We start from the raw sequence: 144,179 nt of genomic DNA, 5'->3' as shown, positions 1-144,179 counted from the left end.
TTTTTCAAAATTTTTGGACTTTTTCATTTATATAGCAAAAAAAAAAAAAAAATCCCAGTGGTGAATAAATACCACCAAAATAAAGCTTTATCTGTCTCAAAAAAATGCTAAAAAATCCATATGGGTACAGTGTTGCATGACCGCGCAATTGTCATTCAAAGTGTGATAGCGATGAAAGCTGAAAATTGGCCTGGGCAGTTAGGGGGTGAAAGAGTCCGGACTTGAAGTGATTAATGCTATCACAGGGAATGCAAATTTCCCCTATAACTTCAATGGGCATTGTCATATATTCTCTTTTGTGAAATCTGGGGTCTATCAGACTCTAGATATCCCCCCCCTGCCCTTACATCATCTAATCTCACCAAGATCAGTGTGATCAGACGCTTTCCCAATTTACAAATGGCGCTGTTTATATCCTGCAAAACTGAAGTGATGAAATGCTCGTAGCTTCTGATTTCTTAGACTATAGAGATGATTGGCACCACTCTGGTCTCCAATCAGCTCTATGGTCAGCTGGCAGAAACACCGGCTGCATTGTCAGGTTCCCCGATGGCACAGGGCTGCCCGAGAAGGCCGTGGAAGACAGCTGGGGAGGGAAGGGGGGGGGGGCATCATCTCCCACTGCTTGTAAAAGCAATCCTGCAGCTAATTATATACGTGATTTTGCATTTCCGGGTAGGAGGCGCGTGCAAGATGTTCACACGACCTACCCGCGTTGCCATTCGCGGTCGCGGCTGTCAATCACTGGGTCCTGGGTAATTACGGGCAGCACAGTGGCCAAGTGGTTAGCACTTCCCCCTGGCAGTACTAGGGTTGTTGGTTCACATCCCAGCTACGGCACCACCTGCCTGGAGTTTGCATGTTCTCCCTGTTCCTGCGTGGGTTTCCTCTGGGTACTCCGGTTTCCTCCCACACTCCAAAGACATGCTGGTAGGTTAATTGGCTCCTTTCTGAATTGCTCCTAGTATGTGTATGTATGAATGTGAGTTAGGAACCTTAGATTGTACACCCCTTGAGGGTTAGGGACTGATGTGAATGTACAATATATATGTAAAGTGCTGTGTAAATTGACAGCGCTATATAAGTACCTGAAATAAATAAATAAAATTACCTGCCGGCATTCAGTGATTACCGAGCATCTCCGACGGGGAGGAAGACTGTTTTGTTTACAAACAGTTTTCCTGCCTGTCGTCTCAGGCACACTGCTCTGGAAGGCTGTGCATAGCATGACTTGGTCGGACGATTTTCAAAATCATTGATGGCACCATCGGATTACCGAGCAAATGACTTTTTCGATTTTTGGATGAAAAATCGTTCAGAATTCAGACCATGTGTGGCCTGTATAAGTATATTTAGCTGCCCACAGTCACATCACCCTGAGTGTGCCTCATCTTGGAAGCCAAGCAGGGTTGGACCTGGTTAGCGCCAGATGGGAGACCATCTGGGAATACCAATTACTGTAAGCCAAGCTTTTGTGCATGGACCACAATTGAGATAACCCTCAGGTGGTACCAATATTTTACTTATGGCCAGGGGCGGACTGACCATTTGGAAACTCGGGCATTGCCCGAGGGCCCGGGGTCAGTAGGGGCCCCATGAGATGCCCCTGGTACCTTTTTCATAGGCTTTTTTGAGTTTGGGCAAGGACACAGGGGCCCCGTGATCCCCTATTGCCTGGGGGCCCCATGAGTTGTCAGTCCGCCCCTGACTATGGCACTATATGAAGTTTATTGTTTGGGCAAATGTAGTGCCTATCTATTTATATTTTATTATTCTGTATCTGCCTTCACATTTGCTGGAGTACTGGATGATTTTCATTGTCCTTTAAAACTAATTTCGAGCAAGAAAACCAATAAAAATAAATAAAGCCTACCTCTGCTAACCGCAATGAAGCTTAAATAGATCCCACATTTTCCTTAATTATAACAAATTTCCCCTGGTAAGGCGAATGCTGTTTGGTGTTCCTCCCTTATGTGGCTTTGAAAAGAGTAATGTGTCCCTCAACAATGCGATGAATCTGGAACGAGGCAAGGCGAGAATATAATCAGGGATTTCTAGTTATTTTCTGCTCTGAAGAAAATATATGGAGTTTATGGAGCTCCAGACAAACATCAACATATTGTATTTGGACAGAGGGAACTCTGTTGTCACAATACACTGATCAGTGCTGCAGTCAAGCTGCTGATTGAACAAGGGTTTTCAGCAGGACAGTCCGACAGAAGCAGATCAAAAAAATCGGCTTTTGTTGAACAGTGAAAGCTACACACAGATCAAAATTCAGCCAGTCAATGCTGTATCAATCAAATTTTGATCCCTGTGTACAGTTCTTGTCCCTATCCTAGCCTGTAATTGAGCAGTGGAAGGAAAAGCAGCAGAATGCTCAGCTCATCTCTCTGTCACTCTGTTCTCTCCTCCTATCAGCATGCAATTTGCTAGCACATGAGAACTAAAACCCTGTTCAATCAGTGCAGCACACCCTAAAATAATATGATAATGCTCTAAATAGTTGCTGATAAAACACTATTAATGACTTCACAACACCTGAACCAATAGCGCAAGAAACTGTTCGAATCCCAGCCACGGCACCACCTGCCTGGAGTTTGCATGTTCTCCCTGTGCCTGCGTGGGTTTCCTCCGGGCACTCCGGTTTCCTGCCACACTCCAAAGACATGCTGGTAGGTTAATTGGCTCCTGTCTAAATTGGCCCTAGTATGTGTATGTATGAATGTGAGTTAGGGACCTTAGATTGTACGCCCCTTGAGGGTTAGGTACTGATGTGAATGTACAATATATATGTAAAGAGCTGTGTAAATTGACGGCGCTATATAAGCACCTAAAATAAATAAATAACTAATATCTCATATAAAATTAGCTGAAAAATCTGCTCAGCTCACTTTATGATCTCATTAATAGGTCATTATGTGCTGAACATGTGGACAGGAGCTGCGTTACTTTAACTGACAATTGCGCGGTCATGCAACGCTGCACCCAAATTAAATTTACATTTTTTTCCCCACAAATAGAACTTTCTTCTGGTGGTATTTGATCTCCTGTGCAGTTTTTATTTTTTACGCTATAAAAAAAATGACCGACAATTTTGTGCAAAAAAAATATTTTGGACTTTTTGCTATTAAGCCTGTCCAATAAATTTTTTTTAAAATTCTAATCATAAATTTAGGCTAAAATGTATTCTGCGACGTGTCTCTACTAAAATAAATCCCAATATGTGTAAATTAATTGGTTTGCATGAAAGTTATAGTGTTTACAAATGGTGGTATAGATAATGGGATTTTTTTTTCTACTAGGAATGGTGGCGATCAGCGACTTTTAGCAGGACTGCAGGACTGTGGCAGGCATTCTGACACTGGGGGGGGGGAACGGACTTGATGTCACTGACATCCCCAGTGACACCAATACAGTGATTAGTGCTAAAAAAAAATGCACTGACACTGTACTAATGGCACTGGGCAGGAAGGGGTTAATATGAGGGGCGATCAAAGGGTTAACTGTGTGTAGGGAGTGTTTTACTAGGGGGCGGTGTGTTGATGCTTCACTGTAAGCACACTGCTCTGGATGGCTGTGCCTTGAGAGCTGCGTTTGCCCACATGGAGATGCATAGGTGTTCCATGCAATCCATTTGTAGGCAGGCAGTCCCGTTTGTGTTCCAAATGCAGATCAATTTCCAGAGGTGCAGCAAGTTAGCCCATATGTAAATTTAGCATTAAAGCGGTTATAAACCCAAAACCAAAAATGTAATATATTGCAGCTTACCAATCATCAAACGTGGTGGTTGCATTCATTTTTTTTTAAAGGCTTTTTCCCCCTCTGTTTTCACCTGGTGATCTGGCCAGTAACACATCTCCTGTTTTAGAGTTCCCCCACTCTGGATGAAGGAGCACAAGGGGCACAGGCAACAGCAGCATTGTCAGTTTGGGTGGAAAGGAGTGTTAAATATACTAGCAGATTTGTAAACACTAACAAATTGAAGCCAAACTTCAGCTAATACTTTATTAGCAGTTACAGCAACATTTTTTTTTTTTTAATGGTGCTTGTGACTGGCAGCCTCTGTATTAGCAAGGGAGACCCAGGTATACTCTCAGCAGCCACTCTGGGGGTGAGTGCTACATGTCTATTGTTGACACTAGGTGTTGTATGTGAGGAATTGAGATCACAGCAGTCACACATGCATCTAGGCTACTGCTTTGAGATGTATATTTACATTTGTGTATTTAATTTATAATGTAATATATTTGTATGGTTTGGTGTTAGCGATGTGCTTAATCACTACTGTCTATGCCTTCTTGAGCTCTCAATTATATATCCTTGTGTACTCCAAAGACACGCTGGTAGGTTAATTGGCTCTTGTTTAAGTTGGCCCTAGAATGTGTATGTATGAATGTGAGTTAGGGACTGTCACGGTGTGCCGTCACCCTCCCCCCTCCTCCTCCCTTGCCGCATCCTCATCCTACACAGCCTCGGAAGCCAGGCTGTGCAGGATGGGGGAAGGGGACCCCCTGCCAGGAGACCCCAGTGGCAGGCTGCCAAGGCGTCTCCGCGAGCGCCAGTGGGCACGGCGTGGGCACGAGGCATTCCAGGCTCTGTGCCCACCGTAGACAAAGGCCGCACTCCCTCAGCGCGGCCCGAGTCGAGGGGGCGTGCCTCATTGCCCCGGCAATGCGGCGCTGGGCCAGCCGTTGCCGGGGCAACCCGGAAGTGTCTGGGGAGCTTTAAAAGGCCGGCGCGAGAGCCGGCCGGTCTCTTCCTCCCGCTGCTGTCCCTGAGACCCCCAAGCTGAGGGGGATTGCCTGCCTGTTGCCCAAGACCTCAGTCCAGGGATAGATCGCCTGCCTGTTGCCCGAGACCCCAGTTCAAGGGTAGGTTGCCTGCCTGTTGCCCGAGACCCCAGACCATGGGTATTGTGCCTGCCTGTTGCCCGAGACCCCAGTCCAGGGGTAGATTGCCTGCCTGCTGCCCAAGATCCCAGTCCAGGGGTAGGTTGCCCGTCTGTTGCCCGAGACCCCAGTCCAGTGGTAGGTTGCCCGCCTGTTGCCCGAGATCCCAGTCCGGGGGTAGATTGCCGGCCTGTTGCCCGAGATCCCAGTCCGCTGTGCAGTCACAGAGTGAGCCCAGCTGAGGCGGGATCCTTGTGACCAGGCTCTGCCTGGGACTCCCCAAGCCTAGGGGGGGAGATCGCTTGCCTTTTGCCCGAGACCCCAGTTCAGGGGTAGATTGCCTACCTGTTGCCCGAGACCCCAGTCCAGGGGTAGGTTGCCGCCTGTTGCCCGCGACCCCAGTCAAGGGGTAGATTGTCTGCCTGTTGCCCGGGACCCCAGTCCAGGGGTAGGTTGCCTGCCTGTTGCCCGAGACCCCAGTCCAGGGGTAGGTTGCCCGCCTGTTGCCCGAGACCCCAGTCCAGGGGTAGATTGCCGGCCTGTTGCCCGAGATCCCAGTCCGCTGTGCAGCCACAGAGGGAGCCCAGCTGAGGCGGGACCCTCGTGACCAGGCTCTGCCTGAGACCCCTCGTCTGTCCCAGACCTCCAACAGGTATCTGTGTCTTACTTTCTTATCCCTGGGGGACCAGGCACCCTGTCGGATCCGTGGGCACATGCTTTCCCCTGTTTTATCTGAACTGCTTCTGGGACGATCCTGTTTTACCTGAACTGTTCCTGTGATGACCCCCTGCCCCCTTGTGGGATTACAATCTGCCACAGAGACTCTTCATCTGCCCTTGGTGCTGGACTACAAGTATTTTAGCCCCCTCCTTGCTGTCACCCCCATATTGGCAAGACCACCCGTGCCAGGAACCGTCCCTAGTGTGCGCACAGATCACCCTTCCTGCCATTTCCCCATTTAGTGACTGTCATTTTGTTGTCTCAATAATGTTTTGTGTGTTCCCCATCTTCTTTGTGTGTTCTGTCCTGCCTACGCTTCCATCACAGGGACCTTAGATTGTGCGCCCCTTGAGGGTTAGGGACTGATGTGAATGTACAATATATATGTAAAGTGCTGCGTAAATTGATTGGTGCTGTATAAATACCTATAGTATAATAGAAAAATAAAATAATTAAAAATATTCCGAACACTGAACAAGTTTGGGAGAAGCGCTATGAGACTCGTCTAACTTCCAGCACCACAATGAAATACAGATCAGGCCGTGTAATATGCATTAGCTTCAGACTCAATGCACTGACAAAAGCGTTTATTTTTCTTTTAAGATTTTATTAAGTCAGTAAATCACAGAAATAATTATTGGGCAGAATAGGCAATAGGCTTGAGATGTAAGTACTGTATTTTATTTCTGGTGAAATAATGGGCACTGTGATATTAAATCTCATCTCCGCTATCTGAGGAGGAATCCTGCATCATTCAATGACTTTAGTCGTATATTAAAGAAGAACTCCAGCCTAAGCAAAACATTTTCTGGAGCTGGTAGCTGCAACCTGTTCAGATTTGTGACTATAATCAGGGAACAATTTAATATCTGAAGATTCTGAGGGTGCAAATTGGCTAAACATTTAAACGGACATGTCAGACCCAGAGTAGACAGAGGGCTGCAATGAAAAAAAAATATATTTCTGTAAGGGCAACATTAGATCTAATGAGGACCTCACCAACCTAATCACAAAATATGCGTGGAAGATCAGTGGCAATCCCTCTAGTGTCTCTACAGGTCTAATCAGTTAACAGACACATTTTGGAGAGTTTCCCGTCTTGTACTCTATAAGTTACCGTAACCCTTTGGCACCAACTCCTCCTGGCCCATCAAGGGGTTTATGACGTCGGGAGGTGGGGTGGGGTTTGGGTTATGTGAACACCGGGAGTACTTATTTCAGATGATTGCAAAATGAGCAATCAGTGTGGCCAGACAGTGGGGAAAGCGAATAGAATTCTTGGATGCATCACTAGAGGGGTCACCAGAAGGAGGTCCCGATTCTTCTATATTATTATTATTATACAGTATTTATAAAGCACCAACAGTTCGCTCAGCGCTATACATTACAATGGGAGACAATACATGCGACAGTACAATAACAATACAATGCGATACACGAGGGGTTCGAGGGCCCTGCTCCTTTGAGCTTACAATCTAGGAGGGAATGGATAGTGGTACAGGAGGAAAAGCTGTGGGGGATGGAGTGGTAGGAAGAGTGGAGGAGGTCAGCAATTAGCAGGGGGTGAGGTAGGCTTCCCTGAAGAGGTGGGTTTTCAGGGTGCGCCTAAAGGAGAGGAGAGTAGGTGATAGTCTGATGGATTGTGGTAGGGAGTTCCAGAGGATGGGTGATGCCCTGGAGAAGTCCTGGAGGCGGGCATGGGAGGAAGAGACCAGGGCACTAGAGAGAAGGAGGTCTTGTGAGGAGCGGAGAGTGCATTTTGGGTGGTATTTGGATATTAGGTCGGTGATGTAGTTTGGGGTAGTATGATGGACAACTTTGATATTTATACAGACATTATCTATATAAATAATATAAATATAATATATAGATACTATCTATAATATTATTATTATACAGTATTTATAAAGCGCCAATGGTTCGCTCAGCGCTGTACATTACAAAGAGGGACAGAACATGTGACAGAACAATACCAATACAATACAAAACATGATTCTTTCATGGGCCCTGCTCTTTCGAGTTTACAATTTAGGAGATATATAGATATTTATATCACTAGAGGGGTCACCAGTAGGAGGAAGGAGGTCCCGATTCCTCTATATAGATCTTTATATCACTAAAGGGGTCACCAGCAGGAGGAAGGAGGTCCTGATTCCTCTATATAGATCTATATATCACTGGAGGGGTCACCAGCAGGAGGAAGGAGGTCCTGATTCCCCTATATAGATCTTTATATCACTAGAGGGGTCACCAGAAGAAGGAAGGGGGTCCTGATTCCCCTATATGGATCTTTATATCACTAGAGGGGTCACCAGCAGGAGGAAGGAGGTCCTAATTCCTCTATATAGATCTTTATATCACTAGAGGGGTCACCAGCAGGAGGAAGGAGGTCCTGATTCTTCTATATAGATCTTAATATCACTAGAGGAGTCACCTGCAGGAGGAAGGAGGTCCCGATTCTTCTATATAGATCTTAATATCGCTAGAAGAGTCCCCTGCAGGAGGAAGGAGGTCCCGATTCCTCTATATAGAACTTTATATCACTAGAGGGGTCACCAGCAGGAGGAAGGAGGTCCTGATTCCCCATTATAGATCTTTAGTTAGACCTAATTTAGAATACTGTGTCCAGTTCTGGAGACCTCACTTATGAAAAGATATCAATAAGACAGAACGAGTCCAGAGACAGGTAACAAAAATGGTGAAAGGTCTGGGGGATAAAACATATCAAGAGCGACTTCAGGAACTTAACATGTACAGTTTGGATGAAAGAAGGGAAAGGGGAGATATGATTGAAACCTTTAAATACATCAAGGGGGTGAATAAGAGTTAGGAGGGCAGTATTTTCAACACAAAACCAAAATCAAGAACACGGAATGGAGGAGTGGGTGGAAGGAAGGAAGGAAGAAAGAAAGAAAGAAATGACGGGAGGGGTGGAAGGAAGGGAGGAAGGGAGGGGTGAGAGGAAAGAAGGGGTGGGTGGACCTTACGGCCCTTTTTTTCATATCTGTTTTGTTTTTTTTGTGCAGGCAAATCATTTGGCTCCTTCAGGTATGCCAGCATCGAACATACAAACGTTTCGGAGCACGCCAGACCTATATCCTGCATTCAATATTAATGACCAGCGAAAACCATAAGCTGCACACTCCTAAAGGAGAGGAAGGGGTGTTTCAATAGTTTTTGAGGGAGAAAGTTAATCTTTAAAAAGAACAAGTCAAATATGTTATAGACAAATGTTGTTTTTCTGAAGAGCTTTGTTAGTCATCTTATATAATGTATAATATATAAAGGTAGAAGGGAGTATGCATCTACCATAGATTTGTTCAAAATACACTTCACCTTTATTATAAAAATTATATACAAATGTAACTACAAAGGACATGAAACATACTTAAAACACGGATAATGCAGATAAATAGCATTCTCCCCTGTTTGAGAAAATGCACTTCCCTCCCATAATGTCAACTTCTTCCCCCTTCGAAGAGATCCCCCCATCAGAGGGAACAAAAGAGGTCGGAGCTGCATTGACTTTTGGTTAATAAAGTTTTACCTGGGACTTGGTGTGTAGATCACAGGTTTTTGTATGTTTAATTTCCAACCAGCAGGTCTAAATCTGGGTTTCTTTTTATTTGTTTGATCCTTTGATCATTCACTTCTTTGCTGAAAGAAAATGTTACACACAAATTACACACACAACTCAATGGGCCAGAGCCATTACTGTAATATCTGTTCAGACAGGGCCCTATGGAGATTTATTTAGTAAAGCTGGGTATACACAGGTAGAATTTCATCCAAACAGGTTTGTTTTTGAAACGTCCATTTGATGTTCAAATAGTCAGTGATTGACATTTGTGTTTTACCACAGTGACAAGAAAATTTGAAGGTTCTAGTTGGAAGCTTTTTGTTTCTTATTTGAACTAATGAAATTCTAACAGCTAATATGGTTTTTGTTTGTGAAAAATTAATGTACTATAGTTCGCATGGGCAATACATCAAACCAAATGGTAATATTTGAAGCTTCTACAAGACAACTAATATGCCTCCCCTGGGACTTTTCTGCAGCAACCAATATTTATACAGAAACAATGTCTATCACAACACCAAATACAGTTCTTAAAAGTCAATTTTTATTCAGTTTACATATAAATCCTTATTTAAAAACAAGAGCTTCTGGTCTTGTTTGCATGGCTTCGATATGTTGTGGAGCTCATGTTTATACTGTTACATACAGTTCACAATTACATAGCATTGATAAAATCAAAGATCACAAGTACATTACAGTGCCTATAGTTCACTCCAGTACATTCTTTTACAGTAGCATGTAGATTGCAATGCCATATATCAATTTCCAATGTATAATTTCCAATGTGTTTCAACCATACAAGTCTTCTTCAGGGCAAACTGAAGAAATGCCTCCATATATAGGCATAAAGATGTACAAATACTAATAATGTAAACGACATAGCATTATAAAAACAGTAGTTCATACACAGAAAATAACAGTAATAATATTCAAATGACTTACAATTAGCATTAAGGTGTAGATACCATATCCATTGTCTACAAACGTTGCCCTGGAGAATCCAAGTCTTCACCCGGAAGGTCCAGGCCCCCAGAGAGCCAACATGGACCAGACATAACTGGCCTCACCTATTCACAGCGCACCCTAAGAGATTAAGTAATAAGTAAAAGTGGCCCAGAAACTGGTATCCTCTCAGGGTTTCATGATAGTATCAAAATTTAGGGCACAAAAAGGATTAAGCATTAGTTACCTCCCTTGGTATTAGTTCAAGGGGTCTCAAAACAAAAAGGGGGGAACCATACACCGGAGATAGTGTGCCCATAATTTATATGCAAGATCTCATTTCTAAAATTGATATATAATACAAAAACAGAGAAAATGTCAAAAAACGTTTTCGAATATTATATAAGTGTCTCACAGATATTTGAAGCTTTGGCATGGCCATCAAATGCAAAATGGCATAATACTTGTTGAGTCTATGATGGTAACATCAAATGTCTGACAAGCACTATTTATGGGAATGTTAAAATAAAATTCTACCCATGTATCAGCTTAAGAATCAGCCACTAAGGGAAAACTACTGCTGTGCTTTTTCCCAGAATAAAATAAAGCCTCAATCAAAAATTAAAAAAAAGAGAATCAAACTTAAAATCAAACTTTAGGAATCGGTGATTATATCAAAATTATATATCTAAGTATTATTTTTTTAGGGTTATAGGAGGAACAAAATATTTTGGTATAAACTAACATTTGTCAAAATGTCTTTTGTCCTGTGTTTTTTGGATGTATTTATTTGTTATTTGTTTTTTTTGCCCATAAAATAGCAATTTAGGCTAATTAATTCTAATTTAAATGGAGTTTCAGATGAATAAAAAAAAATACAAGTCAGCAGCTACCAAAACATGTTTAGTTTTTGTTTTAAAAGACTTTTAAAATACAGACACTCACCTGTCCCTCGGTCCAGAGGTGTCTTCACCACCAGGGCTGTAGATATTTTCTTTTCTGGGGGGGGGGGGGGGTCAGCTCGCAGCTGAGCTGCATTTTTACCGCTCCCGCACAACTTCTCCCCCTTGAAGGAATGAAGGAAGGGACGGGTGGAAGGAAGGAAGGGGTGGATGGAAGGAAGGAAGGGGTGGATGGAAGGAAGGGTGGGTGGAAGGAAGGGATGGATGGATGGAAGGAAGGGAGGGGTGGGTGGAAGGAAGTGGTGGATGAAGGGAAGGGGTGGTTGGGTGGAAGAAAGGAAGGAAGGGGTGGGTGGAAGGAAAGAAAGGGGTGGGAGGAAGGAATGAAGGGTGGGTGGAAAGAAGGAAGGAAGGGGTGGGAGGAAGGAATGAAGGGTGGGTGGAAAGAAGGAAGCGGTAGGTGGAAGGAAGGAAGGGGTTGGTGGAAGGAAGGAAGGGTGGGTGGAAGGATGGAAGGAAGGGGGGGTGGAAGGATGGAAGGAAAGGAGGGGGGTAGATGGATGGAAGGAAGGGGGGGTGGAAGAAAGGGAGGGAGGGGGTGAAAGGAAGGAAGGGAGGGGGGTGGAAGGAAGGGGGGGAGTGGAATGATGGAAGGAAGGGGGGGGTGGAAGGATGGAAGGAAGGGAGGAGGGGTGGAAGGACAGAAGGAAGGGAGGTCAGACTCACCATAACTCCTTCAGATGCATCAGAGCTGTCGGCTGCTGTGTTCAGTTTCCCACTCACACATCCTTTGAAACTGCATAGACTGGAGTGTGGGCAGGCACAGGGGGAGGCAGCAGATCCAGCCTCTCTCCCCTCTTCTCCTATTGGTGCGGAGGATGGAGGGAGGGGCTGGGCACTGAGAAAAACACAGCGGCAGTGGGAGGGGGGAGGCCAGAAAGAATACTGAACCTGTTCTGTGCAGCGGTGGGGGGCGGCGAGCAGTGCCGCTATGAGGGGTGTGTGGGAGGGGTGGCGGTGGGGGCAGTGACAAGCAGCGATCTGCTGTATGGCTTTCATTGAAGCAGTTGGAAGCCACTTCTCCTCTCCCTCCTGCGGCTCCCAGCTGGTTCATCGAAAGTCATACAGGAGATCACTGCTTGTCACCGCAACCACCGCCACCCCTCTCACACACCCCTAGTCCCACAGGCGAGTGGAAATTTCAAGGGCTGCAGCCTGCAGGGATGGTTGGAAACTCTCCTCTGGGGGGGTTCAGATCCCCCTTATCTACGCCCCTACTCACCACAACTGTTTTCACTGGCTGTCTTCTCTCCCCGGCACCGAACATCTGCAGTGTGGGCACCCAGCTGTGACAGCTTGAGGCTTCACAGCCGGTGTAAAAGAATTCCTGTGAGATGGCTGGCTAATAGAAATGCGCACAGCAATCTCCAAAGAATAGTGACCATAGGTGCACAGAAATGCGTAATCGCGCACAGGCACACGCACACGCACAGTGAATATTGGCACCAGAAGGACTATTTAAAGGATGCTTCTGCCTGTGCTTAGTGCTGACTGGTCTTCAGCTGTTTTCCTTTCATCCAGCTGTATTCTTGTATGATCCCCTTGTTGCTGACCCGGCTTGTTCCTGACCTGACTTTGGATTCTGCTCCTGCCTTGTTGCTCATTCCTGATCCCGGCTCTGTTCCTGACTTCGGCTTTGCTCATGATTTGGTACCTCGCTGCCCGCCTGATGATGACCTTAGCTATTCCTGTGACTTTACTCCTGTCTCCATTCCCAGCTTCCTCTCCTGTTCGAGTGCCCGCCTGGCTGTCTACTATACCAGCTTTGCTTACCATAAACTGTTCCTGCTTCAGGTCAGCTGGGACATCTGACACATCACTTATCCTGATCCTGTTGTGCATGCAGAGTGCCCTTTTAACCCAGGCAGAATTCTGGAACATCGCTACCGTTCCTGAACCAGTGGTTCGCCAGTCTCTTCAGGACTCCAACTGCAAGCTCTTCAGGCAACACCTGCTGGCACTCTTGTTCCCCTGGTCCCTCAGCACCCTCTGTTCCACTACCAGCGGAGTCAGGGCTAGTGACACAAGTGAGGCCGACGTCATCATTTCAATCTCCTATCAGGTACGTGACAGCCAGGTGTCCCTCCAACTTTAAAATTTTGGGAGTGAAGACCCCTTATGTCTGTAAAACTACACTCACCAGTCACTTTATTAGGTACACCTGTTCAATTGCTTGGTAACACAAACTGCTAATCAGCCAATCACATGGCAGCAACTCAATGCATTTAGGCATGTAGACGTGGTAAAGACTACTTGCTGAAGTTTAAACCGAGCATCAGAATGGGGAAGAAAGGGAATTTAAGTGACTTTGAATGTTGCATGGATGTTGGTGCCAGATGGGCTTGTCTGAGTATTTAAAAAACTGCTGATCTACTGGGATTTTCATGTACAACATCTCTAGGGTTTACTTGTTAAGGGTCAATGATTTAAAGTATTAACCATTTGAGCTCCAGAAGGTTTTACCTCCTTCATGAGCAGGCCATTTTTTGTTCTTTAGCACTGGGCTGAAATAACTGGTAATTGCGTGGTCATGCAACGCTGTACCCAAATGAAATGTATTTATTTTTTATTATATAAACAAAAAAAGACCAACATTACACGCTTTTGTTTTTAAATATATATATTCTTCAGATTTTTTTTAACATATAAAAAAGTAATTTTAACATATATTTTTACATATATTTGTAAATGCATTCCAAAAATGTAGATTTGTATTTTTAAAGACATACAGTATACTTGAAATGTATTTTTAAAAATATTTTTCATATATTTTGTAATAAAAACGTATAAAAAAGTTTTCAAAATATTTTTCATATAGTTTGTAATAAAAACACATTTCAACATACAGTGTATATATATATTTTTTTAATTTTTTTAAAATATATTTTGAAATATATTGAATATGGCCAAAATTGTAGCATTTCAAATATATGTCAATATGTTTGGGAAGAATATTTTTAAAATATAATTCAAATATATTTTTCTTCCATATGGGCACCAATGTGTACCTCCACTAAATATGAAATGGCTCCTGCTTACCAGAACACTTAGACCCAAACCAAACCAAAAACAAGCTTGTTACATGGCCAGGCTTCCACCACAATCTTCACTTCAGGTCAGGACTCACAGATCCCCCTCTGGTTAAACAGTGCACCATAATTTAAAGAAAAACCTGAGGAACCACAAAGTGTAAAACTGATAAAAGGGTCTTCTCATATATTTGAACCAAGTACAATAATTTCAAAAAGCAGTAAACGGAACACATACTGTTTATTAGTCCTAATAGAGGGGCAGGCCACCTCCAGGTTCACAGAGCGTGATGACATCAGGAACTTAACTCTGCCTATGCATTTTGCTACAAATAGCATTCTCCAGGGCAGTTTTTCACTTTCACTGGACTTCATTTATTGGTATAATTGAATTCACAAGTGTTTTTTGTTATTTATACACTGTCACTGTACTAATTACACTGGATGGGAAGGGGTTACCATTTTGGGGTGAGTAAGGGGTTAACTGTGTGTCTAACAAGTATTAGTGTGTGTAATGTGTGCTGGTTTTTACTAAAACTCTATTTGTTCTTTCTCCCTGCTGTTCCTTTTCCTGAACCTGGAAGCAGGCAACAACGTACAGGTATGTCACTGTGCCTGTAGGAGCCACCAGTGCAATATGAGTGGGCAGTAATAAAGTGGTTAAATCCAGATGGTTACTTTAACAGCCAGGCAACTAGCAACTGCAGAAAGAGACGTCAGCAATGACAGTCCCCGTGTTTTGTTTTCAGGAATGGTTTCCTTTTGATTGCATGGTTTAGCATTGAACTTAGAGCAGACAGTATGCTGTGAGCTTGAGTTTACAAAAAGCTAAATATTTAAGTAGCATTTGTTATCCAGGATATGTCACAATGTCATTTTGCTTGATATTTGGAAGAGGGTTTGGTACTTGTCTGTTAATTCACCGGATTTATTTATTTTTATATATATATATATATATATATATATATATATATATAAAAATAAATATATATATTTTATATGTGTTATTTAAATATATCACATATATATATATATATATATATATATATAAATAAATCCGGTGAATTAACAGACAAGTACCGAGGTTTTTTTTGGAAGAGAGAAGAGGGGTGCATTGCTTTTTGCATTTGCCGGGATCCTGCTCGAAGTAAAGAATATAATTAAGCATTTGATCGCAGTGTTTTCAGAAGTGAGCAGCTGCATTTTCATCATGGCGGCGGAGCCGAACAGCCCGCTCATGAATAAATCTGATAACTGATAATGTATTGCCTTAATATTATTGTATTCATTATATGGAGATTAAATAAACATTATTTAGCTAAATACAGAAGTGATAAAGTTCCAGCTGCTACTGCAACCTATATACTGCACAGAGAAGACAAACAATACTGTCTGCCAACTGTTTTGTGTTAGTAATGTGGAACATTAAAGGTTTTAGTATTTCCTCTCTACAGAGAAAAGGTATTAAGATTGTCTACTTCAGCCTTTTTCAACCAGGGTGCTCTGGCGTGCCTTGAGGTTTCTCCAGGGGTGCTTTGGCAAAATGTCCAAAAGTTGCCCAAAATTTGTATACAAGCCAGCGGGTGGAACAGGTCTCCCTTTTAGTTACAAAAAGCAACAGGTTTTCATAGTGAACCATTACGACCTTCTAGCCACCTGTGTCCTGACAGCCAATAACATCATCAGTTGATAAGGAGGTTGTCAGTCGCCTGCACAGCATCCTAGTTTGACCCTCCCCTGCCCCTCTCCATCAGTGCTGGGGTCACATTAGCTCAGTGATGGAGAAAAACTGAGGGAGAAGAGAAACATTGGAATACTAGTCAGTACCAGGGTGCAGAAGTGTATTTGCTTTGGAAGAATCAATGACCTCTAATGTTTTTGTGTCCTACATGAGCAAAACAGCTCTGTGTGTCAAGGAGCTCAAAGTCTACCCCCTGCATAGAATCAGCCAGATCTGAACTCATATAGAAAATGAAAAAAGTGAGCGCTGATCCTAGAAAGCAGCTAAGCACTCTAAGTAACCAATAAATACTTATACAGAATAATATAAATAAAAGTGCAGCGCTAAGTGATAAATCTGAAAATTGTCCACTGTAAGTCCAGTTCATATAAACCTGCCAGGTGACAAATGGGAATCCACAATGGTGATCCGTGAGGAAGTAGCAGAAATGCGCACTCACCAGAAGGCGGATATATATAAGCAGTATATATCAAAAGCTCATGGATCCTCGGTGAAGAACAAACAGGTCTGGTCACTGTGGATTGGCCTCAACTCAACTCTGCACACTCCCCCTCCACGGTGCTTACCTCTGGACACCCTCTCCACAGTGCTTACCTCTGGACACCCTCTCCACAGTGCTTACCTCTGTACAACCCCTCCTCAGTGCTTACCTCTGTACAACCGCTCCTCAGTGCTTACCTCTGTACAACCCCTCCTCAGTGCTTACCTCTGTACACCCCCTCCTCAGTGCTTACCTCTGGACACCCTCTCCACAGTGCTTACCTCTGTACAACCCCTCCTCAGTGCTTACCTCTGTACACCCCCTCCTCAGTACTTACCTCTGTACACCCCCTCCTCAGTGCTTACCTCTGGACACCCTCTCCACAGTGCTTACCTCTGTACAACCCCTCCTCAGTGCTTACCTCTGTACAACCCCTCCTCAGTGCTTACCTCTGTACAACCCCTCCTCAGTGCTTACCTCTGTACACCCCCTCCACGGTGCTTACCTCTGGACACCCTCTCCACAGTGCTTACCTCTGTACAACCCCTCCTCAGTGCTTACCTCTGTACACCCCCTCCACAGTTGTCACCTCTGCACAAGTGGATGCTGCTGCCCAGATCACTTTACCTACCGCCCAATCCACCTTCACATGGCTCCATAGCATCATTTGTTTAGGCCTGGACTGATCTTAGACTGTTGAGTGGAGATTGCTCCTCCTGATGGTAGTACTGGTTCATCCTTGTGCAGGACAGCAGAGAACATCCCATCACCCAGCACCCCATTGTCACTCTGCAAGGTGCCCAGTCCCACTCTGTATTTTACTGTGAGCTGGAAATTCGGCCTCCTCCTTGCTCCCACAGTCTCCTGGGAAGTTTCACAGATCCAAGGAGACTGCCGGACCAATCAGGAGGCGCGGCGCAACTCGCACATGCGCAGTGGGCACCAGGCTGTGAAGCCACAAGCTGTCACAGCCTGGTGCCCACAGTAGAGATGCCAGCACCATGTAGGACAGAAGGAGAGAAGGGACGCCACGGGTGAGCACACCGCTGGACCCCAGGACAGGTAAGCCTGTGTATATTAAAAATAAGCAGCTACAGTTTTTGTAGCTGCTGACTTTTAATAAACACGAAAATGGCTGGAACTCCGCTTTACAATAAAAGCTCTCAACAAAAGTCAACATAAAAAAAATAAAAACCTAAAATACATAAATCCTCCAAAATACCAATCACACTAAACAAAAGGTAATTTTTAAAATAGAAGCCTTGAAGCAAATAAATAAATACAAAGCTTAGTAAAGATCTGACTGTTAAATCAACCGCAAAAAAAGAGGAAAAACAAAAGGCCCCCCAACAATAAGAACCAGTGTAAACTAATCCTTATTGTGGTTGTAAACCCTTACATATACCCAGTGAAGTGACTGGCCTCAGGTGATACAGAGAGATGACAAATCCTCCTACATAAGTTGTACCTGTTTATCTGCTGTCTTCTTTTTTTCTACATCCATTCAAAGTGCTGAATTTATAAAGCTTTTCTGAGCTTTCAGAAAAAAGGGACAGAGAGCAGAATTTGCACCCTGCTGAACCTAATGAGGAGAGCTCTGAGATATGTTTGAAGGGAATGGACCCCCCCCCCCTTTCACACTGCACATAAGAACAGAACTGAGGCTGTCAAGCACAGGCTGTGTGCTGGAGCTTCCTTCCCTGTCACCTTTTTTTTTGGTGTCAGGAAAATGTGTCAGAAATGATTCATGCAAATAGCAGACATACAAAGCAGCAGAAATCACACTTAACGCTCTTAATTGAGACAAGTACACACTATAGAGGGATATGCTTTGTTCATATTTCATGTCTGAGGTTTACAGCCACTTTAAACTATGCCTAAGGGTATGAATAAGATTCAGGAGGACAGTATTAGCAACCTGAAGCTAAGATCAGGAACACAGAGCCATGACCTCAATCTGGCAGGAGGAGAAAATTAAAAACTGAGCTTAGAAAGTATTTTTTTACAGAAAGAGTAGTTGCTACTTAGAACAGACTTCCAACAGATGTAATGAGTCAGTTGACAGTAAGTGAATGTAAACAGGCTTGGGACAAACGTAGATTTATACTTTTAATTAAATAGATGCGCTGTCACTTTAAGGTGCTATTCATACTAATATAGATACAACAACAATGTGTTAATAAAATGAGTGCAAAAATATGAAGAAAATCAAGAATGAAAACAATAAAAAGCCCATATAAGTGAAATAGTGTGCAAAAAGTCTATTATTAATTTTCTTCATATTTTTGCACACATTTTTGTAATAATACATTGCTGTTGTACCAACAGTTGCAAGAAAAAGTATGTGAACCCCTTGGGATTACGTGGAGTTTTGCATGAATTGGGCATAAAATGTCCTCTGAACCTCATCTAAGTCACAACAATAGAAGAACACAGTCTGCTGAACATAATACTACAGAAATATTAGATGTTGCCATGGTTTAATTGCACATAACATGTAAACATTCACAGTGCAGGGAGGAAAAAGTATGTGAACCTTTGGACTTAATAACTGGTTGAGCCTCCTTTGGCAGCAATAACCTCAACCAAACGTTTCCTGTAGTTGCAGATCAGACCTGCACAACAATCTGGAGTCATTTTGGACCACTCCTCTTCACAAAACTGTTTCAGTGTAGCAATATTCTTGGGATGTCTGGTGTGAATCGCTCTCTTAAGGTCATGCCACAGCATTTCAATCGGGTTGAGGTCAGGACTCTGACTGGGCCACTCCTGAAGGCGTATTCTGTGCTGTTGCAGCCATTGTTTTGTTGAATTACTTGTATGCTTTGGGTCATTGTCCTGTTGCATCACCCATCCTCTGCGGAGCTTCAGTTGGCGGACAGATGGTCATACGTTTTCCTGCAAAATGTCTTGATAAACTCTGGAATTCATTTTCCCATCAATGACAACAATCCGTCCAGGCCCTGAGGCAGCAAAGCAACCCCAAACCATGATGCTCCCTCCGCCATGTTTTACAGTGGGGATGAGGTTTTGATGTTGGTGTGCTGTGCCTTTTTTTCTCCACACATAGTGTTGTGTGTTCTTCCCAAACAACTCAATCTTGGTTTCATCTGTCCACAGTATATTTTGCCAGTAGTGCTGTGGAACATCCAGGTGCTCTTTTGCAAACTTCAAACGTGCTGCAATATTCTTTTTGGACAGCAATGGCTTCCTCCGTGGTGTCCTCCCATGTACTCCATTCTTGTTTAATATTTTCCTTATTGTAGATGTGTCAACAAAAATGTTAGCATTTGCCAGAGATTTCTGTAGGTCTTTAGCTGACACATTGGGATTCTTCTTTACCTCATGCAGCATTCTGCGCTGTGCTCTTGCAGTCATTTTTACAGGACGACCACGCCGAGGGAGAGTAGCAACAGTGCTAAACTTTCTCCATTTGTAGACAGTCTGTTTTACCGTGGACACATGAACATCAAGGCTTTTGGAGATACTTTTGTAACCCTTTCCAGCTTCATGCAAGTCAACAATTCTTGATCGTAGGTCTTCTGAGAGCTCTTTTCTGCGAGGCATGGTTCACATCAGACAGTGCTTCTTGAAAACAGTAAACCCAAAACAGGTGTGTGTTTTTTAAGGGCAGGAACACATCCAATATCATCACACTGATTGGAGTCAAGGTTGGCTCACTCCTGGCTCCAATTAGCTCTGGGAGAAGTCATTAAGCTAGGGCCTCATATACTTTTTCCTCCCTGCACTGTGAATGTTTACATGTTATGTGCAATTAAACCATGGCAACATCTAATGTTTGTGTAATATTATGTTCAGCAGACTGTGTTCTTCTATTGTTGTGACTTCGATGACGTTCAGAGCACATTTTATGCCCAATTCATGCAAAACTCCACATAATCCCAAGGGGTTCACATACTTTTTCTTGCAACTGTACATTAGTATGAATAGCACCTTACAGTGACAGCTATTTAGTGAGAAGTAGGTTTTGGTATCTAGTACTTGGATATTTCAGTGTTGCTGTTGTCACATATCATTAACCACTTGCCGACCGCGCACTGTAGTTTTATTGCTCCAGTGATTTAGCTTTTCTGGGTAGGGGGTGCATGGCGACCCGGCTGTTCTGTCACTGGCTCCAGCACATACCGATCCCAATGATTTATGGTGGCAAGAGTGACATGAGTGAGCTCTATGTTGGTAAACATAACAGAGCTCTCTACTGAGAGTGGTGATGTGCTGGTTTTCCTCTCCCTGCAAAAGCACCACGCAGTCTGTAACTGAACCGACCCCAGACTGCACTTTGGTACTTCCGTTAGGATACCGCTTCCCTGTCCGAACATCAACCACAGACACCACAGCAGACCATACAAGACTAGACAACACCAGTCTTAAAGAAAACCAGGAAATAGACTACTTTATTTTAACACAGATACAAGATATATACATTCAAGGGAACAACCCCCCCTCCCTCCCTGCATAATGACACAGGGCGGGGCAATCTACCTTTAGTAACAAGAGACACACCAGCAGACAGTCCTATCAGGAGGGAGGCTGCTGGAGACACCCCCCACCAAGCCAATATACAAACACATAATCCCATAATAGTTTGCTCCCAAGCAAGACACACTATAGAACAATGGGATGCAACCACATGGCATTAAACAATCAACAACCCCCCCCCACCCCAATATTAGGACAGATCACCCTGTACCACTAACAGGCACAGGGTGACTTACACATAAGAGGGATATGGGGAGCTGAGACAGGGGTCTCCCCACCTCTCCAAAGTGAACTGGGTTCCATGGGCCCCCCACCCAAAGTGACTCCCGTCACCCCGTCACACAGTCAATATATTAACACTTGCTAGGCACACAGTTAACCCCTTGATCGCCCTAGATGTTAACCCCTTCGCCAAACGATTCTTCAAACTCCTCAAAGTAACCACCATGTGAGAAAAGAAAATGGTGTTCCCCCTATCAGGTGTACACTCACCAGCAAGTGTTGCCTCCCACTCGCATGGTTGTCAAAAATGGCTCAATATATATCTCTCGGTGGGATGAAGGGTCTATCAGTGCCGGTATGCTTTCTCTCCTCCACTTTCCATAATATCCTATCCCCAAAAATATTTTCAAGTGATAATGAATTTCCAATATGGCGGCACTTAGGGTAACAATAAGGAATTCCTCCCTCCTCTTAGTACTCCCTACATGGTCCTTTGGAACTTTTGGGAAATTCTCTAGGGCTGCCTGCTGCAGCTGAAGAGATGTAAGCTACTATTTGGTCTTTCACAAGTTGTCCGACAGCTGAAAGATTTGGGTAATGAGCTCCAGGAGCTGAGCCTGGGGAAGAGATGGCACCAGGATACAATATGGGAAGAAGGCAAGCTGGTGGAGGCAGTGTGATGCTTTGGGAACTGTTCTTTTTGTTTCTGTTCTGAGCAAAACTTTTTCATCATGTCCTGCTTTCTGCCTTGGTTGGGTTTGATTCATTAACCACCTGGTGATCATTCTTTGGACTTTTCTTGGGACTATACACTTATCTTTGTTTATTTTTAATTTTTTTATTTTTCTTACACATATCTTTTCACGTATATATTTATTCACTACTGGACCACTTTTGAATGCTCATTTATGTGTTACATTTGATATTTTTTGAAGTAGCAGCATTTTGTTTTCATTTAGTTATTTGTTTATTTGTGGTTTATACATTTTTCACGCATATAGCGCAGTTTTTCACTTTTACATATCAGTATCATTCACTCCACGTAAGTGTATATTTTTAGCACTGATCACTGTATTAGTGTCATTGGTGATGTCATTGTCAGTCAGTGCCCACAAAGTGTCAGTTAGTGTGAGATTGTATTTTTTAGCACTGATCACTGTATTAGTGTCACTGGTGATGTCATTGTCAGTCAGTGCCCACAAAGTGTCAGTTAGTGTGAGATTGCATTCCACACTATCACAGTCCTGCTAAAAGTTGCTGATCACCACCATTACTAGTGTAATAATGAATAAACATTCCAGTATATATGCCATAGATTGTAGATGCTACAACTTTCACACAAACCAATCAATTATACAGGATTTATATAGCGCCAACAGTTTGCGCAGCGCTTTACATAATGAAAGCAGACATTACAGTTACAATACAATTTGCTTTCAAGAGGGATCAGAGGGCCCTGCTCATTAGAGCTTATAATCTACTTAGTCAGTTCTCACCCAGCATCAGTTAGTGTCAGATTGCCCATTGCACTACCACAGCCTCACTATAAGTTGCTTATCACTGTCATTACTAGAATTATAATTAAAACAAAATCCCAGTATAAATACCATAGTTTGTAGACACTATAACTGTCACTCAAACCAATCAATATACGCCTATTGGGATTTTTTTTTTTACCAAAGACATGTAGCAGAATATATTTTGGCCAAAATTTATGAAGCAATTTGATTTTTTTGAAAATGTTTTTATTGAATATGTTTTTATGGCAGAAAGTAAAAAAAATTTTTTTTTTACAAAATGTACCATCTCATGTCTCATTTATATAATGTCTCATTTATATAATTAAAAATAAAAAACCCTCTAATGATTCAGCATTTTCACCATTATCTGTGAGGATGGGTGAGGGGAGTTAGATTTCTGGTATAGTAGGTGCCCTGTTACTTATATTGAAGGATGTTCAGGCTCTGGTGTGCTAGGATACGAGTTGTATTGATGAATCTGCTCACACTGGCATTGAGCGTCTTGTATATCTGTGATGTGCTTTTGCATGATCTACGTATATGATAAAAATTGTGTTTGGACCATACGGCCTATAGCCTCAGCTATTCTAATTATTTTTTCTGTTTTCTATTTTTATTGTTCACATGATGTCCAGCTTGGTGTCAGCCGGTGTTGGAATAATGTTGTTCTATGTAACGTTTATATATCTTGCTTGTTATTTTGTTTGTATGATATGAAAAAATACATTAGGGCTCATGTACACTCACGTTTAGGAGCTGTTCAGCATTTTTTTCAGCAGCCCCTGAACTCTCCCTAATGTTTTTCTATGTGTCCATGTACACATCTTTGTTTATAGTCATTTACAGGCAGTTGAGTTTACAGTCGTTTTTTTGAACGCAGCAAACTTACGTTCAGATGCTGATTTTATCAGCGTTTCAAACTCAAAATGCTTGTAAACGCGACAAATCGCGTTTATAAGCGTTTGCGTCTGAAATTTTTTTTAACTCTTCCAGTTCCCAATGCTGATCAAAGCCTTTTTTCATCATGAAAAATGCATGCAAAGAGTTTTCAAGGTACTCAGATGGACAAAACACTGAACACAGAATGTTCCTACCAAGCTTGTCACACATTGCAATGACTAATTCACACCTCAGACCTCTCCCACCCTTGGAAACAAAAGATATGTTAATGACCAATTCACACCTCAGACCTCTCCCACCCTTGGAAACAAAAAATATGTTAATGACCATTCACACCTCAAAGTCTTCATGAAGACGCCCTGCCAGGTGGCCTTAATGACTCACTCCAGAAGATACCTTCCCACCCTTGGAAACCAAAGAAATGAGCAACTCACACCTAATTATCTCAACACATACTGCTGTCTCTGCTTCTACTCTCTGTATTTCTCTGAAACAGTCTGAAATTGTTAATAATTTACCACTTTTCAGTGCATGCTGGGCATTTGGGAGGTTCTCCTGTGCTTATCTTTAAAAAACGCTTCTAAACGCAAACGCACATAAACGCGGTATGCAAACACGGATAAACAGACATTTTTTAACCTACGTTTTCCAGCAGTCAGTTTCCATTGTTCAGAAACGTCCCATGTACATGGGGCCTAATAAAAATTACTTGATTAAAAAAAATATAAAAAACCCAGTGGTGACCAAATACCACCAAAAGACAACTATGTGAAAAAAAAGACATCAATTTCATTTGCGTACAGTGTTGCATGACTGCGCAATTGTCAGTTAAAGTAGCTCAGTGCCATATAGCATACAAATGGCTTGGTCATTAAGGGGGTAAAACCTTCCGGAGCTGAAGTGGTTAATTTGTACACTAAACCCAGGGATTATCTTTTTGGTTTTGCAAAACGTAGATTTATATTTAGATAAAATGACTACAGAAAAAAAACAGCAAATAAAAGAGGAGCAGCCTGAATGGATCACTTGGTGTTTTTCTGCCGTCACTCTTCTGTGTTTCTAACTGTCTGCCTTTACCTTTGCCTCTTGCGACCTTTGTTCAGTAAACATGCAGTGGTCTTTAAAATTTCCGAATCAGTGACCAGATTCCACACTGCCTGTCCAATCTGTGAGTCAGAACTGAGCTGTAAGGAGCCCTGTCAGCGGTCATGGAATTCCAGCCAATCAATGTAACCAAATGGATAGAAGAGAACAAAGCGTGTTTCTTACCACCTGTGTGCAACAAACTCATGTAAGTACAGCATTAGATCTCCCTCATCATTAATCATGAAGGTTTTGAATTTGTGCATCAAAATGGATTCTGTGTACAAAGAAAATTTTTTTAAAAAAAAATGACGCACATAGATATCAGTTTTATGTGTGTCTATCAACAGCCCATGGTTTATGTCGTGGAATGTTTGTAAAGTGAAACTAAAGTCAATCTGAGTCTGTTTGCCCTTCTATATGTGACCATTCATGGATTTTATGCAGTCTTTGTGCACATCCAGACTTTTCTTTCCATGCAGTTTGCACACATAAACACAAAGGTTTTTATGAGTACTTCTATGTGTCTTTTTATATGTCTTTTCTGCATTCTTAACAATTTGAAAACAGCGCAAAACACAACTTTAACTCACACCAAGAAACATATGTGAAAAATATTGATTAAAAATGATAATAAAGAATAATAGAATATTATATTAAGTGTCCAAAGTGAAAAAAATAATTTTTTTCTTATAAACAAAAAAAGTCCAGTGGCAAAAAAGTATAATATAATATTCTATTATTCTTTATTATCATTTTTAATCAATATTTTTCACATATGTTTATTGTTGTGAGTTAAAGTTGTGTTTTGCGCTGTTTTCAAATTGTTAATCTTGTGGTTTTAATATCTGTGCACAGCGGCATTTCACTAAAAGATAGTGTTAGGAGGATGGTCCTGGGCGCTGTCGTTTATTTTTTGTCTTTTCTGCATTCTGTCTAAGGCCCCATTCACACCTGAGCGTCTTGTAGAGCGAAGCTCAAAGCTCTAAAACACTCGGGGGAAAGAAATCAGTATTACTCTATGGAGATGGTTCACATCACCACTCCAAGTCGCCTGGAGCAGAACGCCTGAAGCTCAAAAAAGTTTTGGAGTTACTTTTGTAGCTCAAATTGGGCAGATTTGTACGTTTTTGGTGCAATTTTATTACCATAGAAAAGAACAGAAACACGCGATTGGCATGCTTTTGTGTGTTTTAACGTGCGTTTTGCAAGATTTCCTGCTCAAAGGAAAAAAATGGAAAAAGAAAAATAGTAATAATATATGAATAAATAAATGTAAAATAAATACACATGTAAAAATAAATCATGATAAATAAATCATAAATACATAAATAATAATTAACCCCTAACCTTTAAAAAATGTAATAAAATTATTATTATTAATAATAATATTAATAAAAATAAACACCCAAACAGAATACATTGTTAATATTATTACTAATAATAAAGGTATTGGTATTATTATTTTATTACTTTTTTTAGGTTTTAGGGGGTTAAGGTTATGGGTTAATTATTATTAATTTATTATTGCAAGTATTAGTTTATGATTTTTATGTATTTGTGTATTTATTTAACTTTTTTTATTATTAAAAATAATGTTAATATTGTTAATAATGCATTTTATAGTTCGGGTTTAGGTGTTTAGTATTATTATTATTTTTATTAATAATAATGTTTTTTCATAGATTTTGTAAGGGTTAGGGGGTTAAAGTTAGGGGTTAATTATTATTTATTTAGGTATTTATTTATTTATGATTATTTTGATTTACTTGTTTATTTATTTTACAGTTATTTATTATTATTTTTAAACAATAATAATAATAAGAATAATTTATTATTATTATTATTATTATTATTATTATCATCCAACCCCTAAGAAAATAATAACTAAAATACTAACCCCAACCCAAACCCTTACTAACCCTAACCTAACCTTAACTCTACCCCCTTATCCTAACAAAAACAAAATAATAATAATAATAAAACTAATAGCTGATGGAAAAAAGAAAAAGAAAAACCTAGCAACAAATGATGCAAGAGATGACATTTTTCTTTTCTTTTGGCTAATAAAAAAACGACAAAGCTCAAAATCAGCTAAAAATGCTGTATGACAGACATACAGCACCTTCTGTACTGTGTGATCATCATTATAATGATGGCAATCACATAAGCAGAGTGAGATGCTTCCTGTTAGTTCTTACTTACACTTGTGTTTGAGGCACATTCAAAATATGTTGCTGAGCCACAGTTTTACCATCCTCCAACCATTATCCATTATGCTGCAAAGGCACTGCCACCGTAGTATCGTAGTATGGCGATAGTGACAGGGTGTTAAGTAACCCCCAACAACCCCCCCCCCCCCGGCCTTACTACGGTGGAGTTGACTTTGCCGCATAACAGGGAGTAGTTGGGGGTGGTAAAGTGTGGCTCAGCTGCTTTTAATGTCCCTCTAATACAAGTGTACATAAAAATCAAACAGGAAGCATCTCATTGAGCGAGTGTAAATCTGAAAGGCAAACTGTCAGGTGGAAATGACCCAATAGCTATGCAGCCTCCAGATTGCTTCCACACACCCCATGTGCCCTGCCATCCTTCCAAGGTTTCCATCAGCTGACCTAGGACTTGCATGGTGGGTGCCACCGAAAGAAGGGATGGAGATCAGTGAACAGCTGTTCACTGATCTCCCCTTCTTGTTAATGCCACTGGAGCAAGGTGTAACATGTCACTTCTGGGTCCTGGGGTCACTTTCTGCAGACAGGAGTGGATGATGTTAGATGGAGATGAAGCCGTCTCCTGCAAACTTCAGCCAAACGGTGAAGAAGCGGTATCCAGCTGATAAGCCATGCTGCTTGCAACATCACTTCCTCCCAGCTCCCCAGTCAGTCTCCACAACGAACGTTGGCAAGGAGGTGAGAAAGCATTCCTGTACAGGTTAAACATTTTTAACTTTTTTTGGGGGGGCAGAAGTAGTTGGTCTTGCCTAGAGCACAAAATAGTCTAGCACCGCCCTGAACATGCATAATATGATCAGTAAAACTTTTAAACCCATGTTACATAGTTACATAGTTAGTCTGGCTGAAAAAAGACAAAAGTCCATCCAGTTCAACCAAACAAAAAACAAACAAATCCTACACCCACAGTTGATCCAGAGGAAGGCAAAAACCCCAGCAAAGAATGATTCAATTTGCTCCTGCAGGGAAAAAAATTCCTTCCTGATCCCCCGAGAGGCAATCAGATATTCCCTGGATCAACTTTACCTATAAATGTTAGTATCCAGTTATATTCTGTGTATCCAAAAAAGAATCCAGGACTTTTTTTAAAGCAATCCACTGAGCTGGCCAGAACCAACTCTTGAGGGAGTCTATTCCACATTTTCACAGCTCTCACTGTGAAGAAACCTTTCCGTGTTTGGAGATTACATTTCTTTTCCTCCAGACGTAAAGAGTGCCCCCTTGTCCTCTGTGATGACCTCAGGGGGAATAACTCTACACTGAGTTCACTATATGAACCACTGATGTATTTATACATGGAGATCATACCCCCCCTTATGTATTATACATGGAGATCATACCCCCCTTATGTATTATACATGGAGATCATATCCCCCCTTATATATTATACATGGAGATCATATCCCCCTTATGTATTTATACATGGAGATCATATCCCCCCTTATGTATTATACATGGAGATCATATCCCCCCTTATGTATCATACATGGAGATCATATCCCCCCTTATGTATTATACATGGAGATCATATCCCCCCTTATGTATTATACATGGAGCTCCTATCCCCCCTTATGTATTATACATGGAGATCATATCCCCCCTTATGTATTATACATAGAGATCATATCCCCCCTTATGTATTATACATGGAGATCATATCCCCCCTTATGTATTATACATGGTGATCATATCCCCCCTTATGTATTATACATGGAGATCATATCTCCCTTATGTATTATACATGGAGATCATATCCCCCCTTATATAATATACATGGAGATCATATCCCCCTTATGTATTATACATGTAGATCATATCCCCCCTTATGTATTATACATGGAGATCATATCTCCCCTTATGTATTATACATGGTGATCATATCCCCCCTTATGTATTATACATGGTGATCATATCCCCCCTTATGTATTATACATGGTGATCATATCCCCCTTATGTATTATACATAGAGATCATATCCCCCCTTACGTATTATACATGGAGATCATATCCCCCCTTATGTATTATACATGGTGATCATATCCCCCCTTATGTATTATACATAGAGATCATATCCCCCCTTATGTATTATACATGGAGATCATATCCCCCCTTATGTATTATACATGGTGATCATATCCCCCCTTATGTATTATACATGGTGATCATATCCCCCCTTATGTATTATACATGGAGATCATATCCCCCTTATGTATTATACATGTAGATCATATCCCCCCTTATGTATTATACATGGAGATCATATCCCCCGTTATGTATTATACATGGTGATCATATCCCCCCGTATGTATTATACATGGAGATCATATCCCCCCTTATGTATTATACATGGAGATCATATCCCCCCTTATGTATTATACATGGAGATCATATCCCCCTTATGTATTATACATGAAGATCATATCCCCCCTTATGTATTATACATGGAGATCATATCCCCCTTATGTATTATACATGGAGATCATATCCCCCTTATGTATTATACATGGAGATCATATCACCCCTTATGTATTATACATGGAGATTATATCCCCCCTTATGTATTATACATAGAGATCATATCCCCCCTTATGTATTATACATGGAGATCATATCCCCCCCTTATGTATTATACACGGTGATCATATCCCCCCTTATGTATTATACATGGAGATCATATCCCCCCTTATGTATTATACATAGAGCTCCTATCCCCCTTATGTATTATACATGGAGATCATATCCCCCCTTATGTATTATACATGGAGATCATATCCCCCCTTATGTATTATACATGGAGATCATATCCCCCCTTATGTATTATACATGGTGATCATATCCCTCTTATATATTATACATGGAGATCATATCCCCCCTTATGTATTATACATGGAGATCATGTCCCCCTTATGTATTATACATGGAGATCATATCCCCCTTATATAATATACATGGAGATCATATCCCCCCTTATGTATTATACATGGAGATCATATTCCCCCTTATGTATTATACATAGAGATCATATCCCCCTTGTGTATTATACATGGAGATCATATCCCCCCTTATGTATTATACATGGAGATCATATCCCCCTTATGTATTATACATGGAGATCATATCCCCCCTTATGTATTATACATGGAGATAATATCCCCCTTATGTATTATACATGGAGATCATATCCCCCCTTATGTATTATACATGGAGATCATATCACCCCTTATGTATTATACATGGAGATTATATCCCCCCTTATGTATTATACATGGAGATCATATTACCCCTTATGTATTATACGTGGTGATCATATCCCCCCCCCCTTATGTATTATACACGGTGATCATATCCTCCCTTATGTATTATACATGGTGATCATATCCCCCCTTATGTTTTATACATGGAGATCATATCCCCCTTATGTATTATACATGGAGATCATATCCCCCCTTATGTATTATACATGGTGATCATATCCCTCTTATATATTATACATGGAGATCATAACCCCCCTTATGTATTATACATAGAGATCATATCTCCCTTATGTATTATACATGGTGATCATATCCCCCTTATATAATATACATGGAGATCATATCCCACTTATGTATTATACATGGTGATCATATCCCCCCTTATGTATTATACATGGAGATCATATCCCCCCTTATGTATTATACATTGAGATCATATCCCCCCCTTATGTATTATACATGGTGATCATATCCCCCCTTATGTATTATACATGGAGATCATATCTCCCTTATGTATTATACATGGAGATCATATCCCCCCTTATGTATTATACATGGAGATAATATCCCCCTTATGTATTATACATGGAGATCATATCCCCCCTTATGTATTATACATGGAGATCATATCCCCCCTTATGTATTATACATGGTGATCATATCCCTCTTATATATTATACATGGAGATCATAACCCCCCTTATGTAATATACATAGAGATCATATCTCCCTTATGTATTATACATGGAGATCATATTCCCCCCTTATGTATTATACATGGAGATCATATCCCCCTTATGTATTATACATGGAGATCATATCCCCCCTTATGTATTATACATGGAGATCATATCCCCCCTTATGTATTATACATGGTGATCATATCCCCCCTTATGTATTATACATGGAGATCATATCCCCCTTATGTATTATACATGTAGATCATATCCCCCCTTATGTATTATACATGGAGATCATATCCCCCGTTATGTATTATACATGGAGATCATATCCCCCCGTATGTATTATACATGGAGATCATATCCCCCCTTATGTATTATACATGGAGATCATATCCCCCCTTATGTATTATACATGGAGATCATATCCCCCTTATGTATTATACATGGAGATCATATCCCCCCTTATGTATTATACATGGAGATCATATCCCCCTTATGTATTATACATGGAGATCATATCCCCCTTATGTATTATACATGGAGATCATATCACCCCTTATGTATTATACATGGAGATTATATCCCCCCTTATGTATTATACATAGAGATCATATCCCCCCTTATGTATTATACATGGAGATCATATCCCCCCCTTATGTATTATACACGGTGATCATATCCCCCCTTATGTATTATACATGGAGATCATATCCCCCTTATGTATTATACATAGAGCTCCTATCCCCCTTATGTATTATACATGGAGATCATATCCCCCCTTATGTATTATACATGGAGATCATATCCCCCCTTATGTATTATACATGGAGATCATATCCCCCCTTATGTATTATACATGGTGATCATATCCCTCTTATATATTATACATGGAGATCATATCCCCCCTTATGTATTATACATGGAGATCATATCCCCCTTATGTATTATACATGGAGATCATATCCCCCTTATATAATATACATGGAGATCATATCCCCCCTTATGTATTATACATGGAGATCATATTCCCCCTTATGTATTATACATAGAGATCATATCCCCCTTGTGTATTATACATGGAGATCATATCCCCCCTTATGTATTATACATGGAGATCATATCCCCCTTATGTATTATACATGGAGATCATATCCCCCCTTATGTATTATACATGGAGATAATATCCCCCTTATGTATTATACATGGAGATCATATCCCCCCTTATGTATTATACATGGAGATCATATCACCCCTTATGTATTATACATGGAGATTATATCCCCCCTTATGTATTATACATGGAGATCATATTACCCCTTATGTATTATACGTGGTGATCATATCCCCCCCCCCTTATGTATTATACACGGTGATCATATCCTCCCTTATGTATTATACATGGTGATCATATCCCCCCTTATGTTTTATACATGGAGATCATATCCCCCTTATGTATTATACATGGAGATCATATCCCCCCTTATGTATTATACATGGTGATCATATCCCTCTTATATATTATACAAGGAGATCATAACCCCCCTTATGTATTATACATAGAGATCATATCTCCCTTATGTATTATACATGGTGATCATATCCCCCTTATATAATATACATGGAGATCATATCCCACTTATGTATTATACATGGTGATCATATCCCCCCTTATGTATTATACATGGAGATCATATCCCCCCTTATGTATTATACATTGAGATCATATCCCCCCCTTATGTATTATACATGGTGATCATATCCCCCCTTATGTATTATACATGGAGATCATATCTCCCTTATGTATTATACATGGAGATCATATCCCCCCTTATGTATTATACATGGAGATAATATCCCCCTTATGTATTATACATGGAGATCATATCCCCCCTTATGTATTATACATGGAGATCATATCCCCCCTTATGTATTATACATGGTGATCATATCCCTCTTATATATTATACATGGAGATCATAACCCCCCTTATGTAATATACATAGAGATCATATCTCCCTTATGTATTATACATGGAGATCATATTCCCCCCTTATGTATTATACATGGAGATCATATCCCCCTTATGTATTATACATGGAGATCATATCCCCCCTTATGTATTATACATGGAGATCATATCCCCCCTTATGTATTATACATGGTGATCATATCCCCCCTTATGTATTATACATGGAGATCATATCCCCCTTATGTATTATACATGTAGATCATATCCCCCCTTATGTATTATACATGGAGATCATATCCCCCGTTATGTATTATACATGGAGATCATATCCCCCCGTATGTATTATACATGGAGATCATATCCCCCCTTATGTATTATACATGGGGATCATATCCCCCCTTATGTATTATACATGGAGATCATATCCCCCTTATGTATTATACATGGAGATCATATCCCCCCTTATGTATTATACATGGAGATCATATCCCCTTATGTATTATACATGGAGATCATATCCCCCTTATGTATTATACATGGAGATCATATCACCCCTTATGTATTATACATGGAGATTATATCCCCCCTTATGTATTATACATAGAGATCATATCCCCCCTTATGTATTATACATGGAGATCATATCCCCCCCTTATGTATTATACACGGTGATCATATCCCCCCTTATGTATTATACATGGAGATCATATCCCCCTTATGTATTATACATAGAGCTCCTATCCCCCCTTATGTATTATACATGGAGATCATATCCCCCCTTATGTATTATACATGGAGATCATATCCCCCCTTATGTATTATACATGGAGATCATATCCCCCCTTATGTATTATACATGGTGATCATATCCCTCTTATATATTATACATGGAGATCATATCCCCCCTTATGTATTATACATGGAGATCATATCCCCCTTATGTATTATACATGGAGATCATATCCCCCTTATATAATATACATGGAGATCATATCCCCCCTTATGTATTATACATGGAGATCATATTCCCCCTTATGTATTATACATAGAGATCATATCCCCCTTATGTATTATACATGGAGATCATATCCCCCTTATGTATTATACATGGTGATCATATCCCCCCTTATGTATTATACATGGAGATCATATCCCCCTTATGTATTATACATGGAGATCATATCCCCCCTTATGTATTATACATTGAGATAATATCCCCCTTATGTATTATACATGGAGATCATATCCCCCCTTATGTATTATACATGGAGATCATATCCCCCCTTATGTATTATACATGGAGATCATATTCCCCCCGTATGTATTATACATGGAGATCATATCACCCCTTATGTATTATACATGGAGATTATATCCCCCCTTATGTATTATACATGGAGATCATATTACCCCTTATGTATTATACGTGGTGATCATATCCCCCCCCCCTTATGTATTATACACGGTGATCATATCCTCCCTTATGTATTATACATGGTGATCATATCCCCCCTTATGTTTTATACATGGAGATCATATCCCCCTTATGTATTATACATGGAGATCATATCCCCCCTTATGTATTATACATGGAGATCATATCCCCCCTTATGTATTATACATGGAGATCATATCCCCCCTTATGTAGTATACATGGAGATCATATCCCTCTTATATATTATACATGGAGATCATAACCCCCCTTATGTATTATACATAGAGATCATATCTCCCTTATGTATTATACATGGTGATCATATCCCCCTTATATAATATACATGGAGATCATATCCCACTTATGTATTATACATGGTGATCATATCCCCCCTTATGTATTATACATGGAGATCATATCCCCCCTTATGTATTATACATTGAGATCATATCCCCCCCTTATGTATTATACATGGTGATCATATCCCCCTTATGTATTATACATGGAGATCATATCTCCCTTATGTATTATACATGGAGATCATATCCCCCCTTATGTATTATACATGGAGATAATATCCCCCTTATGTATTATACATGGAGATCATATCCCCCCTTATGTATTATACATGGAGATCATATTCCCCCCTTATGTATTATACATGGAGATCATATCCCCCTTATGTATTATACATGGAGATCATATCCCCCCTTATGTATTATACATGGAGATCATATTCCCCCCGTATGTATTATACATGGAGATCATATCCCCCCTTATGTATTATACATGGAGATCATATCCCCCCTTATGTATTATACATGGTGATCATATCCCCCCTTATGTATTATACATGGAGATCATATCCCCCTTAAGTATTATACATGTAGATCATATCCCCCCTTATGTATTATACATGGAGATCATATCCCCCGTTATGTATTATACATGGAGATCATATCCCCCCGTATGTATTATACATGGAGATCATATCCCCCCTTATGTATTATACATGGAGATCATATCCCCCCTTATGTATTATACATGGAGATCATATCCCCCTTATGTATTATACATGGAGATCATATCCCCCCTTATGTATTATACATGGAGATCATATCCCCCTTATGTATTATACATGGAGATCATATCCCCCTTATGTATTATACATGGAGATCATATCCCCCCCTTATGTATTATACACGGTGATCATATCCCCCCTTATGTATTATACATGGAGATCATATCCCCCCTTAGGTATTATACATAGAGCTCCTATCCCCCTTATGTATTATACATGGAGATCATATCCCCCCCTTATGTATTATACATGGAGATCATATCCCCCCTTATGTATTATACATGGAGATCATATCCCCCCTTATGTATTATACATGGTGATCATATCCCTCTTATATATTATACATGGAGATCATATCCCCCCTTATGTATTATACATGGAGATCATATCCCCCTTATGTATTATACATGGAGATCATATCCCTCTTATATAATATACATGGAGATCATATCCCCCCTTATGTATTATACATGGAGATCATATTCCCCCTTATGTATTATACATAGAGATCATATCCCCCTTATGTATTATACATGGAGATCATATCCCCCTTATGTATTATACATGGTGATCATATCCCCCCTTATGTATTATACATGGAGATAATATCTCTCTTATGTATTATACATGGAGATCATATCCCCCCTTATGTATTATACATGGAGATCATATCCCCCCTTATGTATTATACATGGAGATCATATTCCCCCCGTATGTATTATACATGGAGATCATATCACCCCTTATGTATTATACATGGAGATTATATCCCCCCTTATGTATTATACATGGAGATCATATTACCCCTTATGTATTATACGTGGTGATCATATCCCCCCCCCTTATGTATTATACACGGTGATCATATCCTCCCTTATGTATTATACATGGTGATCATATCCCCCCTTATGTTTTATACATGGAGATCATATCCCCCTTATGTATTATACATGGAGATCATATCCCCCCTTATGTATTATACATGGTGATCATATCCCTCTTGTATATTATACATGGAGATCATAACCCCCCTTATGTATTATACATGGAGATCATATCCCCCCTTATGTATTATACATGGTGATCATATCCCCCTTATATAATATACATGGAGATCATATCCCACTTATGTATTATACATGGTGATCATATCCCCCCTTATGTATTATACATGGAGATCATATCCCCCCTTATGTATTATACATGGTGATCATATCCCCCTTATATAATATACATGGAGATCATATCCCCCCTTATGTATTATACATGGAGATCATATCCCCCCTTATGTATTATACATGGTGATCATATCCCCCTTATATAATATACATGGAGATCATATCCCACTTATGTATTATACATGGTGATCATATCCCCCCTTATGTATTATACATGGAGATCATATCCCCCCTTATGTATTATACATTGAGATCATATCCCCCCCTTATGTATTATACATGGTGATCATATCCCCCCTTATGTATTATACATGGAGATCATATCTCCCTTATGTATTATACATGGAGATCATATCCCCCTTATGTATTATACATGGAGATAATATCCCCCTTATGTATTATACATGGAGATCATATCCCCCCTTATGTATTATACATGGAGATCATATTCCCCCCTTATGTATTATACATGGAGATCATATCCCCCTTATGTATTATACATGGAGATCATATCCCCCCTTATGTATTATACATGGAGATCATATTCCCCCCGTATGTATTATACATGGAGATCATATCCCCCCTTATGTATTATACATGGCGATCATATCCCCCCCCCCCCTATGTATTATACATGGAGATTATATCCCCCCCCCTTATGTAGTATACATGGTGCTCATACTCCTCCTTATCTATTATACATGGATATCATATACCCCTTATGTATTATACATGTTGATCATATCCCCCCTTATGTATTATACATGGAGATCATATTCCCCCTTATGTATTATTATAATACATAAGGGGGAATATGATCTCCATGTATAATACATAAGGGGGGATATGATTTCTATGTATAATACTATTATACATAGAAATCATATCCCCCCTTATGTATTATACATGGAGATCATATACCCCTTATGTATTATACATGGTGATCATATCCCCCCTTATGTATTATACATGGAGATCATATCCCCCTTATGTATTATACATGGAGATCATATCCCCCCTTATGTATTATACATGGAGATAATATCCCCCTTATGTATTATACATGGAGATCATATCCCCCCTTATGTATTATACATGGAGATCATATTCCCCCCTTATGTATTATACATGGAGATCATATTCCCCCCTTATGTATTATACATGGAGATCATATCCCCCTTATGTATTATACATGGAGATCATATTCCCCTTATGTATTATACATGGAGATTATATCCCCCCTTATGTATTATACATGGAGATCATATCACCCCTTATGTATTATACATGGTGATCATATCCCCCCCCCTTATGTATTATACACGGTGATCATATCCTCCCTTATGTATTATACATGGTGATCATATCCCCCCTTATGTATTATACATGGAGATCATATCCCCCCTTATGTATTATACATGGAGATCATATCCCCCTTATGTATTATACATGGAGATCATATCCCCCCTTATGTATTATACATGGTGATCATATCCCTCTTATATAATATACATGGAGATCATATCCCCCCTTATGTATTATACATAGAGATCATATCCCCCCTTTATGTATTATAGATGGTGATCATATCCCCCCTTATGTATTATACATGGAGATCATATCCCCCTTATGTATTATACATGGAGATAATATCCCCCTTATGTATTATACATGGAGATCATATCCCCCCTTATGTATTATACATGGAGATCATATCCCCCCTTATGTATTATACACGGAGATCATATCCCCCTTATGTATTATACATGGAGATCATATCCCCCTTATGTATTATACATGGAGATAATATCCCCCCTTATGTATTATACATGGAGATCATATCCCCCCTTATGTATTATACATGGAGATCATAGCCCCCCTTATGTATTATACATGGAGATCATATCCCCCCTTATGTATTATACATGGAGATCATATTCCCCCCTTATGTATTATACATGGAGATCATATCCCCCTTATGTATTATACATGGAGATCATATCCCCCCTTATGTATTATACATGGAGATCATATTCCCCCCGTATGTATTATACATGGAGATCATATCCCCCCTTATGTATTATACATGGCGATCATATCCCCCCCCCCCCTATGTATTATACATGGAGATTATATCCCCCCCCCTTATGTAGTATACATGGTGCTCATACTCCTCCTTATCTATTATACATGGATATCATATACCCCTTATGTATTATACATGTTGATCATATCCCCCCTTATGTATTATACATGGAGATCATATTCCCCCTTATGTATTATACATAGAGATCATATCCCCCCTTATGTATTATACATGGAGATCATATACCCCTTATGTATTATACATGGTGATCATATCCCCCCTTATGTATTATACATGGAGATCATATCCCCCTTATGTATTATACATGGAGATCATATCCCCCCTTATGTATTATACATGGAGATAATATCCCCCTTATGTATTATACATGGAGATCATATCCCCCCTTATGTATTATACATGGAGATCATATTCCCCCCTTATGTATTATACATGGAGATCATATTCCCCCCTTATGTATTATACATGGAGATCATATCCCCCTTATGTATTATACATGGAGATCATATCCCCCCTTATGTATTATACATGGAGATCATATTCCCCTTATGTATTATACATGGAGATTATATCCCCCCTTATGTATTATACATGGAGATCATATCACCCCTTATGTATTATACATGGTGATCATATCCCCCCCCCTTATGTATTATACACGGTGATCATATCCTCCCTTATGTATTATACATGGTGATCATATCCCCCCTTATGTATTATACATGGAGATCATATCCCCCCTTATGTATTATACATGGAGATCATATCCCCCTTATGTATTATACATGGAGATCATATTCCCCCTTATGTATTATACATAGAGATCATATCCCCCCTTATGTATTATACATGGAGATCATATACCCCTTATGTATTATACATGGTGATCATATCCCCCCTTATGTATTATACATGGAGATCATATCCCCCTTATGTATTATACATGGAGATCATATCCCCCCTTATGTATTATACATGGAGATAATATCCCCCTTATGTATTATACATGGAGATCATATCCCCCCTTATGTATTATACATGGAGATCATATTCCCCCCTTATGTATTATACATGGAGATCATATTCCCCCCTTATGTATTATACATGGAGATCATATCCCCCTTATGTATTATACATGGAGATCATATCCCCCCTTATGTATTATACATGGAGATCATATTCCCCTTATGTATTATACATGGAGATTATATCCCCCCTTATGTATTATACATGGAGATCATATCACCCCTTATGTATTATACATGGTGATCATATCCCCCCCCCTTATGTATTATACACGGTGATCATATCCTCCCTTATGTATTATACATGGTGATCATATCCCCCCTTATGTATTATACATGGAGATCATATCCCCCCTTATGTATTATACATGGAGATCATATCCCCCTTATGTATTATACATGGAGATCATATCCCCCCTTATGTATTATACATGGTGATCATATCCCTCTTATATAATATACATGGAGATCATATCCCCCCTTATGTATTATACATAGAGATCATATCCCCCCTTTATGTATTATAGATGGTGATCATATCCCCCCTTATGTATTATACATGGAGATCATATCCCCCTTATGTATTATACATGGAGATAATATCCCCCTTATGTATTATACACGGAGATCATATCCCCCCTTATGTATTATACATGGAGATCATATCCCCCCTTATGTATTATACATGGAGATCATATCCCCCTTATGTATTATACATGGAGATCATATCCCCCTTATGTATTATACATGGAGATAATATCCCCCCTTATGTATTATACATGGAGATCATATCCCCCCTTATGTATTATACATGGAGATCATAGCCCCCCTTATGTATTATACATGGAGATCATATTCCCCCGTATGTATTATACATGGAGATCATATCCCCCCTTATGTATTATACATGGCGATCATATCCCCCCCCTTATGTATTATACATGGAGATTATATCCCCCCCCCCCCCTTATGTAGTATACATGGTGCTCATACTCCTCCTTATCGATTATACATGGATATCATATACCCCTTATGTATTATACATGTTGATCATATCCCCCCTTATGTATTATACATGTTGATCATATCCCCCTTATGTATTATACATGGTGATCATATCCCCCCCTTATGTATTATACATGGAGATTATATCCCCTCTTATGTATTATACATGGAGATCATATCCCCCCTTATGTATTATACATGGAGATCATATCCCCCCTTATGTATTATACATGTTGATCATATCCCCCTTATGTATTATACATGGTGATCATATCCCCCTTATGTATTATACATGGTGATCATATCCCCCCCTTATGTATTATACATGGTGATCATATCCCCCTTTAATCTCCTCTTCACAAGAGAGAATAAATTCAGTTCCTCTAATATTTCCTCATAGCTTGCCTGGTTGAGCCGGTTGCTGAGGACACTGACAGGGGTACACTTTACCAGTAAGCAGAAGGCGATTCCCTGCTGCCACAGAGTGGTGAGAGGCGGCTGGCCCGCCTTGCAGGAGAGACAGAGTGGTTTGCAAGAAATAATGTGGTAGTATCTGGATCAGTTCTCAAAGGAAGATTACCTTTGGTACCCCACCATAATGGTTGGGCCCCAAGAAGCTGGCCAGCAGAAGAAATAGGATAGCATATTACTTACTGCTAAACTGTTATTGTCATATGTATGTGTGTGTGCTTGTGTGTGTATATATATATATCAGTACAAGGTACAAGGTTCAGAGATTTTCTGCTGTATATTACTTCTGTTGCCTAATTGTTGGAATATCTCTTACTGTTAAACCATTACAAGTTCACAAACAACTTCTCCAGTTATCAAAAGGAAATTCACCAGACTGGAATATATAATGGAGATGGTTTTCCTCCGGGGTAGTGATTAGGCGGTGCAGCCCTCCTCAGATGGGAATCCAAACACAAACTGAAACTGTTAAACCATTACAGTATATTTCCCTTTTGTTTACCCTGTTGCAATATACTGTACTTCTTGCTATTACTTAATTAGTTGCTGTGTCTATGCACCTTGAGCCTTTGGGGACCTATATACAGCTCCCTGCAATAAACATTCCCCGCCCAACCAGGTGCTCCTTCAGGGGTTAGCGGTACAAAGACAAAACAAAGGGAAATGTGCAGACATTGGAGAGATGTACTGAATATGTTTTTGTAATCTTGTCCAAACATACACTTTAAGAATGATAAAACACTACTGATAGATATCTAGTACTATTATAATGATCTATAGAGTACATTTGGTGAAAACAGTGCCATATAGAGCAAGATGGGAACAGTCCTTCCAACTGATAGACAGTTGAGATCTATGTTATTCCCATGATTTGCAGGTCTGGGTGCAGTTTTTCCAATCCTCTTGTTTATAATTTATGCCTAATGTACCTGAGTATCTCAAGATGTAATTTGTATATGAGCACGATAAAGGTAAGACAGCGGCAATGGAGAATACAACTGTACTTAACTATTACCTACAGGAGAGAGAAGGAACATTGCTAATTAGAAAAACATTCCTCGGGTCATATTTTTGCATTAACATTTTATATTTGTTTTGAAGGCACAATGATCAGCTGAAGGTAATGTTTGTCGGAGGTCCAAACCAAAGGAAAGATTACCACATTGAGGAGGGAGAAGAGGTAATATTGTCTCTTTACTCTTACAGCGTATTGTCATCATTTATTGTATTCAATATATTAAGTTTGTTTTAAAAGGAAACTATAATGGCTTTAGATCAATTATATTTAAACTGTGTTTTAAATGTATCCATTTTTTAGACTTTTGTTTTTATTTATTTCTTGGTTTTTCTTGGCAAATAAACATTTAATACACAAAAAGGATCACCAGAGTACTATGGGTTAGCTAAAGAGGCAATACAGCAGATGAATCAGAAAAATGAGGAAGGGTTTTAACAGCGCAAACACTGCAAAGTCCTGGGAAATGGTAGTATGGGGTGATCGTGGTATTAGTGGCTACTGTATGAAGAGCGTAGGATTCCGTGTGGCACTGAGGGCAAGGCTTCCAAATAAGCTGTAGCAACTTCTGTAGATGAGAAAAAGGAGAGAAGCGCCTCTAAGTGCAATAAGTCTTTTAATTCAAGTCTAAATGTAGAAACACTCACATGTGTGAAGTAATCATAAGCTTAAAAACCGTGGTTAACAATAGTTAATGGTGGGGTGGTAACCCGGGTGAAGAGCCGTCATCTTACTGCGATGTGGGGAGGTGAGCTCTCGGCTGGAACAGCGTGGTGGCTGGAGGGAAACAGCGGTGAGGCCGGCCTGCATGCACGTCCTCCCTCAGAGCCGGATGGAACGCATGCTGGAACGTAGCGGCAGCGTGGCCGTGATGACGTCAGATCCCAGGGTGCACTGCGACGCATTTCGGAGCATGCACTGGCCGTGGAAGGCGGAAGTGCACTCCTTTTTCAAGCTCCGAAACGCGTCGCATTGCACCCTGGGATCTGACGTCATCACGGCCACGCTGCCGCTACGTTCCAGCGTGCGTTCCATCCGGCTCTGAGGGAGGACGTGCATGCAGGCCGGCCTCACCGCTGTTCCCCTCCAGCCACCACGCTGTTCCAGCCGAGAGCTGACCTCCCCACATCACAGTAAGATGACGGCTCTTCACCCGGGTTACCACCCCACCGTTAACTATTGTTAACCACGGTTTTTATGCTTATGATTACTTCACACATGTGAGTGTTTCTACATTTAGACTTGAATTAAAAGACTTATTGCACTTAGAGGCACTTCCCTCCTTTTTCTCAATACAGCAGATGAAGCCTGCTTTGAGGCTCTGCATGCTTGTCTGAAACCTTGGACTAAATCAGCTATGAGGAAATGAATTACTGCTGTAATGACTCATTGAGTTCTGTAAACAATAGGCACATTTTAGCCCTCCTGTAAACAGAACATTAAAAAAAAACTCAACTTTTACAGGCGTTTGATATTTTTATTAATCTCACCTCTGTCTTAGCCTATGTGGCCATGCACACATAGGCATTTAAAGGTATAGTAGAAGTGGAGAGTTTAAGCAAATGCACCACCAGGGTGTTTAGAAGGGGAGCGTTTGGGCAAAAACAAACTCTTAAATGTGTGTAAAAACATGTAAAAGCTAGACGCGTTTGGTGCTTAAGCATTCATTTATTCCGGTGGCCAGAATAAATTAATGTTCTGGCCAATGGAATGAGTAAACCACTTGACATGCCTAAATGCGTCTAAATAGGTTTGCAAAACATGGCTTTAGAAGCGTTTTTTAGGCTGCTTTTTGCTCCCCTGGAGCAAAGGCATCCAGGGGGACAAAAAAAAACACCCTGTGTGCATGGGGCCTTAGAGTAATATGTGCAAAAAGGAGACTAGAGCATCTGCTGGCTTGAAAGAAGATTATCTAATATTATTATATATATTATTTCATATTTATGCAACAAAGGATGAAAAAAATGAAAACCAATGTAGCCCCCTTTTGGAGGGGTAATGAGAAATGGTCCTCCCCAAACAGGATATTACACTTGTAGGTGAATAAAAGAACCAGTACCTTTGCTAGGTGGAAGGGTAGGTTTGATAGTAAAGTTGATAGTGTCTCCACCCAGGACAATGTCTCTGGGAACCGAGGGGATTCCCTTTTTGAACTGAATCAGTAATCCAAACAACATAATTGAAAGCAGAAGAACTACTGCACCCCAGCATTAAACCATATATATATAATGTAGATGCACACCAGTATAGAAATAATACAAGCTTTATATAAGAAAATGTTATTAATAGTACATACATCCAATGTACAAACAGATATTATCTGCAGAGAACCCTACAGTAGTCCTGGTGGAATTGTGCACATACTGTACACCCAGGTATATGTAGTTATTGCAGGGGCCCCTGAGGGCAAGATCAGTAGTATAGGTGGTCGCCTAAGACCTCACACTCACTAGGGCCTCGTGGCCGCCTGGTTTTCCTAACTGCCCCAAGCAGTGTTGCCAGTAAAGCAAGTACCTATAAAAACTTTACTTGTCCCGAGCTTCCTCTTTGCGCACTTGATCAGCAGCAGTGCGCCCCTCTGCCTGAGCCCAGCTCCAGAACTGCTCTTGCATGCTGTTCCAGAGCTGACTGATTAGTAATCAGCTAAGCTCATCTTGGTCATGACTGGGCTCGGATTGAGGGGGGGGGGGGGGGGTGGGCTGCCACCGGTCAAGTGCACAAGGAAGGGGGGGGGGGAAGAGGTAGCTCGGGACAAGGTGTCTTTCCTTTTAAAAGCAACTGAACGGAGAGGACTTGGGGAAGAGGAGTACTGAAGCCTGCAGGCATTTACAGGTTAGTGTGTGACAGTTCTGCAGGGCAGTTAGGCAGACACTCTCTCTGTAGAGGGTCACAAATGTAAGGGGAGAGGGGAGACCCCCCTTCCATCACAGTTCCCAGCATTCCCCCTTCCATCAGAGTCAGCAGAGTTCACCCTTACAGTGCGAGGGGAAACTTTGCAAACTCTGAGGTAAGGAGGAACTCTGCAAACTCTGATGTAAAGGGGGGCGGGGCTCTAGTGACCAGAGAACCTCTTACATCAGTTTCCCTTTACACTAAATAACGCAACATTACCTTTTACATCAGGTTCTGTAGAGTCCCCCTTTACATCAGGTTCTGTAGAGTCCCCCTTTACATCAGGTTCTGCAGAGTCCCCCTTTACATCAGGTTCTGTAGAGTCCCCCTTTACATCAGGTTCTGTAGAGTCCCCCTTTACATCAGGTTCTGCAGAATCCCCCTTTACATCAGGTTCTGCAGAATCCCCCTTTACATCAGGTTTTGCAGAGTCCCCCTTTGCATCAGGTTTTGCAGAGTCCCCCTTTGCATCAAGTTCTGCAGAGTTCCCCATTACATCAGGTTCTGCAGAATCCCCCTTTACATCAAGTTCTGCAGAATCCCCCTTTGCATCAGGTTCTGCAGAATCCCCCTTTATATCAAGTTCTGCAGAGTTCCCCTTTACAACAGGGTTCGTAACGTCCCCCTTTAAATCAGGGTCCACAGAGTTCTCCTTTAAATCAGGGTCCACAGAGTTCCCCTTTAAATCAGGTTCTTCAGAGTTCCCCTTTAATCAGGTTCTGCAGAGTTCCCCTTTTACATCAGGTTCCACAGAGTACCTCTTTTACATCAGGTTCTGCAGAGTTCCCTTTTACATCAGATTCTGCAGAGTTCCCTTGTACATCAGGTTCTGCAGAATCCCCCTTTACATCAGGTTCTGCAGAATCCCCCTTTACATCAGGTTCTGCAGAATCCCCCTTTGCATCAGGTTCTGCAGAATCCCCCTTTACATCAAGTTCTGCGGAGTTCCCCTTTACAACATAGTTTGTAAAGTTCCCCTTTAAATCAGGGTTCACAGAGTTCCCCTTTAAATCAGGGTCCACAGAGTTCCCCTTTAAATCAGGTTCTTCAGAGTTCCCCTTTAATCAGGTTCTGCAGAGTTCCTCTTTTACATCAGGTTCTGCAGAGTTCCCTTTTACATCAGGTTCTGCAGAGTTCCCTTTTACACAAGGGTCTGCAGAATTCTTCTTTACATCAGGTTCCACAGAGTTCCCCTTTATATCTGGGTCCTTATACGGCAAACCCTGCAGACCTTGATGTACTGGGGGGCTCTGGGAACTCTGGGAAATCTGATGTAAGGGGGATTTTAATGTACCAGCGGGAAGACGGCCTGCTGCAGAACATTCGAAAGGGTCCTGCTTGCGGGACCATAATAAAGGACCTCTCAATGGGAGGAAAGGTCCCTGGGCTAGAAGGGAATGGCCTTTTATGGTTTTTTGCATCGGGGCCCTGAAGGTTCTAGTTATGCCTCTGGTCTAACGCATTACCCCAGTTTTGAGGGACAGGGGACATTATGCTGTGAGCAGGCAGCATTAAAAGACCTGTCACACTCACCTCTTGCATAACCTAAGACTTCTGGAGCTTCACCTGCCAGCCAATGAGGAGTGACGTTGCATTCACGCACGTCATCCCTCCCATCCACCACACGAGGATCTAAAGCTGAGAAGGCCTACCGTGGATGTCAATCAGGGAAGGCCTGCTGCGTAGCTGATGGACGGATGGACAGACAGATGGATAGACGGATGGGCATGAGTGGGGCCACACGTCTAAATTTTGCTTAAGGCCTCACAAAGCCCAGAGCCGCCTCTGACAGGGGATATCCTCCAACTTTTGTCTGACCAGCATGGAACTGAACTTCTCACCTGTAGGAACTGTGGTGTGGCACTGGAACTCAGGGTCAGCCTAACAGTCCCTCCCTAATAGTTTCTAAAATAACAAGCGTGATATATACTCTATTGTAATAAACAGGTTCACTTACTAATGTACCAAGGTGACCACTACATACAATGTGTTCAAAATAATAGCAGTGAGACATCACTAACCTGATCAATCACTGTTTTTGGTAGAAATGATATTTCTACATGGCAAATAATTTACTAGCAGGTGTAGTAGAGTAATAGAAATCCAACAGACCCAACAGTCATGACATGCATGCTGCTGATTCTATGTAATTGAATCACTAATTGAAAGGGGCATGTTCAAAATAATAGCCGTGTGGAGTTCTATTAGTGAGGTCATTCATTCTTTGAAAAACAGGTGGCAATTATTGCTCTTATTTAAGGAAGGAAGGCAGCAAATGTTGTACATGCTGGTTACAGTGCATTTCTCTCTGAAATTCTGAGGAAAATGGGTCGTTCCAGACATTGTTCAGAAGAACAGCGTACCTTGATTAAAAAGTTGATTGGAGAGGGGAAAACATATAAAGAAGTGCAGAAAATGATAGGCTGCTCAGCTAAAATGATCGCAAATGCTTTAAAATGGCAACCAAAACCTGAAAGACGTGGAGGAAAGTGAAAAACTACCATTCGAATGGATAGAAGTATAGCCAAAATGGCAACAATCAGCTCCAGGAAGATGAAAGAAGGTGTAAAGTTCCCTGTGAGTACTGTTACAATTAGAAGACGCCTATGTGAAGCCAAGCTATCTGCAAGAAGCCCCCGCAAAGTCCCACTGTTGAAAAAAAGACGTGCTGAAGAGGTTACAATTTGCCAAGAGCACATTGACTGGCCTAAAGAGAAATGGTGCAACATTTTGTGGAATGATGAAAGTAAGATTGTTCTTTTTGGGTCTAGTGGCCGGAGACAGTTTGTCAGACGACCCCCAAACACTGAATTCAAGCCACAGTACTCTGTGAAGACAGTGAAGCATGGTGGTGCAAGCATCATGATATGGGGATGTTTCTCATACTACGGTGTTGGGCCTGTTTATCGCATACCAGGGATCATGGATCAGTTTGAATACATCAGAATACTTGAAGAGGTCATGCTGCCTTATACTGAAGAGGAAATGCCCTTGAAATGGGTTTTCCAACAAGAAAACGACCCCAAACACACCAGTAAACGTGCAACATCTTGGTTCCAGACCAACAAGATTGACGTTATGGAATGGCCAGCCCAATCCCCGGATCTTAATCCAATAGAAAACTTGTGGGGTGACATCAAAAAAGCCGTTTCTGAGGCAAAACCAAGAAATAGAGAAGAACTGTGGAATGTAGTCCAATCATCCTGGGCTGGAATACCTGATCACAGGTGCCAGAAGTTGGTTGACTCCATGCAACACAGATGTACAGCAGTTCTCAGAAACAGTGCGACTACAACCAAATATTCATTAAGTGATTCAAAGGAAAGCAAAATCTTCAAACATTTTTCAGTTTATATAGTGAATGTTTGAGTTTGTAAAGAAGAATACAAACACGGCTATTTTTTTGAACAGTCTAATATTAACTTTTCTTCAAATTTTTTAGAGGAACAACACAAATTTGCTATATTTTTCTTCATGTTTTGATTTGGAATAGAATGTGTAGTGTTCCCAATGCATTTGTGTGGATGGAAATAAAAGCTATTAGAAGGATTTTGAGCTTTATTCACTTTTTGCAACACACTGCTATTATTTTGAACACAATGTACATGCAGTAGCACAGACCTAGCTATCTGGCACTGTGCATGTGAAGTACTAACAAAGCCAGGGTTGAGATAGAGTATCTGTGTGTCACAAGGATTTAGATATACACTCAGCAGCTGCAGTTAAACTAGTAAAATTAGATCATAGAAATACAGTAGTTGCATAATAGTCTCTTCTGGTCTGGTTGAAAATACATGAGCAGCAACTCCATGGACAGGACATGTGACTCAGTTCTCCCTCTACTTCCTGGAAACTCCCCTTTAAAGATATCAAAGTCCCCCAATCTGGGGTTTCTGACCCTACTAGCAGGACAGGAAATAATGTACTTAACCTCTTCCCGTCTGGCGCCTGCCGATAATCAGCCGAAAGGGAGAGCTGCCGATGCGAGGGGACGTTTCTAAACCTCCCCCCGCATCCATTACCTGTGTGTGCTCCCTGGGAGTGCGCAGCACTGCAATCTGTGCCCGCTGTGTCCGGAGGACAGAGCGGAACACAGATCGCTGCATGGGATCTTTGTGTGAGGTCCTGATTCATGTGATCACTGATTGCCCTATCAGTGATCACATGAACAGTAGATGTCACTTCCTGACATCATTGCTTACTACTTGTGGAATCTGTGAATTATCACAAAGGTCACATGGTACAAGGCTATTCACAACAGCCTTGTACCATGTGACCAATCACAGCTCTCACAGTATTTCTCAATGGCTGCAGGAATGCAGCCAGAGAGATAGAGAAATTATTGCTTTTACAGCCTTTATGGGTGCAGAAGCAATCAGTGTAAAAAGAAAAAAATCTTCAACCCCCACAAATAGTACTATGGTGACACTGTTCTGCTAGGGTGACAATATGTAAAAAAATAAGTAAATAAATAATAATATAAAATATAATAATAAAATAAAAAATAAAATAAAAATGTAAAAATTGTTTTTGAAAAATCATAATTATTTTTTTAAACTAATTTGGGTTATTTTTTCAATCAAAAAGATAGCTGAATACATTTTGGCCAAGATATATGAATAAATATTTATTTGCAAAATCTTTTAAGAAAAACACTTTTTTTCCTAAATGTTTGTCCTTTTTCATTTATATAGCAAAAAAATAAAAATCCCAGTGGTGAATAAATACCACCAAAATAGAGTTTTATCTGTCTAAAAAAAATGCTAACAATTTCATATGGGTACAGTGTTGCATGACCGCGCAATTGTCATTCAAAGTGTGATAGCACTGAAAGCTGAAAACTGGCCTGGACTAGAAGGGGGTGAAAGTGTCAATTGCAAATTATTCTGACAGTAAGAAGCACAACCACCTGCAATTGCAGACTGTAGAGGGCAGCAGATCCCTACACAGTTTCATATAAAAAAAAAACGCACAGCTATTTTTTATGATAGCCAGTGCTTAACGTGAAACTCCAGACTGCTTCACGGATTCAGTCACACAAAAAAGAGGGAGCTTGTGGGAGCAAGAAAAAAAAAAGCGTTTAACCCATGCAGTACGGGGGTGGGGGGATATTAAACAACCTGGGATTGAGCTTTAAGTAAACAAAATGCCATTAATTTGTTTGGAGTGAAATCAGGTTTAATTTGCCAAGAGTGAAAATAACTCCGTATCCCTCTTTATATTTCAGCGTTTGCTCCCACTAACTCATGCATAGCTACAATATAGAAATGAAAACTTCCCTGCCAGTAGCTGTCAATTAAAAGTCCTGGGAGACAGTACAAGTGTTTTTGTTTTATTGTCTTTTTTAATTAAGTGCAAAAAATGCATAAATGTAACATTTTGTAAGATGCAGCTATTTCTAGGGAAATAAAGAAAGAAAGAAAAGGAAGAAAAACAAAGAATAAAATGAAGGAAGAACACAATTACATCTGTCCATTTTTAGGCTTTTGTTTTTCTATCTTTCCAGATAGAGGAAAGTAGTGTTACCCTTCATCAGGATAGGCCAAAGATTGCTCAGTCCATTGTCTTGGCTATCTTGTCTATTGTGAAGATAGACAAACCAAAAAAACAGTATTTACGGTAATTTCCAAAAGTTTGATATTAACTACTTCAAGGGATTTTGTCACGAGAAAGGCAGGGGGGCTGCGATTGTTGGCCTTCTTTTGAAGGTTGACGGCTTCCTAACAACCAGACAGAAGAGAAGCTGTCACATTGAGCAATGGTAGTAAGGCAGCGATGTACTGTATCCCTTCCTGCCGCTAATGGAGGTTTGACTCAGCTGAACACCAATTTCGTTTGGACAAATTTTGCTGGGTTGGCAAATGGCCAGTAGAAACACTGTACCAATGTTTCTACTCCACTGTACCAATGTTTCTACTCCACTGTACCAGTGTTTCTACTCCACTGTACCGGTGTTTCTACTCCACTCTCAAAAAAAATGGTACTCATTAGGGCTGAGCTGGACAGGCAGTAGAAACACTGTAGAAGGGTGATCTTCACATTGAATGGCGATGGTGGTTTTAAATTTCACTGGTGCATTGCTAACGAACACCAGACAAAAGACACGTGTGTGGATGTTTGAATTCTGGTATTTGCCATAGTGATTGTTTACAGTGGTCACTAATAGACATGTACGATTTAGTTACAAATCGAAATTTAGGCAAAATTTTCACGGTTTGGAGACTCGGATGTATACAAACCTCTGAATCACAATAGTAATGAATTTCAATGAATCTGAAATAAATTATAACCAAACAAAAATTCATTCATTTCAGACGGATGACATGATGTATTAGTTTGGACCTTTTGTTAATGTTTAAAGCATCCAAAAAAACATAACCTAACGAATGATCCAAATTCATATGGATTCTTTTTGTTTTTATTTTGCATTAACATTTTTCATTATTATAAAAAAAGTGCACTACATATGAAATGGAAACATTGCAATAAATACAGTAAGGTAAAAAAGTGAAATAAGATGATTCCTACTTATTGTGTTTGGGTTGGATGGAGGTGAATTCATTAGAATCTCTGAATCATAACATAACGAATGAATCTGAAATTCATTTAGTTCTATTACTTCTTTAGGATGCATGTGACTCCATTGTCCTATCAGCTTATTCCATTTCTCTATGTGGGTTGGACTAGCAGGGATCACTAAGAGTGCATAAATAACCAATTAACATGTTAAAACAAATATAGTGAATCTTCCGAAATATATGAAACAAATCTGAATATAGGAAACAAATTCCAAAAACGAATCATTCTATATGACAAAACAAAATCTAAACGAATGAATCCAAAACAGAATGAAACAAAAATTTTTCATCATGCGCATCTCTAGCCACTAATTAATACGTACATTTGCACATTTTGTGTTTTGCACAGTATTTTAGTTTATTGGACCTATTGATTTATCATTATTTATGATATTGCAGCCACTTGTGTATTTCTTGGGATTATTATCTTCTATGAATTGTTTTACTTTATGTGTACTTTAACCACTTGTCCTCCTGAGGATTCCCCCCCTTCATGACCAGGCCATTTTGTGCGTTACGGAGATGCGTTACTTTAACTGACAATTGCGCAGTGCAATGCTGCACCCAAATTAAATTTGCGTCCTTTTTTTCCAACAAATTGAGCTTTCTTTTGGTGGTATTTGATAGCCTGTGTGTTTTTTATTTATTGCGTTATAAGCAAAAAAAGACCAATAATTTTGAGAAAAAAACAATCTTTTGGACTTTTGCCATTAAACATGTCCAGTAAAAAAATAAAAAAAAAATCAAATTTCGTCTTAAATTTAGGCCACAATGTATTCTGCTCCATGTCTTTGCTAAAAAAAATCCCAATATGTGTAAATTAATTGGTTTACGTGAAAGTTATTGTTTTACTAATGGCGGTATAGATAATGGGATTTTTTTTCTACTAGTAATGGCAGTGATCAGTGACTTTTAGCAGGACTGCAGCGGACATTCTGACACTGGGGGGAACTAACTTGGTGTCACTGACACCCCAGTGACACCAATACAGTGATCAGTGCTAAAAAAAGCACTGACACTGTACTAATGGCACTGGGCAGGAAGGGGTTAATGTGAGGGGCGATCAAAGGGTTAACTGTGTGCTGGTAGTGTTTTATTAGGGGGCTGGGGGTATGTTCTTCACTGTAAGCACACTGATCGGGATTGGTGTACTGTGCACAGCCACCCCGAGCAGTGTGCTCCAGCTGATATGGAGGAAGATTGTAAACAAAACAATCTTCCTCCCCGTCGGAGATGCTCGGTAATCACCGGGCGCCGGCAGGTAATTATTGGCTGGAACCCGGTGATTAACATCCATGGCCAAGAATGGCGGTGTTGGTAGGGCGTGCATGCGCGCCTCCTACCTGTAAATACAAAATTAGGTATATATACGTGATTCTGCGCAAAGGTGCCGTCCTGTAGCAGTATATCTGCTATAGGGCGGTCCTTAAGCGGTTAACCACTTGAAGACCTTCAGAATGTCATGTAAATACAATTGTTGTATGAGGTAAACCCAAAACATTTTTTATCAAAATACCTTGGGCATGCCTTGTATGCTGTCTCCACTGCTGTGGCTGCTCTCAGCTTCCTAACCAGCTTCTGCTCTATGTCTTAGGAGTGCTGGCTGTATGAATGAAGTCTGTAATAGATATTTGCAGGCTTCAATTATACACACTGGGGTTGATTTGCCTAAATGGGAGAGTACAAAATCTGGAGCAGCTGTGCATGATATCCAGATAGCTTCTAACATCAGATTGTTCAAATTAGCTTTGACAAAAACACTGGAAGCTGACTGGTTTCTATGCAGAGCTGCATCAGATTTGGCACACTCCACTTTTAGGAAATCAAACCCACTGTGACAATATAATGGGTACGATGTAGTTCTTGTACATGCAGATCAATGAACTGGCCATTGGTTTGCATATAATGGCATTCCAGAATCCTTGCAAATGAAAAAAAAATATATAAACATACATTATTCTAACACTTTTATTATTTAACCCACAATAGAGCAAATAACCTCCTCCTACCCATCTTCTCTTAGCTATAATTATTTTTTTTATGTTTTCACCCTATACAGTATAAAGCTTTTTTTTAGATTTAGTTTGATTTGTTTGTTTCTGCTGTGTTGCATTAAAAAAAGATCTCAGATTATTTTATTTGTAAATGACTTTTCTGCAAAATGCAATTTTGGAGTAATTATAAATGGGACTAATCACAGAGTATTTCTTTTTTCCTTTTTTATCAACACTAACGTTAGTTATTTGAAAACTAACACTAATCAAACTAGAAAAGGCAGAACTGCCCAGAGGCTTGGCACAAGAATGTTTCCTGGGGCATTTGTATACGTGATTTGATATCATAGAACCAAGTGCAGGAGACATGTGGGGAAGCCTCACTATAACCTGCCTGTAGAATATTTTGGATAGTTCTAGCTTTCAGGGAATCTGTGTAGCATTCTCTGGATCAGCCTTTTTGAATCAGGGTGCCATGACACACTGGGATGCCTTCTGGATTCTTCAGGGGTGCCTTAGTAAAATGCCTAAAAATTGCCCAAGTTGTCCAAAACCTTTTGTTGGAAAGTATACAAGGTCATAGATCAGGAAACTCCAGGAGAGTTGCCACATTCCAGGCAAGGCAATGCTTATAAAGCGGCAACATGGATTTCTTGTGTTGCATTATGTCAGGATTTTGCAAGCAGGCTGTCATGGCACGCTGGGGTGCTGAGTTCTTCAGGGGTGCCTTGGCAAAATACCTAAACAATTCTCCCAACTTGTTCAAAAATGGTCAACAAGGCAATGAGTGGATCAAGAAATTATAAATAAAGTGCAGCGCTAAAAATAAATAAAATTGACATAAAACCAAATACATATATAAATGTCACAATAGGTAAATGTGAGTAAAAATATTCCCAGCAAGGGTGACTTGGAGTAAAAGTGCACACTAACCAGATGTGCACATTAAAAGTGCAGTGTAGAGATCATAAAGCTCATGGGGTAATCATCAGAATGGAAATGGTGTTCCCTTGGTCAGAGAAGATCCCCGGGTGGTGCAGAGCTGGACAGGAAGAAATCCTCTTGATAACAGGAAAAGAATGAACGTTGATCCACCAGAAGAGCACGACTCCTCCACTAGGCAAAAAACGGTATAAAATGGAAATGACCTTCTAATTAAAGAGAAGTCAGACAGGCATCGGTTCTAAGATTTCACAGTAATCCCCCTTTAGATGGTCCACAGATGGCCAGATATGACCAGAATCCTCATCAACCATAGATGACAGCAATATCCATAGTCACCCCTCCATCCTCCAGATTAGCCTGTAACAGGCTAATAACGCTTTTTGTCCACTCAATGGGACTGATGTTTGTTGCACCATATGAAGAGTGGTGGGTCCTCATCTATGGTTGATGAGGATTCTGGTCATATCTAGCCATCTGTGGACCATCTAAAGGGGGATTACTGTGAGATCTTAGAACCGATGCCTGTCTGACTTCTCTTTAATTAGAAGGTCATTTCCATTTGATACCGTTTTTTGCCTAGTGGAGGAGTCGTGCTCTTCTGGTGGATCAACGTTCATTCTTTTCCTGTTATCAAGAGGATTTCTTCCTGTCCAGCTCTGCACCACCCGGGGATCTTCTCTGACCAAGGGAACACCATTTCCATTCTGATGATTACCCCATGAGCTTTATGATCTCTACACTGCACTTTTAATGTGCACATCTGGTTAGTGTGCTCTTTTACTCCAAGTCACCTTTGCTGGGAATATTTTTACTCACATTTACCTATTGTGACACTTATATATGTATTTGGTTTTATGTCAATTTTATTTATTTTTAGCGCTGCACTTTATTTATAATTTCTTGTGAGGATTTTTGTTGGTTATCCTATGTGCCTAGCTGCTCAAACTTTAAAAGCGCTCACTTATTTCTTTATTTATAATGAGTGGATCAAACCTGCATTTTTGTTACACAAAGCCACAGGTTTTTATTGTTCAGCTTTACAACCTTGTACACCAGTGTCCTAACAACCAATGACATTGTAGTTTGATAAGGTGGATGCCAGTCACCTGAGGACATCCTTGTTTGCCCCTCCCCTTCTTCTTTCTGTTTGCACTGGGGTCACATTAGCTGAGTGAGGGTGAGAAAGTGAGGGAGAAGAGAAACATTGGAATACTAGTCAGTACCAGTGTTCAAAGGTGTATTTGCTTTGGATGAGTAAACCACCTCCAACGTTGGTGTCCTGCACACGTGGAAGCTGCTGAATTATGTAAAACTATTGGTTTTATTTTTTACATTTTAGAATGGGGCACCTCGAGATTGTGTATATTTTTAAAGGGTGCCTTGGCTGATAAAAGTTGCAGAAACACTGCTCTGGATTCATAGCATTGCAGTAAGGTGGTGGTAGGTTAGGGACCAGCAAGGGGGTCCTGATCCATTATTTGATCTTCCAATGGTGCTGAACACTAGAGTTAAATTGAAAATTTTCAGCAAATTTAGTACAAGCAGCTAAATAAATGCACAACTACAAATTAGTAATTATCTGAAATGGGGTGAGACAGGCATAAAGATTTTTACATTTTGGGACTGATAACTTACACATTTCGATAATTAATTTTGTCCTGACGCTGGATTTCAGGAGAATAAAACTGAAGAATAATTAAATTATCCATTAAACAGTTGATTAAGACTGAAAATTTCATCTTCATATTTTGGCTGAATGGTTCTTGTGCGCTAAAAATGAACAACAGAGATTAAAGATCTGTTCCAGCTGACAAGTAAGATCAACCAGTGAACATGGAATACTCTCCAGAAAATAGCATAGCTGTGTTTAACTCTTTTGCTGTCATTTTATTTGCATATATAGCATCCTCCTAGTTGGGTTGTGTTCAGGTAAATGTGGTTGTTGGCTTCCCTGTAGCAGGGGAGCAGGGATCAATTGCTTTTTGGGTGTTCTGGGTTCTGCTGGTGCAGGTTCAACGACTTCCCCCTGCATCTCAATGAGTTCTGGGATATAGTGGGTAGGAGAGTGAGAGCCTCACCTGAACATTTCTACAGTCTTAGCCAATCCCTGGTCAGAAGAGTGACCAGCAGGGGGCTGAAAGGGGTATAAATAGCCTGGAGCCTAGAACAGAAGACTCTTGTTCCTGGGGAGTAAGACTAAAATACTCTGGGGCTGTCAGCTGCAGAACAGAAGAAGACCCTTTTTGAGGTCCCAGATCCAGTTAGAGCTCAAAGACCTCTGTCCATAGTACCCTGAAGCAGTGCAGGAAGCTCCGCAGAGGATCCAGGCCTGGAGACATCAACTACAGAGACTGGCTGGTACTACATGAGGTATTACAGTACCCAGGGGACAGTGAGTACTCAAGGATCCTAGAGACTGTCCTTGCCACCTTTGTGAGAGCTCATTACAGTTACTTGTCTCAGAACTATTCCTCTGTTATTTTGGGTGTCCTGTGCTGTCACTAGGGAGAATACACCCTGAAGGAGCAGATCATTTACTAGTATCCTCTATTGTATTCCTGCTTATTTTGGAGTATCCCAAGTCTAATCATCACAACATTCAAGTTAAATCAGCAATTAAACAAAAAAAAAAGACATGTACTTGTGCCTATCAGGGAATGGAACCTAGGATCAAACAGCCAGCCCAACCTGGGGTCTGTGCTACACATACAGGTTTAAAAGTTATTTTAGGACTGAAGATTAGCTAAATTTCCCAAACAGTATACATTTTTATGGAAGAGCTCTGGCGCCATCCTAAAACAAAATTTACAAAACAAAATTCTGACTTTTGATGTCAGAATTCTATTCTGAGTTTCAAAGTCACAATTCTGAGATTGAAAGTCACGTTTGTATGTGCTAAAATGATTTTTTTTACTGAAAACTGCAAATATTGTGGGACATAAAAAAATTGGAACTACCACTGTTTTGTTCTCCCTGCTTTTAGAAACTATATGAAATAGCCCTGGAGCCATCCTAAAAATGTATGAAAATTTGGTAAAAACTGAATTCTGTCTCTGAATTGAGAACTCTGACTTTTAATCTCAGAATTCTGACTTTAAAAATCAGAATTCTGACTTTAAAAATCAGAATTCTGACTTTAAAAGTCAGAATTTTGTTTAATACATTTTAGGATTTCATACATTTTCTGAAAGTGACATTTACAAAGAACAAGAAAATATAATTTAAATTGCTGGTAAATGACAGTTTCTGGCCACTTACATCTTATTACGTATTGTAAACTTATTAACTGGAGATTTCTTTCATCTATACCAGGCCCTTATCATAGATGAGGGTCTGGTATAGCTGTTAATAGGGTCTCTCTATAATCTACACCAGGCTTTAACCAACCAAGCAAGCAGCTTGGCTAGCCAGGAAAGGAGGGGCCAGTGAGTGTGCAACCCCCTTACCTTTAAGGGACCCCTCAGATACCACTTGCCCCCCTCAAATAAATGAGTAAGGGGAAAAAGTACTCCTGGTTACTCATTCAAAAAAAAGTGGATAAAGCCACTACACACTTTTTGACAAGTTCTTTAATAACGCCTTGTCCCCATTTTGATGAGGACAGGGGCCTCTTTTCCAATATCCTGGCCTGGTGGCTGGGGGAGGGCTGCAGGGGGGATTTGTCAGATTCTGGAAGCCCCCTTCAAAAAGCCTTCAGATACCAACACCCACTACATGAATGAGTAAGGGTTACTCTTTCACAAAAAATTGCAAATAAATAATTGCAAATTGTAAATACAGAAGCCATGGATTTTTGACAAGTCCTTTATTATTCATGCTTAGTTAATGGTTTATCGTTTGTGGGTTTTTTTTGGGGTACATCATTAAAATCCAAATCAGACCACTATCTAAGATAAGGGACTGGTATGAATTTTAAAAGGGAACCCCATGCAAACAAATGAAAGAAAAAGTGTGGTGTCCCCCTAAAATCTATACCAGACTTTTTTCTTGATGAGAATCTGGTTTGGATTTTAAGAGGGACCTCATGTTAGACTATTCCCAGACTCCTTTTTTAAAAAGTGACAGACACCTTAAAAAAGAGGGCCCTTGTGTTCTCAAAACATTGGTATTTAGTCTTTTTGCTTATATAGGACTTCATTAAATCATGATTTGTGTAGCACTACCCCTTTAAGAGCCACTGAAGATTTGGGTTCCCCTATAGTTATGCACAGCCAGGCAACACACATTTTCCACAGAATTGCATTCCAGAGACAGTTAAACATTCTTGAGCTTGTTTTTCAAGTTTTATTAGTGAATTGAACTTGGATGGTGTAAGGTGTGTATTGGATGCCCAAGGGAACTGCAAACTGAGGACAACTTCCTGTCAACTATATACAAGACTTTACACAGCAAAACTCTTCTTGGAGAGCTCTCCAGCCTCTCCTGGAGTATCACCCCAGACCCAAGATAAATCCTTGTCTTTACCCAGCTGTCTGGAGGAATCCCTGGGCAAGGGTCCAGTGCCTGCCACTTTAAGATGAACAGTTCCGGGTAAGGAGCTAATCAGGTTTCCCACCAGAGTGATCTTTTCCCGTTTGCTGACACAGGGGGCGTAGGGCTACTCACTCAGTCTCTGTCCTGTGAGCTGGTGTATGTAGGTGGCTGCCTTCAGGCCTTTTGCTGGGCTGGCTCCTTTCCGGGCTCCACAGGTGGTCCTTGTTCTGGGGGACAGTGAAGCTGAGCAATCCTACTGTCCAAGTTTCAAGCCTGCTGGTAGTCCCCTTCCTACTGGGCCACCTCCCAGGCTTCTGCATTTCTTTCTCTCTCACATCTTCCACCTGAACTCTGCTGCTGCTGACCAGGCTCAGTCACACTTAAAGGTTGCCCTGGGCCCATGCCAAGCCTCCTGCCTTGGGATTGGTCAGGATCACCTAAGTTTGCAGATCAGTCCCTCCTCACCCTCACCCACTGCTTCAAGAATTTTCTCCAAAATTCTAGAGCAGGGGAGGTATTGAGGTACTGATCTGCAGAGCCATTTAGCCCTGACCCAAATTTGACTCTGCTATTTCCCCAGGCTGCTGCTCAGCCTCTCCATCTAAAAATTAGCAACTAGCTACTCCAGGCTATCTAGAGGGCTGCTGCATTTGGAATCTACGTCTCTGTGTGCTCTTTTTTTTTTCTTCATTGTTTTTTCATTTCTATGCCATGCACCCATCCATTACCAGGGTTACTTATGGATGCTGTGCAGTATGGTTTGTTAGAGATTCTGTATATACTGTAGCCCTACAGAACAGACAGTGCACAATCTACGTGTGTTTATCCACTGCTTCTCTGCAAACAGGAAACAGGAACTTTATTCAGAGAAAAGACACATAATACTGTACCAACACGTTTCGTCACCACAACGTCATCAAGGGGCGGATGACGCCCTTGATGACGTCGTGGTGATGAAACGCGTTGGTCGTGGCCTACTTGATGCTAACGTCAGGACGCTCTTTTGGCAGTGTGTGTCAGAGGTGATCCGCGGTGAGCGGAGATCATTATCAGTTCAGTGCTGTATATTGCTGGTGAAGCTGGTGTCTGTCTGGACACCTCTCTTGTGAGTTGTTTGGCATTTTAAATAAATTTACATGTGTTTAAAACGTACTGCACCATCAATCTTTTTCCTTTGTCCCTGAGTGAGATTCATATATGGAGATACGGAGTTAATGGAGAGATGCATCATGAGATCTATGGCTGTAGAGTATTGATTATTTCAATGAAATCCGATTACCATTAGTATTTACCTGGATGTGATTGAAAAGTTACTACAATTAACACCTGGATACTGTTTACCCATCACTCCCAGAGCAAAAACGTTATTGCTGTTTTATAATTTGAGCAGCATATAGCTCTGGTGAGTCCATCTAATTATCTGGTGGTGGATTATTCACAATTTTATGAATTCACAGAGGAGATATATATTCTTATTATACTTTTTTGATTTTTTTATAATTTTTTGATTTTGAATTTTCACAAATTAATTATGGATATTTAATTATGTTGATATATGAATTCACAGAGGAGTGATATATATCCAAAAAATTTTGGATTTGCACAAATTAATTATGGACACTTAATTATGTTGCACAGATTGATTATGGACATTTAATAATATGGATATATATTTTATTTTGCGCATGCCTTTATTATATATTGTTCACTTTGCCAATAATATTTTTTGGTTGGGTTTTGCTGCTATCATATAATTTTATTGGGATACGGTGTGGCGCTTTTTCTATTTTGATTTATTTGGTACATTTGTACATAGTTGCTAAGGAGTTTGACCTCAAGTTAGCTGTTCCTTGGGCATCCCATACACCCTTCAACCCCATCCACATTATTACCCCTTTATTAAAATCACAAAACCAAGCTCAAGGACTGTTTACTGACTATGAGTTCAACGCGTGGAAGAAAATGCACGTTGCCTGGCTTTGCAGAGCTGTAGGCGGATCCAAAACTCAGCGACTCCTAAGGCAGCAGTGCTTCATTAGTATATAACTCTTTTTATAATAGTCATCATTACATGGTAATTGCAAAATATACTACAGTGAGCCTTGTAGGGAAGTCTGCCATTATAGTTACATAGTCTGGCTGAAAAAAGACACAAGTTCATCCAGTTCAACCAATTAATGTTTCAATCCCTGAGACTGATTAAAGAAATACATGAAGTTCTCAAACACTATTTAAGGAACTGAAACTCTGAATTTAATCTGAATTTTCCATTTTCCTGTTTTCTAGTTATTTTACCAGCTGGAAGGGGACATGTGTCTGAAGATAATTGAAAATGGAGAACACAGAGATATCCACATCAAAGAAGGAGAGGTACAGCAGATGTCACAACAGGAAATGTTATATTTAAAGGCAAACCCCACCCCAAATAAAAAATAGTTTTTTCGAGAATGCATATAGCTTTGTATCACAATCAACAGAGAACAATGAAAACTTGGTAAAATATCAGTCTACCTATGCTTATTTTACACTCACGTTACTAGGTACACCTGTTCAACTGCTTGGTAACACAAATTGCTAATCAGCCATTCACATGGTAGCAACTTAATGCATTTAGGCATCTAGACGTGGTGAAGACGACTTGCTGAAGTTCCAACAGAGCATCAGAATGGGGAAGAAAGGCAATTTAAGTGACTTTGAATGCTGCATGGTTGTTGATGCCAGACGGGCTGGTTTGAGTATTTAAAAAACTGCTGATCTACTGGGATTTTCACGTGCAACCATCTCTAGGGTTTGCAGAGAATGGTCCGAAAAAGAGAAAATATCTAGTGAGCGACAGTTGTGTGAACAAAAATGCCTTGTTGATGTCAGAAATCAGAGGAGAATGGGCAGACTGGTTGTTGTGACATTCAGATGGTAGGGTCAGAATTTGGCATAAGCAACACGAAAGCATGGATCCATCCTGCCTTGTATCAATGGTTCAGGCTGGTGGTGGTGGTGTAATGGTGTGGGGGATATTTTCTTGGCACTAGCAAGGTGTACCTACCTGTAATAAAGTGCCCAGAGAGAGTACTATTCCATAACCTGTGCACAGATTTGTATGCACATGATGTTGCACATTAAAACTTACATTTTAATGCTTATTACTGCAATTCATTGTGTTTTCAGACACAGTTCAGGCCTGAGTCAGTAGACAGAACTGAAAAGTGAGTATGACAGGTCAGAATAAGGCCGCCATAATACACAGAGTGCAACGGAAGAACCCGGGACTGACCGGAGTAACAACTATACCTTATGTGCCATTTTATTTTTCTGGAGTACTGGATGACTTTCATTGTCCATTAAAACACATTTCAAACAAGAAAAACAACAAAAATAACTTCTGCTAACCGCAATCAAGATTAAATAGATTTCTAATTTTTCCTTAATTATAACAAATTTCCCTTGGTAAGGCAAATGCTGTTTTGGCGTTCCTCCCTTACGTGGCTTTGAAAATAGCAGCAGAGTAATGTGTCCCTCACTGATGCAATTTGCTATAAAAATTAATCTGTAATGAGGGCAGGGATACATTTTGCTCAGGGATTTCTGGTTATTTTCTACTCAAATGGAGTTTTTTTGAGTTGAATTCCAGGCAAATGGCTACATGTATAGATAAAATACATAAAAGAGAGCTGTTTTACCTGCCAAATGATCCCTTTCTCAGAGCACTGCACAGTACAGACATGTCTGGGAAGGCAGAAAATCAGATTTTTTTCTGCTGCAGTTAGGTGACACTTACGATTTTTGTACTTTCCCAGTCTGTGACTGGACAGTGAAGGAGAAGCAGCAGACTGATGAGCTCATCTCTCTGATTCTCTGCTCTCTCCTCTTATGAACATGCTCCTTGTTAGCATATGTAAACATGAGTGGGAGGAAGAGACCAACCCTAACAGAAACCTACAGCCCACAATGGCAATACCAAAAGAAAATTGACACCCAGGGATTTTATGGGTAAACCCAGAATGTGGAACCAAAGTAATAAAGAGTAAAAATATCCAATTTTATTAATCACTTATATAACACCAAAGTGATAAAGAGAAAAAAATATCCACTTTTATTAATAACTTATAAAATCCAAAGATATTAAATATTACAAAAACAATGCTTATAACATACAGAGACAATGGTTCTCCTGCCCCCACATGGGCTGAACATTCTAGTGAAAGACCTCGAACGCGTTTCAAGGAAAATGTCTTCTTCTTCCTCAGGAGATCGAAACTGTAGATAAACAGATAAACCAAAAATCAAAATCAAATAAAGTAACAAATAAATATATATATATAGAGAGAGAGAGAGAGAGTACAGTACATACCAGGACGCAATACGCATGGCATACTCTACTTACAGACCATATAGGGTGATTGTTTGTCAACATCTTGCATCTTCATACAGTACAATGGCATATGTGTGTCCAGCTAGTCATCAGATAAGACTGGGGATGAGCCCCAATCAGACTACACCATCTCCACAGAGACTAAAGAGACCTGACTGCACAAAAGGGGGAAACAAAGGAAGACAAACTACAGCATAAAAAATTGCCCATGTAACATCATTAGGTATGCATGTATCTCCTGTTAGCATATGAGCACTGCAGCACAACTGGCTGTCTTGATTTGCTTTTTCTTCTGAACCTCTTGATGATTAAAAGGAACCTGCCAGAACTGGAATGTGAAAGCTGTTATGGCTGACTTTTTTGAGGCTAAAAGCTTTAGGGCTGTCATTATCATCCTTTGCTACTTGCAGTTTCATGGACCTAAACCAAGGCACTAGTGCATATCAGGTGTGCTATTGCTGAATTGCCTGCATGCTTGTGATCAGGGCCAGCTGATTGGTACCCAATATAGAGTGAAGGTACACAGAGACCAAGGATGGTGGCACAAATATTATTATTTGGATAAGCATAAGTAACAATTAACCCTTGGAGACAGTGGCCAGGGCTCACAGTGCCAAACAATATGGCAACGGCACCTTAATATCTCGGGAAACCTGGGTACAATACCTCAACAATGTTGGTGGTACTGTAACACAGTCTATGCCAGCAATGGGCAAACTACGGCCCGCGGGCCGCATACGGCCCGGCGGACCTTTTAATCCGGCCCGCGGAGCTAGGCTCCTCTCACAGTCCGCCCTGAAGACCGCTGTAGCATGAAAATCTGTCTCCTATGAGGATCTGTCCCCCTCGACGTATCTGCGCATGTGCCGGAGATCGCCGATCGGCTGCTAATGCCTGAAACTGGCACATGCGCAGATACGTCGAGGGGGACAGATCCTCATAGGAGACAGATTTTCATGCTACACCGGAACGGCGCGGGACATGGCGAGAGGAAAGGTAAGTGAATTGACACAGGGGGGACTTGGGGACTTAATATGGGGAATGAATTACTATAGGGGGATGAATTACTATATGGGGGATGAATTACTATGGGGGATGAATTACTATATGGGGGATGAATTACTATATGGGGGATGAATTACTATAGGGGGGATGAATTACTATAGGGGGGATGAATTACTATGGGGGATGAATTACTATAGGGGGGATGAATTACTATGGGGGATGAATTACTATGGGGGATGAATTACTATGGGGGATGAATTACTATATGGGGGATGAATTACTATGGGGGATGAATTACTATATGGGGGATGAATTACTATATGGGGGGATGAATTACTATAGGGGGGATGAATTACTATGGGGGATGAATTACTATATGGGGGATGAATTACTATATGGGGGATGAATTACTATGGGGGATGAATTACTATGGGGGATGAATTACTATATGGGGGATGAATTACTATAGGGGGGATGAATTACTATGGGGGGTGAATTACTATATGGGGGATGAATTACTATAGGGGGGATGAATTACTCTATGGGGGATGATTTACTATGGGGGATGAATTACTATATGGGGGATGAATTACTATGGGGGATGAATTACTATGGGGGATGAATTACTATATGGGGGATTAATTACTATGCTTACTATGGGGGAATATTACTATACTTACTATGGATGACACATACACATCATTCATCTACTCTTGGTCCGGCCCCCGGGTCCAATATATGAACCCATTGCGGCCCTCAAGTCAAAAAGTTTGCCCACCCCTGGCCTATGCCCTTGAGAGGACACTTCAATCAACTTATTTTACCAGAGCAGCATCTGATGAAGGGGGTGGCTGATAGGGAGAACAGTGGTGCAGGCGGCTTTGGCAGACTGATAAGAAGGTCCTTGTCCCAATCTTGCTCTGGGGGCACTGAGCAAGAGGGAGGGTCTAGAAACGCCAGCAGGGGACCCTAGAAGAGGATCAAGGCTGCTCTGTGCAAAACAATTGTGCAGAGTAGGTAAGTATGATGTGTTTATAATTTTAATGAGAAAGAACAAGGCTTTAGAACCACTTTAACTCTAAACTGATGGCTGAAAGCTTTCAAAGATTGTTTATGGGCAGTGGGTACCGTAGTTTGTCTCTGTTTCATGGACGCACACATTTTAAACCTTGACGTATTGATATCTACTTACTCAACACAATCTTGTCTGTTATATTTTCTTTAAAAATGGTTATTATGTATTGTGTTTGTGTGCACTACAATTAGTGGATTTTTTACTAAGAATATAGCTTTGGTAAGCATGTGCTAATAGCGTGTGAAATTAAAAAATTGTAACTACCAATTGGGGGTTTTAACTAATCTTCATGCCTAAAATGTGAAAAAAGGCAAAAAACATCACTTTCAAAGAAAGGGTTATTATTATTATACAGGATTTATATAGTGCCAACAGTTTGCTCAGCACTTTCCTTAAGTTTATTACACTCATATGGGAAAAAAGGAAAACCTAAGATGACCTATAGATAAACTAAGTTCTAAAAAGCACACAAGCTGTATCTCCGCAGGGATAATTGTATGGGTAACAAAACAAACATGAGTGCAGACAAAGCTGATACCAGAATATCTTTCTGACTTGGCCTTCCCAAGGACATCTGTGGACTAGTCTGCCTTTGTGTGTTATTTAGTTATTGGTGAGTTTGATTAGAGAAAAGAAAGTAATTGTCAGGTGTGAGCCTTAACTATGGCTTATAGCAGGAAGATAATGTTGTATTTGCATGAATTGTCTCCAGTCCATTCCTCAATAACACGTTGTGTCTGCACAGATGTTTCTGCTGCCTGCTCGAATCCCGCACTCTCCGCAAAGATTCCCAAACACCGTGGGTCTTGTATTCGAGAGGAGGAGGTTAAAAACTGAAACAGATGGCCTACGGTAAAACATAATTTTATTAGTAATATTTTGCTCTATAGTAAATAAAATATAATTTAGAAAGCCAAAATAGATAGATGACCTCCATTTAGCACCAGCTCAAGGTACTGGGATAATTATTGCCTAAGGCCTTAGGCTGAAGGAAGTCCTCTTATTGTGCTTCAGCGCACAAGCACCTAGAGCACTGTGCTCCCTGTTCCCAAGTTTCTATGCCCTCCCTTGAATCAGAATGCTCCCAGTTTGGGATTCAGGGAGCCACTGAATAGAATAAACTGTCATGCACACTTGTGTTTTTACAGCTGTTGTTTTTGGCTTTTGACGTTTTTATCTATAGCTAGTAAACCTCCCCAGCATGTTATCCTATGTGTCCATGCACACACAGACTGTAATCAACATTTTTTGGTTGGGACGTTTTTTGGCTGGCAAAAAAACCCAGGAGTAGTGGGTTTCTAGAGGAGTTTTTTAGCTGTAAAAACACTCTAACACTGAAAAATATGGTAAAATGTGTTAAAACGCCGCAAATCGGTGTTTTTGGATTTTTTTTCATTAAAAAATTTTTGTTTTTGGTCCAAAAAACGCTAAAAAAACGCAAATGCGGAAAAATGCGGGAAAACGCTGCTAATCGTGGCAAAACGCCACTAAACGCTAATGCAAAAACACAAAAAAAAGCTGAAAAACTCAAGTTTTTAACATGACTTTACACAGCTAACGTTACCAGCGTTATTAAAGCATCAAGTGTGCATGGGGGCTAAGTCCTCATGCACACTGGATGTTTTTGCAGCTGCTGTTTTTGGCTTTTGATGTTTTTTTCCTACGGCCAGTAAACCCCCCAGCATGTTATCCTATGTTTCCATACACACATAGGCTATAATCAACGTTTTTTGGCTGGGACGTTTTTTGGCTAGAAAAAAACCCAGAACTAGTGGGCTTCTAGAGGAGTTTTTTTAGCTGTAAAAATGCTCTAACGCGGCAAAACATGGTAAATCGTGGCAAACCAGCGTTTTCAGACTTTTTTTGATCACAAAAAAGTAATTTTTTTTTGGTCAAATAAAACTCAAAAAAACTAAAAAACGTAAACACGGCAAAACGCCACTATACGCTAGTAAAAAAAAAAAGCTAAAAAACATTTTTAACATTTTAATGTTACCAGCGTTATTAAAATGCCCAGTGTGCATGGAGCCTAAATGCCACAAAATCTAAACAAGTAGATACTGATGTCAGTTTTGTGCTTGGAGCTGCCATTAGGATTTTGTGTGTTTCGGGAGCAATGGCTGTCAGAATACAATAGCTGGCAGGATAGATTCCTCCATCCATGTTGTTGAGCATGGTATGGGATCTGTTGGCATCATGTTGTGTATGTGTAGCTGGCTATAGATGGATCGAATCTTGGCTCGATCCATCTGTGGGCAGGCTGGTTATACTGAAGTCGATCCATTGACTTCAGTGCAACCAGCCTATCTAATTTTTTTCATGTAATCAATGCTGGTGGCTGGAGCCACCAGCAGTGATCAGGGAAGGCTTCCCGTTGACAGAACACAATAGAGCTGTGTGAGGGATTCCCCCATCAACACTGACTGTGTTGATGGGGGTATTGAGCAATCTTCTTCCCTTCTACCCGTGGTGGAAAAAAAGAAAATTGCATAATCTATGGGCTGCTTTACACATTAATTCGTATTCATGCACTTAATATGAATAAATGTATTTTTACGGGTAAGTTCATCTTAAAAAAAATAAAACAAATACATGCACATCTTTATGCAGGTAACAAATGTGCATTTATTATTTTTTTAATTGGAGCCTAGAAAGCATTGCATCAGTAGATCGCAGGTGCCATGCAGGACTCCTGCAGACTTGTCAGTGTATTTGTCTGCTCGTATCTTGTACAGGCTGGCAGATACACACTGACAGGGAGAGAGAATTAACTCAGCAGTGCCATGGTAGTTCATTGAGAACTACAAGCCGACAACCACAAAGGTTTTTTCTTAAATAGTGACAGCTAGCAGGGGACAAGATCCTTCGCTGGCTATCAATAGATGCAGCGGAGCAAGCAGCAGCTCTGGGAGTGGGAACATGTTACATTTTCTACTGTAAAAACGGGTGGTCCCAAAGGTCAACTTATCCTTTAGTGTGTGAGGTTAATGATGACCCCGCAAACTGCCTGGGGAATGGGATGTCATACTCAAAAATTCATAATTAGCAGTCAAATTGTAAGACTGAAAAGTTCAGCTTTGGACTCAAGCAGGTTATATAAAATCCCGTTAATGTTTCTTAGGAGAAGATTGTAAATCCTAGCTGGATCATAAATTCCATTGAGACAGCTAGCAAGGGCAATGAAATGTCTAAATGTAGTTTAGCAGGTGTAGCCAGGTGCTTGTCTAAGAGTGAGAGTGAGAGAAACACTGGCTGCAGCTGCTCTCTGTAGCTGCTGCCTGCGGTGCTAAACTGGTTAACAGCTATATTAGCAACAGGAGGGAGCTGCTGAGCAGGAAGAGTTGAATAGACTGAGTCAGGCAGCACCACACTGTGGGAACTGTAGTCCAGAAAAGAGAGAGACTCTCCTGTAATCAAGAGCTTTTGAACTGCATTTCCCAGAGAGAGATTACCAGGTAGAGGAGAAAGAGTTGCATTTTCTCAGGCTAAACAGGACACAGCTTCCTCTTGCCATGAGGGAGCCCTGAGAGTGCACATCGCTGTCCAGTGTGCACCACCCCTGTTGCATATCAGCAGCTTCAGTGAGATCCGAAGTTCTGAGTCCAAACGTGCCGACAGCCAGAGTCTGGGTGCAGAGCAGAAACTGGACTTATCACTGTGTGTGACTGGATGGTGAACTGCAGTATTGCTGGAACTAGTGGGCTGCTGCTGTGGTGATTTATTATCTGCTGCTAGAGCAGGGGCAGACTGACAACTCATGGGGCCCCCAGGCAATAGGGGATCATGGGGCCCCTGTGTTCTCATCCACACCCAAAAAAGCCTATGAAAAAGCCAATGAAAGGTACCAGGGGCAACTCATGGGGCCCCCTACTGACCTCGGGCCCTTGGGCAGTGCCCGAGTGCTCGAATGGTCAGTCCGCCCATGTGCTAGAGAGACTGAGACCTTTAGGAACTTACCATGCAGCTGCATTGTTGCCTGCAGGCTTGACTTGGACTATTTTCATGTGCACCACTGGTATGACTGGGCCCCAACGTTAGCCAGCTGAAGAGTTACGACTAAACACTGTTCCTTTACATCTGCTATACAGACCTTCACCTATTGCCTATGATAAAAGTAACCTCTAAGGGAAAATTGTACCATAATCTAGCCATTTTCTAGACAAGTTATCGTATTATTATTTACAATACAGTTAATGCTTATATGCACTGTTTATTGTTGACTTTGCTGATGCATGAGTTAATTCTGGTCTAGTGGTACAGAACTCTATTCTATGTTACTTTGGCGTAGTGATTATGCTGCCTAGTGAACTATGTCTTAATCCAGGGGCGGACTGACAACTCATGGGGCCCCCGGGCAATAGGGGATCATGGGGCCCCTGTGTCCTTGCCCAAACTCAAAAAAGCCTCTGAAAAAAGATAACAGGGGCATCTCATTGGGCCCCCAACTGACCCTGGGCCCTCGGGCAGTGTCCGAGTTTCCAAATGTTCAGTCCGCCCCTGCCGGAATCCCCTCCCTGCTCTACATGCCCTCATCCCCGTGCTCATCCCTGACATAGTGGTGCACACTGTGGGAGTGCTGCCCACTCCCCTTAATGAGTCCTGTCCAATAAGACACCTGGATCTGCACCACCTGATTTCCTTCCCTTCCACAATGCTGAGGAATAGAGCTGCCAATCCAGGTGCAGCTGGAGGAGGAGAGGGAGAGAGATCTGTGCATGAGTGCACAGGAGTGGGGCCGCTGTTAGAAACCACTGAGCCCCATACAGCCAACCTGAAAGGGCCCTCCCAAAAAACACAGTTATGACTGAACACAGTGAGTGATCGGTACCGAGGAAAATGTGACATATTTACCAGACCCTTCCCCCACTCACCATCCTGATTGATCCTAACGTGTGCTTGCAGTTGCCGGTGGAAGGAGAGGAGGAAAGGTGGCAGTACTGTGGGGGTGGGGACACACAGGGGGGTCTGGGCAGTAGGGGAAATGTATGGAGCACACAATCTCCAGCACACAGCCTGTGATTGATATCGTCAGATCTGCGTTCCAGCACAGAGGGGGTGTGTCCCTTCCCTCCAATCAGCTCTCGGAGCTCTCCTCACTGAGCTCTTAAGTGTGTCATTTCACACAGTCCCCCCCTTATTTTCTGAACTCTCAGACAAGCTGTATAAATTCAGCACTTTGAACAGATAACCAAGTACAACTTAATTAGGAAGATTTGTTTCATCTATGTGTATCACCGGAGGAAAGTCACTTCACTAGGCATATGTAAGGGTTTACATCCACTTTAAACAAAAAGCTAGTGCCAGATAAACTGATTGGACCTGGATAAAGAGAGGAGGATTTCACACCCAGAGCAGTGAGCAGGAAGACACACACCCATCCTCGCACACATCTCCGGAGATACATACCTATTTATCTAACAAGACTAAGAAACTGTATTGAAAATGTTTTGTCACAAACATTTTTTTTTTCAAAAGGTATTATGTTGGTGACTCCACAGAGGTTTTATTTGAGCGGTGGTTTTACTGTGAAGACCTGGGAAAGCAGCTTATTCCAGTTATTAACGAGTAAGTTCATCACCTACTGTCTGATCCAGGTATTGCAACACAAAGATGTATATTTCTGTGTTTTTCAATGATTTTTAGTTTTACAATAAAAAATTAATCTATTGAAGCCCTGCCTAACTTTTTATATAAAAGTACCCACAACTTTACAGAAATTTAGATATTTTTATATTATTTTGGGATGAGACATCAAAATGACAGAAATCAGATTACTGACAGGGAGACCACCTGCTTTTAAAGCTGGACTCTTGTACTAAGGCTAGGTTCACGCCTATGCAGATTGCGCTTGAGTGGTTTCTGCATTGCGTTTGGGGTTGCGTTTTTGCACTTGTGGTTTTTTTTTCTTTTTCTGGCTGCTAGGCAGATTTAAAATGCAAAACACATCAAAAACGCATCACAAATGTGGCAAAAATGCATTAAAAATGCAGCAAAACGCAATACATGCTTTTTTGCAGCATTTCCATTAAAGTCTATAGAAATAAAAACTTTTTGCGCTCTAAAGTTCCTGACCCTTTCCAAAAAACGCACCGGTTGAAAACGAACAGATGTGAATCTGTCCCATAAGAAATCATGTTAAATGGACTATACTGCGCTTCTGCAAAACGCTGCATAAAACACTTAGGTGTGAACCTAGGGTAAGATTGCCTACTCTTCTCCCTGTGTGCACTAGAACCTGCAGTAAGTCAGATAGAGCCTCCCACGTTTCCTGGCTGGAGGACAGCCAGCATCATTTAACTCTTTCTTCCTTAGCCTTACTATTTCATTCATTGGATTTCAATTCTTTTAATTGTAGCACTACCCCCTTAGGAGTCGTTGATGTTTTGGGTCCCCCTATAGTCCTGCACAGCCAGACAACATGCATTTTCTTCAGACCTTGCACAGGAGACAGTAAACAGTCCTTGAGTTTGTTGTTTTTTTTATTTTATTAGGGGGTATTAAACTTGAATGGGGTTGAGGGATGTATGGGATGACCCAGGAACATTAAACTGAGGACAGTTCCTTAACAACTCTGTCCAAAGACATACAATTCTCATCTTGTAGAGCTCACCAGCCTCTCCTAGCGTACTACCCCTGACTCCAGATGAATCCTCTCCTCATCCACCTGTACTGGGTGAATCCCTGGGCAAGGGGACCTGGAATCTGTCTCTTTAAATCAAACAATCCCAGATGGGGGCTAGTCAGGTTTCCCACCCAAATGCCCATTCCCCTTATCCGGCTTAGGGAGTGTAGGACTACTCACTCTTCCTCTCCTGAAAGCTTGTTGGGTTGGTGGCTGCCTTTAGGCCTTCCGATGGGCTGGCTCCTTCCCCACTGCTCAGCTAGTCCTCTCTCAGGGGACTGCTGAGGTTGAGAGATCCTCCTTTCAACCTCAACCTGGAAGTAGGCCCCTTCCCACTGGGCCCCCTCCCAGGCTCCTGCATCCCAGCCTCTCACTTCATCTTCCACCTGAACTCTCCTGCTGCTGAGCAGGCTCTGTCACACTTAAAGGCTGCCCTGGCCAAGCCTCCTGCTTGGGGATTGGCCATAGTCCCTTAAGTGTGCAGACCAGCCCCTCTTCACCCCCACCCACTGATTTCTAGAGACTTCTCAAGTCTCTACAGCAGGGGTAGGTATCAGGGAACTGATTTGCAGAGCCCTCAGCTCTGACCTGAAATGACCTGGCTGACTCACACCCAGGATGACTCATGCCCAAGCTGCCATCCAGCCTTTCTTTCTAAAAAAAAAAATGAGCTAGCTCCCCCTGGATAAGTAGAGGGGCACTGCATAATCATGGAGGCTCAGCATCACATGTAGACATTATCTAGGACAGTCTGCATGTAATTACAGCCTGTCTAGGAACATTCCCTCCTCCAGACTGACTTCCACCCATAAAGGCATTTTTATATTTGCATAATTCTTCCCAAGAGCCAGCCCTCTGCTTGCATCAGGGCTAAGGGCTTTTAGAAGGAGTACTGAGACAGGGTGATGTGATGTTTTTAGAAAACCATGTACAGCATACTGCCAGTGGCTCCAATCAGCCATGGTCTGCCTGTATTGCATAGAGAAACACAGAGACCCAGTGCTAACATCACTGGATCTAACATACGTTATTAATGAAAATAGGCTTTGTTTAAACATTTCATTAGCATGGCATAAACAAAATGGGAGGGAAGAACCAGGGAATGCAAAATATAAACATATTAAACTTTGTCTTTTGTTCTGATTATCTATTGATACTTGTGAATATTGCGTTAAGGCATAAATAATTCTGCATTTTATATTTAGTTAACTTTAACCAATAATGAAGCTACAGTATGTGTTCATATAAATCAGTGGTCTCCAAACTGCTGCCCCTGGGCCGAATGCGGCCCTTTGCCTGCCTCTATCCGGCCCTCAGGGTACTATTCTTCCCACTGTCACCAACAACAAGGCACCATTTCTTCTACTGACACCAATAATGGGGCACATTTCTACCCACAATTAGATACTATTCCTCCAATTAATACCAAGGACGGGGCACTACTCCTTCCTCTGATACCAATGATGGGGCACTATTCCTGCCACTGTCACCAATAATGGGGCACTATTCCTGCCACTGTCATCATTGATGAGGCACTATTCCTCCCACTGTCACCAATGATGGGGCACTATTCCTCCCACTGATACCAATGATGGGGCACTATTCCTCCCACTGTCACCAATGATGGGGCACTATTCCTCCCACTGTCACCAATGATGGGGCACTATTCCTGCCACTGTCACCAATGATGGGGCACTATTCCTCCCACTGTCACCAATGATGGGGCACTATTCCTCCCACTGTCACCAATGATGGGGCACTATTCCTGCCACTGTCACCAATGATGGGGCACTATTCCTCCCACTAATACCAATGATGGGGCACTATTCCTTCCACTAATACCAATGATGGGGCACTATTCCTCCCACTAACACCAATGATGGGGCACTATTCCCCCTACTAACACCAATGATGGGGCACTATTCCTCCTTCTGTCACTAATGATGGGGCACTATTCCTCCCACTAATACCAATGATGGGGCACCATTCTTCCCACTGTCACCAATGATGGGGCACTATTCCTCCCACTGTCATCAATGATGAGACACTATTCCTCCCACTGTCACCAATGATGGGGCACTATTCCTCCCCCTGTCACCAATGATGGGGCATTGTTCCTCCAACTAACACCAATGATGGGGCACTATTCCTCCCACTAACACCAATGATGGGGCACTATTCCTCCCACTAACACCAATGATGGGGCACTATTCCTCCCACTGTCACCAATGATGGGGCACTATTCCTCCCACTGTCACCAATGATGGAGCACTATTCCTCCCACTGTCACCAATGGTGGGGCACTATTCCTCCCACTGACACTAATGATGGGGTACTATTCCTCCCACTGATACCAATTATGAGGCACTATTATTCCCACTGATACCAATGATGGGGCACCATTTCTCCCACTGTCACCAATGATGGGGCACTATTCCTCCCTCTAATACCAATGATGGGGCACTATTCCTCCCACTGACACCAATGATGGGGCACTATTCCTCCCTCTAATACCAATGATGGGGCATTGTTCCTCCCACTGTCACCAATGATGGGGCACTATTCCTCCCACTGTCACCAATGATGGGGCACTATTCCTCCCACTGTCATCAATGATGAGGCACTATTCCTCCCATTGTCATCAATGATGAGACACTATTCCTCCCACTGTCACCAATGATGGGGCACTATTCATCCCACTGACACCAATGATGGGGCACTATTCCTCCCACTAACACCAACGATGGGGCACTATTCCTCCCACGTCACCAATGATGGGGCATCATTCCTCCCACTGTCACCAATGGTGGGGCCCTATTCCTCCCACTGTCACCAATGATGGGGCACTATTCCTCCCTTTAATACCAATGATGGAACACTATTCCTCCCACTGTCACCAATGATGGGGCACTATTCCTCCCACTGATACCAATGATGGGGCACTATTCCTCCCATTGACACCAATGATGGGGCACCATTTCTCCCACTGTCACCAATGATGGGGCACTATTCCTCCCACTGTCACCAATGATGGGGCATTGTTCCTCCAACTAATACCAATGATGGGGCACAATTCCTCCAACTAATACCAACGACTGGACACTATTTCTCCTTTCACTGACTAAAAGCATATTGTCATTTTTTTTACTCCTACTGATGCTGGGACATTTTCTACTCCCACCGGCCACTCCTGCCCCCCTAAAGTCTGAAGGACAGTAAACCGGCCCTTTGTTTAGAAAGCTTGGAGACCCCTGATATAAATAATTGTTAATGTAGTATTCAGTGCAGATAGTGTAAGTACCTGACTGATGTGCTGTTGCTGTTTCTTTGTTTATTCAGGAATGTACAATCATTCCCACACCCCCAAAAGTTTGACCCTGGCCTCCTCTGACTTGTGACCTCCCTTTGGTCTGTTACATATACAATTGAAATCATTTTGTTATATTTGTTTAATAAATGCAAAAATACTTTTAAATCCTGCCAGAAATCTAGTGTGCTCGTAACGTTCTGTGTGCTCTGCCTCTGCTGACTGTTATCAGTTGTCATTGTCCCCAGTTCTCTCTGTGGACAACAGAACACCCTCCCTCCATGTTAGAGAGAAGAGAAGGTGGAGGTGTTCTGGAGTCCTTCTAGTAGGCCTCTACCATAAAAATCTAATAAACATATAAATATTTCTTTTCAGATTTTTCAACTCAAAACAATATAAAACTGGAAATCCTGACCCAGGTAACATAAAAACTCTCAGTACAAGGAATGATTATTTGTTCAGATTTTGCTGTTCTGTTAGGGCTCCTTCACACAGGCATTGAAATAGATGGTTGGGTCGCATTTTAACTCTTCCCAAACGCCTCTCAATGTCACTCAAAATTGTTAAAATAGGGAGCAGATGGAGGTGTTCACACACATGATTAGCGTTGTCTTATGTTGCAGCGAGGCAAAAATAGTGCTACCTACAGAGATTGGCAGGCATTGATGATTTGCAACTGCCTCCATTCACTTCAATTGAAACACATCACACGCACTACAAACTCACTGTACTGCATTTACAGTGCAATCAAGGTGCGGTTGCAAAGCATCAAAAGTAACCATTTCCTATTTTAGCCTTGTACAACAGAAGAAGACACATCTCACAACGCATTTGAGGAGTGTTTCCTGACACAACATGAATGCCTGTACAACACATCCAAATACACGTTAGTGCTTTCGTACACTTTAAGGCTCCATTCACACTTGTGCAACTTCAAAATCTTGCAATTTTCATTGCGACTTTACAGTGCAACTTCATGCGACTTTGATGCGACTTTGGATGAGTGCGACTTTGGCTTTGGCGAAGGATGATTGTTTGTGCTGTACAAAGTCTCACGCAAGTTGCACACAAGTCACATGTATATCATTCAGGTGTGACTTTAATGCAACTTTGGAGGGTTTACATTGAAGTCTATGGCCCTCAAGTCACATGAAAGTAGTGAAGGAACTATTTCCAAGTTGCTGCGACTTGAGGTCACACATATATGAATGGTACTTATTGGGAAACGGGGGGGGACTTGTCATGCGACTTTGGACCCCAAAGTTGCATGACAAGTCGCACAAGTGTGAATGGACTCTTAGGCTGCTTTTGCAATTCAGTACCTTTCTGAAAGACCGCTTAGGCTGGAGAATTTTTTTATCCAACCCAAAAAAGATTCAACAAACTTGTACAACAATCAATACAACACATGTAAAAGGGATCAGCTAGATGTCAATAATATTTCAAGTGTATATTACACCTTAAAGTGGTTGTAAACCCTCACATATACCCAATGAAATGACTGGGCACGGGTGATACAAAGCAATGAAACAAATCCTACTTCATAAGTTGTACCTGTTTAGCTATAGCTGTCTTTCCCCTACATCCATTCAAAGTGCAGAATTTACACAGGACCTTTCAGATCTGAAAAGCAGGGGGCAGGGAGCTGAAGTTACATCAGTGAGGAGAGCACTGACAGCTGATTGGAGGGAAGAGACACACCCCACTCCACACAGCACACAAGAACAGAGCTGAGGCTGTCAGTCACAGGTTGTGCCCTCCCCTTTTTACAATTTTTTTCTTGGTGTAAGGAAAACTTGTCATAAGTGACTCATGCTGATAGAAGAGGAATGAGGCAGTAGACAGAAATGACACTCTGGACTCAGACATGCACACACTATAGAGGGATGCGCTTTGTCCATGTTTCATGTCTGAAGTTTACATCCACTTTAAGGACCCTTTTAGAGGTGTGTTTTTGTATTGCAAGTGCATTGCCACAGGGACGTAGATACATTTTTTTTCTGGGGGGGGGGGGCTCAGCTCGCAGCCGAGCTGTGTTTTTACCAACCCCTAACTGCTCCACCTTAAACTGCAAAAGCAGCAGATGGGTGCAAAAGTTATATAGGCTGTTGCACTCGGCAGGAAATGTGACCCATTCACCATGCAGTTGTGGCGCAGGTTTTTAGCGGTTAAAACAGGCAGCAAGGAGGCAACATACGCCTCACAGATGCATAAACCTAAACAGAACAAAGACAGAGACCTAGCACTTTGAGCCTACTGGGAAGATGAACTTCATTAAAATAGTTGCAAACTAGACAGCAATGAGCAACTATTGAGGAAAAAAAATTTTAATCAGACATATGGCACACAGGCTGTAATATACTATATGTACTGTAAGTGCAGGTGTAAGGCTGGCCACACATGGATTGTTTTTGCGATTAGCTGGTGCGCTGATAAAAAACAAACAGATTTCCCCATCTACAAAAGCAAGGTGGATGGAGAAACCCTGCCAACTCTGTTATTGTACTCTATGATGGCCATACATGGATCCAGATTCTGCCAGTTCAGCAGGGACTGGCCGAGTTTCGATCCATGTTCAGGGAGGTTTGTACAGAAGTCAATCTACCAATCAGCTGATGAACTGCACTGCATAGGTGACCATATTGGAAACTGTCCTTGCTGGAGCTTGTTCACTTCCATTGACATTTACAGATGGAGCAAAGCGCCCTGTTTTTTACAGTCTCTCCCCTTAATAACAGACAAGTGGTAACTCTGCTCTGGGGGAGGTTCAGACCCCCCCTTATCTCCCCCTTATCTACGCCCCTGCATTGCCATGTGTCATGGTGCATTGTCATGCATTATTAACACACATTCATGCATATTTTCCATGTGTTTTTAAATTTAGAATTTGGACTGGATAGAGTTAACAGCCTTTGACTAAGGCTGGTTATTACACAGCATTAAAGCACACACATGTAATGTGTTTTGATGTGTTTAACATTGACTTGTGTGGGTCTCACAATGCACTAAAACTCATAAATAAATGGACATGTATCAAAATACCTTGCACTGCAGCATGGAGATGGGAATAGACACTATTTTTATTATTTATTATTATTTTTATTTAAATTCTATAGGGACATTGGACATGTTTGAGCATATTATAAGGTGTGCCTTAAAATGTAGCACTGTAAATGGGTCCTATGTACAGTATGTATCATTTGCAAACTCAGCTAATTCCATGTCTGTGTGTATTTCCCATCATGTATTGGTGGCATAGAAATATTCATTAGCAACGAACATGGTGTTAATAGCCAATTTACTATCAAAAAGCACTATGACATGTTCCTCGGGCTTCTATAAATGGTCACAGTTGGGTACAGTTAGACACCCCCTCCATCCATTGCACACAGGATTTTTTCAGCGGTTTGGAACTGTGGTTCCAAAGATGGCGGTGGCATGTTTCCACCATAAGGAGTTTTCCCTTATATTCCTATGCAGAACCCTCTGAATGGCAAGCCATACAATTATTTGTTAAGTGGCCTCTCCATAGGAATACATGGAAAACTCAGGCCAATGACAAAATGAGACCACGTACCATTGCAAAAATGTACTCAGCGGATACTTTCCTGCCAGGATCCTAGAAAATGGTAAAGACATTAGTTTTGATTGGAGTAGTTCTTTAGTGATAGATTATTCATTTATGGATTATAGGTCTACTTAAAAATGTATGTAGATTTAGCTTTCCCCCTACTGGACCACTGGATTCCAAAGGTTCTTCTCCCAAATTAGTGCAGAGGCAGCCAGGCACACAGCAACAGTCCACTCATTCTGGCTCAATCAGTCTAGGGTGGAGATGTCTATTTTTTGCTGAAACTTGCCTGGGGAGGATAGTGGGGTACGGGATACTCCAAAATGTCTGAGCACAAAGTTGGGGAGGACCCTTCTCTAGGGAACAATGACACTCCCAACTGTAGACCAGGAGAATGTAAGAGCATGAGTAGGATATAAAAGTAGACTGGAACAGTCTAAGTTTCCCACAAATTGCAACCACATGACAGATTTGTGCAATTATTAGGAGGAGACTGGAGCAGTCTGGGTTTTTTCAGCTGAAGATCACAAGATGAAATAGCACAATAGGCACACCAGAGCAGTTTTTAACATGCAAAGTTAGGTACCATAGATATACTGCAGCTCAATAGATTTGGCTCTACTCATGAATCCCAGTAGAAGCAAGTCCATAGGCTCAATCCAGGGAGGGAGTAGTCCAGCAGCCAGTCCAGGAGGCTTCAGGGCTTAACAGCCTCCCTGAAGCACATGGTTCCTGTTTCCTCCAGGGGAAGAGCAGAGCTACCCAGGCCCCTGGCTATTTACCTGCCTCCCACTCACCATCTTGGCACACCTCTCCAGAGACTGACTGAAGCACGGTAAAAGCCCAACCTGAGCATTTGAATTTCCCACCCTGAACTCTGGAAAATTCTCAACAGAGCCAGGGAGAATCAATCAAGTCCTCAGACTGTGGCGCTAGAACAGACCAAGGCATCAGATCACAGCTCCTCTGGTTACAGAGTGAGTCAGACTAAATTTACCTATTATCCCTAGCCTAGGAAGGTGCTACACAGACATCCATTAAAATTAATGCTACGTGTTCTTCATTCTTTTACTTAATAGGAACCATTGATCAAACCCAAGTCTTCCGAGTCTCACAGTTTGTAAATGCCACTTTCCAGAAATCATTTGAGTAATTTGTTATCTTAGAACTCATTTGCATCAGCGAATGTCCCCAAATGTCTTCTGGAAATGATGAAACTTCAATTATTCTATCCCCTTGTGAATTCCAAACACTGAACAAGTTTGGGAGAAACGTTGCGAGACTCGTCTAACTTCCAGCACTACCGTGAAGTACAGAACAGGCAGTGTAATATGCATTAGCTTCAGACTTAATCTACTGATAGAGGCATTTATATTTCTTTTATGATATTAGATTTTATTAGGTCAGTAAATCACATAAATAATTATTGGGCAGAATAGGCAATAGGTCTGAGATGCAACTACTGTATTATTTTACTTCTGGTGAAATAATGGGCAGTCTGATATTAAATCTCATCTCCGCTATCTGAGGAGGAATCCTGCATCAGTCAGTTACTCTGGTCCAGGGGTGGACTGACCATTTGAAAACTCGGGCGCTGCCCGAGGGCTGGGGGTCAGTAGGGGGCTCCATGAGATGCCCCTGGTACCATTTTCATAGGCTTTTTTGAGTTTGGGCAAGGACACAGGGGCACCATGATCCCCTATTGCCTAGGGGCCCCATGAGTTGTCAGTCCGTCCCTGCTCTGGTCATATGTTTAAGAAGAACTACATTCTAAACTAAACATTTTCCAGAGCTGCCAGTGGCAACCTGTTTAGACTTTGATCTCTGAAGACTCTGAAGACTTTGCAACTTTGCACTCAGACATGTCAAACCCAAATTAAACAGAGGGCTGTAGTGAGAAAAATATTTCTGCAAGGGGCTATGTTAGATCTACTGAGGGCCTCACAAACCTAATCACAAAACATAATAACATAGTAAAACATAAAAGTAATATTACTGCAATGTAAAATATTCTATACATGATAAAGGTGCCTGAAAACATTTTTGAAGTGTTCAGCTACAAAATTATATAAGAAAGGCTTTATGAGCTATTGTAGAGCCCAAGGCTGCGCTCATATATGATACTTAGAAATATGATGTTTGTAAGTGAATTGATAGAATGCTAACCAAATAAACCCACATTAATATTAAGACATTATTTACAAAAAATAAATAAAAAATCAAATAGCATTAAATTATATCTAAAGGCAAAACATTTTATTTCTTTGCTGGTGACAACCTAATAATTAGAATTTCCCGTTACATATATAACAGTAACAATGATCAACAGGGCAAATAGAGAGGGATAATCTTCCTAATGGGGTCATTGACAGCAATAAAAACCTTATGGGGGTTCTAAACCATCACTACTCTGTCCAAAATGAAAACAGAGTTTTGGATTTTTGGCTTTAAATAAAGTTTAAAGTGGACCTCCACTCACAATTAACACATGCCATCATTCTAACCCTCCCTGTTACATGTTTGCTAGAATTTATTTTGTGGTAGCAAGTACCTTTTTCATCAGGCTCTCACTGACATAGCCCTTGGTCTTCCCGCAGCCTACTGGGATACACACCTCATATCCCAGGAGGCTTCAGGATAGTCTTCCCCAGTCAGCGGATCTCACACGTGCAGTGAGGGAGGCTGGTTATAAGTGATCAGGATGTAACGGACAGCTCCCAAATCCAAGATGGTGGCACAGTAATAAAAAAAAGCTGTGAACACTTTGGATTCTAGGAAGCAGGTTTTCTTAGGTTGGAAAGATTGTGTTTTTCTAAAGCCAGCAGGTGCTGACTTTGTTTTTGGATAGCCCTCTCTGAAGTTCCTTGTTACATCATCACTTATGTATAGCCCTCTCTGAAGTTCCTTGTTACATCATCATATATGTATAAACAGTGCATAGGTATATTATAGTATTGATAGTTATTCAATAGTGTAGAATCCTCACTGTGTAAAAATAAACTATCATTAAATAAGCCTATGTATATATACAGGGGCGGACTGACAACTCATGGGGCCCCCGGGCAATAGGGGATCATGGGGCCCCTGTGCCCTTGCCCAAACTCAAAAAAGCTTATGAAAAAGGTACCAGGGGCATCTCATGGGGCCCCCTACTTACCCCGGGCCCTCGGGCAGTGCCCAAGTTTCCATATGGTCAGTCCGCCCCTGTATATGTAAACCCACCAACATCCCTAGAAATAAAAGGAATGGAAGACTAAAGAAGAGGAGCCTTCATATACTGTATAAAAGACATCTATTATCAATAACATTTCATATGCTTTTATTTATATTGACTAAAAGATTGATCATTAGATCCACAAGGTGCATGACATTATCGTATTGCTCATTTTGTCTATTATACAGAGGCTATTTCCCATAGTCTTGATTGCTGGTAGAGGGAAGGTGGCAGATGTAAAATACATTTTGTGGGTTCAGAAGCCCAACTTCTTTAGGTTCTGTGAAACTATATTGGTGAAAAAAAACGCTACCTCCGCAGGAGCTGCTAATATATTCGTGTCCTCTGTTCGTCACTGGGCTCAAGACAGAGCCACACCCTGCTGACACCACCAAAGTACCTTGACCAGGGAGTCTCCTGGCTGTCACGCAAGGAAAATACGCACACACTATTATGAAATAAATGATTAGGTTGTATTAAGATCAAATAAAGAGGAAAGTAGGCATTTCAACAAATGCCCAGGGTTAACAACACACGTGTTTCAGCACAGGAACAACACAATACCATACAATACCTCTTTCAGGCATGCCGACCCATCCTGCAGGACTGAGAATATAAATAATAGCCCTAAGAATGGGAGAGACTCCCCAAGTGAGACAAAAAAGAGTAACAAGACACTAAGGCTAGCTCACTTGTAGGCCCTCAGTCAAAAGAGTCTAGGTTTAGACACTAGAAAGTTTGTCAAATCTCCTACACACAAATAAACTGTCTGGCTGGTTCATCTGCCGGCTCAGTTGGGGCCCTTAAATTGGCTTGCAGTGAAAGATGCAGTCCCTTTAAAGATGTGAAGAAACAGGATGGCTCCCTTTTTGGCTGCAAAGTGATGCAAAGTTGCAGAGCTCCCTTTAATATGTGGTGAATAGATGGGAAATGTTCACTGTAAGATATGGGATTGAAAACAAAGAGTCACTTTAAGAGGGGGAAGAAAGGATTGTCAGAATTATTTCCTAATAAATAATGAAGTTCAACCTGGGCGGCAAACTCCTTCCTTAAATGGCTTGAACTTAGGATAAAGTATCTAAATAATTCTGCCTAACAGGGGGGTTGAGGGGTTAACTAAGTCATATAACCTGCCAGCAGTGTTCTGAAGACAGTCAGGAATGGCAGGATGTAGCAACCAAAAGGCTCGGCACATGTGCCACTTGCAAAAGCCTATGTTGAAGAATGTCCTTGAACTGGTAAGAACTTGAATGACGATAAAAGTTTGCAACAAGGGTAGTGTTGGGTGGGTCAGGACCCCTTCTCCCGGGGCATGTGTAGGGTGAAGCAATGAGCATCTAGCTGCGCAGCCCCATTGTTGTTTGAAGATGTGACTGTGATGATGATGATGATGATGACTTCTATGATCATGCTGTGAACAGGTCTGCCCGCCACAGGATGCCCAGCTTATCAGTGCCAGTTGCAGCTTTTTGGCCCAACCCGGTCCAGTCCAGGTCCATGTAACAGTAAATGGTCTTGCTATGCAAGAACACTTAATTAGTTGAAATTCATTAAGTGTTCTTGCATGGCAAGACCACTTACTGTTATCTCACATATATATTCTTATTATTATAGCCAAATTTACCACCCTAACTCCTCCCACAGTTTTTACACTACATAGACAGTAATATACCGAAATGTGCGTATTGTTCCAGATTGATGTGCTATTACTTTGTGGAACGTTTCGCCGAATGGTTCACAATATATCAGCTTTTTTTTGGTGAAATTGGTCCCATAGGAATGAATGGCGGAATGTTCAAAACTAGAGTGGGAGCTGACAAAAGCTAGAGTGTGAGCTGAAAAATCAGGACATGATTTCTAAACTGCCATCACTCCCTCATTTTCAAGCCCACCTACACATATCTTATATCAAAACGTTCAGCTATCCCTGCTGCCACTAACAATGTCCACGGCTAAGCCATAGCCCTGATAGTTTTCACAATATGACCATTTGTTTGCAACTCACACCGCCCATTGACATTCATTGAAACTCCACTCTAGCCACCTCAAATTTGAAGGGCAATTTCTAAACTGCGACTGTGCCTTCATTGTTAATATTTCAGAGACATACTATACATCCAAATGTAGGTCTGGGTCATGTGATTTTCACAATATAAAGCTCTTCAGTGTAGGATTTATAATTTTTTAAACTACAACCGTTTGAATATGGCAACCGCCAGTGAAGTGAGCAAGTTGGAGCAGTTTGTTTTTAACCGCTCTTCTCTGCCTTTGCTGTAGAGTGAGTTGCCATAGGAACCCAGGTGTGTGAGCAGGCAGCAGAGTGACAAGCCACTCCACCCAATTACTCCGCCCACTCCAGCTGTAGACTACTGGTGGAGGCAAGAGCACTTCACACAGTTTCCCCAGAAATTGTAGCTTTTCTAGTTACTGTTGTTATTTGGAGATTCGTAGAAATCTGAATCTCCAAATAATGAAAATTTAATCCGTATTTAGATTTGTAACGGAACGTATCACGTGTCTACCAATCCAAATTCATTGTGAAGAATAGCTGGTTGTTATAACAACCATGACTCATCTGCTGTCAGCGGGAAATGTAAACAAACAAGTACAGGCATTAACCACTTTCCCACTGCCCTATAGTAGAACTACTGCTACAGGGTGGCAAGGCTGTGCAAAATCACGAATATATACGTGATTTGCATTTCTGGGTAGGGGGCGCGTGGCTTGTGGCTAGGGATGTCAATCACCGGGTCCCGGCTCAAGAGTCCCTGCAGGCACCCGACGATTGCCATGTAAAACTGACAGGGGAGAGACCTGTGTGCAAACAAGACAGGTCTCGCTCCTGCCAGCAAGGACATGCTGCTGTATATTTCTCTGCACAGCATGTCTCCCTAGTAAAACACACACAGCACAAAGTTAACCCTTTGATCACCCTAAATGTTAACCCCCTCCTGTCCAGTGCCATTAGTTCACTGTCAGTGCTTTTTATTAGCACTGACCACTGTATTAGTGTCATTGGGATGTCAGTGACAGTTAGTCAGTTCCCACCCAGTGTTGGAAAGCCTGCCGCAGTCCTGCTATAAGTCGCTGATCGCCGCCATTACTAGTATAAAAACAAAAATTCCAGTATATACACTGCCATTTGTAGACGCTATAACTTTCATGTAAACCAATTAATTTACACGTATTGGGATTTTTTTAGCAAAAACATGTCGCAGAATATATTTTGGCCTAAATTGATGAAGATATTAGATTTTTTAAATTTTGTTACTGAATATGTTTTACAGCAAAAAGTCAAAAATATTGTTTTTTTTTCAAAAGTGTCGTTTTTTTTTGTTTATAGCGCAAAAAATCAAACACCACCAAAAGAAAGCTCTATGTTGGAAAAAAGGACATAAAATTCATTTACGTACATTCATTCATTTGCATGACCGCACCGTTGTCAGTTAAAGTAACGCAGCGCCGTATAGCAAAAAATGGCCTGGTCAGGAAGGAGGGTAAATCCTCCGGAGGGTAAGTGGTTAAGTCATAATGTGCTAGTATGCATACTAGAGCATTATGACAGACTTACCTGAAAATGAAGCCCTCCCGTAGTGCACTGTCCCTGCTGTAGGTGCTTCCATCTTCACCTGGTCTTCTTTCCGGGTTTGTGGGCTTCAGCTGTATGAATGGCCAAGTTGAGATGACATCACTCCGCACATGCGCGGGAGGTACAGCCATGGCACAGGGCTCTGAAGGCAGTCCATTCATAGTCCTGTGTTCATGCGTCAGTGACGTCACCGGCTGCTGCCAGAGTAAATGTCTCCTAAACATTTGCACATTTAGTAGATATTTACTATTCCTATAGGTAAGCCTTATTACAGGCTTGCCTATAAGTACAAATCATGGTGGTGAGTTTACTATCACTTTATGTATATTTCTAACCAAATCTTTTTACCTTGGAACCCCTGTAAAGGTTTTTTTTTTTTTATATATTTGTTCATTTGTTGCTGCCTGTGTCCCAATGGGCAGATTTTACTTCATTTCCCATCCCAGAAACACAACAGAAAGTAAGAGAATATCTTTTTAAAGTATCGAAAAGCCACTTCTAATTGTCATTGGAACAAGTGTTTCTATTAACCACTTGAGCTCCAGAGGATTTACCCCCCCCTTAATGACCAGGCCTCTTTTTGCTACTCGGCGCTGCACTAATTCAACTGATCATTGCGCGGTCATGCAATGCTGCACCCAAACAAAGTTTACATCCTTTTTTTCACACAAATAGAGCTTTCTTTTGGTGTAATTTGATCACCTGTGCGCTTTTTATTTTTCACGCTATAAATAAAGAAAGGCCAAACATTTTGAAGAAAAACAATATTTTTTACTTTCAGCTATAAAAAATATATAGTAAACTCAAAGTTGTTTATAAATTTAGGCCAAAATGTATTCTACATGTTTTTGGTAAAAAAAATCCCAATAAGTGTATATTGATTGCTTTGTGTGGAAGTTATAGCGTCTACAAACTATGGTATAAATACTGCAATTTATGCCATTTTTCTGCTATACATCGCTGCGCTAGTTTAACGGACAATTGCGCGGCCATGCAATACGGTACATAAATGAAATTTACATCCTTTTTTTCCCCATAAATTGAGCTTTCTTTCGGTGGTATTTGATCACCTGTGCGGTTTTTATTATTTGCGCTATAAAAAAAAAGGTTGACAATTTTGAGAAAAAAAAAACAATATTTTGGACTTTTTGCTATAAAACATGTCCAGTAAAAAAAAAATGCAAAAATAAAATTTAGTCATAAATTTCTGCCAAAATGTATTCTGCTCCATGTCTTTGCTAAAAAAAAGCCAATACGTGTAAATTAATTGGTTTACGTGAACGTTATAGCGTTTACAAATGGCGGGAAAGATACTGGGATTTTTAGGGGTTTTTTTATACTAATAATGGCGGCGATCAGCGAATTATGGCGGCGATCAGGGACTTATGGCAGCGACCAGCGACTTATGGCGGGACTGCGGGACTGCGGCAGACATTCTGACATTGGGGGGGGGTACTGACTTGGGGTCACTGACATCCCCAAAAACACTAATACAGTGATCAGTGCAAAAAAAAAAAACACTGACACTGTACTAATGGCAATGGGGAGGAAGGGGTTAACTTTATTTTGCAGGGAAGGGTTATAGGAGTGAGGGGAGTGTTTTACTAGGGGGCGGGGGTGTGTACTGGACGGGACACCGCTGATCGAGAAAGAGAAACTGTTCTTTCACGATCAGCTCATCCTCGAGCTGACAGGGAAGTGACAGACAGCACAGCTACTGCAGCTGTGCTGTCTGTCACTGTTTGCCGCCGATCGCCGGGAGATAGCCGCTAAGGAGCGGCTGTGACCCGGCGACTCACATCTGCGGCGGTGATCGGCGGGACAAATAGGGCGATGGCGCACCTCGTGCGCGCCCCCCTATTTGTTTACAAAACACACATTTTAAAAAGTTGTTTTGCCTGTGAGTGCCGCCCTGCCGCCGTATATGTACAGTGGCTGGGCGGCATGCGGTTAAAAGATTTCCCATCTATTCCCGTTTTAGTGAATTTTCTCGTTCAGTCTCCAAAGCAAAGGGAAGGATGAATCTTCCTAGCTTGGGCATAACTAACAATATATACCTGCCAAAGGTTCTAGACCTTTTCCATCCAAAAAAAAAAAGGATTGGGCCTTACATACACTTTAAAAATATTTTCATATAAAGCTCTTCAAATGGCTCAATGTAACAGCATTCTGTGCCAAACAATCCTCTCCGGTATGCGTCTTGATGTAGTTCGTCTATTCAGGATATTTTGCATTCTAAAAAAATACAGCTTTTACTGGATTTGTGTAAAGTGCAAATGAAAACCATCTTTAAATCAGCTGATGTTTTGCTTGTAAATTTTAATTATCTCTATATTTTTACAGAATGGACACCACAACTCCCTTTCGCTCTCAGTACTGTGAAAGTCATGGAACCATTTTCATTTCAAAGCTGGCTAGATAAACATCGCTCAGAAATCATTCAGAAAAAATACTTCCGTTTATTTGCAGGTGATCATGAGACAGAGGTATGGTATCTCACAGGCATGTGGAATATTTTATTTATTTCTGGTACTTATGTAACACCATCAATTTACGTATCGCTTTATTTTACATATATATTGTACATTCGTATCAATCCCTAACCCTCAAGGGGTGTACAATCTAAGGTCCCTAACTTACATTCATACATACTAGGGACAATTTAGACAGGAGCCAATTAACCTACCAGCATGTCTTTGCAGTGTGGGAGGAAACTGGAGTACCCAGAAGAAACCCACACAGGCACAGGGAGAACATGTAAACTCCATGCAGGTGGTGATGTGGTTGGTATTCGAACTGGATTAATATAAATATCCCACAACCAAAAATGTATTACCAGTTCTTAGATGTGGTGGCTGCATTTGTTTTCTTATTTTAGGCTTTTTCCCTTTATGTCCACCTGGTGATCCGGCTAGTAACACACTTTCTTTCTTAGGGTGGCTACACTCACTCTATCTATGGAGGAGCAATGTAGGCACCCTTGGACAGCAACATTGTCACCCACTAGAGATGGTAGTGTTAGATGGGTTAGTAGACATAGATTCATTTTACATAAGTGACTAACAAATTAAAGCCTAACTCCAGCAGGAAGTTAGCATCAACTTTTTCAGCAGTTACAGGAATGTATCCTTTTGGAATAAAGGTTTTAATTAAACGAACAAAAGTTGACAATTATAAGCCCCGTGTCAGTGTTAAATGGTTTGGTGTTGATTTATTAAAGGCAAAAAGGCTGCTCACATGATTGTCCCTGGCATTAGTATCCCAAGAATAGGGATGGATAGGGAGGGGCCAGAGTGCGTGACGTCAGCACGTACCGGAACGTGGCAGCCACCTTATGGATTTGAAACATATCATTTGGTTATATGGTGACAAGTTGTTTTAACTTTTTCATTGATATACATTCAATACTACGTTTTAAGGCAATAAATCCTTTTGAATATATACACTATGAGGATTGTCTTGCTTTTTGGATGATATTGTCCTCTTGGAGGATAATTCATTTTCACAGGTTTACCTCTGGCATAATACTTGGATTAACAGTTGGGAGTTAATGTCTTGATATGGGAATCTTTTGAAAGTGATCCAATAGGTGTTTTCCTTCATTCAACACCTGGGAGTCAGCTTATCCCTTTAGAGCCAAAAGTGTCCGGGTTTGTTATTAATATTTGGAATCTGGACTGCGCTTTTTTGACCCGTACTTAATTGAGGGGTCATTTCGGTCTGGTAAGAGGCAGCATTTTTTGGGGTGTTGGTGATGGTGGACTCTCCCAGTCTATTGGAATTTTTGAATTTATTTTATATCCATATATTTTATTATAGAGGCATTTATTTTTATTTATGCCGGACATTATTGGACTTTTATTTTATTAATTTATCTATAGCGCCGCACCTTTGTTTTTTATATCCCAAGAATAGGGCTGGATGTACACTGTAGGACGCATGCACCATTGTATATAAAGAGAACACTAACAAATCTCTAGGATCCTCGGAAAGGGTATTTTGGCAAAATAGACTTTGTATGTCTTTTCTGCCAAAAACCTCTACCTCCTAGTAATTATTTGCTTGAGGGACTTTAGATCTGCTTTAACTGCTTCCCGTCTGCCCATTGCACATAGAAGGCTGATGGGAAGCAGCGCCGATGCAGGCTAACATTCCTGTATGTCAGTTCACATTGGCAGCTCCTGCACAGCTCTCAGAGAGCGCACCCAGGAACCCGGCAATCGCCTGGACACAGCGGATCACATTACCGTTGTGTCCAGGTGATCACATGGTGTTTTATCATGTGACTGCTTTGACTAATCACAGCACACACACTGTAAACACTGGAAATGAAAGTAAAGAACACTTCTCTCTGCTCTCAGTGTGAGATCGGAGATAAGTGATCTTGCAGTCTGTGAGTGTACAGCAGCCTGTTCGGCTTGCCTTGTACACTCACACAATGCTGTGCCAGCCACACCAGTGCCCCACTTTAGTGGCCCTGTGTCCCTGATCACTGCTCCAGAATATCTATAATAAATATGCAGTCAGCTCCTGTCACCTGTTCCATTGAATACAACCCCCCCCCCCATACACCAAACCAATGTCCTGATCACCACCATACCAGTGTCATGATCACCACCATACCCCAAGCCAATGCCCTGATCACTGCCATACACCATACCAACGTCTGAATCACTGTCATACTCCATACCAACGTCTGAATCACTGTCATACTCCATAGCAACACCCTGATCGCCACCAACCACCATACCAGTACCCTGATCACCACCAACCACCATACATGCACCCTGATCACAGCCATACCCCATACCAGCATGTTGATCAGCACCATACCCCATACCAGCACCCTGATCACCGCCATGCCTGTACCAGCATCCTGATCACTGCCATACCAACATCTTGATCACCCCATATGTCATAACTGCTTTACAATCACCACCATACCCCATACCTGCACCCTGATCACCGCCATGCCCCGTACCAGCATCCTGATCACCACCATACCTCATACCAACATCCTGATCACCCCATATGTCATAGCAGCTTTATGATCACCACCATACCCTATAGCAGCTTTCTGATCACCACCATACCCCATACCAGCATTCTGATCACTGCCATACCCCACGCCAGCACCCTTATTACCCCTATACCCCATACCAGCGTCCTGACTACTGCCATACCAGCGTCCTGATCACCACCTTACCTCATGCTAATGTCCTGATCACCACCATACTACATACTTGCGTCCTCATCACTGCCATACAGCATACCAGCATCCTGATCACCGCCACACCTCATACGAACATCCCGATCACCCCATATGTCATACCAGCTTTCTGATCACTACCATACCCCATACCAGCTTTCTGATCACCACCATACCCATATCAGCACCCTGATCACCGCCATACCCCACACCAGCACCGTGATCACCGCCATACCCCATACTAGCATCCTGACTACTGCCATACCAGCGTCTTGATCACCACCTTACCTCTTGCTAATGTCCTGATCACCACCATACTACATACCAGCATCCTGATCACTTCCATACATCATACCAGCGTCCTGATCACCATCTTACCTCATGCTAATGTCTTGATCACCACCATACTACATACCAGCATCCTGATCACTGCCATACATCATACCAGCGTCCAGCATTTTTGTGTCTCAATTGATCAATTTTTAAATATATGTATATCCTTAGCTTGTAGACTTATAGCTTTCACACAGACTAAATAATATACACTGCTTTAGGTTATTTTTACCCTAAAAATGTAGCCAAATACATTTTGGCCTTAATGTATGAAAAATTATTTATTTGCAAAATGGTATAACAAAATGAAAAACAAAAATGATTTTTTTCTCGAAATGTTCGGTATTTTTTCATTTATATAGCAAAACATAAAAAACCCAGTGGTGATCAAATACCACCATAAAAAATCTCAATCTGTCTAAAAAAAAAAGTATAAAAATGGCATATTGGTACAATGTTCCATGACTAAGTAAATGTCACTCAAAGTGTGATACTGCTGAAAGCTGAAAATTGGCCAGGAATTGGCCAGGACTGGAAGGGGGTGAAAGTGTCCGGACTTTGGTAAAGGCGCCTATAATTATCCTTTAAACAGTGATTCCACTCAATTTTGCTGATATACAAATGGCCGCTGAAATTATTATTTAAAGTTCTATATGTGCAATGCAATGAAAAACATATGGAAGAACAAGTGAGTATATGTGACTATGCCATAATTTCTTTTTGAAAGGCTAAGGGTTGCCATATAAAGTTGAAGTTGATGTCTAAGTTTTGTGAAGCCCCCTCAGGGCCAGGGGCTGCTATTAGCTCTTTGAGAAACCAGTAGCAGAATTAAAGAAGTGACTGCCATTAAATCACAGCATTATTACATTTACTGAAATGAGTGAAAAATCTGCAGGAGGGCTACTTTGTTGTCCTCTCATCCCATTAAGACATACAACAGAGATGACGCAGCAAACTCCAGAGAATCATTATCATTGTTGGAGTCCTAAAGATCTCTGAGCAGCTGAAATTATGAGCCATCCTACTGATCTGTTTTCCTAATCACAAATTAACATTTCATTGAAGATATAAATATATTATAACATTTACATCCCTCTAATACTATGAGATAATGTTACGCAAAGGATGTGGTATGTAAATTCAAATGCATTGATCCTTTCCTGGGAGTCAAGCTATTTCAGACTTTGGATCAAGAGTCAAGGTAATTTTAGGCGGCTCGGTCATAATAAAAATGATGAACAATGACTGGAGGACATGGATACTCATGTAAAACCCTGCTGATACTGCTTGCAGGATGTTATATGGGCACAAGCTGCCCAATTGTACAGACACTGTTGCAAAGCTTTGTGGGATTCGTAGGTTGACTGCAGGACTTTGCTGTTTGAAAGCGGGCTAACAAACTACATTTCCCAGAGGGGCTGGCGTGTGGGCGGAAGCAAATAAATACGGAAGCCCAGGAACCCAGGGCAGAAAGTGAGGGGTGAGAGCTGGAGAACAGAGGTGGAGAGGAAAGCCGTGTGGGATGCCAGAGGACTGGGCCAGGCTGGGCTGCAGAGAGAGGGAAAGGAGAAGCTGCTGACTGCAGACAAGTCTGGTGAGCTGTCCCACGGGCTGGAGGTCCAGAGTGATCTCTAAAAGAGGAACCACCAGAATACTGGGGGGCCCCATCTACAGAGAGATCATCAGCTACCTGATCGCTACAATGGATTGGGTGGGAGAGCTCCATTCTCATGCAATTTAAGTTGCCAATAGCATTATTCAAGTCTGCTGCTTTCTGCCTAATTTCAACTGACACTGTTCACAACTTACACATGTTAAGGTCTAGTCCACTCGGCCTACCAGTTACTACACTCTCAGCATAATCCAATTACAAGAGCCCACTGCTGTGTCTTGCTCTCCACAAGTTAAGCCGCATCATTGCCTCCATCGCAGTAGGCCCACATTCACCAAAAAGTTCCTGCATTGCTGTCTTTTGCCACTGGGGTCCCGAGAGGAATTAATCCCTACAAAGAGGGTTTCTGCTTTACCGCTTCTGTGCCAGCCTATAGCAGAAATACTACTACAGAGCGGCACGGGTGCGCAAAATCACGTGTGTATGTGTGTGTGTATATATATATATATATATATATATAAAATATGTGATTTAGCGGTTCTGGGTAGGGGGCACACATGCCCTACCCTCGCTACCATTTGCAGCCTCGGTTGTCAATCGCCAGGTCCCGGCTGGTGATTTCTCGCTGCTGCCCGGTGATCGCCGAGTATCTTCATTCAACAGGGGAGAGACCTGTGTATAAACAAGACAGATCTCTCCCCTGTCAGCATCTGCCCACTGCTTTGTATGGCTCTGCATAGCAGAGCAATGCAAAGCAGTGTGCTTACAGTGAAGCACACACAGTAAAGCAGCACACAGTTAACCCTTTGATCACCCCACATGCTAACTCCTTGCTGCCCAGTGCCATTAGTACAGTGTCAGTGCTTTTTATTAGCACTGATCAGGGGCGGACTGACCATTTGAGCACTCGGGCACCGCCCGAGGGCCCAGGGTCAGTAGGGGGCCCCATGAAATGCCCCTGGCACCTTTTTTATAGGCTTTTTTAGGTGTGCTTTGAGTGTGGGCATGGACATAGGTGCCCCATGATCCCCTATTGCCCGGGGGCCCCATGAGTTGTCAGTCCGCCCCTGGCACTGATCATTGTATTGGTGTAACTGGGGATGTCAGTTCCCCCCAGTGTCAGAATGCTTGCCGCAGTCCCGTTATAAGTCGCTGATTTGCTGCCATTACTAGTAGAAATGAAAAAAAATTCCAGTATACATACCGCTATTTGTAAACGCTATAACATTCACATAAACCAATTAATATACATGTATTGGGATTTTTTTTTTAAGCAAAGACATGGAGCAGATTACATTTTGGCCTAAATTTATGGCAAACTTTTTTTTTTATTTTTTTTTTTTATTTTTTTACTGGATGTGTGTAGCCTCCATAGCGGTCTGATTATGTCCATATTTCTGTGCTCAAAGCGGTACATTTTTTTGCATAGAAATATGTAGATTTTTTATTGTAGGCCTGTAATTTTTAGGAATAACTCACTGAAATCTGTCCGAACAAGGGTCTAGTAAACATCCCGGGTATGTTAAAATTTGAAATCATAAATTATAATTTAATAAATAATCATAAAATAATAATATAATAATAATACATTTAATTAAATAATATAATCAAACCAAAAACACTGAAATTGGAAATATAGCGCCAAGTTCGCACATCGCTGAGCAAAGTCGCAAAATCGTTTTCAGTGTCTGATGACGAATTTCCCCACGAATCATTATCACTCAATTCTGCAAGTGGTTCTAATTTACTATCGCTGCTCTCTAGCTGGTCTAAAACCGCTTTTGACCTAAAGGGATGCTTTTTGGAAGCCATGGACGTTTCTAAGTTTCCAGGCAGAAAGAACAGTAAAAATGCAGGCAGGGCACAGGACAAAGCCCTCGGGACAAAATGTATGTGAAATGGTTTGATACAGTAATGTTTTACTATGTGATTTTAGTGAATTTAGTGAATGTCACTTCTACAATTTTCAAGTTTCCCGCCGTTCCATCCCCTGTACGTCCTGACATCGCAGGGAACGGAACCTGGAAGACGGATGCTGGCATCGGCCAGAGGTCATTGCCGGGGACATTGCGGGAGCGAAGGACAAGGTAAGTGAAGAAGAGATCCCGGAGCAACGCAGCAAGGTATTCCCGAGTGTAGCTTGGGGTTACCGCTTGTGGTGATGAAACTTTACCCCGAGCTACACTTGGGAATACCTCCAGGGAGGTTAATAGCAAAAAGTCAAAAATATTGTTTTTTTCTCAAAATCGTCGATCTTTTTTTTGTTTATAGTTCAAAAAATGTAAACGCACAGGCAATCAAATACCACCGAAAGAAAGCTCTATTTGTGGAAAAAAGGACATAAATTTAATTTTGGTGCAGCGTTGTATGATTGCGCAATTGTCAGTTAAAGTAACGCAGAGCTGTATTGCAAAAAATGGCTTGGTCAGGAAGGGGGGGGGGGGGTAAATCCTCAGGAGGGCAAGGGATTAAATTTACATCTTACCCTGTATGTGTTAAAGGGGCATCCCCTTTCCTTTGTATTCACAAGTCATTGAGAAACTTCTACATTTGCTTCCACAGGGGTTTAAACTCTTAAAGTGCACCAACTCGCGCCACATCGAGCGCACAGGAGATCTTATGCTGCAGTTTTAAAGGGTCAGTCACCTACTCAATCGAAGTTTCTTTTCCTAAACCTCAGAACTGAATCCTGTCACCTGCTTCTGGGAGCCCAGAGTGAGCTAGCTGCTCTGCTTGGTGGTTTTCTTGCTCTTTGGGGAAAGACATCTCAGGACTGGCTAAATTCTGAATTGCAGGATGTCCATAACTGATTGTGATTTTGCTGTGTGTGATTTTTTTTGTCTGAAGTTGCTCCAATTGTTAGCTAATATTTCATGCACAAACATTTCTCTCGTTTACTGTTCCTACATTTATTTCAATACAGCCAAGATTTCAGTTCCCTGTAGACTGTCAGTGAGTAATTTGTGGTTGCATTCAGAGGGTCCCTCAGACTAGAGGTGGTGTCAGCAGGGGTTGGGCTTTCAGAGCGGGGTCAGGCAAGAAAGGGAACCCAAAAATGACTCAGCGACCCCTGGAGGAGTAGTGCTACACTCAGGAGAGATCTTGTTAGTGAAGTCTGTACTATGGTTGTTTATAGAGTGCTCTTGATGACAAGGAACAAATGAACTTCAGCTTCTGAGTGAATTCATACACAGAAATATATTTTCTTCCACAGTATACACAGACTGTGTGGGTGGACTGCAGAAATCCAGTAAAATATAGCCTCTACTGCCATCATACACAGGACATAATAGATATTTTTATTATTCACTTCTATAGCTCCGACACATTCCAGATAGCTTTATATTGTACACAGTCTATTTACTGTATATCAGTCCTGACTCTGAAAAGAGTATCAAGATTTATGTCTCCACCACAATTCTATAGAAATGCTAGGACCATCATTGGATGGATGCCAGTCAAAGCTGATCTCCAGGCAGATTTAAAAGTAAAATTACATTTATATATTATATATTGTAAAAATATAAATGGATTGGCATCAGGCTCTTGCAGTGTACTGCACTGTATGTACAAAGGAGCTCAAAGAGGTGGACAGAGACGCACCATAAGGAGCCAATCACTGAAGTGTGGGGTCTTGTGAGCTACTATGGTGTATGCTAAAATATTACCAATACTGTGTGGTAAAATCAATACAATATTGAAAATAAAATCATCATAAAAATTGTGTAAAGATATTTGTGAAAATTAGTAGTTCACTTACACTCTACACATATTCATACCATTGTGTCATAGAAAATAAAAATAAAGTCAGAAGTGGTGTCGTGCTCCACTACCAATTGCAAAAATGTGAATAAATAAATATGAAATAAATAACAGTCCAGCTTCGAAAGAGTGCATAACGATATCTCTGCAATTATATTACTGCTGCAAGCATGTCCTTATTAAATCCGTGACCTTGACACTTCTTTCAGTACTGTGATACAAAAATAATAACTGTACAGTTCACCAATCATAAAAAATGTTATACACCTTGACCGGTTGTGCTCTCACCTGGTGTATATGACCAGACCGTTAAGTGAGGTCATAAAAGACTTGTGTCCCTTTAATGGGGCTAAGTGGTGAATGGATCGGATGATCCCTCTTTCCCTGGGATGGATAGATGGATGGATGGAGCAGGGGGTCTCTTCGCTTCCTTATGGATTTTCCTGGAGCTGGATAGATGGATGGGAATATCCCTCTTCCCACTAGGGGGTCTCCTTGCTTCCTTAGGGATTTTTCTCCATAGGTATAATGGCCATAGAATGTAATAAAATATATATAGTGCCTTATCCTCTTTAAGACATAATTTATTAAATATAATAGTGCACTCACATGTATTACAAGTTAAAACCACATTGAAATGTTGACATTTGAATCCACAGTAAAGTTTTCCAATAGTGTTAAATACTTGCTGTATGTTTAAGCATCGTGACGTCAGAGCCCCTCCCCTACGCGTTACGCCATCGTGTCACATGGCTTCCTCAGGGGGAATTGATCATAAATAGACTCTACTGCCATCATACATAGAACATAATAAATATTTGTTTTATTCACTTCTATAGCTTCGACACATTCCAGATAGCTTTATATTGTACACAGACCATTTACTGTATATCAGTCCTGACTCTGAAAAGAGTATCAATATTTATGTATCCACCGCAATTCTATAGAAATGCTAGGACCAGCATTGGATGGATGCCGGTCAAAGCTGATCTCCAGACAGATCTAAAAGTAAAATTACATTTATATATTATATATTGTAAAAATATAAATAGACTTGGCATCAGGCTCTTGCAGTGTACTGCACTGTATGTACAAAGGAGCTCAAGGAGGTGGACAGAGACGCAGCATAAGGAGCCAATCAGTTGTGTTGCAACCTGGCACCTGACAAAAAGATTAAAGCACTTAACCACCATGCCACCCATTGTGTTTATTATTCATTTCTTTACAGTAAGCCTGTGTTTTGTTTTTCAGGCTGCCTTGTATGGATCAGGAGAAACCAAACATGACGCATCAGACACAGATACATGGATTTGGCAACTGGTGTGTTCAACTGTAGCATATGGAGAGACCTAAGATTCTGGGAATGATATAGAGAAAGCTTGCTCATATCATAAATATAAATCATACACAAATGAAACTCTAGCTCCAACATTTTTATTTGGAATAGAATGGGGGGGCATTTATTGATATCTCTGTCCTCCATATGGTTTGTCTTTGTCTTCATTAGGTGATTTTCCATATGGTAGAAAAATATATTTGAAATATATTTAAAAAAATATTCTTCCCAAATATATTGCTATATATTTGAAATACTACAATTTTGGCCATATTCAATATATTTCAAAATATATTTCAATTAATGACTTTTTTATATGTTAAAAAATATATTCTTCAGATTTTTTTTAACATATAAAAAAGTAATTTTAACATATATTTTTACATGTATTTGTAAATGCATTCCAAAGATGTAGATTTGTATTTTTAAAGACATACAGTATATTTGAAATGTATTTTTAAAAATATTTTTCATATATTTTTTAATAAAACATAATCATTTTGGAATTTGAATTTGGACAATATGTTTCATTAGAATTTATTTTGGAGTTACGAATTGAATTCCACATGTCTAGTTCACTGTATGGGAACATACGATTGGCTGAGGGGCAGACTGACAACTCATGGGGCCCCTGGGCAATAGGGGATCATGGGGCCCCTGTGTGCTCGTCCACACTCAAAGCACACCCAAAAAAGCCTATGAAAGGTACCAGGGGCATCTTATGGGGCCCCTTACTGACCCCGGGCCCTTGGGCAGTGCCCGAGTTTCTGAATGGTCAGTCTGCCCCTGGATTGGCTGACCTATCTTGCTCACTTTGCTCATTTGGCTCACTTTTGTATATTATGTTTGGATGTGGTATTTCCAAAACTTACAGTCTATTATTTTGTATTATTATTACAGGAGGGCTCCTCTGTGATATTCCTTGGTGATAAAGTTGTGCCATTGTTCAATGGGTACAGCCTTCTCATCCCTGAGAAGACTCAGTAAGTGCTCAGATAGTATGGAGACACTAAGTGTAAAAAAATTTTTGAGTTATTTATGTTTTTACTGTCAGACATGAAGAAAATAAAGGGAATAAATAGTATTTTTAAATGTTTTTGTTTATTATATTTAAAGAGTATATAAACCCAGCATTTCATATTCCAGACATATGCGTGCTCTGCTGTGTGCTTGTATGAAAAAGTCTCCTCTTCTCTTTGTATTGCTTCCCTTGTGTGAAATCTCTGGTGTTCCTGCCAGTCCATCTGCTTTCCTATTAAAAACTGACCACACGAGGCATCAGAGCACAGTGTGGTCAGTTTTCTAGCTGTGCTGAGAACTCAGCCTGCTCTCCTCCAATGACCAAACTTGTCCTGCCACCCCCCACACAACTATTCACTGGGAAGATCAGTGAACTGCTGTTTCTCCTCCCACACCTTTATATGCAGCTGAGAACAGAGGGTGACCACTCATAAAAAAGGGGGAAAAAAGATATTTGGATTGTTTTACGAAGTGAGGGTTCACATATACTTTAAAGGCATTGTACACTTTCAAATCTTTTTGTTGTTTTAGCTAGGTATAAGCCCTGGTTCACACTAGAGCAATTTTCTAGTGACTTCTAGCAACATGTAAAATTGCATATGAAATGAAAACACATAGATTTTAATGGTGCTGTTATGAAGTGAATGGGCTGCCCTATGTGCAGGGCATGTTTACGCTCAAAAAACATGCAAAAAATGCAACTGGGAACATGTGTTTCTGCTACGCTCAGAAGGAAGTTTTTAGGCAGGAAAGATGACCAGGGAGGAGAGATGAGGGTTAAAAAAACACAGTTCCATCAATGTCTTATAGGCATGCTTCTTATCCATAAAGTTGCTTTACAATTGTTTTGAAGTCGCACCATATCGCTGGGAAGTCGCACAGCACTTTGTACCTGTTAATTGCTTTGCCTGTTTGTGTTAGATCTATTTATGCAGAGCACTAGACAGAGACCCAGAGATTGTGGGATATTAGTGTCTTCACAGGAAGTGTCAGTTCTTACACTGCAGACATATGTCATGTATTAACCTGTGCAGGGCTATGCTGCCCACTTGTCAAACAATAAAAGACAAAATTTCCCAGCTCAGCTTACCGACCAGCTTGCAAACAAACTGTCCTGTCTAACAGTATGCATTAAAAACACGGGGCATACATTTGCAAATACATGCATAAGCAGCAGAGCCACTTCACAGCACCAAAATATTCTGAAGTTCCTAACTCTAGGTGAGAGCTACACAGTAATTAGATCTGACACAGACGCACGCAGGCAGAACATTCATAGATACACAGAAAGCTCTCATTCAGTTTGGAGATGTGTTTCATCACAGTAGCATTGCTACATTTGTGATACAAAGCAGAGGGGATGCCAAGACATGTATTGGGCGTTGGAATAAGATGTTACCTGTCCCTTTGGTGCATAGGGACAAGCTGGTTAAAAGAATACATGGATATAGGGGGATCGATCAGCCATGACACTACAAACTACAGCCACAACATGTCAGTCTATCATTACAAGGTAAGGTAAACACAGGATACAACTACAGTAATACCTAGTTAACACAAAGAAAACATCTGAGAGTGTACAGTGTCTTTAATCACTTGCCCTTCTGAGGATTTACCCCCCTTCCTGACCAGGACTTATTTTTGCATTAAAGCGCTGCGTTACTTTAACTGGCAATTGCGCAGTCGTGCAACACTGCACCCAAATGAAATTTACGTCCTTTTTTTCCCCACAAATTTGATCAACTGTGCGGTTTCTTTATTTTTTGCGCTATAAGCAAAAAAAGACAGACAATTTTGAGAAAAAAACAATAGTTTGGACTTTTGCTATTAAATATGTCCACAAATTCTTTTTTTAAAAAATCAAATTTCGTCATAAATTTAGGCCAAAATGTATTCTGTGACATGTCTTTGCTAAAAAAATCCCAATAAGTGTAAATTAATTGGTTTACGTGAAAGTTATAGCGTTTACAAATGGAGGTATAGATACTGGGATTTTGTCTACTAGTACTGGCGGTTATCAGCGACTTTTAGCAGGACTGCGGGACTGCGGCGGACATTCTGACACCCAGGGGGAACTAGCTTGGTTTCACTAGCATCCCCAGTGACACCAATATAGTGATCAGTGCTAAAACACAGCACTGACACTGTACTAATGGCACTGGGCAGGAAGGGGTTAATGTGAGGGGCAATCAAAGGGTTAACTATGTGCAGGGAATATTTTACTAGTGCTTCACTGTAAGCACACTGATTGGGATGGCTGTGCTGTGCACAGCCATCCCGAGCAGTGTGTGCGAGCTGACAGGGCAGAAGATTGTTTGTAAACAACACAGTCTTCGTCCCCGTCGGTGATTTTCGGTAATCACCAGGACCCAGTGACTGACATTCGCAGCTGGGTAGGGCATGCGCGGCTCGTGTGCACCCCCTACTCGGAGATGCAAAATCACGTATATTTACGTGACTTTGCACACTCGTGCCGCCGTCTAGCAATATATCTGCTATACGGCAGTGGGGAAGCGGTTAAAGAGTAACTCCACTTTCATTGAGAAAAAAACAAACAGTCCCCTCTGGGTGATCTATGTACATTGCAGGGATTTTAACAAACTTTGTTGCAGATTCCTACCTTATGTTATTCTGAGGAAATAGCTGTTTGTTTGTCTGTGTCCATGTGCAGAGTGAATCTAATGGGAGTGATTTCATACTGATCAAACAGCTGCTGCACTTGCAGGGTTCTAATGAGGCAAGTAGCAGGGTCAGCATATCTTTAGACATGATTTCCATTTGGGAGTATCTCACCAAAAATGAAATTTTGTTGCAGGGGATGCCCAATCATACAAACAGGAAATTACATTTCAGGTTGGTGTTCTGTACAGAATGCCTCCAGGTTGCCATATTGCATTATACAGAAAACTACAGCACTACAGATTGAAAATTAAAGATGTTTTTTTATAACATTCAATTACAATGTGACTTGTGGTGCAGTTGTATATGCTAAATTATTGTTTTATTATTTTTTGCTTAGAAGTGGTGCTACCCTTTAAATCTGGCTCTCATTTGAAATAAATAGTGAATTCATATGCAATGTTATGCGATTTTATGTATCAAAACATAATTGCAATGTTATTTTACAAGATATTTACATAGGTACTACTGTTTATTTGGTATTTTATGCATGAAGCTTAAAGCGGAGCTCCACTCACACTGTAAAAAAATAAAAGTCAGCAGCTACAAAAACTATAGCTGCTGACTTTTAAAAAACAACCACTCAGCTGTCCCTCAGTCCCACAGAGTCCTCCCCGCAGCCCGCTTCGCCGGCCATCCAGTGTTCCCTGCACCAGCATCTTCATTGTGGGCACCCGGCTATGACAGTTTGCAGCTTCACAGCCGGGAGCCCACTGCACATGCGTGAGTAGCGCTGAGCTTTGTGAATGGTCCCGTAGTCTTCTGGGACCTGTCATGTGTCCCAGAAGACTACGAGGGGGGGGGGGGACAACTTCCGCATCTGATCACCTAGACCAGGGGTCTCCAAACTATGGCCTTCCTGTTGTTGAGAAACTGCAAGTCCCATGGGGCTTTGCAAGACTCTGACAGCCACAGGCAAGACAACCAGAGGCATGATGGGACTTGTAGTACTTCAACAGCTGGAAGGCCACAGTTTGGAAACCCCTGACCTAGGCGATCACAGTGAAAGTGGGAGCAGGTATCTGTCAATTTTGGGTACCTGTTCCCCCCCGTGCTCCCTGAAGGTGCAAATCCATAATGGGGAGCAGGGGACCAGTCTTTAAAGTGAAACATCCACTTTTGGGAGGAGCTCTGCTTTAATGTCTGTTTTTTTTCTTTCTACTTTAATTTTAAAATCAGCAGTCTGTGTATGTAAATGTGACTATAAATATTAAACAATCAGTATCCAAAAGTGCTAATTTGTCAGGAGCTGCAATTTGTTGGGTTTGTGTTGTGGGGTACAAAAGACCTCACTAAAGTGCCAGCCTCCGCACATCAGAGGCTGGCTGTGTTGGATGGATGTTTTCAGTTTAGCCAGCAGGTGGTGCTACAAATTAATCCTGAGATTGAAGGTTCTATTATGAAGGTAAAGAAGTGGAGCTCAAAAAAGAGGGATTCCCATTTCCTCTATATAGAGGGATCAGTAGATTTAATATTGCAGTGACCTCACTCGCCTAGCATGAAGATGCCAGCACTTTTATAGATTTATTTTCCCCTCTTTTTTAGTTTCCAGCAGCCCTACACATAGTAAACATGTTTGAATGAGAATGCAAAGCCCCGTAAGCCCACAATCACATTTCATTAAAGACAGATTTAGTTCTTTTAGATTTATTTTGAAATAGTTGGATTTACTGCAACATTTTGTATTGTGGCACATATACATTTAAAAAGGATCAGTCTATCTAGTTATAATTAAAGTAAAACTGAAGGAAAACTTTTTTTTTTAACCACTTCCTGTGCGGACACTTTTACCCCCTTCCTATCCAGGGCAATTTTCAGCTTTCAGCACTATCACACTTTGAATGACAATTGCGTGGTCATGCAACACTGTACCTATATTAATTTTTTACCATTTTTTTGAGACAGATGAAACTTTATTTTGGTGGTATTTATTCACCGCTGGGATTTTTATTTTTTTTGCTATGTAAATAGAAAAGTCCAAAAATTTGGAAAAAGTGTTTTTCTTATTAAATTTTGCAAATAAATAATATTTCTTGTTCAAACATTTTATTAATTTTGAAACATAGGGGGAAAGGCATAGACAATTGGCATTAGACATTGTACAGGCTGTGAATTACAGAGAAAAATGTACACAGCAGACATGTCTTTAAACAAATAGGGAGAGAAAACGTCAAACACAAAGTGCAATGCAATCAAGCTTGTGACTCTAGGCATACAGAGATTATTTTAGGAAAAGGTAACGATGTGCTAAAGAGTTCGTTCATTGGGGTTAGAGACTCTCCAGAGATACTTAAGGAGTTGGGGAGAGGCCGAGGGGGACCAAGGAAGAGTGTGGGGGGGGGGGAGGTGTCAGGAATGACTCCAGGACCAGTGAGAAAGAATATACATAATACGTGAGACCGGTTAGAAGTGGTACCAGCATTGTGTAGAAAAAAAAAATATTTAATCTAATTTGGATCAAGGAAGAAGGAGGGATTCGTCAAAGTTTTGCGGAAGGAAATTTTCGACCCAGGGAGTCCAGACATTCAAGAACTTAGGAATTGTATCAAGAATTGTGGCTTCAACTTTTGCGTGTATCATAGCTTGTGTTACTCTGGTTTTAACAGCAGCAATGCTTAAGGCGGGGGCTTTCCAAGATTTCGCTATGACCTGCTTGGCTGCTGTGGTAACTTGCATGAATTGTGACGACGTCACATTGGGAGGGCGTAGGTTGAGAAGAGCTGTTGTCGGGGTGGGTTGGAGTATGTTTGTACTAAGTCTGGATATCATAGTGAAGACATCCGTCCAAAAAGACTTGGCTACCGGACAATCCCACCAGATGTGGTAGTATGTTCCCGGGTCTACACAGCCTCTAAAACAGTTGGGGGAGTAGCTAGGAGTATATTTTGCGATTCTCGCTGGAACCATGTACCAATGGGTCAAAACTTTATAGTTGGTTTCCAAGGCCGCAACGTTCTGCGAAGATGATTTCGTATTGGCCCATATGTGATCCCAGTCAGATTGATTTAAATGCCTATCCAAGTCTGTTTCCCACTTACGCGTATATGAAGGGAAGGATGCGGTGGCCGAAGTTGTAATGAGGGAGTATAGATAGGAAATGAGGCCGCGCCAATGGGGGTCTTTATAGCAAACTCGTTCAAAGGGAGACATGGTATTAGTTTGGTTGGGTATTTTAGTATAGGGGCCATAAAAGTGTTGCAGCTGTAGATACCGGAATATTTCAGAGGCTGGGAGGCTATACGCCTCCTGTAGTGAGGCGAAGGATTTGAATTTATTTCTCTGCATGAAGTGATGAGTGCAGAGTAGGTTAGCTGAGGTCCATAATTTAAATGAGAGTGGCGAAGACCAGGCCGGGGGAAAAGCTGGATTCTTTAGATGTGAGAGTAACGGGTTATGCAAGGATTGGAGAAGGTAGCGAGTCCTGAATTTGTCCCATAATGATAGAAAGTGAGAGATAATGGGGTTTGTTATCGAGCGGCGGTCACTTGGTCTGAGCCAAAGTAAGTTAGCCGTAGAAAGGGGATCACAATCTATAGATTCAAGAGCAACCCACTGAGGTATTTCATAGGTCGCATGGTATTTTGGCAACTGAGCCAGGTGTGCCGCCTGATAATATTTACAGATGTTTGGTAGACCAAGACCTCCGTTAAGTTTGGAGCGATAAAGGGTGGAGCGGGGTACGCGGGGGCGGAAAGTGCCCCACACATAGGATGAAATGCGACGCTGTAGAACGCTAAGATAGTGGGGAGGTACTGGGATTGGGAGAACTCTGAAAAGATACAAAATTTTTGGAAGTATTGACATCTTTATGACCGTTATTCTGCCAAGCCATGCGAGAGGTAAGGAGGACCACTTAGTCATAAGAACGGTAAGATGTGTTAACATAGGAGTATAATTAGCTGTATAAAGGTCTGATAAAGTAGGGGTTAGTTTGATTCCCAAGAAAGGAATATGATTCCGAGACCAGGGAAATGGAAGTATATGTTTCAAATGTGCCAGCTCCTTAGCGGGGAGGGAAATATTAAGTGCCGTGGATTTGTGGGGGTTTATTATAAGGCCAGAGAGTGCTCCGAACTTCTCGAGAAGCCGGAGGAGGGGAGGTGAGGAGGTCAAAGGAGAAGTGAGAAAAAGCAGAACGTCATCCGCAAAGAGGCATAATTTATGGTGGGAGCCACCTATTTCAAGTCCTCGGACATCCGGATTAGCTCTGATTAGGAGGGCAAGCGGTTCTATGGCCAAAGCAAAGAGTAAAGGGGAGAGAGGGCAACCTTGCCTTGTGCCCTGGGAGATTGGAAAGTGAGCAGATCTATGCCCCAGGTATCTAATGCTAGCTGATGGCTCTCGGTACAAAGAGAAAACCCAGGTTAAAAAATGCGGGCCAAAACCCCAGCGGTTCAGAATGTAGCGTAAATAGGGCCATGAAACCGTGTCAAATGCCTTCCTTATGTCCAGGGACAGGAAACAGGTAGGAATATAACGGGATTTAGCAATATGCGCCAGAAGAGTTGCGCGTCTGACGTTGTCTCTGGCCTGCCGAGATGGAATGAATCCCACCTGGTCATTATGGATTAAGGAACCTATACACATATTAAGGCGTGTGGCAAGAATTTTGGCAAGTAGTTTAATGTCTATATTGAGGAGGGAGATCGGCCTGTAATTGGACCATTGCGTATTGTCCGAATTAGGTTTTGGGATCATTGAGATGGTAGCTTGCACTGATTCTGAATTAAAGGTATGGCCCAGTAGTATGGCGTTAAGAGCACTGGTAAGGATGGGCATTAGAAGGTGGGCAAATTTTTTGTAATATATGGCGGAAAACCCATCTGGCCCTGGACGTTTACGAAGCTTTAAATTATTAATTGCGCTTAAGGTTTCAGTTGGAGTGATGGGTTATTCTAAGGCTGCTAGGTGGTGCTCAGAGAGTGTCGGGAAGGAGATCGGCACTAGGAGAGCATCGGCCTGGGTGAGGTCAAAGGATGTGGAGGAAGAGTAGAGTCGTGAGAGATGCTTGTGAAAGGTTTGCAGGATGCGTTCCGGGTTATTGGTGAGGTTGCCGGAAGAGGTACGTATTCGAATAGGTCTAGTTATCTGGTCAAGCCTACAAAGCGAAAGGGCTAGAAAGGTGTTGGGTTTATTTGCTTTTGTATAATATTTGTGTCTGGCTCTTCGGAGTGAGAGCTACACCTGGTCCGTGGCAAATAAATAATATTTCATCATAAATCTTGGACAAAATTTATTCCATTATCTTTTTAGTAAAAAAAAAATAATAATATAAAATTAGTTTATAACCAAAAATTATAATTTTTAAACATTTTTATTTTTTTTTTATATTATTATTTATTTTTTTATTTTAATTTTTTTACATACTGTCAGCCTAGCAGTACAGTGTCACCATGGTGACACTGTACTACTTGTGGGGGGTGATGAAGATTTTTTTTTTTTTACATATAGGATGTAAAAGCAATCATTTCTCTTTCTTTCTGTCTGCATTCTTGCAGCCATTGAGAACTACTGAGTGAGCTGTGATTGGTCACAGCTTGTCACATGTTACAAGGCTGTTGTGAATAGCCTTGTGCCATGTGACCTCTGTGATCATTCACAGATTTCACACATAGTAACCAATGATGTCACAAGTGACATCTTGCTTACTACTTTGCATGTGATCACTGATTGGCCAATCAGTGATCACATGATCGGGACCTCATACAGAGGTCCCGTCCGACGATTGGTGTTTCACTGTGTCCGGAGGACACAGCAGGCACCGGATCATGATGCTGCGCGCTCCCGGGGAGCACGCACAAGCAGGGTGCGGGGAGGCCGTTTATAAACAGCCACCCGACCCTGCACTGCCACCGCCCGTTTATATACAATGGCTGGACGGGAGGTGGTTAAATATAGTTTTAGATAGAGTGGAGAGGAATTCTGTCTGTGACCCCACTCTTTACCTTTATCGCCAAGAGTAAAACTGAAGTGAAACCCCAAATTTTGGTTTGTCACCAGAACAGGAACAGAGGGGAAATCTTCGAATGGGGATACTAGTTCTGGTGACAGCCAGTGATTCCCTTAATTTGGAAGTATTTCCTTTCACTTCCCATTTGGGCTTTGGAACAGGACCTGAAGGGAAATCTTCCCAATGGAACACAAGAGGGCAAAAGAACTGATTTTAATCTATGTAACACGCTACACTGTTACTGATTGTAATGATAGTTGTTACAGAGTTTATTACAGGAGGGTATTTAGAATTTGTGCTGACCCTGAACCCTCTACTTCAGCTGATGTCACTGAATTAGGAAAGTTCAAAATCACTCTTGATGAACTCTACTTTGACCACCAGCTCTTACTATCGAAAGTTGAGATTCTTTTTTGGCAAGACGTCCTCCCCCCTTGAAGAGGAGAACTTTGACACTTGAAACAATCAGGCTATACAGGCCATAGAAGAATGGGAAGTAGTCGACGCTGTAAAAAGGCAAAGAGTAGTGGAGATTTTGCGGACTCCTACTTCTGACATTGTGCGGAACATGAAGCGAGACAAGCCAGGGTGTACAGCCCATGAGTGTCTTGAGCAGGGGTGTATTTACCACAAGGCAAACAAGGCACTTGCCTAGGGCAGCATTTTTCAGGGGGGCAGCAACTCCCCCTAGAAGAAGGGATGAAAGAAGGAACATGTGCACCAAGGGAACCAGGTGGGATCCGAGAGAGGCTGCGGGCTGTTTGATGGTGTATGTAGAGCCTGACTTTCGCTCCCGGGGAGAGAGCTTCCAGAGCTGTGAAGATGAATGTTTCTCTATCACCTGGGGGGGGGGGGGGAGTATTGGAAGGCTCTCCCAGGTGGGGTGTAGGGGTGTTGTTTGTCAATGTCATTCTCTCTTCTTGGAAGGGGGGGTTGTGATGATCGGTGTCCGTGGGGGCAGGCAATTTTTGTGTTGCCTAGGACAGCACAAAACCTAAATACACCACTGGTCTTGAGGCCTTGATAAAAGTGTTAGGTAAGGTTGAAAATTGCAAGAAATTGATATACTTGTTTGAGCATACGTACCAGCACGACAGCGAGAAGTTGTCCGACTATGTCCAGAGGTTAGATAAGATCCTCAGTCAAGTGATTGTGCAGGGAGGAATGAGAGCGGAAGGCACCAGCAAGGCCCTTTGGGCCCAAGTGCAGAAAGGGGCCCAACCACTTGATCCCATTGTGCAAAAGCTCAGGGTCAGTTACCCCTATGGCTCTGTGACGTACTCAAAGCTTTTAAAGCCTATACACGAAGAAATTGGAGAGAAAATAGGACTTGACTGGAGACAGAGTCTATCTGCCATCAAGGACAGTATCTTATCACCTTCTCCCAGTTCAAGTCTACCAGTACCTCAGTTAGACTCAGGCATCAATTACTCTAACCCTAAACCAGATTTCTCAGACTCTGTCGGGGTAGAGGTCCTAATGGAGCTATTAGCCCTTAGCCGAGGAAATGTATCAGAGCAGAAGGAAAGGGTCTCAGGGGCTGAAGACGAAACCAATCCCTGTGCTGGATGTAGGGAAAAGAGGGCTATAAAGCCACCCAAAAGACTAACTTATGAGACTATGAGTGAAAATTCAGGGGACGTTTTTCATTCCAGTCAAAGGACCCTTGAAGCCCCCATGCCCAGTGCAGTTGATTGCACTTCAAGTCCTGCAGATAAATGGTGTGATTATTGCATTTCACAGCCAGGGGGTCATCCTGGCCAAGGGTATACAGTGGTGTCAGCAGAGGTAGTGCTCCTAATCAGGCTGAGAGCGAAGAGGGGACCCAAAATACTCAGCAGCTCCTAATGGGGTAGTGCTATACATACAGTTGTGGCCAAAATTATTCAACCCCCAATGCTGTAAAGGGGTTTAGGGACTATAGTGTACATTTGGAATTGTATTCAGAATCAAATCCTACAAGGACGTTGTAACTACCCAAATGCAACTAAAATGACATCAATTGTTTATGTAATACAGTAGTAAATGGTTCTTATGTGGTTTCTTCATTGCCACAATTATTCAACCCCTTAAAGACTACCACTCTGAAGAACAGAGGTTCATACAGGTGCTTTCCATCAGGTATTGAAAACACCTGTGGATGTCACCGAGCAGCAATCAAGCATAATAAGCACCAATTAGGCAGCTTTAAAATGACTGTGATACTCAGCTCCTTCTAGACATTTACTGGTGTGGTTACAAACATGGTGAAGGCAAGAGAATGGTCCAGGAAGACAAGAGAAGAGGTGATTTCTCTTCACAGGAAGGGCAATGGCTATAAGAAGATTGCAAAGATGTTAAACATACCAAGAGACACCTTAGGAAGCATCATTCGCAAATTCAAGGCAAAGGGCACTGTTGAAACGCTACCTGGTCGTGGCAGAAAGAAGATGCTGACTTCGACTGCTGTGCGCTACCTGAAGCGTAGAGTGGAGAGAAGTCCCCGTGTGACTGCTGAGGAACTGAGAAAAGATTTGTCAGATGTGGGTACAGAAGTTTCAGCCCAGACAATAAGACGCACACTGCGTAATGAAGGCCTCCGTGCCAGAACTCCCAGGCGTACCCCCTTGCTGTCTCCAAAGAATAAGAAGAGTCGACTGCAGTATGCCAAAAGCCATGTGGACAAACCACAAAAGTTGTGGGATAGTGTTCTGTGGACTGATGAAACAAAATTAGAACTGTTTGGGCCCATGGATCAACGCTATGTTTGGAGGAGGAAGAACAAGGCCTATGATGAAAAGAACACCTTGCCTACTGTGAAGCATGGTGGAGGGTCAATCATGCTTTGGGGCTGTTTTGCTTCTGCAGGTACAGGGAAGCTTCAGCGTGTGCAAGGTACCATGAATTCTCTTCAGTACCAGGAGATATTGGATGGAAACGTGATGCAGTCCGTCACACACCTGAGGCTTGGGAGACGTTGGACCTTTCAACAGGACAATGATCCCAAGCATACCTCCAAGTCCACTAGAGCATGGTTGCAGAGGAAAGGCTGGAACATTTTGGAGTGGCCATCGCAGTCACCAGACTTAAATCCGATTGAGAACCTCTGGTGGGACTTAAAGAAAGCAGTTGCAGTGCGCAAGCCTAAGAATGTGACTGAACTGGAGGCCTTTGCCCATGAAGAATGGGCGAAGATACCCGTAGATCGCTGCAAGACACTTGTGTCAAGCTATGCTTCACGTTTAAAAGCTGTTATAACTGTAAAAGGATGCTGTACTAAGTACTAAGATTGAATGTCACTTGGGGGTTGAATAAAACTGATAATGCTGTGAGCACAGAAAAGACATTTGTGGTTATTTCATTATAACTGTTATGTTATATTTGTCTGACCTACAAGTGCCTCTTTAATGTAAATGTAAGCAAGATGACTGAATGATCAAAAGCAATGTCAAACTGGCCAAAACACTCAATTTCAGTGGGGGTTGAATAATTTTGGCCACAACTGTATAACCCTCCTTTACTAAATGCAAAAAAAGCATTTTGCCTTTAGTTCTATTTTATAGACTGGTGGTCTGAGTCCAAACCTAGTTGCAAGACCTGACTGTTCCCCATCTTCTGTGTAGTCTCACTTTTCCTCTTGCATTTTGCTATGGGGCAAGTCCACTCAATACTTTAGTTATGCATGGATTCTACATCTCTTTAAGAATATAGTGAGATTTTTATGCTCCTGTATAGGGCCCGGACTCCATCGGTTCAACAGGGGGGCCTGGGCATCTGACAAGAATGAGGGTGGACTGCACTGCTTTACTGTTTCTTTTTTGTCTTTTTTGTACACATGAAGGGGAGCCCCAGTGACATAGGACTTTGAAAATGGATCCCCTGCACTCTGAGCCTTCCTGTCCTGGTCCACCACAGTACAGATCCCCCGATGCCCAATCCCTGTAGCTCTAATGGCTTTGGCTACTGCTTGGGAGCCGAAGCCCCCCCCCCTCAGCTCTAATCCCCTCTGTCCTGGTGGCCCCCCAACAGTACAGATCCCCCAGCACTTCCTGGCAGCACTACTAGCTTTCTTCCCCTCCTTTACCTCCTGTGGCTGCAGCTGCTGCTCAGGCACAGGTGCATATGGTTCAGGATGAGAGTGGTGGTGGGGGGGGGGATAGGGGCTGGTAAACATGTTTACCAGCCCCTCTCTTTCCTGAAAGAATACAGTGAGCGATCGATATCGATCACTCCTGTGTTCATTCTTTACTGAAGCATAGTATACTATTGTTTACTATGTTTCAATTTGTGAATGAACAGAGGCACTGTATAGAGTGACTCCTCTTCACTCATCCAGGCTACAGAGAAAGGATTGGGGATCTTTGTCCCCAGTCCCTTTCTTTGCCTCAAAAGTGAGACATCAAGGGTATGTTTAGACCCCTGATATTTCATCAAGGGCCCCCAACAGGACTGTTAAAAATGTAAAAAAAAATTGTTTAAAAAAATTAAGAGCTTGTACACACATGCTTTTCTCACGGAAGTTCAGAGAGCATTTTATAGGTTGCTTGGATGGAAAACAATGCAGTTGCTGGGTGCTTGCAAGGTATCACCATTCACTTGGACTGGTTGCGTTCAATGGAGGATCATATTCCTGCTGTGGCCATTGCATGTGTGCATCCCCAGCCTCTGCAGCAAAAGGGGGTAGTGATTGGAGGGCGGTAAAAGCAAAGTTCTGCCATGGGATTTTTTTTGCCCCACCCGAAGCTCACATGTGATCAAGCACTAAGAGCTGATTCCCACAGGTATTCTGGCCATGTGGATGAGTGGTTTGTTTATGCAGCTGGATCCACCTGTTACTGTATGAGGATGCAGTGGCTGTACAAATACAGCCACAGGTCCAAATTTGACAGGTGTGCAGGTGTGGGTGAGTGGCCCCAAAAGCACACTGTCTGTGTTTGGGGGTAATACAACTTCACCCCCACACCTGTCAAATTAGGACCTGCGGTTGTGTTCACCAAGCTGCATCACCATAGAGTTACATAGGCTGCCTGCACACAACTCCAACCACATAAACAAACTACTGATTCACATTGTACAAGGCACAGCACTCATGTGAATGAGTCCCAAGTCCTCAATCACACAAAGAGCTTTATTAACCACCTTCCGCCCACCATACAGTACAATGACGGGCGCAAGGTGGTTCTCTCATTCTGGTAGGACGTCATATGATGTCCTTTCATTCTCACCGCGCATGCGCGGCTCAGGGAGCGAGCAGCGCAGCAATCACCGGTGCACTGTTTCCCTCGGACACAGCGGATCACGGATCATGGAAAGAGCCGAAGATGTCGACTCTCTCATGTGACCAGTTGTGTCCAATCACACCTGATCACATGTAAACACGGAAATGCCGGTTATCGGCATTTCTCTCCTCTCGAGCTGTCACGCTGACAGAGGAGAGGAGAGCCGCTAATCGGCTTTCCGCGGAGGGGACATGTACACTGATCATCAGGGCACTGATGATCAGTGTGCCCTGATGATCAGTGTGGCCCCAAAAGTGCCACTTGTCAGTGTCCATCAGTGCCAGCAGTCAGTGCACATCAGTGCCATGTCCCAGTGCCCATCAGTGCCACATCAATGCCACATATCAGTGCATACCAGTGCACATCAATGCCACATATCAGTTCCCATCTGAGCTGCCTTTCAATGTCACCTATCAGTGCCAGTCAGTGCCACCTATCAATGCCAGTCAGTGCCACCTATCGGTGCCATTCAGTGTTGCCTCTCAGTGTGCATCAGTGCCGCCTATCAGTGGCAGTCAGTGCCGCCTATCAGTGCCAGTCAGTGCCGCCTATCAGTGCCAGTCAGTGCTGCCTATCAGTGCCGCCTATCAGTGCCGCCTATCAGTGCCATGTATCAGTGCTGCCTTTCAGTGCCCATCAGTGATGCCTGTCAATGCCCATCAGTGCAACCTACCAGTGCCTCCTCATCAGTGCCCATCATTGCAGCCCCATTAGCGCACATCAGTGAAGGAGAAAAATCACTTATTTACAAAATTGTATAACAAAAACTAAGAAAAAACATTTTTTTTTCAAAATTTTCAGTGGTTTTTGGTTTGTTTAAGAAAAAATAAAAATCCCAGATGTGATTAAATACCACCAAAATGAAGCTTTATCTGTCTCAAAAAAATGATAAAAATTTCATATGGGTACAGTGTTGCATGACCGCGCAATTGTCATTCAAAGTGTGACAGCGCTGAAAGCTGGAAATTGGCCTGGGCAGGAAGGGGATATAAGTGCCCTGTAGGCTAGGGGTTAATACAGTTTTATCTTTAGATTTAGTAGACATTTTGTAAGTTATGTTGTATTTGTGTCCACATAATAATTTTAGTGCATTTTTAATGAAAATTATGTCTTGATATTTTTGGGACAAGGGGGGCCCTGTGACATGGGCTGTACAGAGCCTTGTGATTTCTAACAGCTGGCTGTAGTTCCCAGGTTTGCTCTTCCATACCTTGAAGTCACGCTTTGTCTGCCTCAGCAGGTGTGATCCCATTCTTACTGTCAAGTAGTATAACATTTAAAGTGCAGAGGGAGAATGGGACCACCTTGAAACTGCTGGGATTTCAAGTACAGAGATCTGTCCATTGGAGTCCCTAAAACAAATACACTGCTACATGATTTCACTCTCCATTATATGAAAATTTAGATATTTAAGATACTGAAGACACCAACACCAAGATCCTGGTGACAACTCCACATTGTGTGCATCGAATGTCCAGAAGCAAGGTAAACTATTGGTGACAAACTCTTGATGTCCCTGATGTTCTGTCATCTGAAACATGTACTGTCTATTTGTATGTTTGTCAAGATTCCTCTTTTGGTCTTCATCATCTGAAATATTAGCTTTGTGTTTGTTGACCCTTTATTGCATGAAAAATGCTAAATCAAACAGGAAAAGACCCCTCATTATGGCAATTATTGGTGAGCAGGTACAGAGATTTGCCACTGCTATAAGTACCTGGTGAGCCGTGCAATTGGTGCCCTCCATTTTGTTCACATATATTGGATTGGTTTAACAGTGTTTTTACTACTCTACTTGTGAGTGAATCCTTATTAATGCTGAATAAAGCATTCAGAGAGCACTATGATAGGTTTTCTTTCCTCTTTCATATGGATTCACATATGGTGATGCAGAGGAGTTTTTACTCTAGAAGACCTGAAAAAAAAAATCTTGATTTGGATGGCTGAGCAGTATTTCATCTCTAGGGGGATACAAGCATTTTAGATCTAATTTTCTCTTAGAGGCTATATTCTGAAGATCAGCAGGTTGGAGTGACACTGGTGATTGGGCTGCATTTCACTGTGTAATTGTAAGGAGTACGTGCACTTTGTGGGCTCATCTGGAGTGGGACTTTTCTTTATTCTATCTTAATTATCTTGTTATGCATATATTTGTGGATTGCTCACAGCCTTTTAAATATGCAGCTCTGTAATTTTCTGTAAAATTCAATGCAATATGGCAACCTGGAGGCCATCTGTACAATGTTGGTGTACACAATGCCTTGAAAACCATGCCTGTGTGAATGGCTTGCTGATTTTCCGAGAAGTTACAAATCAGATTTTAGGCACCCCCTGCAAAAGGAATTTAAATTTTGGTGAGACACTACGTAAGAGTTACACACTTCTAAAGGGATGTAGACATTGCAGTTTTCTCATTAGAATGCTGAGAGTGCACCAGGTGATTATAATGAACAAGATCCTCCCATTCAGGATCAGTCCGCAAAGGACATGGTGAAACAAACAGCTATTTTTTTCAGAGCAAAAAAACATCGGAATCTGCTACACTGTTGAAATGCCTGCAATTTACATTGATTATCCAGAGGAAATTGTTTTTTTTATCACCAAAATGGGAGTTATACTTTAAGTAGCATGACTTAGCAGTGGGCATAGGAACAATTATTGTACTGTGAGCCTGAGTTTATACAAAAAAGCTAAATATTCATGTAATATTTGTTATCCGGGATATGTTGTAGTAACATTTTATTGATACTTGGAACAGGTTTTTCTGGAAGAGAGAAGAGGGGGGCATTGCCTTCTGCGTTTGCCAGGATCCTTCTCGGAGTAAAGGATATAATTAATCATTTGATCACAGTATTTTCAGAAGAGAGCAGCTGCATTGTCATCATGGAACTGGAGCTGTACAGCCCGCTCATGAATAAATCTGATAACTGATAATGTATTGCCTTAATATTCTTGTATCCAGTATTTGAAGATTAAAGAAACATTATTTAGCTATGTACAGAATGTATAAAGTCCTAGCTGCTAATATAACCTATATACTACACATTGGAGACAGCACAAACAATACTGTCTGGTAATGTTTTGTGTTGATAATGTGAACTATTAAGCACTACACTACCACTGTACATTTGGGAGTATTGGAGTGGTGGCTTGTTATTCTCTTGACACCGTTTATAAATGCTGCTGGAGAAATCACCTGTACACGCGCCCATTAATTTCTACCTGAACAGACACAGTGTACAAAGCTGACTCACTCTGGCTCCAAAAAACAGTCTAGGGGATGTCTTTTTAAGATGTATTGCTTGCAGAACCTTAACAGGAGATGGAGGGGGGATATGGGATACTCCATACACTTAAGGTCAGTTGATTGAGGACACTCTTCTCTTTGACAAAAGCGGTACAGTCAAGTTATGCCAGCTGGGAAAGATGAGATACTTCAGAATAAAGTCTCATAGCTGGGAACCATGAGGTAGCTCCAGGATAGTCAAAGGTCGTATAGCTGGGAGCCATGAGGTAGCTCCAGGATAGTCAAAGGTCTTATAGCTGGGGACCATGAGATAGCTCCAGGATAGTCAAAGGTCTTATAGCTGGGGACCATGAGGTAGCTCCAGGATAGTTAAAGTCTTATAGCTGGGAACCATGAGGTAGCTCCAGGATAGTTAAAGTCTCATAGCTTGGGACCATGAGGTAGCTCCAGGATAGTTAAAGTCTCATAGCTGGGGGCCATGAGGTAGCTCCAGGATAGTTAAAGTCTCATAGCTGGGAACCATGAGGTAGCTCCAGGATAGTTAAAGTCTTATAGCTGGGAACCATGAGGTAGCTCCAGGATAGTTAAAGTCTTATAGCTGGGAACCATGAAGTAGCTTCAGGATAGTTAAAGTCTCATAGCTGGGAACTATGAGGTAGCTCCAGGATAGTTAAAGTCTCATAGCTGGGAACCATGAGGTAGCTCCAGGATAGTTAAAGTCTCATAGCTGGGGACCATGAGGTAGCTCCAGGATAGTAAAAGTCTCATAGCTGAGAGCCATGAGGTAGCTCCAGGATAGTTAAAGTCTCATAGCTGGGAAAGATGAGATACTTCAGAATAGTTAAAGTCTTATAGCTGGGAACCATGAGGTAGCTCCAGGATAGTTAAAGTCTCATAGCTTGGGACAATGAGGAATGTCTTTCTGGTTACTCTATTTCGGGGAGTCACTCAGGGATTCTCTAATAACAAGTTCTACAGCAGCCACCTCCTCAGACTCGATCCTCTTGGAAGAGAAATCCAGTATTCAGTCCAGAGGTGCTTCAGGGGCAAGCATCCCCCTGAAGCTCACAAATCCATCCCTAATGTGGAAAAGACAATTCCATCAAGGCTTCAGGCTAATTATCACCTCCCTGACCACCTACTGGGCACAACTCCCCAGGGATTGGCCAGATCATAGTAAATATTCAGGCCAGTCATTAGAATTTCCCACCTTAATCTCTGGAAGCTGCTCCCAGAGGAAGGGGGAAACAGACTCCTAGCTTGTGAAACCGTGAGAAGACCAAGGCACATAATCTCTGATCCTTTGATTACAGAGCAAGCCAAAAACTAAATTTACCCCACCGTCGCCGGCATCTTTCTCCCCAACTCCTACTGGGTGTCGATCTTTGGGCATCTTCAATGGCCAGCGTAGGATGACGTAACTCCTGTGCATGGACTGGAATCAGTTATGCCAGCACACAGGATGGTTTTAAGATGTAATGCATGGGAAGCTCAGTTTACGTGCCACAGAGGATGGTGAGCAGGCAGGTAGGTACATTATATTGCAGAACAGATTTCTGAGATAAATAGCCTGCCTGCTCGTAGGTTTTTGTATGATGCCTTTAGTTCCACTTTAAATACCACCAAAAGAAATCTCAATCTGGCTTTAAAAATTATATAAAATTCATTTGGGCACAATATAGATGACTGAGTTGTTAGTCAAAGTATCACAGCACTGAAAAATGACCAAGCAATGAAGGGATATTACAAGCTGGTATTGAATTGGTTACAGGCAACTGCTGTATTCTGATATTTTTGCTTTGGGTGGGTACTCCTGGGAATCACTCTTGTTATTGTTATCATATAGTATGTGTCTCCAGAGTAATTTGTGTTTACGCTCTTTTATCAAGGTGTCACTAGGATCTCGAACATTATTGAGAAATTTTCTGGGGAGAGTGATGCCATCATTTGGCTTTGCAATGACATGGAATTTTGGTGGGGATATCTTGTCTTTGCAACTTCTGAGAAATGGAATACGCTAGAATGTGGTTTACAGCAGCCATACAAGGCTGAATTGTCAGCTTCTAGTTGGGGTAACCTTTAAAGGTGACGGTTCAAGCATTGTAAACCATCAGATACATAAAAGCAGTTTTCTTGAAAAACCAGAGAGGATATTTGTAAAACAGAGAATGTGACTTTCAGCACATATTTTTGATGGACACTCAATCAATGGGGTTGATGTACTAAATGCAAATAGTGCACTTTGCAAGTGTAGCACTCATTTTCCCCAGAGCTTAGTAAATGTGGCAAAGCTCTGCTGATTTCCATAATCCAATCATGTGCAAGCAAAATGCTTTTTTAAAATTTTCCTTGCATTTGATTGGATATTCTTTACAAAGTGAATCTTCATCACACTTACATTTACTAAAAAAAGAGTGCAAAGTGCACAGTTGTTTTTTCTATTAGTAAATAAATATTCAATATGAAGATTCACCTGCAATAAATGTTTTGTGAATGTCACATTCACTGCTTTATAAATATACCCCAATGTGTTAGGCAAAGCAAAGAAAAGAAATAACACTAATACAGTATATAGCAAGTAACATATATAACCATAATCATAATAATATAATATAATCAATAATTTTACTTGATATACTGTATATTTGAAAATATTTTTTTTAGTTTCTAGGGTAGGCATGTTGCACATTAGAGACAGCAACTTATTGAGGTTCCTCTTAAACCTTTTTTAGTTTTTTGCTCACATATTTAAAAAATAATAATTTTAGACCTTAAGATTAACTAATACTCTCCCTCCCCAAACCTTATATATATATTCAGAAATCAAAGAGCTTGGAAAATAAAGGGCTGGTATTTCCAAATTTGTATGTCATACTATATTAGCGGAATAGTTTATGATTAAATTTTTATGGTAAAATATAAAAGATGATGTTGTGCCAAGTAAAGAGATACCAAACATCTTCATGTCAAGCCTTAAAACTGCACATGCCCAACAATGATGGGCAACAGTATAAAACATTTTCCATAGATAATGCTTTTAAAGCCACTACAGGTCATCACTTTAGAAGCTACCATGAATAATGGACCTAGAATAACCACTATCATGCTGGTGTATGCAGCGTTAGATAACGTGTAGTTTAATCAAACGTTTTGGTATGAAGCCAACGTAGATATTGAGTTGGGAACACTGGGGACACCTAGCAGGCATACAATAACTTATGCCAGAAAAACAATTGGACAGATCCGACTTTCAGCATTAGCCTCCATGGCAACAGAAAAAAAATTATCATTGGAACTGACATATACAGATAACCTGTACAAAGTAATTTAACTCTTCTTGAGAAAAGAAAGGAGGATGGATTTTGTGTTAGAACATCATAGAAGGCCTGGATGTGAAATGCATGGCCCACCATTGCTTTGTACTTGACAAAGCGCAACTGCGCAACTGCGCGAAACATGTCGTCTTGGTAACCCCACATATGCTCCCAGCTGAAGCCAACGCCGGACACTGCCTTCATTTGCCATGGTGACACCACCCAGGACGCTGGTACGCTGACACCACGTGATTTGAAGCCGACAGGAGCATTCTTTGATCTCAGCTCCCCTCAGAGCGGACGGGCCGTCCATTGGAATCACACTGTCCACTTCAGGCTGGTTAATTTTATTATACTTGCTACTTTATCTCACCCAATAAAGATGCACCTCCACTAAGGTGCTTGTCTGAGAGCATTTTCCACAGCGCCTTTTTTTCCAGTTCTCTTCATCATGCATATGATTAACAAGGCAGCAGTGGTGAGCTCATGATTAACTGTTCACATGTTTCCACCTGGAGTGGCCTCTCTGCGCTCATTTGTATGAGTTTTCCATTGCTTTGGTGGGGTCTATTCATGAAAGATTTCACTCAACTTTCACTTAAGATTCATACATTTTTCTGATTGAATCTTATGTGAAAATGTGTGAACCTTGGGTGAACATTGATAAATGGAGCCCTTAGTGTCATGAATGTTTGCATCAGAGTTTTACAGTAAGTTTAAAATTGGTACCATTGATTTGTACAATGTGAGAAGACTGGGGATGCCATTGCTATGATCCAAAGATGATTTCATAGGTGACAATGCTCTTTATTACGAGTTCTGGTGGAGCTACAAAGATCTGCCGTGAGATGGAGTTTATGGTTATACATAAATTCAAGCTACACGGATGATTTTAATCTCCTGCTACTGAAGGATTTGACCATTTGCCAGCAGTCAGCTAAATCTAAATTGGAGACTTTCATTAGCTCAATCATGCTACTAAAATTGCTAGCTAATAATTGCTAGGAGTAACAATTGATCACTAAACAGATGGAACAAATGGCTACCTATGGTGAAATGAAAGGAGCAGCAAAACACTGATGATGTTTCCTCCCCCAAAACTTTTACCTGTAAAGCTGAACTCCCCCTCTGGAAACCTTTATCTGATAATCTGAAACTTCCAAACCTTTAGCTACTAAATGAATACATCCCTGCAAACATTTAACGGTTAAGCTGGATTCCCCAAAACTTTACCTCCTAAGTTGAATCCCCCCAAACCTGTACCTGCTGAGCTGCAACCTTCATACATTTGCCCCAAAAATCCAAAATCCTGGCAGAGGTGTTGGGACCCAGGGCAACAAAGAAGAGAAGTGGTGCAAATGCCCAGACTAGTGATGCTGAACCTTTTCAGAGGTTGGTAGCCATGCTTGTCCTTGCCTAAAATGCACAACCTTCAAACCTTATGTGGACTATGATCCCATGCCACTTCCTTGGGATGAATAGTGCTCAACTTCACAGATAGTTCTATTTCCCATGATCTAGGACACCGCAACCTGTTCATTTTCTTACAGGCTTTTGTCTGCTGTCTGGCAAAGAACCAGGACACACAACATGGTAGATAACCTTGTATAACTTCTTTACACTCATATCTGTGGTACATCACTACAGCACAAAAAACTGGGGACAACCTGCACCCCAGGGGTTTCCCCTATAATTAATGTGCTAATACAGTTTCCATGAAACACTGATGCTAATGCTAATATCTGTAAGCCAAAAAGTCCTTTAAAAGTGGACTTTTCACCCTTTTGCAAAAGTTGCAGCAATGTTAGAACTTCTGTCTGGCTGATATTGCTGTGTGTGTCCCCTTTGAGGAGATTTCCTCTCACTTCTGGTTTTGTGTGGCACATTTAGTTTGGATAAGAGATGAGGTTAAATCTCCCCAAAGGGGACAACAAAAAATCCTGACAGAGGTTCTAAACTTTCTCCCAAATAATTGAATAAAGAAAGAAGGTACCACGCTAATATGCTCATATCCCACAAATATATATGACAAGAACCATTTTGTAGCAAAGGGACTGTAGGAGGGCATACAAGTAGTGGGCAAAGCCAAGAAAAAATAAAATATACCATAAAATACCAAATTTATTATACAAAATGTAAAAATGATATAGTAGTGACCATATCCATGTATTATACCCAGGTATCATTCACATCTGGACTAAAAAGAACATTCCTGTTACAAAGAAGATCCATGTAAGACACGTTTTGAAAACACTCTTTCTTCTTCAGGAGCACATGTAAACACATATGATATCCAAGAACAGGGGTCAATGCATTGGAAACAATGTCATAAGGCCTTATTCTGGTGAGTCAGCATACATAATGAAGCAGCAGGGAGCATATAAAGGTTCATAAATTCACACACAAGCAAATTCCATAAAATATCACCTATATGAGTGGGGTCATAATCTTATGTATGCAGCAAATCCATCATGGTGGCTGCCCATGGAGAGAGCAGCCTCCATGATGGATATGCCTCCCTATGACCATCCCCCATGATGGATGGGCAGAATACATAAGAATATTTTCACACTCATATGGGCAATACTTTATGGTATTTGCTGTTGCCACATGTATGAATCTACGATCCTGAAGATGAAAGACCGGCTTTTAGGCACATCAAGCTTCTTTTGTGGACCTTCTTTGTAAAAAAATATATTATTATATTATTATACAGTATTTATATAGCGCCAAAGGGTATGCTCAGCGCTGTACAGTAGCAAGGGGGACAGAACATGAGACAAGACAGTAACAATACAATACACGAGGGGTTCGAGGTGTATTGTATTGCTCTTTGCTCTTTGCTCTTTCGAGCTTACAATCTAGGAGGGAGGGGAAAGTGGTACAGGAGGAAATGGCTGTGGGGGATGGAGTGGTGGGAGGAGTGGAGGAGGTTAGTTGTTAGGTGAGGTCAGGTGTTAGGTGAGGTTGGGGTAGGCTTCCCTGAAGAGGTGGGTTTTCAGGGTGCGCCTGAAGGTGAGGAGGGTAGGTGACAGTCTGATGGATTGGGGTAGGGAGTTCCAGAGGATGGGGGAAGTCCTAGAGAAGTCCTGCAATCGGGCGTGGGAGGAAGAGACCAGGGAGCTAGAGAGTAGGAGGTCCTGTGAGGAGCGAAGGGCACGGGTAGGGTAGTATTTGGGTATCAGGTCGGTTATGTAGTTTGGGGCGGCGTTGTGGATGGCTTTGTAGGTCAGAGTTAGCAGTTTGAATTTGATGCGCTGGGCAATCGGGAGCCAGTGAAGGGATTGGCAGAGGGAGGTGGCAGATGTGGAGCGGTTGGTGAGGTGGATGAGTCTAGCCGCTGAGTTCAGGATCGACTGGAGTGGGGATAGCGTTCATTTGGGTAGGCCAGTGAGAAGGGAATTGCAATAGTCCAGGCGTGAGATGATGAGGGAGTGTACGAGTTGTTTGGTGGTGTCTGGGGTGAGGAATGTGGGTATCCTGGAAATGTTGCGGAGGTGGAGCCTGCAAGATCTAGATAGCAGTTGGATGTGGGTTAGGAAGGAGAGGTGGAAGTCCAGGGTGACACCCAGGACTTTGGCGTGTGGGGTGGGAGGTTAAGTTTGAGGAAATGGAGCGATATCCAGTCTGATATGTCGTTTAGGAGGTGGGCGATGCGGGCGGAGAGTGAGGGGGTGAGCTGGGGGGTGGAGAGGTAAATTTGGGTGTCGTCGGCATAGAGGTGGTAATTGAAGCCGTGGGAGTGAATAAGTTTGCCAAGGGAGGAGGTATAAATGGAGAAGAGGAGGGGTCCAAGGACAGAGCCTTGGGGGACCCCAACAGAGAGGGGGAGGGAGGGGGAGGTGGCAGTGTTGTAGGTGACGCTGAAGGAGCATTGGCAAAGGTAGGAGGAGAACCAGGAGAGAGCAGCGTCCTTGATGCCAAAGGAGTGCAGTTTGGCAAGGAGGAGAGGGTGGTCAACAGTATCGAAGGCCACGGAGAGGTCAAGGAACAGGAGGATAGAATAGTGGCCATTGGCTTTGGCGGTTAGCAGGTCGTTGGTGATTTTAAGTAGGGCAGTTTCGGTGGAGTGTAGGGGACGGAAGCCAGACTGTAGGGGGTCAAGGAGGTTGTTATCAGTGAGGTGGGCGCTTAGGCGATTGTAGGCCAGGCGCTCAAGGAGCTTGGAAGTGAAAGGCAGCAGGGAGATGGGTCTAAGGTTGTTAAGGTTAGTGGGGTCAAGGGAGGGTTTTTTGAGTATGGGGGTGATGTGTGCGTGCTTTAGAGGGGAGGGGAAGGTGCCTGTGGAGAGGGAGAGATTGAAGATGTGGGTGAGGGAACGAATGATGGAGGGGGTGACTGGAGGAGCTGTGAGGGGATAGGGTCCAGGGGGCAGGTGGTGAGGCGGGCTTCAGTGAAGACCTTAGAGACCTCCTCAGGGATAGTTGGGCTGAAAGAGCGGAGTGTTGGGGAGGTGATGGTGTGCGGGGCATTAGGTATAGTGGGGGGTAGTGCGGCTATGAGGTTGGGGGAGGGGAGGGTTGAGGGGTTGAAGGAGGGTGGGAGGCTGGGTGGAGAGGTGGATTGTGAGTTGACAATGTCCTTACGGATTGCGTCAATCTTGTTTTGGAAGTGATTGGCAATCTCATGGGCGGTGAGTGAGGTGCTGGGTGGAGGTGGGGGAGAGAGCAGGGATTTGAAAGTGGAGAAGAGCCGGCGAGGACAGGTGGAGAGGGTGTTGATAAGGGTTATGAAATAGGCTTGCTTGGCGACGTGGAGGGAGGTGGTGTAGGCGAGGTAGGTGGCTTTATAGAGGAATGTTCTTTGCAGTACAGATGTGAGTTAAACCTGGGATGATCACTACCATATCCTTTCATTACATTTTAACATTTTGTATAATAAACTTGGTATTTTATGGTATATTTTCTATTTTCTTGGCTTTACTCACTACTTGCCCTCCTATGGACCTTTGCTAAAAAGTTTTTTGTGGCATATTTCTCCCATATAAAAAAGTTTTTTCTTGCTGAGGGATGCGAAAATACCCCCCCCCCCAATTCCTTTTCTTTTTGACATTCATAACTAAAAAAATACAAAGAAAAGGAAATCTTTCCAACTGGGACAGAAATTAAATCTGGACAGAATTTTCTAACCTTCCATGATCTAAGGTAAAGTTTGTCTGGAGTTGGGCTTTAAGCTGCTGTAGTAATTGATCAGGGTTTAGAAGATATTCAGGAAATGAGTCAGCATCCACTCTTATGTACTTGCCAGTTTTTATATCCTTTACACATTCATTTCCAAATAGCCTGTGGTTCCATCTAATTAATACAGAACTAATTAACTCTCTCGATATTAATATAAAAAATATAAAATTAAAAACAATGTGCACTAGAAATGAAGAAAGATGGAATACAAATGATTACAATTAATTTATTTATCCAAACAAATATATATATATATGTATATATATATATATATATATATATATATACAGTCATGGCCGAAATTGTTGGCACCCTTGATATTTCTCCAGGAAATCATGTATTTCTCACGAAACGTATTGCATTAACACATGTTTTGCTATACACATGTTTATTCCCTTTGTGTGTATTGGGACAAAACAAAAAAAGGGAGGAAAGAAAGCAAATTCGACATAATGTCACACAAACCTCCAAAAATGGGCTGGACAAAAGTATTGGCACCCTTTCACAACTGCGGATAAATAAGAATGTTACAAGCATGTGATGCTCCTGTAAACTCACCTGGGGCAAGTAACAGGTGTGGGCAATATAGAAATCACACCTGAAAGCAGATAAAAAGGAGAGACGTTCACTTAACCTTTGCATTGTGTGTCTGTCTGTGCCACACTAAGCATGGACAACAGAAAGAGGAGACGAGAACTGTCTGAGGACCTGAGAACCAAAATTGTGGCAAAATATCAACAATCTCAAGGTTACAAGTCCATCTCCAGAGAACTAGATTTGCCTTTGTCCACAGTGCGCAACATTATCAAGAAGTTTGCAACCCATGGCACTGTAGCTAATCTCCCTGGTCGTGGACGGATGAGGAAAATTGATGAAAGATTGCAACGCAGAATAGTCCGGATGGTGGATAAGCAGCCCCAAACATGTTCCAAAGACATTCAAGCTGTCCTGCAGGCTCAGGGAGCATCAGTGTCAGCGCGAACTATCCGTCGACATTTAAATGAAATGAAACGCTATGGCAGGAGACCCAGGAGGACCCCACTGCTGACACAGAGACATAAAAAAGCAAGACTACAGTTTGCCAAAATGTACTTGAGTAAGCCAAAAGCCTTCTGGGAAAACGTCTTGTGGACAGATGAGACCAAGATAGAGCTTTTCGGTAAAGCACATCATTCTACTGTTTACCGAAAACGGAATGAGGCCTACAAAGAACAAAACACAGTACCTACGGTAAAATATGGTGGAGGTTCAATGATGTTTTGGGGTTGTTTTGCTGCCTCTGGCACTGGGTGCCTTGACTGTGTGCAAGGCATCATGAAATCTGAGGATTACCAAAGGATTTTGGGTCGCACTGTAGGGCCCAGTGTCAGAAAGCTGGGTTTGCGTCCAAGATCCTGGGTCTTCCAGCAGGACAATGACCCCAAACATACGTCAAAAAGCACTCAGAAATGGATGGCAAAGAAGCGCTGGAGAGTTCTGAAGTGGCCAGCAATGAGCCCAGATCTAAATCCCATTGAACACCTGTGGAGAGATCTTAAAATTGCTGTTGGGAAAAGGTGTCCTTCCAATAAGAGAGACCTGGAGCTGTTTGCAAAGGAAGAGTGGTCCAAAATTCCGGGTGAGAGGTGTCAGAAGCTTATTGATGGTTATAGGAAGCGACTGATTTCAGTTATGTTTTCCAAAGGGTGTGCAACCAAATATTAAGTTAAGGGTGCCAATACTTTTGTCCAGCCCATTTTTGGGGTTTTGTGTGACATTATGTCATATTTGCTTTTCTGCCTCTGTTTTATATTTGTTCCAATACATACAAAGGGAATAAACATGTGTATAGCAAAACATGTGTTAATGCAATACCTTTTTTGTGTGAAATACTTGATTTTCAGGAAAAATATCAAGGGTGCCAACAATTTCGGCCATGACTGTATATATAAAACATTTTTTTCATGATGTAGAAATAAGATGCCTAATGCTAAAAACAACTTCTTGTTGACGCATATTGGTCTTCACTGAGTGGTACACCTGTTCCTGCAGACGCACTGAGGAAATGTGCTGGTAAACAATCAGATGGTGTTATTTAAATTAGTTGCAAATTTTCTGAAAATATGGTGTTTTCAAGGAATATGTCATTAACTGCAATGTATTTAATAATGTGTCTTCTATAGCTTGTCACCAAATATAGCATTTTAACACATAGAGACCCTGTAAACAGAACTATCTCAATAATAGTGGGTCCCACAGTGAATACTGAATTCCAGGGTCCAGGGGAGGGCTGGGCTTAAGGGATAGGGGGGCTTTTGCACCCTGGGCTTCTAAAAAAAAGATGTGTATTTTGGTGGCCCTGAATGAAAATACTTCAGACATCAAGCATAATTATGACAGCACATCTGTAAGAAGGAGGCCTTCCAACCTTAAAAGAGAAGTTGTGTTTCTTGGCTATATTTGGTGATTTTCATACACTGCTCAAAAAATTTAAGAAACACTTTGAAAACACATCAGATCTCAATGGGGAAAAGTATCATGCTGGATCTCTATACTGATATGGACTGGGTAATGGATGCCCCATTGTTTGATGGAAATTAAGATTATCAATTTACAGAGGACTGAATTCAAACACACCCCAAAAATGAAAGTGAAAAAATTATGCAGTGGGCTATTCCATTTTGCTGAAATTTCATTGCATCAACTCAAAATGGTACTCAGTAGTTTCTTTGGCCCCCACATGCTTGTATGCATGCCTGACAACGTTGGGGGAGGCTCCTAATGAGACGATGAATGGTGTCCTGAGGTATTTCCTCCCAGATTTGGACCAGGGCACCACTGAACTGGACAGTCTGAGGTGCAACCGGGAGGCATCAGATGGACCGAAACATGATATTCCAGAGGTGTTCTATTGGATTTAGGTCAGGCAAGTGTGGGGGCCATTAAATTATACCAATTTCTTCATCTTCCAGGAACTTCCTGCTTACTCTCACCACATGAGGCCAGGGAACAATGGGTCCAAGGATTTCATTCTGATACTTAAAGGCAGTCAGGGTGCCATTGTCTAGCTTGTAGAGGTCTGTGCATCCCTCCATGGATATGCCTCTCCAGACCATCACTGACCCACCACCAAAACGGTCATGCTGAACGATGTTACTGGCATCATAACATTCTCCACGGCTTCTCCAGATCCTTTCACGTCTGCAAAATGAGCTCAGGGTGAACCTCCTCTCATCTGTGATAAGCACAGGGTGCCAGTGGCGGACCTGCCAATTATGGTGTTCAATGGCAAATGCCAAATGAGCTCTATGGTGTCGGGCAGTGAGTACAGGGCCCACTAGAGGACGTCAGGCCCTTAGGCCACCCTCATGAAGTCTGTTTCTGATTGTTTGGTCAGAGACATTCACACCAGTAGCCTGCTGGAGGTCATTTTGTAGGGCTCTGGCAGTGCTCATCCTGTTCCTCCTTGCTCAAAGGAGAAGATACTGGTCCTAATGATGGGTTTAAATACCTTCTACGGCCCTGTCCAGCTCTCCTAGAGTAACTGCCTGTCTCTTGGGATATCCTCCATGCTCTTGAGACTGTACTTGGAGACATAGCAAACCTTCTGGTAATGGCACGTATTGATTTGCCATCCTGGAGGAGTTGGACTGCCTGTGTAACTTCTGTAGTGTCCAGGTATTGCATCATACAACCAGTAGTGACCCTGACCCTAGCCAAATGCAAAAACTGTATATAAACTGTATTCCCAGGGATATAATCATTGTGGTCACATGTGTATCATAGTACTCCCCGGATTGTAATAAAGTGTCAGCTGAAAGCAGCGCTGTATCATGTAAACAATGATCGGCAGCATATATGTCCCTGGCAGAAGCTAAAAACTGTTGCCTAGAGATGTGGGGGTGTGTGTCCTATTGTCAAGAGAGCTTAAATAAGGACACACCTACAGTGGTCCTTTTGGTGCAGCGGCTGACAGTGTCATGGCGACGCATGTCACCTGCACATGCGCCATGCGAGTTTACTCAGTGCACCACTGAGAGCCGAAGCCAGTTGCACAAAACCCCTCTCCATACCAGTGCTCCAGGAAAGCAGAATGGGCAGAGCGGAGAGCGATGACTGACAGTCACTGCTCTCCAATCAGTGCAGAGTGAGAACTGACCAAACAGTAATAAACCATGTCCTTTACAATCCATGTGACAGAGGAAATGAACATGTCTCTCCAGTGAATGTATTCCCCTAAAGAGGGTCGGGGTGCAGGGTCTAAGAAATGCCAGAACACTCCAAAAGGATGATGGCCTTTACTGTGGACAGCTTCCAGGTAGTGACAGCAGGCAGAATAGATGCTTGGTACAAAATCAACAGGCAAGGTCATGGTCAAACAGACAAAAGGATGAGGGCAGGTGGATGACAAGGATTGCTGAGAAACAGGCAGAGGTCATAAATGTGTATCAGAACTAGAACAGAGAATATGGGTACAGGAGTCTGGAAACAAATACTCAGAGAGGTCGCTTAGGCAACTCCCAAGTGCATTGAGCAGGTTTAAATATTTCTCCAGGGCTTCAGAGGAAATGTCCATCAGTACTTAAGAATGAGCGTGGAAAGAATGAGAAGCTCTAAACATGTAGACTGGAAAAGTTCTAGGGAGGGTTTGTGAGGAGTTCAAAAGGTGCAAAAGGTTGTAAAGATGAAAAAAAATCAAACATGGAACCCAAGAGTAGACAGTGACATGTGATGGTTTTGGAAAGAGCAAGAGACACCTCCTTTTATGATGCCCATCACCATGGTACGCCTTCACTGGCCCCAAGAAATCTATCGCCACCATGAAAGGGTCAGTTGGTCGTATTTGCCTCTCAGGTCAAAGATTTCCAGTCTTCTCCTACCAGGGTTATATTACGTATTGTAATTTATCTCACTGGTCTCTGGTATCAGTAGATGTACATTATCAACCTTTGGGGTCAGTAGTTCTTTTTTTGTCGGTAAATGTACAATACTAATATGTTAGGAAAAAAAAGGTGACAGGCAGAGAAAATATATTTAAAGCCAAACTTTTTAAAGTTTTCCGTATAATTAAAAAGCGTTAAAACACCAGCCATTTATTTTTTTGTTTGTTTCTTGCTGTCTGTCTGGGATTTTTCTTCTCATCCTGTCTCATAGACACAACAGGAAGTAGGAGGAATTCTCTTCATAGTAAGGCAAGGCCCCTCCTAGAAAGTTGTCATCAGATTAAAAACCCCATTGTAAGGTTTTTCCTCCTCTTCTGTTCCAGTGAGTTCAAAATTGAAGATTTTCCCTCCCTTTTAGTCTGAGTGACAATGGTGACCAAGACAAATATGATGTGAATGATGTGAATCTCCACAGCGGAGATGCAAACACTATGAAAGCCTAAAAGTGGTTCTATCCTATTCCATCTCAATCTACAACAAAAAAAATGTTTTGGCTTAACATATTAACATATACAGTATGTGTGTGTATATATATATATATATATATATATATATATATATATATATATACATATATATATACAGTATATATATATATATACATATATATATAAAAATATATAAATTATACTTTCTAACATTTTTATATATATGTGATTTTGCAGTTTCGGGTAGGGGGTGTGTGCACCCTACCAGCTCCACCATTCGCGACCTCTTCTGTCAATCACTGGGTCCTGGCCAGTGATTACTCGCCGGCACCTGGTGATCACCAAGTATTACCGACGGGGAGAGAACTGTATGTAAACAATACAGATCTCTCCCCTGTCAGCTCCTGCACACTGCTTTGTATGGCTTTTTATTAGCACTGATCACTGTATTGGTGTCACTGGAGATGTCATTGACACCAAGTCGGGTTCCCCCAGTGTCAGACTGCCCGCCGCAGCCCCGCTATCAGGTGCTGATCGCCACCATTACTAGTAAAAAAAAAATTAAAATCCAGTATATTTATCACCATTTGTAAACACTATAACTTTCACGTAAACCAATTAATTTACACGTATTGGGATTTTTTTATTTTAGCAAAGAAATGTAGCAGAATACATTTTGGCCTAAATTTATGGCGAAATTTGATTTTTTATATTTTTTTACTGGACATGTTTAATAGCAAAGTGTCAAAAATATTGTTTTTTTCTCAAAATTGTCAGTCTTTTTTTGTTTATAATGCAAAAAAATAAAAAATACACAGGAGATCAAAAAGAAAGAAATCTCTATTTGTGGGGAAAAAAAGAACATGAATTTCATTTGGGTGCATCGTTGCCTGACCGTGCAATTGTCAGTTAAAGTAACGCAACGCTGTATTGCAAAAAATAGCCTGACCAGGAAGGGGGGGAAATCCTTTGGAGGGCAAGTGGTTAAGGTTTACTAAGGTTATCCTGGTATTAGATACACTATAGTAAGGGAAAACCTCTGGAATCTTCTCTGCATATACTTTCCTGAGACTGTACTTTGTACCATGCTGTTCCTGTGATAGCGCTCAGCTCTCCTGCTGCTCTTACCGACCTGCTTGATTATTACTGAGCGAAGTGCTGTCGGTGAAGTGAACCCAGACCAGATTCATTACAATGTAAAATGAGGTGAAGGGAATGCGTGTTTTCTCTTGAGACATCCAAGAAGTAGAAGCTCTGTTCCTCTCATTTCTCCTTCGCATTATTGCATGTTTGAAGTGTTCACTTCACCTTACCTAAATGGATAATAAAGCCTCAGATTTGTAGCACATTCAGCAGCTAATTTAGTCATTTACTGAGTATGCAGCTTCTTTATCTTTCATTCCTTGTCCATGTTCCAGTGTTAGTTGGTGTGATGACCACTGCCCCAGTTTACTTGTTTTAGGGTGGCTCCTTTTTCTTGCAGCATGCAATTGAGCCACCCTTGCATGCAGGCAGGGCCACCGATAAGTGGGCACCACTGGTCCTCTTGTAGGGGGCCGTGGTACACAGGAATTTTGTAAGTTATGTTATGTCTGTGTCCGTTGTTAGTGATTTCAGTGAATTATTAGCAAAAATATTGCTTTGATATTTCCGGGGGAAGACAACTGTCAGGTAGGCTGTATGGGGCCCCTTGATTTCTAACAGCAGCTCTGAATGCAGGGACTTGAGTTTTGTCTCCCTACACTGAACTGTCTCCCTACAATAGTCTCCCTACACTGTCTCCCTACAATAGAAACACACTGCCCCCAAAGCCTACTACTTTAACCACCTTCCGCCCGCCATATAGTACAATGACGGGCGCAAGGTGGTTCTCTCGTTCTGATAGTACGTCATATGACGTTCTTCCATTCTCACCACACATGTGCGGCTCAGGGAGCGCGCAGCGCAGCGATCGCAGGTGCGCAGTGTCCCTCGGACACAGTGGATCACGGAAAGAGCCTGAGATGTCGGCTCGGTCATATGATCAGCTGTGTCCAATCACAGCTGATCACATGTAAATACGGAAATGCCAGTTATCGGCATTTTTCTCCTCTTGAGCTGTCACGCTGACAGCTCGAGAGGAGAGGAGAGCCGGTAATCAGCTTTCCGCGGAGGGGACATGTACACTCATCATCAGGGCACTGATGATCAGTGTGCCCTGATGATCAGTGTGGCCCCAGAAGTGCCACCTGTCAGTGTCCATCAGTGCCAGCAGTCAGTGCCATGTGCCAGTGCCCATCAGTGCCACATCAATGCCACATATCAGTGCATACCAGTGCACATCAATGCCACATATCAGTGCCCATCTGAGCTGGTTTCAATGTCACCCATCAGTGCCAGTCAGTGCCACCTATCAATGCCAATCAGTGCCACCTATCAGTGCTGCCAATCAGTGCCACCTATCAGTGCCAGTCAGTGTCGCCTATCAGTGCGCATCAGTGCCGCCTATCAGTGCCAGTCAGTGCCGCCTAACAGTGCCAGTCAGTGCCGCCTAACAGTGCCAGTCAGTGCCGCCTAACAGTGCCAGTCAGTGCCGCCTATCAGTGCCATATATCAGTGTTATGTATCAGTGCTGCCTTTCAGTGCCCATCAGTGATGCCTGTCAATGCCCATCAGTGCAACCTACCAGTGCCTCCTCATCAGTGCCCATCAGTGCCACCTATCAGTGTCTATCAGTGCAGCCTATCAGTGCCCATCACTGCAGTCTCATTAGCACACATCAGTGAAGGAGAAAAATCACTTATTTACAAAATTGTATAACAAAAACTAAGAAAAAACGTTGTTGTTTTTTTAAATTTTCAGTGGTTTTTGGTTTGTTTAAGAAAAAATAAAAATCCCAGAGGTTATTAAATACCACCAAAAGAAAGCTCTAGCTGTCTCAAAAAAATGATAAAAATGTCATATGGGTACAGTGTTGCATGACCACGCAATTGTCATTCAAAGTGTGACAGCGCTGAAAGCTGGAAATTGGCCTGGGCAGGAAGGGGTTATAAGTGCCCTGTAGGCTAGCGGTTAAAGTGGACCTCCAGTGACAAAGGGTTACCCTCCTACCAGATTATATTTACTTTGTTGTCTGTACCCCAGTTACAGAGATTCACCTCACCTTCACTATCACACACAACAGGAACTGGATATCTTAAACAGAAATGGAAACCGCGTCAATCAATTCAAAACTAGCTCATTAAAGTAAGGTGCACATGGAAAGGGCTTTTCGCAAAACAAACAATATAAAAGGTCCCAGCACACTTCCTAACCAGCCAGCAAAAAATAAAATATTTAAATGCACTATTAATTTGCATTAAAAAAAGGTTTTAATTACAAACATTGAAAAAATATGTATGGAAGCCGCACTGTCTCATCAAGGCCCCTCAGTGTAGTGTGGTTCTAATTCTAATCTATGAAGGCCTTCATCTTGGAGCATATATAGCAATGAATAAAATGAGGGCAGGTGTGCCTAGAGGGAGCCCATTCCTCCTTACAGGTACTGAGACATACCAGAAGTCCAGAAAAGCCCAGTAACTGTGAAGGCCTTGAGTGTGTCCCCACACCAAATCTATTCTGTGTACACCTTACTTTAAAAAAGCTAGTTATAAATTGATTGGAGTGGTTGCCTCTTTTGTATCAGCTTGCTGGATATGGTATGGGAACACTTCTGGAGGCCTTCAGCTGCCATTTTGCTGTGTTGAGCTTCTGGTGTGTCCCTGCATTGTGGTAACGGAGATGATGGGGAGACCATTGATTGGGTGCACCACCCTTCACATGTGACTACCTTGAATGGTGGTTCATGCACACGTGGCCTGTTGCAGTGCATGATGCAATGCTGGAAGTGTGCTCCCTCAGCATCACACTGATGTTACTGTGTGGTTAGAAATATCTTGGCTGGACGCATGTGGTTGGATTGGTACTAAGTAAACAGTAAATGACAGATGATATTTGAATAGCTTTTTTGTACACACGAGCATGGACCATTTGATATGTTTTTGAAAAATTGTTTCTATCAGCTTTTATTAATAGAGTCCGTTATAATTCTCAGATTCAGGTACATTCCGAGGAAGATATATCTATATATGCCATCTTCTCTTAACATCTCATAATGATTCCATGAAGTCCTCCACAGATGTTTGACTTATCCCTGTACCCAGGGCCGTGGATAAGGGGGTACCACCAGTCCTCCTGTACGGGGCCCAGGCTAGCAGGGGGGACCAGGTAACTAGGTGAATTGGATGTGGGCAGGGAGGCGATTGGCACAGCATGTGGGGAATTACTGGAGCCGATCCCCTGTATGGCTCTTTTTGCAGCAGCTGAAAGCTGGCCTCTTCTCTCTCTTCCACTGGCTTTCAGCTGCTGCAGAGAGGGCCATACAGGGGATTGGTTCCAGTAACTGCCCCCCCCCCCCTTCCCCTGTGCACCATATGTTCCCCCCTGCTGCCCAGGCCCTCCTGTGTGCCCCCACCCGCAATGCTGCCGGATTGCCTCCTCTTATCCTCAATGACAGCTGCTAGCACACAATAGGTCAGGATGGAGAGCATGGGAAAGGTCCGGTAAATACATCACATTTACCAGCCCCTTCCTTTCCTGAATGAATACAGTGAGTGATAGGTACTGATCACTCACTGTGTTCATTCATAACTGAAGCATAATAAACAGAGATATTTTTTTTTGGGGGGGGGGGGTTGTCAGGTTGGCTGTATGGGGCCCTGTGACTTCTAACAGCAGCCCTGCCTGTACCACTGGGTAATTTGCCTTTAATAGTTGGGAATATAGCAAGGACACACTGAATGTAAGTTTGTGTACAAATTATACCTTTTGACAAAATGTTAATGTAAGATATACAGTAGATGTGCCCAAGACACATTTGTATGTTGCAGAAACCACATCCTCCATTTCTCCTGAAGAAGTGGACTTTCTCTATGAAACACGTAGAGATAGGATATCTCACTGCTTCATTATTACAAATTAATACCATGTTGGGTGGTTATAGCATTCTTTGATTATTGTAGCACCAATAAAGTTCTGTTATACAGGTGAAACTCAAAAAATTAGAATATCGTGCAAAAGTTCATTTATTTCAGTAATGCAACTTAAAAGGTGAAACTAATATATCAGATAGACTCGGTACATGCAAAGCAAGATAGTTCAAGCCGTGATTTGTCATAATTGTGATGATTATGGCTTACAGCTCATGAAAACCCCAAATCCACAATCTCAGAAAATTAGAATATTACATGCAATCAATAAAACAAGGATTGTACATAGAACAATATTGGACCTCTGAAAAGTATAAGCATGCATATGTACTCAGTACTTGGTTTGGGCCCCTTTTGCAGCAATTACTGCCTCAATGCGGCGTGGCATGGAAGCTATCAGCCTGTGGCACTGCTGAGGTGTTATGGAAGACCAGGATGCTTCAATAGCGGCCTTCAGCTCTTCCGCATTGTTCGGTCTCATGTCTCTCATCTTTCTCTTGGCAATGCCCCATTGATTCTCTATGGGGTTCAGGTCAGGAAAGTTTGCTGGCCAATGAAGCACAGTAATTCCACAGTCATTGAACCAGGTTTTGGTGCTTTTGGCAGTGTGGGCAAGTGCCAAGTCCTGCTGGAAAATGAAGTCAGCATCCCCATAAAGCTCGCCTACGGAAGGAAGCATGAAGTGCTCCAACATCTCCTGGTAGACGGCTGCGTTGACCCTGGACTTAATGAAGCACAGTGGACCAACACCAGCAGATGACATGGCTCCCCAAATCAACACAGACTGTGGAAACTTCACACTGGACTTCAAGCATCTTGCAGTGTGTGCCTCTCCATTCTTCCTCCATTCTCGGGGTCCTTGGTTTCCAAATGAGATGCAAAAGTTGCTCTCATCAGAAAAGAGGACTTTGGACCACTGAGCAACAGACCAGGTCTGTTTTTCTTTAGCCCAGGTAAGACGCTTCTGACGCTGTTTGTTGTTCAGGAGCGGCTTGACAAGAGGAATACGACATTTGAAGCCCATGTCCAGGATCCTTCTGTGTTTGGTGGCTCTTGATGCACTGACTCCAGCCTCAGTCCACTCCTTGTGAAAGTCCCCAACAATTTTGAATGGCCTTTTCCTGACAATCCTCTCCAGGCTGTGGTCATCCCAGCTGCCTGTGCACCTTTTTCTTCCACACTTTTCCCTTCCACATAACTTTCTATTAATGTGCTTTGATGCAGCACTTTGGGAACATCCAACTTCTTTTGCAATTACCTTTTGAGGCTTTCCCTCCTTATGGAGGGTGTCAATGATGGTTTTCTGCACAACTGTCAGGTCAGCAGTCTTTCCTATGATTGTGATTCCAGACTGAGAGACCATTTAAAGGCCCAGGAACCCTTTGCAGGTGTTGCTGCTTAATTAGCTGATTAGAGTAGGACACTTTGAGCCGAGAATATTGCACCTTTTCACAATATTCTCATTTTCTGAGATTGTGGATTTGGGGTTTTCATGAGCTGTAAGCCATAATCATCACAATTATGACAAATAACAGCTTGAACTATCTTGCTTTGCATGTAATGAGTCTATCTCATATATTAGTTTCACCTTTTAAGTTGCATTACTGAAATAAATGAACTTTTGCACGATATTCTAATTTTTTGAGTTTCACCTGTATATTTCAATGGTGATTTGTGGTTGTGTAATGAGAGGGGATGTGAAGATAACTCATGAGGCTGCTATCCCTGCACATCCCTGTTTTGCTTAATCTGTTTTATGCCTTACCAGGGGAAACCAGGGGTTGTGCCTTAATGAGGAGAAACTGTATGATGTTTAACTTGAACCTCCAGTCTGAACAATGAGTCATCCCTGACATTCTTCCCTGCAATGTCGATTAATCAGTGACCAATAAAGTGGCACCTGCACTGTGGGTTACTGAGATGTATTGATAAGCTCCAATTCAAGTTCAAATTGTACACAGTGTGTAGGTGAGGTGGAAGCTGTTTTGGCAGACAGACAAGAAAAGTTAAAGTTCAGGAACGTTTTATCTTCCACTTTTAAGAGCTTATGGTAATTGCTTGAATTTCTTTAAAAAAGTATTTTAGATACATCACATTCAAAAATTAGGTATACCTGCATGTAAATCGCACAGTTTCCCGCACCTGCAGCAAAAAAAAAAAACTGTACTGGAATGCCATTGATTCTTAGTGGCACACCCACACACTGTTAACCGCATGCTGGGAACCGCACTACACGGTTTCCCTGGCTGTGATTTTGGCAAAAGTGTGGGGATCTTTTCCGTGTTTTCCATAGGTAGTGTAGCCTATTTAAATGAATGCACAAACGCAGTCATAGAGACACTGCAACAGTGTGATCCTAGAGTTATACATTTTTTAAAAAAATTATACATGTTGTGTTGTCATTTTGGCTTCATAGCAAGTCAAATTTTGCATGACTTGAAAAATATGCAGTTCATTTGTATTTTGCTTGGTTTCTATCTTGAGGTAACTGTAACCTGAGTGTGTATTTGATGACCACCTGCTCTGCTATCATACAGCCAAAGTACCAGGGTACTGCATATTCCAATGTGATAAGGCCCATGATGTTTCCAGGGAAATGAGAATAGTCCCAAGGGCATGCATCAAAAATCCTCAGCACGTAGCCTGTAGAGAATTCCCAGATGTATGTCCACAGGGTATATACAAGACACCGAAAAATGAGGGGACAGTTCCTTTGCAGGTAAAAAGACATCTTTTCAATTATGAAAATGGCTGTCCCATATATGAAAATGGCCCAGATGCTGCTGACTCCTATCAGTTTCCAGCTCTTCGTGGCAAAAATGTCCCAGGTTGACGTAAACAGTATTTCACACAGAAGCCCATGGATGGCATAAACGTACCATCGGATCATCCCACTAAGAGAACTGGATTTATGCATCTTGATAGTCTGTTGGTCTGAGAAATCTTGGCAATTCTATCAAAGCACTTACTAGAGGATGTTTTGTTGACCATCGATGATCCAAGGGTGGCAAAGCACCTGTGTAGATTGAGAGAACCACTACACATAAATAATGCCATTTTCATAAACTGATAAATGTAAAGGAGATTTTTTTTAACAATAATAGATAAATATTTAAATGTTTCATGAAACTTTGAGAGCAGCTATCCAAAATAAATGTGTTTCCCTTTCATTAATTTTGTCTTTCTTGCGTAGGGAAACCCATGGATATCAGAGAGAGGTCAGGCATGCATTTGCTATCTGACTGCCATTTTCAGTATTGAGGAGCAGATATCCAAAAACTTGTAAGGTTTGCTCAGGTTAGTGGGCGGAGGAGAGGGGCCTAGGCTTGCACTGCCAATGTTGCTTAACTCATCTAAGAAAAGTAGTGACTGAAAACGTTTCTCAACCAGATCAATCAATGTTCTCCTCAAAAGCCTCCTGTTACTTGCCAACAGTCTATAGCAGTCTTTAGTAACTTGGAGCCTAAACCAACAGAAAGTGCAGTACACCAAATTCATACAGGAGTCCAAAACAGCTTTAATGATACATGAAATGCAATTTTGGGGCAAAACATGCTTCCCCTTCAATGAGGTTAATGTCTGAAAGTGTTTGGATGGACTCAGGGAAGCAGATGTCAGAGAAATTCTAAGCCTACTGCTTGCAAAGGAATCAAAAAGGGAAGAATTACGCAAGTAAAACCCAACAATGAAAAGAAAACCAACAAACCAGAAAGTAGATTCTGAAACAGGATTTACTGAAGTTTTATATCAGCAAAAATGTTACACCAATGTTTTGAGAGCACTGTAGCTCTCTTTTTCACTTTGAAAAAGAGGGCCACCATGCTTTGGAGCATTGGTGGAAGTTTTGTGGTGATAGAAGACTTCAGTAAACCCTGCTTCCGAATCTACTTCTCTGTCTGCTGGTTTTCTTTTCAATGTTGGGTTTTGCACAGGGGCGGACTGACAACTCATGGGGCCCACAGGCAATAGGGGATCATGGGGCCCCTGTGTCCTTGCCCAAACTCAAAAAAGCCTATGAAAAAGGTACCAAAGGGCATCTCATGGGGCCCCCTACTGACCCCGGGCCCTCGGGAAGTGCCCGAGTTTCCAAATGGTCAGTCTGCCCCTGGTTTTGCACAATACCACCCTATTGCCATGCACCCAACCTTCACAAGGGTTACCTATTGATTTCTGTGTTTTAATTGTTGTGCCAGTAAAACAGCTGCAACAAACCAGTGTGTGCCATTTTACTGTGATTGGTCTGGGGATGTTTGCCGGTGAGACGCCCAACCAGAGCCATTAAACCCTTTACATTACTTTTTTTTCCTTTTACTACACTGTATTAATAAGCATTCAATTCCTAGAGCCCCTTTAATATATTCCTATGGGCCTTCTGTAACTTGGAACCAGTCCTCAGCATGACTATCATTTGCAACATTTATCACTGTCTAACATGAAAGTTTATTTTATCATGCAAAGTCTCCTGTGAGGTGGAAGCTCTCCCTGTAAAGATGGTAGTCTCACATACTGTGACAGCTCTGAAATAAGCAGCAGGTTTAGGATCTCATAGGTATCTGCTTCACTGGGTCCATTTAAACACAAAAATTACTGAGCCATGATGAAGGGAGGGGGCGTGTTTTGTCCTTGAAACATGTTGTATGGTATAAATCATTAGAGTTGTTTTGGACTCCTTTGTGAATTTGGCCAGGAAACCTATAGAAGACAAAAAGGAAACCTGTAATGAGATAAATAAATAGGCTAGCATTGCTGACCTCCCTCTGTCTATTTTAATGCTTTTTGAGTCACTAGCCCAGCATGTATGTAGCAAGATAACATAAGAGTGAAGTCAGGATGCTTGTTTTGCACACTTGGTTCATGCCAGTGGCTCAGAAAGAGTTTAAGTCAGAGATAGCTTGGCATCTGATATTTTTAAAAGAAGACCAGCAATGGCAGCCTACATATTTATCTCAGTAAATGTTTCCTTTAAAAATAAGTGGCACCTGATGAGAGACCATGTGTTGAAGTGGCAGTTGATAAAACAATTCCATTGACTCATCCTCTATATCTTTGATCTTCTGTACATCACAAGTTAACAGAGTACCCATAAATGGAGGAAGATTGCAGTATGATGTGAATCACACACATTCCATTCTGTAAATACTCCGAAACATGATACTGGGGATCACATCAAAGATCTGTATAACACTATTGGTTGTGTGAACACTTGGATGAGGATCTGTGTCTCTTTTATATGGTCATAGAACTGCTTAATGGCCTCTACACTGTTTTATTCCTGGGGTGGAGATAGACAGGGATATAAAACATCCATGATGTATAAGACACACAGGACTGTACTATCCATGAAAGCAATTGGTGGTCACCTCAGGTGACATTAATGGAGGTATTGTGGGGGTGGCATTGAAGCTGGAGTGTCCATACTGAAAACTCTGTCCTGCATGTTCAGTACTGTGTATGTTCAGCTCACAGGCTGCATATTGTCATTGGTTGTTATGGTGCAGGGTATTATAGCAAACATGGCTACCTCAAGCCACATCTGTGTCTGGCAGACCCTGAAGGCACATCACATGAAAATGGTTAACGTTTACTTAGCCCAACCTTACACTAAAAAATGTATGTGGTGCAGGAGCCATTTCGTTCTGTTTGTGGCCACTATAGCATAATCACAGGACCTAGTAGGGTCATCTCTGAGCATACAAAAGAGTGCTGTGGTTTTGTCCAATTTGGCCATTGCTTTTTTTCCCCTGTAGCATAGTTACGGGACTTGGTAGGATTAACTCTTGAATATATGTTGAAAAATCTCTTAGAAGCAAGGGCTACTCAAACTTTTTTTAAAGACTTCTCAGGGATCCTTTCACTTTTCATGTGTCATATACAATGTCATTTGTAACGTCCCACAAGTTGAAAGTGGTTACAACTGTATCTGGCAATCATTTTGTTACCTAGAAACATCTTGCAGTCTCTTGTCATTTTTCTTTGTCCTTAAAGCTTTACTCCAGGCAGTATTTCTTTAATAGAGTAGGGAATAAATAAGCTTTCTGCCAGGTTTTTCTGTCTGTGACCATACTAGGGAGATGTGTCTTTACTTTCTGTCCCTGTGATGCCTGTTCAAGAAATGTGGGATGTGGCTGTCACCAGCAAAGGATGGCAGGAACAGCAATAAGAACATTGATATAGATTCTATCTCTTCCTCACACTATTAATTGTGTTTTTGTCTGTGTTCCTCATTTGTGAGATTTTCCATTACTTCCTGTCCTGACAGGAAGAGAGGGGAAATCTCCCAGATAAGATTTAGACAAGTCAGGTGGGATTTCAAAGCCTGTAAATCAAACCATTGATTGCCCAGTGAATGTTAGTAGCTTTACTTGTTGCTGGTAGCCCTTGGAGATATTTGGAAAGGCAGTTAATAAAATGGCCTCATTAGAGGGTGTCTCAACCTGCACCCCCCAGGAGGGTACTTGTGTAGTAGTTTAGCTGTTCCAAGTGATGTTTTATTTGGTCACAATGCTTGCCTTGAGTTTCTTTATTGTTTAATTGGCATTCTTCTTCTTCATTTTCATACTTTAATGTATGTACACAAGCCTATAGACTGAATAGTGACTTGGTTCCTGGCTTTTGTGTTTTTGATTTATAGACGTCGATCTGCAAACCTTGCAGGAGATAAGATAACTTGCACACTGTCAGTGCCATGCACCAAATTGTACGGCCCTTACCTAGGCCAAAAGTCAGATTAATATTTGACTAGCTCTCCAATCACTTGGTATTAGTAAATCAGCTTGTCATACAAAGTGGTAATGTCCATATAGCACAGAAAATAGCAGAGTAGTATTCCAAATTGATACAGTAAAACAGCAGAATCAAAACACTATGTTAATGTATACAGTCATGGACAGAAATATTGGCACCCCTGCATTTCTGTCAGATAATGCACCACTTCACCCAGAAAATGATTGCAATTACAAATGTTTAGGCATTCTCATGTGTATTTCTTGTATTTGTATTGGTATGAGACAAAAAAGTGGAAAAACTCAAAGCCAAATCTGACACATTCCATGCAAAACCCCAGAAATGGATTGGACAAAATTATTGGCACCTTCTCCAAATTGTAAGAAATAATTGCATTTCAAGTTTATGATGCTTCTGTAATTTGTAATTAAACTCACCTGTATCAATTAACAGGTGGTGACAATATAGAAATCAGGCCGGCAACCAGTTAAAATGGTGAAAAGTTGACTCAACCTTTCTGTTGTGTGTCTCTATGTGCCACATGGAGCATGGAGAAGAGAAAGAGCAGCAAAGAATTATCTGCGGATTTGAGAACAAAATTTGTGGAAAACCATGGACAATCCCAAGGTTACAAGTCAATCTCCAGAGATCTTAGTGCTCCTGTGTCCACTGTGTACAACATTTTCAAGAAGTTTACAGCGCATGGCACTGTAGCTAATATCCATGGATGTGGATAAAAGAGATACTTTGATCAAAGATTGCAACAAAAAATTGTTTGCATGGGGGATAAAGAACCTCAATCAGCTTCCGGACAAATTCAAGCTGACCTTCAGGCACAGGGTACAACTGTGTCATCTCACACTATATGTTGCCATCACAATGAAAAGGAACACTATGGTAGGAGATCCAGGAAGAACTCACTGCTGACACAGAAACATACAAAAGCCAGATTGAAGTTTGCAAAAACCTACCTACCTGTCTGAGGAAGCAAATTCTCCTTTTAGTAGAATGTGCGGTGGATGGACAAAATAAAATTACATCTTTTTTGGTAAAGCCCATCATTCTATTGTTTTCAGAAAAAGAAATGAGGCCTTTAAAGAAAAGAATACAGAACCTACAGTCAAACATGGTGGAGGCTCACTGATGTCTTGGGGCTGCTTTGCTTCTTCAGGCACTGGATGTCTTGACCGTGTGCATGGCATTATGAAATCTGAAGACTACCAAAGAATTCTGGGGTGCAATGTAGCTGGGTCTCTGTCAGAGGTCATGGGTCTTACAGCAATGACCCAAAGCACATATCAAAGAGCACCCAGAAATGGTTTCAGACAAAGCGCTGGGAAGTACTGAACTGGCCAGCAATGAGCCCAGATCTCAATCCCATAGAGCACCTGTGGAGAGATTTCAAAACAGCAGTTTGGAAAAGGAACCCTTCCAATCTGAGAGACCTGGAGCAGTTGGCAAAAGAAGAGTGATCCAAAATTCCAGTAGAGGTGTAAGAAGCTCATTGATGGTTACAGGAAGCGATTAATTTCAGTAATTTTTTTTCCAAAGGGTTGGCTACCCAATATTAAATTAAGGGTGCCAATAATTTTGTCCAGTTGATTATTGAGGTTTTGCGTGGGATGTGTCAGATTTGGCTTTTTGTTTCTCTAAGTTTTTTGTGTCATACCAATAAAAACAAAAGAAATAAGCATGAGAATGCCTAATGACTGTATAATATATATATATATATATATATATATATATATATATATATTCATTCCACTGTTTCTTAAGTTATCCTTTAAAGTTTACTTTTTTTTTTACTCTCTGTACTGCCTTTAAAAACTCCACTGGCTTTTCGGTTGATGCTCTGGCTTCACAGCATCAGTCACTGATCTAGAGATCAGGAGGAATTGCTTTTTCTCTGACTTAACTTCCTGCATATTTTTGCTGGCCATAACTAATTTAGAATTTCGATCCATGTGTAGCAATTCTTGTTCAAAAGAAGACAATTGTTAAACAGGAATGTAAGAGACAGTAATGATTCCAACATCTATGTTGCTTGTGTGGATGGAGGAATCTGTTGTTTTTTTTTCCATTCAGCCTAACGGCTGAACAAAAAAAAAACAAATCATCTATGGCCAGATTTATTCTAGGTCAGTGACAGAAAGTGTTAAAGCTATAGAATTTGCATGACTTTAATGGATAGGATCATACATATATTGAAAGAGACATTTTGTTAAAAGGTGCTGTAGGGAACAAATCCACCAAATCACAAATCATCAGAGTGATGCACAGACAGCCTGTGAGTCAGAACACATATGGACTTCTGACTCACACTGTGCATCACTAATGATTTGGGATTTGGTGGATTTGTTCCCTACAGCACCTTTTTTTCTGTGCCTTCTTGCAGACTTGTCTTACGGGCCGCTTTGGTCTTTGTTCCATGGGATTTGACATACTTCCATTCCTTGGAGAAATTAATATCTCAAATTTACCACTCTCTTTCCTTAAGTTGTTACATCCGTTACCGAGTGAAATTCTATTTGTTCCATACAT

At 41.6% G+C, this 144,179-nt stretch overlaps 2 protein-coding genes across 2 annotated transcripts; one reads left to right on the top strand and one right to left on the bottom strand.

Moving 5' to 3' along the window:
* Positions 1 to 24,625: 24,625 nt before the first annotated feature.
* Positions 24,626 to 115,821, top strand: HAAO (3-hydroxyanthranilate 3,4-dioxygenase). Its single transcript, XM_089677853.1, has 10 exons — positions 24,626 to 24,780; positions 42,112 to 42,190; positions 61,194 to 61,277; positions 66,102 to 66,208; positions 70,832 to 70,921; positions 75,661 to 75,704; positions 88,003 to 88,145; positions 97,827 to 97,895; positions 98,812 to 98,894; positions 115,577 to 115,821. Exons 1-10 carry the CDS (start codon positions 24,698 to 24,700, stop codon positions 115,653 to 115,655), a joined length of 861 nt encoding a protein of 286 aa, XP_089533979.1. The 5' UTR covers positions 24,626 to 24,697; the 3' UTR covers positions 115,656 to 115,821.
* A 21,100-nt stretch (positions 115,822 to 136,921) lies between these two features.
* TMEM229B (transmembrane protein 229B) lies at positions 136,922 to 137,937 on the bottom strand. Its single transcript, XM_089677852.1, has one exon. The coding sequence runs from the start codon at positions 137,830 to 137,832 to the stop codon at positions 137,368 to 137,370; it is 465 nt and encodes a 154-aa protein (XP_089533978.1). The 5' UTR covers positions 137,833 to 137,937; the 3' UTR covers positions 136,922 to 137,367.
* Between the last annotated feature and the right edge of the window lie 6,242 nt (positions 137,938 to 144,179).

Source organism: Staurois parvus, unplaced genomic scaffold (genome assembly GCF_062004578.1).
Source record: "Staurois parvus isolate SC_StPar_1 unplaced genomic scaffold, SC_StPar_1.0 ptg000192l, whole genome shotgun sequence".
NCBI lineage: Eukaryota > Metazoa > Chordata > Amphibia > Anura > Ranidae > Staurois > Staurois parvus.
This window is presented reverse-complemented; position numbering and strand designations above follow the sequence as displayed.

Excerpts from the sequence above, each read along its gene's own strand:
- HAAO (XM_089677853.1), top strand. The coding sequence starts at position 24,698 with ATGGAATTCCAGCCAATCAATGTAACCAAATGGATAGAAGAGAACAAA. Across the intron at positions 88,146-97,826 it reads CAGGTGATCATGAGACAGAG|GCTGCCTTGTATGGATCAGG; the intron begins GTATGGTATCTC and ends TTTGTTTTTCAG. Across the intron at positions 97,896-98,811 it reads ATACATGGATTTGGCAACTG|GAGGGCTCCTCTGTGATATT; the intron begins GTGTGTTCAACT and ends TTATTATTACAG.
- TMEM229B (XM_089677852.1), bottom strand. The coding sequence starts at position 137,832 with ATGCATAAATCCAGTTCTCTTAGTGGGATGATCCGATGGTACGTTTAT.